At 41.4% G+C, this 144179-nt stretch overlaps 1 long non-coding RNA gene across 2 annotated transcripts; it reads right to left on the bottom strand.

Moving 5' to 3' along the window:
• Nucleotides 1-25997: 25997 nt before the first annotated feature.
• LOC142831275 (uncharacterized) lies at nucleotides 25998-109399 on the bottom strand. Of its 2 annotated transcripts, none has more exons than XR_012906983.1 (3): nucleotides 109142-109399; nucleotides 67293-67482; nucleotides 25998-26209 (listed from the first exon to the last, which is right to left on the bottom strand). It is a non-coding gene; the product is annotated as an uncharacterized LOC142831275 (long non-coding RNA). The 2 variants fall into 2 exon arrangements; XR_012906984.1 differs by lacking the exon at nucleotides 25998-26209 and adding an exon at nucleotides 44980-45146.
• Nucleotides 109400-144179: the final 34780 nt, after the last annotated feature.

Raw genomic sequence — 144179 nt, 5'->3', positions numbered from 1 at the left:
TCAAAATACCCCCCCCTCTCACTTTAGTATGGTGGTGCTTTAAATGCACCTTAGCTACCTCAGGTAAGGGAATTATTATAACCCAGATGCTGCTTTCACTCAGGCCGATAACGTGCCCAGGTTGCAGTGCAGAAGCAAACTAAAGCACTCAAGTGCAGAGTCTTCCGATGCCTTCCCACAATTCTCTCCTGGGCCCGGGCCCAGTGCCATGCACCTCTATATTGTAAATCAATCTTCACAGCAGCAAGACTCAGAGCGCACACCAACTGCCTTGAACTTGTGTGGCTTGCAACAAAGGGCTGCAAATAGCAGTGTAGATTCCTGATAGGACTGAAACCTGAGTTCAGTGACCCTCCATTCTCACAAGGTGTCAGAGCCCAATTTGCAGCCCAAGAAGAAATGTCTACAGAGCTGTTTTTAGCACTGTAACATAAACTCTGCCAGCCTAAGTCAGTTCACCTGGGCTCGGAGATTCAGTGCTGTGTTTTGGGGTTTTTGCAGGTAGACATATCTGAATTCTCCCATAAGAGAGAGTCAGAGATTGGCTTTGCTTACTGTAGCTCAGGAGGGGATAACCCTTTTTGGGCTGGGGGCCACTTCCCCACAGAAAAATCAGTTTGGGGGGGAGGGTTGCACACAAGTGAGAAGTAAAAAGAAAAAAAAACCACCACCCCATCCCCAAAACACAAATGCTCACTGACCGTGGTCCCTGACTGAGAAGGAGAAAGACACTCCTCACATTTCCCTCACACACCAGAGCCTGTAGATTTTGTATGCTCCAGCCCTGGGGAAGCCCTGAGCTTTGAGGGCCAGATGCAGGCAAGATGGTGGCCACATCTGGCCCCTGGGCGTGAGGCTCCTCCCCCCTGCTCTTGCTGACAAAACTCAGAAGTTCTGTGACACATCAGTGAGTTCAGCATCAGTGAGGGCACAGTAACTCAGATAGGGACTTTCAGTGTGGCTGCTCACAAGCTGAGTAGGGTAATCCAGGTGCTGACCACCTGCATTAAGCAACGTGTCTATTGCAAAGTGAACAATACAGGCACCAATACCTCAGGAACATTAGAAATAAAGGAGAACAACTTGATATGTATGGCTTCATTAACAACAGTCAAAAGTGTCCCATGCCCCCAAGACAAACATCTGAGGCTGAACCAAGTAGCGCTGAAGTGTGATCTCCTAAAATATTTTGTATTTAAATGTTATTGAAGGTGCTGAATATCCCAAACAAACAGTGGGATGTATGCCAGGTCCAGACATCTCATGACAACCCTGAAATCTCTCTCCTATTTATATCACAGCTATTGACATTGAACAGGACCCAACATGAAGGCTAACAAGGAACTGTTGACCAGAGTTAAGAAAAGAAGGAATATGGAATATGGAATGAAACACTTGGCTGTCTGCCTGTTTCAGGCTGAAATACAAATTACCCCGCTGCTTTCTCAAATCTGAAGACTAACACCTTCTGTTTGACCACACATAGGCTTGGCAAATGAAGCTAACTTCCTTCTGGGAACTGGGCAGAAAGAAGCAATGCATTGCACATAGTTGTCCTCTGATAGCTGATCAGTGGTTTACCTTGTTAACTATTGACCTAGGTTGGCATCAAACCAGTGATTAAAGCTTCACGTCTGGTTAACAACCTCTTGAGCCATTCTGTCCCTGCTTACAATACTGTCTGAATACTGAATGAATCTGGGCAGTGAAATTGTCAACACATATTTTCTGATGTGTGCTTGCTTTTGTAGAGAATACAGGTGGAAGTAGTAGAAACAGGCCCATCACACAATAGCTGTAATTATCTACTGTGATAGTCTAGTTAGACTAACATAGCAAATGTGAGAGACAAATTAGGATCACTGCGTACTTCAGATTTTATTGAACTAAATATACACCTTAGGAGGTCATCATGTCAAAATGCAATTGTTTATATTATCAAGGGATGATTTGAAATTTCTCTGGGAGGAAGTGTTATGCTAATATAATTCCTCCAATTATCATTCCTTGGAAGTTGTGGTCTAAGGACGTTTGACCTCACTCCGGCTCCTATCAATGTAGGCTGGGACTTGGCCACAACCAGGACCCCAATCAAAGTAGTGTGGGGGAAGACAGGACCTCCGCACAGGCATTGATACCTGCTGGGTCATGTGGTTTTTGCCACTGCCATCCCCCTACATGTTGCAAGAGAGATTTCCAGTGGGGGTGGGGCTGAAAGTTGGGATTTTTTCTGTGAATTCCAGCAAATCCCCCTCCCCTCTGGTGTTGGATAAGGCTCAGCTGCAGGGGGAAGGGAAAATAGAAGGCACAGGATGTGGTGGGCTGTGTGGCACAGGCTGTGGGGGAGAGGGGACACTGAAATGCAGCCGACAGAGCCGTCTCCAGTGCACAGACAGGAAAAAAAAAGAATCCCATGCATGGCTCCTATGACATCTCCGGCCAGCCCTAGCCCAGCCTGGGACATTCCCACTTCCACCTCTCCCACAAGGGCTATAAATAGAGGAAGTTGGCTACTGAAAATTTTGCAGTATTAATTTTCTTTTTATTTGACTGCATATTAAATAAACATTTTAAAGTCATACACCTTGCTAATTATCCCTTGGTATTCTTTCTTCTGTAACATTTAAAAATATATATAAGATATTTGTTAATAACTTAGATGCCACGGTAGCACATATCCAAACAAGTGCCCATGACCTAAGTATTGGCGCACAAGACAAAACTCACTTCTCTTGTGGAAGGAAAAACTTAGAGGGAACACAGGTCAGGCTGCCACCCACGTCTACTTTCTCTACCAATTCCTCTCTTTGTGAGGAGCAGGTTGAGTGGCACATGGCATCAATTGCAGAGGAGAGAACTAACATTGATTGAACATTTGACTTTTCATCCATTGCTACACCATAGGAAGGTCCATATAATCACCAGTTAGAATCAATGAAATCTGAGGCAAGCAGACACTTAGATTTTTCCTGCTAAAACCTTTGCTTGACCTTAACCAAAAATTCTGATCTTAGAAAGTTCACTAATTGGGCCGGATTGTGATTATTATGTGATGGTTTATTGAGCAAAGGTTGTACATATCCTTCCTTAACTGTTTTCAGCATGCTGTCCTAAAAAACCCATGATGATTCCTTCCAATAAGTGAACAACAATTTTATCAAAAATACAATTGTCAACCTTACTCATTTTTTTTAGTAACACTTCTTTTAAAAGAAATTGAAGTGAGCCAATTATCTTTTGGCTTGGTATCCAGTAAATGAGAAGGTATCATGTTGCTCTTTGTTGGAACCTTAGAACATATGCTTTAATAACTCACAACTAAAAATAAATAAATAAATATCAGTGATGGGAAGCAAAATTGCATGAAGGTTCCACAACAGATGAACTGTTTCAATAGCAATGGGTCAGGGAACAGACCTCAATATAACACCCTCGAACAGGGTCAACAATACAAGTGTAGGTGTTATTGTGTAATACCGATTACCAATCCTGTCACCAGTGAAACATATTGCAGTGAGTGATTAATAAAACTGCAAGAACTTCAATAATACTTGTAACAGGTTTCCTGATGACCCGAACTCCACAGAGTCCAATAAAACATTAATCATTCTCATTGACTCGGCATAATGATGACACTGCAAGGTGATATAAGGGCACCAGTACAGATACGTTATGAACGTCCTGTAATTAACCTGTTTTTTCCTCATTTCAGGCTCTTTTTGTGAATTTCTCCCACAAACTTCAATCTTTTGGCATATCTGTAGAGGCAGAAGGGGGTAATTACAGGAACTAGCAGATATAATTAAAAACTTCTGTAGTAAAGCTAACTGGGTATGTCTACACTACAAAGTTAGTTCGAACTAACTTAGTTCGAATTAGTTAATTTGAACTAAGCTAATTCGAACTAACGCGTCTAGAACTAAAAACTAGTTCGAATTAGCGTTTTGCTAATTCGAACTAGCATGTCCACACTGAGTGGACCCTGAACAGGGCTTAAGGATGGCCGGAAGCAGTGCCAGCAGGGCATCAGAGGAGGACTTAGAGCGTGGAGATGCTGTCTCAGGCTAGCCGAGGGCTGCGCTTAAAGGGACCCGACCCCCACCCCGGACAGACAGTTCTCAGGGGTGCCCCACTTGAAAACCAGTCCTGGCTTGGAGTGCCCGGAATGCCCACACTGGGCACATCACACCACTCGGCCATCAGCCCGGCTGCACTTGCCGCAGGCTGCCATCTGGGGAGAGGAGGCAATTGAGGGGCTGCAGGAGAGCTTCCACCTCCAGAAGCCCACAGAGCCAGTCCAGTCCTCCCCATCGGGGGCTCGTGCCCCATTCCTCCCTCACCTCCTTCCACTTACCCTTCCCTAACCCCCCTTCCTGATGTACAAAATAAAGATAACGTTTCTTCCAACATTGACTCTGTCTTTATTGAACAAAACTGGGGGAGACTGGGAAAAGGAGGTGGGAGAGGGGAAGAGAAAGGCTGGGAGAGGGGAGGGCAACTAACATGATCAGGGGTTGGGAACAGGTCCCAGATGAAGAGAGGCTACAGAGACTGGGACTGTTCAGCTTAGAAAAGAGGAGATGGAGCGGGGACAGGATAGAGGTCTCTAAAAGCAGGGGTTGGGTGGAGAGGGTGCATTCATAAAAGTTCTTCCTGAGTTCCCCTAAAGAAGGACTAGAGGACACCAAAGGAAAGGAATGGGTAGCAGGCTTGAAACTAGTAAGAGAAAGTTGTTCTTCTTCCCAAAGCAAATAGTTAACCTGTGGAACTCCTTGCTGCAGGAGGCTGTGAAGGCTACAACTAGAACAGAGTTCAAAGGGAAGTGAGATCAATTCATGGAGGTTGGGTCCATGGAGTGCTATTAGCTAGGGGTAGGAGTGGTGTCCCTGCCCAAAGTTTGTGGAAGGCTGGAGAGGGATGGCACGAGACAAATGGCTTGGTCACTGTCTTCGGTCCATCCCCTCCAGGGTCCCTAGTTTTGGTTGCTGTCGGCAGACAGGCTACTGGGCTAGATGGACCTTTGGTCTGACCCAGGACGGCCATTGTAAGCTCAGGGCTCAGGGTCGGGGGTCTCAGTGGACCCCCTTGATTTTCATGCACACCTGCTCCTGGGTGGCCAGGCTGGCAGCTCTCCTGCCCTAGCCGGCCACTTTCCTGTGCCTAGTGCGGAGATCGTGGACAAGGTCCACGATGTCTGCACTAGCCCAGGAAGGTGCCCGCCTCTTGCGCCAGCCTGGTCCCGGGAAGAAAGGGTGGGCTGGGGGACATTGGGTGGGTGGCTCTGTGCCGTGTCAGGTGCAGGGTCTGCTGGCTGGGTGCTGGCAGGCTTGCACCTGGCACGGGCACCGTAGCCAGCCTGTGCCCCTTTAAGGGCTCCGGAGCCGGGAGGGGGGCAATAGAGTTTCCCTGGTGTTGGCCAGAGTGGCCACCAGGGAAACCTGGGGAGGGCTAGCCTCCCACTAGTTCGAATTAAGGGGCTACACACCCCTTAATTTGAACTAGTAAGTTCGAACTAGGCTTAATCCTCGTAAAATGAGGTTTTCCTAGTTCGAACTAAGCACTCCGCTAGTTCGATTTAAATTCGAACTAGCGGAGCGCTAGTGTAGCGCCTATGAATGTTAGTTCGAACTAACGTCCGTTAGTTCGAACTAACATTGTAGTGTAGACATACCCACAGTGAGTAAGGACAACACCAAAACTGACCTTTGCTCAAGGCTTTATTGCTGCATGAGCACCTTCTAAAATTGAGAATGTTGGTAACCATAAGTTCAGGAAGTTATCTTCTCCAATTCATAAGTATTTCTGATCTCAATCATAGAACACCTCAACACCTGTTTAACTGTATTTTAATATTATCACAGATTCATAGAATTTAAGTTCAGACGGGCCATTAGGTCATCTATTCTGACCTCCTGTATATCAGAGGCCATTACATTTCATGCAGCACCCTGCGCTGAACCTAGTAACTCGTGGTTGACAAAAGCACTTTCTAAAAGTATAGGCATCTAGACATGGAGAATCCCCATGGAGAATCGGTAGCTTGTTCCAACTGATAATCACCCTCACCCTTTTAGAAAAAATAAAGCTTTGGTTTCCAGCCACTGGCTCTTCTTATGCCTTTTCTCCTCTAGATAAAAAAAGAGTCTTTTAATACCAGTTATTTTCTTCCCAGGAAGGTACTTCTACACTGCAAACATTGTGAAAAGCTAAACAGATTGAGTGCTTTAAAACTGTGACCATTAGGCATTTTTCTCCAGCTCACAAATCATTCTTATGGCTCTTTTCTGAATCTTCTTCAATTTTTCAACCTTCCTGTAAAAATGCAAAATTATATGCATGATGCCAGCGTCGGTCTATCCAATATGCCTAGATAAAATCTCTTCTTACTCTCCTACATATACGTCAAGGATCATGTCAATGCTTCCTGACACACCGGTTCCCTGGAAGCTCATGCTGAGTTGCTTGTCCACTATGACTGCTAAAAGGTTTCCGCAGTCATTACATTTCAAGATTCAGTGCCCATTTCTATACATATTTTATAGGCAGCAGGTTTAAAATAAACAAAAGGAAGTATTTTTTTCACACAGTTCACAGTCAACTTGTGGAACTTCTTGCCAGGGTATATTGTGGAGGATAAAACATTAACAGGATCACAAAAGAACTAGATAAGTTCATGGAGGATGAGTCCCTCTATAGCCATTAGCCAGGGTGGTCAGGGATAGTATTCCTAGCCTCTGTTTTCCAGAAGATGAGACTGGACAATAGGGGATGGATGACTTGAGGTTTTCCTGTTCTGTTCATTCCCTCTCTACATCTAGTCTAGATATATCTTTGGTCTGACCTAATATGGCTGTTCTTATGTACATATGGCGTACATTCAGGTTTTCTTAGATATATGACCTATTTTAACATAGCCCAATGTAATATCTTGTTTAAACAGGCCTACCTTACCCAGAAAACCAGAACATGTTCGGTATGCATACATTACCCCGCTAGTTCAAACTAGCGGGGTAGTGTAGACATACCCTTGTTTAAACAGGCCTACCTTACCCAGAAAACCAGAACATGTTATGACTGCTCAGTGCTCATCACTATTCACCAGTTTTTGCTTCATGTGCAAATGTTTTCAGCAGTGACCTTATATTTACTTCCAGATCATTGATAAAAATGCTTAGTAGCATCAGGTACAGTACGGATCTCTGTGGAGCCCCACTAGAAACACCCCCATTTCATGCGATGATTTCCCCATTGATAAATACAGAGACGCCTGTTATATAGCCAGTTTGTAATCTTTTCAAAGAGTGCTTTATTGAAATTGAACAGTGCTTTTGTTAAACAGCAGATTTTTTTTGTGGTGCTAAATCAAATACATTACAGAAGTCTGAATATATAACATCCAAGAAGTTACCATTATCATCCGACTTGAAATCTCAAAGGATGAAATCAGATTTGTTTGACAAGGCCTATTTTACATAACCCCCTGCTGACTGGCACTAGTTATACTCTTAGCCTTTAATTCTTCATGAATGAAATTCTGTACCAGATTCTCTATTATTTCGCCCAGGATTGCTCTCAGACCAGCTGTCCTATAGTTACTAGTGTCATTTGACTTGCACACTTCTTTCACTACAGAAAATAAAAAGGCAATACAAAAGAGATCTAAATAGTAATACTAATTAACCTATGAATTAATTACCTGAAGGTGAAAGAGAAGATGTCATTTCTATCTCTTTCATTGATTTAGGCCTCCCCCCTGATTTAAGTTTGATCATTTCACCATAATGAAGGTAGTTTAGTTTCTTTCCAGCCTACAAACCTCCATCTTCTCTGTGTTAAAACAAAAGGAAAAACTATGTAGCACTTTAAAGACTAACAAGATGCAAGTTCAGACTAACACGACTACCTCTCTATGTTAAAACTTCCTTGCTGGACTAGTACAGAAGCGCTCTCTGACCCAAGAAGGTGACTTCCAAAATCATAAAACACCAGTGAAAATTTCCTTTGGGAGGAGGTTTCAGATGCCTGATGGGAGCCATGAGAAAAGAGAGAGGGAGAAAAAAACTACTTGCTTGCCCCAAAATGCAAAGATCTGTGAGGAAATGATAATAACAAATGTAGAAGTGCTTGTTTGTTTCCAGTGTTCTAATGACAGGAGATTTGAGCTCATGTCCACTTGGACCTTTCTCAGGCTGCTGATATCACCTATCCAGACCACACTTTGCTCCATTGTACTGTGGAACACTGCTGGCAGACTCAATAGGATTGAAAGCTAGGCTAGGTCACACTGGGAAAAGAACAGGGATTATCTTTTCCTTACAGTCCTGCTGTTTGAACAGTGTGTTGGGAGTTGGAGCTAGACTGCTCAACTGCACCGTTGAGGACAGTAGGTATAAGGCAAGGTAACGAGGTAGCTGGTTGTCCTGGAAAACATTTTAAGGGAACCAGCATTAATGCAGCTGCAGCACATAAGTTCCTCAGATTACCCAGATAATTGAATATCCCAGTTATTGAAAATCCAGTTCTCTTCTAAGTTTGAACTATGTCCACAGAAAAAATTCTCACTCAGTGATCTGAAGATCATGAGGGAGTTTCAAAGTCACAGTGCTCTCCTAGGGCACGTAGGCTACGTCTAGACTGGCATGATTTCCTGAAATGCTTTTAACGGAAAAGTTTTCCGTTAAAATTATTTTCGGAAAAGAGCATCTAGATTGGCACGGATGCTTTTCCGCAAAAACACTTTTTGCGGAAAAGCGTCCGTGCCAATCTAGACGCGCTTTTCCGCAAAAAAGCCCCGATCGCCATTTTCGTGATCGGGGCTTTTTTTGCGGAAAACAAATCTGAGCTGTCTACACTGGCCCTTTAGCACAAAAGTTTTGCGCAAAAGGACTTTTGCCTGAATGGGAGCAGCATAGTATTTCCGCAAGAAGCACTGATTTCTTACAGTAGGAAGTCAGTGCTTTTGCGGAAATTCAAGCGGCCAGTGTAGACAGCTGGCAAGTTTTTCCGGAAAAGCGGCTGATTTTCCAGAAAAACTGGCCAGTCTAGACACAACTGTAGTGTGGTCCAGGAATGGGTTTAGAAAAGACGTTTTAACCCAGCGACACGCTAATTGTCCACATATTTATACAGCCAATCACCTGAAACAACTTGTGTAAAAAGGTTTCTGCAAAATCTGCAGTTTGTCTCTACACACCTAAAGTTACTAATTTGACACCATCGCAATGAAGGATTCTTGTCCATAACTTCATTAATATTTGACCTATAAAAGCCCAAATTGGTGTAAAATTATTGAAATCTATATGGAAGTACTAGAAGTCTTATCTGGCAGGGGTCTGGTGGTGTGGGGAGTGCAAATGTCAGGGCAGGGGCTTGAGGATGTGGGGGGAGGGCAGGGCAGAATGCTGGGGACAGGGGAGTGCAGGAGTCAGGGTAGAGATTAGGAGGGGCTCAGGGGAGGGGGCTGTGGATATTGGGGGGTGCAAGAGTGAAAGATGGTGGGAGAGGAGGGTCTCAGGGCATGATGTCCCATCCAGTGGGGCTTTCTTCTCCCCCCTCCTGCCCACCAGTGGGGCCTTCCCCCCTCCAGATCCCCTGGCAGGGGACTACTATCTCCTTTCATCCCCCCTCACTGGCCAGGGGCCTTCTGTCTTCCCCCAGCCACTCCCCAACTGGCAAGAGCCTTCAGTCTCCCTTCCTCAACCGTTCACACACACCGCCAGCCAGCAACTCCCCCCAGTTGAAAGGGGCCTTCTCTTTCCCCCAGCCCCTCCCCAAGTGGCAGTGTCCTTCTCTCTCCTCTGGCCAGCAAGGGTCTTCTCTCTTTCCCCAGCTCCTTGCCCTTTCCCCCAGCACTGAAGCCAAAGGCCAGAGAACAGGAAAAGGTTTGAGGCTACTTATCCAGTCTGGTGCCAGGCAAGATGGCCCAGTTGGCCCCTCCCTTGGTAGTGTGGCTGCTCCCACTGATTACTGCAGTTCAGCTCTCCCTTGCACTCCCTGCTCCCAGTGGCCACTCTCAATATTGTGTCCCTCCTCTCTGTGCCCCCTCCCTTTCCATGATATGGAAAACAATCCCATTCCCAGCATTTCCGATTTTCTTGGCAATACCAATCCCCAATCTTGCTTTAAGTTAGCGTAAGTGGAAGCTGCATACCAAATTTGGTGGTCCTAGCTCAGGCACTTAGGAGCAGCTCTTGAACAAACAGACTCACAGACAGACAGATGCAATGCACATTTCTAAAATATATAGATACACTTATGGATAATAAAATATGCTAAATAACCATAAATACTTGCACAACTGGAGTGTTTTATGTAACAATATTTTCTACAAAAATCAGTCTAACTGATAATATGCAATAAATTGTCAGGTCTACCTTTTGGTAGTAAGTATGGAGCCATGTAGTACACATTCCTAAAATTTATTTTTCTTGGCAATACTTTTCACTATAAATTGGATTATGTTACTATTTACCCTCAAGAGAAGTATTTATTCACAAGTCTAGCAACATGGAATGATAAACATAATACATCTGATGCATTTTTCTATAGAAACATCTAATACTATCTTTCTTAAAAATGAGGATATTTTCCTCAGCAACAGTAATGAAAAAAGTAAAATCTTTTAACTGGAAACCCCTTGAATATGAAATTTTATTTCTCAAACATTTATGAGTGACAGATTATCTCGATTGCAGTAATTATTGATATAAATCAATATTTTATTTCCTTATTTAAATCCCATGTTCATTTTGAATTATGGCTATTGCTATTGGCACAGTAGTGCTTATTCCCCAAGTAAAATACATTTTTATTTCCCAGTCTGACAATCATGACATCTTACCCATCAAAGTCACTCTCATGGGACATGTAATCATTGTGAATGACAGGCTCAGCGGCTTTTTTTGTCAAAGTTCTCACACTTCTGACACTTTCACAAGTCTGTGCAGGAAAGCCCAGCAGCAAGACAGAAACACCTTCCTGTTTGACATCTCACATGCTTGCAGACACAGCATACTACCTGCAACATACTACTTGGTGTGGGACCTTTTGTCATGCAGGTGATGGCAAGTTCTTTGCTTTCCAAAACCCGTCAATGGCCAACAGAGGAAGGAGCATTTATCCTCTTGACAAGAGAGTTCCTCATTATAGCAGCCCGTCAACTTTCTTGCTTGCTTTATTGGTGTAGAGAATCACATATCTGTATCAGGCTCTGTTCAGGCACTAAACATGCAGATCATCTTGTATCAGGCATCACTGACTTCCTGTGATGATGCTTGGCCAGACAGAGGGACACAAATTTCTCAGACATCAGGGGAGGTTGAGTTTTAAAGTGTTCTTTCCAAAGTCAATAGCATCAAGGGTCTTTTCACTCTCCGGTGCCATGGAAAATGACTCTTTCCCTTCCCACAGAAGGCACTTGTAGCATAACATCCTGTAACTACGTGGAGTCCAGTAAAGTTCTGGGCCTTGAGCAGAAGTGACTTTCTCCAAATCTATAATGCAGCTTTGAATCTCAGCACTGGTGTGTAAGGATTGAATAAGGGGTCTTGGTAAATGCAACCATGGTAATGGGGCACAGCCCAGGCAGACCCTGCTTCTATTGATTCCTCCTTCCCCTGTTAATGCATGCTCTACGTGTAAAACAAATGGTATCTCCCTACCCCCTTATCCATTCCATTCACTCTGCAGTTTACATGCAGGATCACAGCTCCTTCCCTCCTCCCCTCTTGTAAGTTGCTGATGTAAGGAGCTTTGGGATGTGAGAACTGCATACATCAACTAAAAAGCTGTAAACAGGGGCACATATAATTATATTCATCACATGGTTATGGTTATGGTTATGCATTATCTGTGTGTTCACATTACTAAATTAGGGTTTAGGAGGTGATTAATTGTTAAGTGTATTTACATACTAATTAAGATCAAAAGGCGAATTTATTGCTCACTCGGATCCCAAGGTGGGGCGGTCTGAGATGTAACGAGTAACTGCCCTACAGGTGCCCATCTACCCCTTCTGCCTCTGGGTAACCTGTTATTTTCTAACAGTGGAGAAATGCAAATGGATTGGCAAGTGTAATTTCAGATTGATGCTTATGATTGCAAATCTGTGTCTGGGCTTCTAATGATTACATTCTGGTAGTCCTTGGCAGCATATTATCATGTGAAGAAATATACAGGTGGTACCTTCCTCATGACCATCACTTCATTCACGAACATTTGGGAGACAAGATTTAAATGAAAATCTCCACGGATGACAGTGTTCTTTGCTGTTTCTACACTGTCTTAAATATTAATTGCTATTAGTAGGAAAATGTACAAGCTACAAGCACCTTTTATTGTGTTCCTACCATTTTTTTCTTGTTTGAAATTAAATATATCATTTGAGACATCAAAACCTCTTTGGCAAATGTAAAGCTGTTATGTGCTATTTTTCTACCATGCTGCTACAAAGGAAAACATGCTGTTTGCCATAAAAAGTATGACACTGAGTATTTAGGAAGAAATTACTTTAAAATAACATGTGTTTATCATTGTCATATTTCCCTAGTGCAACACTGCAAACATGTTTGGCTTGGGAAAAACCACACAAATGGGACTCTTTTTGAATGTTATCACCCCTGGAAGGGGCATGATCTTCTTTTGGCTCCCTGGTCCCGAGTCCTGGAGACATATTGGCTGGCTTTAGGTAGCTGGCACAAGGTTTTCTGACTCTCTGACAATTGGTGTCTCTAGGGGCTGGAACTATGGACCCATCTTTAGACCCCTCAGCAGGGAAATTGGAAGCTAAGCAGATATTCCCTGGGCTGTTCACCTATGCTCTCACCTTCCAAACTCAGAAGTTACAAAAGTGAAACTAAACCCAGCCCTTTTGCAAATAGGTCAGGCTGTCCCCTGCCACTCCTGTGTGGGCGTATGGAACACTGCTTTGGACATGGACCGCTATATGTTGCTACATCGAGGGTAAGAAGTGGAAAAAGCCTGTTTGTTCTAGCAAAAGACAAAAAAGCTGCAAATATTGTCTGTCCACAGGCTCTAGCTAATGTTTCAGTCACTTTCATTCTTTTATTAATACAAACTACTTCCCTCCCCCTTTTTTTTAACTACAACCATTTTAATAAAGCACAGACAATGTTATTTTATTAAAAAAAACTTAATTGAGCCGAGGACCCGAGCAACACCGGGTAAATCTGCTACTATTTAAATATTATGAACATTTTCTACCTTTTCAAATATTTTTATTTCAATTACAATACAGATTATGAAGTGCACAGGGTACAGTGCTCACTCTATATTTATTTTTTACTAGCAGACATAGCCAACGATGCCCAGATCCTTCCAGGCAGGGAGCCGGTGGAGTACGGGGTACAGGAGTCAAGGCAGGGCCTTGGGGATGGATGGGCAGGAACGCAGGAGATTAGAGGTGGGGGGGGCAAGACTGAAGGTTGAGGGCTGAGTGGGGAGGGAGGTGGGAGATGCCATTAGCATGGGCCTTTTTTCTTCCTGATTGCCAGGTGCCTTTTTATTCTCCCTCCCTCCAGCACTGCAGTCAAGGGCTGAAAGGGGGGAGGGTGGAAAAGAGGGATTAGGGCAGAGTGCTACTTACCAGTGAGTTGGCAGGCAACATGGCAGAGCCCCACCCATGTTGACCACTCCCTTGGTGGTGTCACTGCCCCCGGTGACCAGTCTACATATAGCTCTCCCCAGCAGGCTCGCTGCCCCTGGTAGCCACGGTCAGTATCACATCCCTTCAAATAGTAGCCCCTCCCTTTGCATGTTATGGAAAGCAGTCTCTTCCCTGAGGCTTCCAGTTGTCCTGGCACAACCAAACCCTGACCTTACTTTAAGTTAGGAGAAGAAGAAGCTGCCTACCAAATGTGGTGGTCCTAGCTCTCACTGTTTAGGAGTTTTTGAACAAACAGACTCACAGACAGTCACACAGACAGACATACTGTAATATATAAAGAGAGAGAGATTACAAATATACTTGCACTGCATAAAACAAAAGAAATAATGTTTTTCAATCTCCTAGTGCAAACTCTTTATCATGAAAATTGAAAGTACAAATGTAGAGTTGTGTAAAAAACTAATTGCATTAAAAAACAAAACAATGTAAAACTTTAAAGCTACAAGTTCACTCAGTCTGACTTCCTGTCCTCTCAGACAAACAAGTTTAGTTACATTTGTAGGCAAGAATGCTGACAGCTTCTTGATTACAATGTCACCTGAAAATGAAAATAGATGTTCACACGGCATTGTTGTAGCCAGAATCCCAAAATATTTACGTACCAGCTACATAAAGGGTGTGTCTAGACTACAGGGATTTTTCAAAAAAAGTGGCCTTTTTTCAAAAAATCTTTTCCTGCGTCTAGACTGCTGCCATGTTCTGTCGATAGTTTTGTCAACTGCGGAGAACCTTATTTTATGAGGAATAACGCCTTTTTTCGAAAGTGCTCTTTCGAAAAAAGGCGCTATGTAATGCAAACTGTGCTTTTTCAAAAGAGAGTATCCAGACTGCCTGGGTACTCTCTTTTGAAAAAATGGCTTGCTTTTTCGAAAGTACTGATTGTAGTCTAGACGCTCTTCTTCGAAAGAGGCTTTTTTGAAAGTATCTTTCAAAAAAGGCTTGCAGTCTAGATGTAGCCACAGAGTTGTATGTCCCTTCACACTTCAACCACCATTCTAGAGGAACGTGCAGCCATAGTCCCTGATGGGTTGTGCTCCAAATGATCCAAAGCAGTGCAGACTAAGGCGTGTTCATTTTCATCATCTGAGTCAGACACCACTGGTAGAAGGTTGATTTTAGAAGGCACTTCAGATTCTTAAATTAGTTCATAGCTATCTTTAGAACTATCACATTGGTATCTTCTTCATGTTTTGTCAAATCTGCTATGGAAGTGTTCTTAAAATGAGCAACATATTCTGAATCATCATCCAAGACTTCTATAATGTGAAATATATGGCAGAATGCAGGTAAAACACAGGTAAAACACATGCACTTTCCCCCCGAGGAGTTGAATCACAAATTTGATTAATGCATTACTTTTTAACAAAAATCATCAGCATGGACATGCCCTCTGGAAGGACAAAGGGCATACAAATGGCACACTCCCTTAGCCATTAACAATTTTTTTTCTCTTAAGGGAGGTTAAGCTCTTTAATTACCTTTCATAGATCTGTAAAAATACTCTATGTAACTTCACACCTCTGTGTGTCAAAATATTCTAAAAACCTTCTCGTGAGAAAACCTTAAGAGGAGGTAGTTGTCTAATTCAATATACTATTGCCTGCCCTTTATATTTTTAGTCAATCTTTTTCGAAAGATAGCGTCAACCTTGATTGGACACTATCTCGCACATAAGGCTAGCTGAGATGCATTTAAAGGGACTCCCCATGACAGCTATTTCTCTGCTTCAGCTGCATGCTTTCCTACCTCTCCGAGGGACAACAAAGCGTTTGCAGTGTATGCTCTGGTTGCCCAGCTTTTGGACACCACAGCACACTCCCTGCTATGGAGCCAGAGATGCTTCTGGGCATGTGATGTCCCCACCCTGCCATGCTGCAGTATCTGCAGCAGTTTGTGCTGGCTGCCTTCATGGTCCTGCACAAGCTCAACACCGAGCTCATCCTTGAGACCCTCTCCCTGGAACAAGAGCCAGACCCGAGCAACCATCTCATTTTCTGTGCTGTGTGTTTGTTTGTCTCCTTCTGCAGATTGTGAGGGCCATCAACTCAGTCCTTCTGTGCAGGATCATCTGCCTGGGAGACCTGGACCTGATCATCACAGGATTTGCCACCTTCAGGTTCCCTAACTGTGGGGGAGCTATTGTTGGAACCCTCTACCACATCCACACATGCCTTTGTCCAAAAGAGCTCTTTCGGAAAAATGCTTCTCTCTCATAGAAAGAGGTTACCATTGTCAGAAAAACCCCTCCATTCTGGCAAAAGAATGAACTAGCAATGTGGACGTAAGGGTAGTTTTTATGGAAAAATGGCTGTTTTTCAAGAAAAAACCTGCAGTGTAGATATACCCTCAGGCTGCATCTAGACTGGCATGATTTTCTGCAAATGCTTTTAACGGAAAAGTTTTTCCATTAAAAGCATTTGTGGAAAAGAGCATCTAGATTGGCATGGATGCTTTTGCGCAAAAGCACTTTTTCACCATCAGGGCTTTTTTGTGCAAAACAGTTCTCAGTTGTCTACACTGGCCCTCTTGCGCAAAAGCATTTGTGCAAGAGGGCTTTTTCCCGAATGGGAGAGTCATTGTATTTGCAGAAGAACACTGACAATCTTACATTAGATCATCAGTGTTCTTGCGCAAATTCAAAGTGGCCAGTGTAGACAGCTGGCAAGTTTTTACGCAAAAGCAGCTGTTTTTGCGGAAAAATTTGCCAGTCTATTCGCAGCCTCAGAGAAGAACCTAAGGATCATGTATAGTACTTTATACAACATTCTATTTCAATTACTTTCTTTAGGAATTTCTTCCATATGTTTACCCTCACTTGTGCAAAAAATAGGAGTATTTTGTTTACTTCAACTATAACCTCCACATTTTTAGATTACAAATCAATAGTACTCCTGATTTTTGATGGTATTAAAATGCCTCATCCTTGAGGCCTCTGGAGCTCTACATTGACTATGTTACTGATTTTTTCCTGTGCAAGGTTTTATTGCTCCATTTGGCATTTTAATTACTGACCTATTGTCAATTTTACATACTTACTGGAGAGAGAAAATGTGAACCGAGCAATCTCCACATGAATTTACATTATAACTATGGTTTCTGAAACAAATGAATAAATTAAAAATCACAGAGCATTTGAGAGCTGTCTTGTTTCTATGATGTGGTCAATGTGTATAGTCTCAATCCTGCCTCAGGATCTAATACTCAAAATCTCTGTGCTCATTTGACTCATCATGGGAACAGGGAGCTGTGGAAGCAGGTCTTGATTCAGCATCAGGATCTATAGCACTCAGATGACAATGAGAAGCATCAAGTCATTTGTGTTGTGCAATTTAAAAGGGCCACACAAACACTATAAAACATAGGCCTGAGCTAAGTGAGAAGAGAAATCAGCATGTTTGTCTAATCCTTTCCCAGTTTCCATCTGTGCATGAACTAATGATCCAAGGACTCAGAGTTGCCTGTCAAAGATCTTTTCACCTATTTTCCTACAAACAAACTTGCTGATATTATTAGTGAACAGCTGCCAGAACTCATCAGAACACTTAACACATATCCTGTAATAGATGACAGATGTGAAGCAAGGTTTTTTTCATAATCAGTAGGTCTGACATGCTACAGCATAATTAGCTGTTCTTAGACCATTTATGTCATCTAATATGTGCCAAAAACATAAGCTAAAGAGTTTTTCTTTTCATTTTCAGATTCATATAAAGTTTTGGTAATGCTTTATTAAAATTGTTTAATAAACCAATTTTTTTAGTATTAAAGATACATTTGACTTTCTATTCATTTATTTTAACATAAAAGAGGGAGTTCAGAAATTTTTAAACAGTTTTTAGGATTTGTTCCGCATTTCAGGATGGAAAAGTAATTATTTCTGTAATTCAACAGGAAACTGTAAAAAGGGTTCCAGAATGTTTAAATTTATCACTGGCAAATAATTTTGTATAAATCTAATTATTTTATTAACCCAGGAAGGGTTGACAAAATACCTAAGAATTATACGAAGCAAAATGCAGGACAATGTAGCACTTTAAAGACTAACAAGATGGTTTATTAGATGATGAGCTTTCGTGGGCCAGACCCACTTCCTCAGATCAAATAGTGGAAGAAAATATATGGTTGTGACTATTTTCTTCCACTATTTGATCTGAGGAAGTGGGTCTGGCCCACAAAAGCTCATCATATAATAAACCATCTTGTTAGTCTTTAAAGTGCTACATTGTCCTGCATTTTGCTTCAGCTACCCCAGACTAACACGGCTACATTTCTATCACTAAGAATTATACAGATTTTAATTTTAATTCTGTTAATTTACCTTTTTATTTATTTAATTTGATATGCACAATATATTTATTTGAACTTACTAAATTACATGAAAGTGACAAAAGAGAAACAAGGATTTAATTTGATTACTAAAATACAGCATAGAGTTACTTTTACTTTATATTACAGAAATATAGTTAGCAATTTATATGCTTCACAGCAGAAGGACAAGTACAATTAAATAGATGGTACACAGACTCAGTTGCAGCTGTAGACACATTTAAATGGAGAATAAAAACTCATCATTTTTGGCATGAGAAACACTGACACAATATTGAAGTTGAATTTAGGTAAATAGATTATAAATAGTGTAGCAAGCAAACAGAGGAAGGAAAAGAAATGAGAAAAGGAGGAAAGAGTGACTAAGTTTAACAAAATGTCAGAAAATGTGACTGAAGATAGTCTATCCATAAATGTAGTATTCTTACCTGTCAAACATAATATTTAAGGTAGAGCAGACAATATAAAAGACAAAAAATTGCCATATACATTTCAAGGAAATAGCATGCAGCATCCAGGAATGACATTGGTCTGATATTATGTGAAACTAACATATTGGCCATGTGTGCTTTGTCTCTCCCTCTAGTGGTTAGGCTACCAGAGAATAACAACATCCTGTTGCTACCACCTCGTAGAGCTATTCCTTTCAGCGGTATGACAGATGTTAGCTTTGGTGTTGATGATTCAGGGTTCAAATACTGCAGATAAGCCAAGGTAGATGTGGTATAGGAAGAGATGTCACTGTGACAGGCAGTTGGAGGGATGTATTCAGGAGGATGAAAAAATGGAGACAGTTATTATGTGCTAGGGCAAAATACTTTGAAATTCCAGCTCCTGCCCAGGAAACAAGTTGAATAAACACAAAAAGTAAAGACTGTCTTCTTATAGTATAAAGAATAGGCCAAATTTAAAAATAAAAATTGCTCTTGTTATGGGCAAAAGAAGTAATCTCAAAATTCTCCGCAACATCCTACCATTAATTCATAATGTTTTAGGTGAAGCAATGCATTGATATATATTGAATCAGCTTGTTTCAGTGACATCATATACTGTCAAGTTACCTAATGTGATCTGACAGATGCAACTTGACATAACATGGCACGAAATATGTCATATATGGTACTTAAAAGGAAGGGGGAGATCTTTTTCTGGACACCAAATTAATTTTTTCTCCTTTATAGAAGGTCTCTTTAAAAAGACATATATTTACAATATTTGATAAATAAACAAGTCCTAAGATCCATCTAATTGTCATACCCATTAAATGGCAAGAAAATTAGAACTGTGAATATGTCAAGTGAATTTTTTGGCAAGTAAATTTTTGATGCTAGAATTTCTTTATTTCTTATATTTGTCTTTAGGAAATGTGCTCTTTGGAAAATCAAATGGATCCCCAGATCATTTTCATTTCCCTCCTACCTCTGACAATTCCTGATTCATAGTATGAGTATTTCCTTGTCCATAAGTATCGTTGCCAGATAATTTCACAAAAAATCCCGAACATGGCAGGAAAAAAAATTGTTTGAGAAAAAAAAATGGGGAGCCAAAGTTGTTGAGCAAAAAAAAAAAAGTCTCTGTGCCTTTAAATATCCCCATGCTCCTTGCTCCCTCCACCCTCACCAGACACAGCTGAGGAAGAATGTCAGAGAGAAGCAGAAAATACTAGACATTTTACATGTCCTGTATTTTCTTTTTTTTTTAACCGGACAAGGGCCAGAAATAACAGACTGTCATGGCAAAAACCGGACATCTGGCAACTTTATAAAGTGTAGTCTAGGTTTTTACCCTGTACTTATTGCAACAGACTGAGGACTTATTGCAGGTTAAGTAATGACACAAAAGCCCCAGAAGTGAAATATTGGAACTTTCATAGACTGTTCCATCTCTCTTCATATCAGCCCACAATGCAATGAGTGACCAAGGGCTTAGAGCTCACTACATAGCTGAATGAAGGGGATAAGAAGAAAAGCAGAAACTCAGACTCAGGGCTGGACCGAGCCATTCCAGCACCCCGGGCAGACATGCAGTGCCCCGTGGCTGTTGGGGGAAGGGTGCTGCTGGCCGATGCTGCGGGGGTTAACACAGCTCCCGACCCGGGCGGCTGCTGCAGGGTGACTGCTGGGAGCTGCTGCAGCCCGCGATCTGGGAGCCGGGCGTGTGGTGCCTGATGGCATCTATAAGGGGCAGCTGTCCTGCTAGCCCAATCCTTAATCTGGCCCTGTTCAGACTAGCCAGTAATGGAGCATTCTAAGAGAGATCACCTAAATGGATGAGTGTAGCACATTTACATCTGTATAATAAACCGTAAGGAGCAGCTCTCATAATGCAGTCATTAAGCAAATGCTGCCAACTCTGAAACTATTCTGCAAATTTCTCTATATGGTTTCTATTTTTCCTCACTAGGTTCCGATCCTGCAAGCTGTCTTCAGCCTGAGTGTGTGCACCGCATGAATTATTAACATATTCATTTATATTTATAAAAGCACCTACACATGATGGTAGAGTTGTATTTAGAGATAGGTCACTAATAAAAGTTATTTGTATATTGTGCACTCTGTCTTCATAAAATAAATACTAATAAATTGTGTACTGCCAAAAATTTTGTTTAGCTTCAATAACATTAGTAATTTAAGGGACAGATTTTCAAGATAGTAGAAGCCCTAGGCCATGCACAATTACAAGCTTAATTTGTTAGGTTTTTTTTTCCCCATGTAAGTGCCCAGTTCAATCTAGCTATATATTTTAGAAATGTCTGTCTGTCTGCGAGTTTGTTTGTTCAAGAATTCCCCCTGAATGCTAAGAACTACAACCACCAAATTTGTTATGCAGCTTTCTCTTATCCTAACTTAAAGCAAAGTTGGGGTTTGGCTGTGCCAAGAAAATGGGAAGTGCAGGGAATGGGACTGTTTTCCATAACATGGAAAGGGAAAGGACAGAGAGAGGATGGACCAGAAAGGGAGGGTCACAGAGAAGCTGGGGTGGGGAGAAGACTGTGGGGAGGGAAAAGGCCCCTGCTGTTTGGGAGGCTGGGGGTGAGAAAAGGACCCCGCCTGGCTCTTTCCTGCCTCCTGCACTCCCAATACCACTCACCCTGTGGCCTGAAGGACACGAGCACTAGAATCTATTTAACCATATTCAGCTGGCCCATAATCCTTGATAAGGTAGCTTTGGTCATAGGTACAGTTTATAAGTACACAAGGTCTGAATGTCATAAGCCCTCAATCAATATTAGCTGAAAAATATTGCCCATCTATAATACTGATAACAGTTACCAGAGGGTGGGAGTGAGGTCAAACACAGAACTTTGAGTATCAAAAACATAGACCTCTATCACTTAACTTAGGGGATCATTTCTTTGGGAAGTCTTGGGGAGGTAGCCATATTAGTCTGTAACTTAAAATAAAAGAGTAGTTCTGTATTACCTAAGATACCATTGTCCGTGTGTGTATATATATATATTCTGTGAGAGGGAGCCATGATCTCACACCAAGAAAATGAGAGGTCTACAGACTCTATAAAAATTATTTTTTCCCTGATGATCTAATTGGTGTGGTTAGTTTAGAATGAGTCTTGTCAGCCTTTATTCGAGTGAGCATTTAAGAGACCTAATTTCAACTGTGGGTCCAAGTCTGTCATTTATAATTTAAAAATATTACCTGATTGTGTGAAATCTTTATGTAAATGTTTGACATTTCATCTCCCACAGTCACACTAAGATGGCCATCAGCACATTTCACCTTTCTTAATCATCTGCTTTATAATGATTTCCTAACCGAATTTCTTTATAACCGGTGAAGCTGCTCCAACTACACAGTTCTTGTAACTGCTGCCTTCTGAAGCACTGTAGTATGATATTGCATCAGTATGGGGAATCATCACCAAGGACACCAATGACATGAAAACATATTGAATTTTAGTTAAGGACTGAGACCACTGATGTGCTCTGATCATTAACTGAAAGAGCAGCCAATCTCCTAAAACCCCAAAGCATTAGGTTTGCTGAATTTTCTACACTGACTAAGCAGCTTTATCAATTCAAGGACAGAGGGGGAGAAAAAGGACTTCAACTCTCCCTAAATGTAAATTACTGACACAATTCCAGATACTTATGCCAACATAAAGCTGAATTTAACAGGGCCCTCTGGAGTTTTAAATCCTCTGAACGGTGAATCTAATGGGCAGTATGCACTTTCTTTCAGGCAAGTTGTCAGCATTAAAATGAGAAATATACAGGTAGGAGAATATTCACCTTAGTGAACTATTTGCAAAATAAAAATTAATGATCATTGTCTTGTTTAGGTCCAGTATATATGGTATCAATAAAAAGAAATTGGATCAAATACCCACTGTCTATGTTTCATACCATTATCTAGAGAGCATATTTGGAGATAGTTTGTAATGTGATAAACACCATGAAAAACAATTTGCAGCATAAAACTACTATTATTTTCAAGTATAACCAAAATATAGGCATGGTTTAGCATTTCCCTCTAATACATTAGTAATTGCCCAATATAAATTATACAATGACTTAAAATACTTCTTGTACAGTGGTGACATTTTACTAGCTATTTTATAGAGGCTTGAGTCCATCTCATTTCAATTTATGCATTAAAAAGTATAATTAGCAATTAAACAATTAAAATGATAGGTATCCACATCAAATACTGATAAAGTCTCCAGGAGTACACTAAATAGCTTGAGGTTCTGACAGCCCAGTGACACGCACAGGCTAAGAACTCAACTAGAACAACCAGTGGGGTAGCACAGCTTCACAGGTGATTAATCAAGCCCGCCCAGTCAGAGGCTCAGGGCTCCTTCATGGAGCTGACTGACTGGGCAGGGCTGATGAATCACCTGTGAAGCTGTGCTGCCCCCCAGCTTAGAGGGAACACTGAGATCAAGGTACGTATGCTTCTGACTCACAAGGAGATTCGCACTCAGCTTAACTGGAAGTTCTACTGCACACACAATATAGGGTCAACCCTGTGAGGTCATTTCACCCTTAGATGTAATACCTCTAGAAAAAAAAGCAAGAAATGACTGTGCCCTATCTGCATATCATAGAAGATTAGTGCTGAAAGATATCTTAGGAGCCATCTTCTCCAAACCCCTGCTCATAAGAGGACTATCCGCCACTTATTATAGCCAGGGCTTTCTAAAACCTGTAAGGATGGAGACTCTATCACCTCCCTAGGGAACCCATTCCAGAGCCTCACCACCCACCTAGGGAAACCGTTATTCTGAATATCCAACGTAGACTTTCCTCACTGCAACTTGAGACCATTGCTCCTTGTTCTGTCATCTCCTACCACTGAAAATAGCCTGGCTCTATCCATTTTGGGATCTCCCCCTTCAGGTAGTTGAAGGCTGCTATCAAATCCCCCCTCATTCTTCTTTTCTGCAGACTAAATAAGCCCAGTTCCCTCAGCCTCTGCTCATAAATCATGTGCCAGGCCTCCTAATAATTCCCGCTGGACTCTCTCCAATTTAACCCTTATCTGCTAGTGATACTCTTACCAATGCAATCCCAATATGCTGTTATCCTCCTGGGCAACAAGGGCACAATGTTGACTGGTATCCATCATCTTATTTACTGTAGTCCCCTGCTCCTTTTCTACATAACTACCGCTTAGCTAGTCAGTCTCCAGCCTGTAGCAGTGTACAGGATTTTACTGTCCTAAGTACAGGACTCTGCATTTGTCCTTGTTGAATCTTATCTGATCTCTTTTGGCCCAACCTCCAGTTTATCTAAGTTACTCTGGACCCTCTCTCTACCCTCCAGCATATCTTCTCTCCCTAGCTTACTGTCATCTGCAAACTTGCTGAGGGTGCAATCCATCCCCTCATTCAGGTTAGATACCTAGGACATTTTTCTATACACTGTCTACCAAGTAGACATCAAGCCACTGATTATGATCCATTGAGCCTAATGATCTAGACAGCTCTCTAGTCACCTTATAGTCCCTATATCCAACCCATACATTTTTAACTTCCTGGCTACAAAACTGTGAGGCACTGTATCAAAAGTTTTGCTAAAGTCAAGGAATATCACATCCTCTGCTTTCCCTATAATCATAGAACTGGTTACCTCATTATAGAAGACACATAGGTTAAAGAGGCATCGCTTGCCCTTGATGAATCCATGTTGAATTTTCTTGATAACTTTCTTCTCTTCCAAGATTTCAGAATGGATTTCTTGAGGACCCACTCCATGATTTTTCCACGTACTAAGTTGATGCCTACAGGTCTGTAGTTCCCTGGATCTTCCTTCTTCCCTTTTTTAGACATGGACAATATATTTGCCTAATTCCAGTCATCTGAGACCTCCTCAAATCACCTTGAGTTTTCAAAAATAATGGTCAATGGCTCTGCAATCATATTGGCTAAGTCCCTCAGCACTCTCAGCAAATGCTCCTGTTGGCATCCCTTACTCCTCACAACTGTGAGAAGTACAGATGCCAGGTGGAGCTGTCCTTATTATTTGATTTACGGGTCTATACTAGATCCACTAAATCGAATGCCAGAACATCAATCTCCAGTACAGCAAGTGAAGATGTGCCCTTAGATTCATAATCATGGACCTAGAAACATAATTTAGGTATGTTTATTTTAAATCTTAGCCCTCATATGAAATATATAGTTATTATTTGAATTCCTGGGCAAGGACAATCCAAAGACATGAAAAATAGTACATCAAAACCTAAGTAATTGAACAGAACAAAATGGCTGATTAATCCATCATGATCAAAAGCAGATCCTCCTTATTCCTGAAAAGCACAGTCCCTGCATCAAAAGAAAAGCTAATCTCAGAGGTGCTCACTAACAGCAATTGATGCTCCTCAGCCTTTTCATTCACCTTCCCTGAAAAGGCTGAGCCGAGATGTTTATTGCAATAAAGAATGCAAAAATTAAATCTAATGAGGAAGGAGTACAGGGTGTTATGATAACCTAATAGGAAGAATTAAGTGTTAATATAAAATTATGGTAGAGCACAGAAGCAAATTGACTGTACACAGTATTAAGATTAATAAAGGCCACCAGTGAGAAATGAATCTGAGACCTGGGCATCACTATCACCATTTGAGCTAAAAGATTACATCTATTCAATCCAGAGCAGTTGAAAACCGTTATCCTCTATTTGAGCCAATAACATGTCTGACTTAGCCAATATGTTAACATAGCAGTGCACATGCTCCTTGCATTATCATGGATAATTTAGGCTCCTTATTATATGAGTCAGATACAGTTCAATGCTAAATTCCTGTTCATAAAATCATCTCATATGTAGGTCCCACATTACATATTGGAGCCAGCGAACATATATTTCTTATCTCTAATATTTCTCAACACCCTGCAAACCTATAAGGATCTAATTTTATTCATAGTTGCAATTTTATCGTAGGTGCATTTGATGATCATTCCAGTACTCCCATCATAAAGCTAATGCTGCCTGAAGTTTACATTCACCATCCCTGAACCTAAATGTGTAAGAAGAAATATCTGCAGTTTAGTCATGTCTAGTATTGTTTTTGAAAGGGATATTACAAATCTCCAAATTGAGCTCCCTTTCACCTCTAGCTCATTGTGCAAAAACTAATCTTAAACTTTAAAATATATTGCTTGATATTTTATAGCCATCAGAGCCGAATATCATTTTTAAGTGTTAGTGGAAATTGGATAAGAAACCACATCTCAAAGGAGAATCACCAGAGTATGGAAGTAGGTTATTAATTTTCTTCCCATTACCACCCGGAATCTCCTTTTACTATTCACACCAATCTATCATCTGTTCCGCTTAGTCTATACCCATAAAAATAATTTCATGATTATATGAGTGAAAAATACCATCTTGTGATTTATAGTTGATCAGTAATCTAAAAGTAACACTTGAAATTAAATTTCTCAAATAAGCATTTAATTTAGATGTAACAAGACATTTATTGTGCAGTATGTTAATTAAATAACCATTGATAGCTAACATGGACCTAAAAGAATGGTTTTTTCCTATTTTAGTTACTCAAGTAAATGATACATTCATTCTTATTCATCTTTATAAGTTAGGTGTGGCAGGGGTAAAAATGCCTTGTTCTTACCCCCAAATTACCCTCCAAAACGTCTTTAAAAGAAAGGAAAGGATGAGGACATAGGACGTAGCCTGGTGATTCTCCAGTCTTCAGGCATCCTATGCCCCATCATCTATAAGTGGAGAAATATGTCTGTTACCTTGTACTATTAATAAACAATAATTTTTTTAATCATTTACACTTTAATCATTTACAGGACTCGCCAAGTGGCGGCAAGCCCCGCTCGCCAGCCATGCGGTTCTGTGCTCTGCACCGGCTCTTCCAGGTTGCCACGGGCGAGTAGATTACATTATTTGTTGAGCCCTGATCATTTACATACACAAAATACCTCGCACCAGCACAAAAGTTATGATATGAAAACTTAAGACATTTACCACACTTGCCCATATCTTCTTACACCAACGACTTTCACAAATCCCATGTGCGACAGGCCACCTGCTATCATGTTACTTCTGCTGTCTTAGGCCATGTCTATAGTATGTGGTCAATATTTCAGGGTTTGATTTAGCGGGTCTAGTAAAGCCCCGCTAATTCAAATTGAAAGGGCACCCTGCTCGGCGCTGGTGCTGTTGCTCCTCACAAGGAGTAAGGGAAGCCAATGGGAGCACTGCCTCCTGTTAACCTCCCACTCTGTGAGCGGTGATTTAAGATATGTCGACTCCAGCTATGTAATTTACATAGTTGGAGTTGCATATCTTAAGTTGACCTTTCCCTTTAGTGTAGACGTGCCCTCCGAGATGCCTGCCTTTCCATTTATTCCTCCCATTTCACAACACTACTGTCCCTTCTCCACCCCTGTTCCATCTTACTATTTCTTTCCAATTCTATTCATATATATGACTTTTTGTGTAGATGTATGGTAAAAGGCTGGTGTCCCTTAAAGAGTGCAGTACAGGTTGTGGTGAACATACAGTTATTGTACTTTTCCCATAATTCTTAACGGCCTCTGATGCCTTCCCCAGAGGGTAAGAACCACAATTGCCTATTATACAGCCTCCAAAACATCCAATTTCACCACTCAAAAAAAGTTCTATTATAAAGTTGGGAGGTTTGAATATAAAACACATTGGCATATTGAATAATTAAAGTGCTGGGATAGTACAATATAAACTGAATTGAATCCCCAAATAAACAACACTGGGACTACCTATTGGTGGCATAATTTATTTTCATATATAATTCATTAAAACTCTTATTTTGTAATTTAAATGGAGTCTGCCATGCAATTTAAAGCCTGCCACATGAGTGCTGCAGAATCCAGAGTCTTCACTACAGAATTTCAGTTCAACCTGTCACAGAGTGCACGGGGCCTTGAACGTAACGTGCACATCATACATTTCAGTAGTTATGTAATAAATTAATCAGCTATGAATAAACAGAAGGGAGAAACTTAAAAAAACCCAAGTGCATAAACAAGATATCGTTTCCAATCTGCTTAACTTTAGGTGACTTCAGTTCTCTGGTGCTTGGCACCAAAGTAGCATCTCATAGGGCTAGGCCTAAATAAGGAAGCCAAGCCCTGTAATGGCCTGTGGGTTCAATTGCTGGTCCCCTTCTCACTAATTCTGTGGCAACAGGGTTGGAAGTGTAACAGCGCACAATAGAATTCTCTGTTCCTTATTAAGCAACAACTTCATGACAGTTTCTCCCCTCCTTCCCTTTCCAGCGCTCTTGAGATTTAGGAAAATGTAATCAGATCATGGTACCCATAAGGAATTAGCAAATAAAAGATAGAGGATCTTCATAGCATTTCTAGCTATAACAATTATTTCCCTCATCCCCTGGAATTTCCTTCCATTTTCTGACCCATCCATGCTGACTGGTAGTGTTTCCAGACCAAAAACAAAAATAAATTGTGCTTCTCTTAATCAGCCTATCTTGGCCTGATTTTTTGATGGCACATTCACTGAGCATCAATCTAGTATGGATGTGATACTGGCATCACAGAAGGACTGTAGCAGAAGCAAACTGCAAAGGAGAATTCTTATCTAGGCACAGTGTCATTTCTCTCTTCCTCCATTCTTTGCTCTTTTATTTTTACCCACATGACTACAATGGGCCCAAACAAATATCACAAGCCAGAATAATTCTAAACTTTGGGAGAGATATAATCTATGTGAAGATTGAGATCCATGTTTTGCATTTGGTTAATCTCTTCATAAAGACTGAAAATAAAACAGAGAAATGCCATCACATTCCAAAATCATAATGTACATGAATTTTGTAGATCTTGGATATAAAAACCTTGCAAGAATGATTGTCAAGGAAATGATAAGTGGATGTCTGAATTGCAATCTACTATATATTTTACAGAGTTTGTCTGTTTGATCATGAACATCTTCTAACTGGTAAGAGCCCGGACAATTAATTTCAATAATCAGCTTCCTCTTATTGCAACATAAGGATTTGGTTGTACCAGGAAAATGAGATGTGCCTACAATGGGATTGCTCCTCATAAAACCAAAGAGAAAAAAACACAGAATCGCCAAATAAAGTACAGTCCTCAAAATTGACATAACTCAGCAAAAGTTGACAGATGGAACCAAGATGAGCCAGAAAAATAGCACGAACCTGCACTAGGATTGCTTCTCAATAAACCTTACAGAAAAGAGATAAAATGGAGAAATCTGGCATAGTGCTCTGTGTTGTCATGGCTAAATCAATCCTCAATGTTTGAAAAGTAGAAGAAAATGTTATTGGAAAGCAAATTGACCTTTTTTGTTAAAACATAGTAAATGATAATACAAGTTGTACCTCCCTAAACTGGTACTCTTGGTCCAGCAACAACCCTGGTGCTAGTCCAAAGAGCCCAGGGATAGGGAGATCTGACAGCAAGTTCAGGAGTGTGGCAGGAGGGTCCCTGACAGGGGGAGGGCTGGTGGCACAGTGGAGAGTTCCAGTCCCAGCTGCTGAGGAGCTCTGGCCACAGCCACGCAGTGGGGAGCTCCAGCCCCGGCCCCAGCCCCAGCAGAAGCAAGTCTGATGGCACAACAGGAGCTCTGGTTGCCAAGTCATGCTGGCCCTGGCTGTGCAGCGGGGACAGGACCTTCCTTAGGATTTATGGTGCCTTAGGCGGGATTATTAAACTGGTGCCCCTATGTCTGACTTGCTCTTCCACTCCTATCCCCTTCCCTTCCCTTCCCAGAGACCCCAGCAGCCAATCCCCTCCCTCAGACTGTGCTGCAGGCAGTGCATTCAGCCCTCTCTAGGACCCAGCCCTGCTGTTACATGTGTAACCCTTCTGCCGGGTAGGCCTGTCAGCAACCAGGGCCGGGTTCAATATCTAGGGCTATGTCTACACTGGAGGGTTATTGCGCAAGAATGGCTGCTCTTCCGGAAAACGTGCACACTGCCCATCTGCTCTTGCGCAAGAAGATGTACAGGACGGTGTGGTAAGAGAGGACTTCTTGTGCAAGAGCTATGCTCTTTTTTAACAGGTGTAAGCCCTCTTGCTCAGGAGTTCTTGCGCAAGAGGGCAGTTTGGACGCTCGGTAGGGATTTCTTGCTCAAGGAAGCTCTATGGCTAAAATGGCCATCAGAGCTTTCTTGAGCAAGAGAGCATCCACACTGCCATGGATGTTCTTTTGCAAAAGCACAGCTCGCACATGGCAGTGTGGAAGTTTTCTTGTGCAAGAGTTCTTGCGCAAGAACCCTTGCGCAAGAACAGCTGCGAGTGTAGACATAGCCTCAGGGTATGTCTATACAGCAACATTATTTCGAAATAATGTCGAAATAAGGTCAAGCTGAAGGACTTCTTGCTCTGACTCCTGTAACCCTCATTTTATGAGGAGTAAGGGAAGTCAGAGGAAGAGTGCTCTATTTTGAAATAAGTGCTGTGTAGACACTCCCAATTTCGAAATAAGCTATGCAATTGATGTAGCTCAATTTGTGTAGCTTATTTCAAGTTAAGCCCTACTGTGTAGATGCACCCTCACTCACATTCCAACGTATTATGTGTTGCCCCTGTGTGGGCAGAGTGCTGAGTCTGGAGATGATGGAAGGAGAAAGCTTGGCTTAAGGCTACATTCTGGTTCAAGAGTAGAGGAGTTTAGCTTACCACCTTCTCCACATACCTCATAACTGTTCTTTTAGCTCCCAGGCATTCCCGCTACATTGGCAGCAATAGCTGCTACTGTTTGGCCACAGTGTGAGTCTAGTGTTGAAAATTTTGGGGTTTGAATTATGATTTTCATAACGCTGCCACCATTTTCTTAGAAAATGCAAGGAGGGAAATGGTGATATTGAACAATTTGTATTTCAGCAAATGCTGAATGGAAAGTCACAGAATAAGAAAAAAGCACATCTCTAGCCTCAGAGTGTTTCCCCTGCTGAAGATTAAAGATTTCCTGCAAACAATGGAAAGGTAAGTGTGTACCAGTAAAAGTCACAAGGATCTTTTATAACAAAAAGTGTTAGATTGGTCACCACCAGTTTCCCCTATACATATATATGTAGTAGCAGATTTACCAGAATCATAGAATCATACAGCTAGAAGAGACCTCAGGAGGTCATCAAGTCCAGCCCCCTGCCCAAGGCAGAACCAATCCCAACTAAATCAACCCAGCCAGGGCTTTGTCAAGCCGAGGCTTAAAAACCTCTAGGGATGGAGATTCCACCCCCTCCCTAGGTAACCCATTCCACTGCTTAACCACCCTCCTAGTGAAAGCGGCGAGGAGTCCTGTGGCACCTTATAGACTAACTGAAGTGTAGGAGCATAAGCTTTCATGGGCAAAGACCCACTTCGTCACATGCATTTCCTAGTGAAATAGTTTTTCCTAATATCAACCTAGACCTCCCCCACTGTAACTTGAGACCATCGCTCCTTGTTTTGCCATCTGTCACTACTGTGAACAGCCTCTCTTCATCCTCTTTGGAACCTTCAGGAAGTTGAAGGCTGCTCTCAAATACCCCCTCATTCTTCTCTTCTGCAGACTAACCAAACCCAAATCCCTCAGGTTATGTCTACACTTGCACCCTAGTTCGAACTAGGGATGCAAATGTAGGCATTTGAAATAGTCAATGAAGCGGGGATTTAAATATCTCGTGCTTCATTAGCATGATCTCACCGGTGTATTAGGCCAATCAACAGCTGTTTTGAAAGTGAAAGTGTGCATTGGGATGCGTTAGTTCGAATGAAACCCCTTAGTTCAAACTAACATTACTCCTCATTTTTTGAGGAGTAACGTTAGTTCAAACCAAGGGGTTTCAGTCTTTTCTCATAGATCATGTGCTTCAGCCCCCTAATCATTTTGGTTGCCCTCCGCTGAACCCTCTCCAATGCATCCACATCCTTTATATAGTGGGGGGGGGAGGCATAATTGGACATAATACTCCAGATGTGGCCTCACCAAAGCCTAATAAAGGGGAATAATCACTTCTCTACATCTGCTGGCAATGCTTCTCCTAATAAAACCTAAGATGCCATTAGCTTTCTTGGCTACAAGGGCACGCTGCTGACTCATATCCAGCTTCTCATCCACTGTAATCCCCAGGTCCTTTTCTGTAGAATTGCTACTTAGCCATTTGGTTCCCAGCCTGTAACAATGCTTGGGATTCTTCTGTCCGAAGTACAGGACTCTGCACTTGTCCTTGTTGAACCTCATCAGATTTCTTTTTGCCCAATCCTCTAATCTGTCTAGGTCACTCTGGACCCTATCCCTGCCCTCCAGGGTATCTACCTTTCCCTCTAGCTTAGTGCCATCTGCAAACTTGCTGAGGGTGTAATCCATCCCTTCATCCAGGTCATTAATAAAGATAGTGAACAAAACGGGTCCTAGAACTGAACCTTAAGTCACTCTGCTAGAAACGGACCTCCAACCTGACATCGAGCCATTGATCACAACCCGTTGGGCCCAACATTCTAGCCAACTTTCTATCCATCTTACAGTCCATTTATCCAATCTATACTCCCTTTACTTGCTGGCAAGAATATTGTGGGAGACCATATCAAAAGCTTTGCTAAAGTCTTTGCTATCATATCCACTGACTTTCTCATATCCATAGGGCCAGTTACCTCATCATAGAAGCTAATCAGATTGGTCAGATGTGACTTGCCCTTTGTGGATCCATGTTAACTATTCCTGATCACTTTCCCCTCTTCCAAGTGCTTCAGAATAGATTCCTTGAGAATCGCCTCCATGATTTTTCTAGGGTTTGAGGTACAGCTGACTGGTCTGTAGTTCCCTGGATTGTCGTCCTTCCCTTTTTTAAAAATGGGCACTACATTTGCCTTTTTCCAATCATCTCGGATCTCTCCTGATCTCAATGAGTTTTCAAAGATAATGGCCAAAGGCTCTGCAATGACATTTGCCAACTCCCTCAGAACTCTCAGATGCATTAAATCCAGACGCATGGACTTGTGTATGTCTAGCTTTTCTGAATACTTCCTAACCTGTTCTTTCCCCACCAAAGGCTGTCCACCTCCTTCCCATACTGTGTTGCTTAGTGCATTAGTCTAGGAGCTGACCTTGTCTGTGAAGACTGAGGCAAAGAAAGCATTGAGTACTTCAGCTTTTCCCACATCATTGCTTGGGTCCTTAACTCAATTAAGGTTTGGCGGGAGAGGGGGGAGAAATTGGAAAATGAAAGGAAAAAGTACCTGCTTTATTTAAATAATTGTATTTTTCAGAAACATGATGTTATTTTTGTGAAATTAATTTTTAATTTGGATTTCTTAAACAAAATGTTAACATTTTTCTGTTTAACGTTTTTAGCAATTTTTTTAAAATGGGAAATCCATCAAGTGTATTTTTTTCTTCACCCTGTAAACTACAGGTTGGCCCTCCCTGGGATCCGGCACCCTTGGGCTTAGACAATCCTGAACAAGGGGATTTGCTGGACCATGGAATGTCCCCTATCATTGGCCTCCCAGCCCCTCCCTACCACTGCCCCTAGGCTCGGGCTCCAGCCCTAGACATGCTGCTGCTGGGCTCCAGAACCAGCCCCCCTGCTGCTAGCCCAGCTGGAGCTCCATAGAGCTGGAGCTCCCTGCTCAGGGCCGTCCTTAGGCATAGGCAGAATAGGCAGTTGCCTAGGGCACCAGTATTTCTGGGTCACCACTCTGCTGGGACAGACAGAAGCAGTGTAATCAGGGGCATGTGTAATCAGGGGCTAAACTACTGCTTGCTATCAGCCAGCTAAAAGGAGAGCTGCCCTGGGGGGTGGGTATGCTCACTCCAGTTGTTTAGCTCTGCAAGATAATTAACTGTTAACTGTTGATATGTAAATACAGCTCATGCCAGGAGAGGGGAAGGAATCCGAGGTGTGGTTATGTAAATCCAGTTCAGCCAGGGTGATGAAGGATCAGTGTGGGAATGGAATGTGGTGTATTGTAACTAATTTGGGGCTGTTGTGGGGGTCATAAATCATACTACCCCTAAATATGGGAACTGTAAAATATGACACCAGTGCTTGCAGGAGAGACACCATCACTGTAAGAGGTCTCAGATGAACAAGCCACCCCCCGCCAAAGTTGAGTGAACTGAGTTGGGGTGGAAAGGGCTTGAGGGCTGAGTCAGCCTGCTTCATGCTTGCCAGGTGGGAGCAGAAAGACTGGCTCAACCTACCCCTTTCCCCCTGATTTAAAGGACAGACCTAAAGCAGACTCCCTGAGGAGTCTTTTTGCTAGTCCAGTGGAAGCTGGAATCTTTTGCCAGCCTAGATGATGGCTAAAGAGTTGAAATCACTAAAGCTGTGTCTACACTGGCGCGCTCTTGCGTGAAAATGGCCACTCTTGCGCAAAGCATGCCGCCTGTCTACACTGGCTGCGCATTCTTGCACAAGTAAACTGATGTTGTACTGTAGAAAATCAGGGCTTCTTGCACGAGAACTCTGATGCTCCCTCTCAGGAAGAAGCCCTCTTGTGCAAGAGCTCTTCCAGAAGAGGCCAGTGTAGACAGGGAACATTAATTTCTTGTGCAAGAAGCTCTTACGGTTAAAATGGCCATCAGAGCTTTCTTGCGGAAGAGAACGTCTACACTGCCATGGATGCTCTTGCGCAAAAGCACATGGCAGTGTAGATGCTCTCTTGTGGAAGAGTTTTTTGCACAAGAACTCTTCCACAAAAGAGTTCTTGCGCAAGAAGCTGCCAATGTAGATGTAGCCTGAGTGTGGAGCTAGACTCCTGACAACCATTCCCCAGACTCATCAGCTTCCTTCAAAGAGCACCAAACAGAGACAGGACCTAAGGGTCTTCTCCATCTTCAGTGTGTGTGTGTGTGTATGTGTGTGTGTGTAAGAAAACCATGTTAAAATGCTATATTCACTGTTGTCCTGTTGCCAGTGCAACCTGAATTCTATCTCCTTTCCCTATGTATATGCATAATACAATCTTTAATTATATTCTCACTTTAATTTTTCCAAAGGATCTGTGCCTCATCCATGCCTGTACCTCTCCTAGGGTGGAATCTCATGAATCTCCCATTCTTGGACCAGATCCTCAGTGGGTTAATTTCCACCCACGTGCACATAGTACATTCGGTGAGTTCAGGTACCTGTTTCTTCCTTTCAACTGTGACCAGATATATATAGTGATAGAAATGTAGCCATGTTAGTCTGGTGTAGCTGAAACAAAATACAGGACTATGTAGCACTTTAAAGACTAACAAGATGGTTTACTAGATGATGAGCTTTCGTGGGCCAGACACACTTCCTCAGATCCACTATTTGATCTGAGGAAGTGGGTCTGGCCCACGAAAGCTCATCATCTAATAAACCATCTTGTTAGTCTTTAAAGTGCTACATAGTCCTGTATTTTGTTTCAGATATATATAAAAACTTAAAAAACAACAAATAAACTAGTAGCACCTTAAAGACTAAGAAAACATGTAGATGATCTCATGAGAGTCTCCATTCATCTGAAGAAATGGGTTGCACCCATAAAAGAGGTAGAAAGAAAACTAACAGTTGTGGCATTTGTCCCTTAATGACTTTTAACTGCCAGTGGCTGGGTGGCTGCCTGGAGCCATTTCCTCCCTGTTGCCTGTATTCCAGACCAATCCCATATGAACTAAAACCCAGTTTTCAAGCATAGGATACCCTGATAATCAGGCCAGCATGCAACAGAGCAGCCCCAAATCCATCAAGCAAGGCTATTGTGCAGTAGGGGCTCCTTACTATTAAGCAATTTTGTTAGAAAATATGGTAATAGATCAAAATGTCATGTAGAACAAGGAAAGGGATACATGGATCAGCATCTGACATTGTACAGTACAAGGAAAACAAGAGGCAGCTAGTATCTATTCAGATTTTTACATTCTTATGCTCTCAAAACTGAAAGGCTGGTAGCCGCTGCCTCACAGAAGTCTTCGTGTACTGAATCCCTCATGTTTGTCTCAAATGTATTTGTGTAGTTATATTGAGTTCTGAATTGTAGTCACTTCAGGGGATTTTAGACATATTAGGACACCAGGTGCAGGCATTGTCATGTTGGATTTGAAAAGAAACTGCATCTAGTGGTTGTATTTATTTTTGTTTGTTTGTATACTGAGGTACCACCCATGCAATTATGAATGCATGTATTTAATGTTTTATATGTGGCATCTTAAGACTGAAAACCTTAGATCCCACCATTACAAAATCACTTCATCTCCTGTAACTGAGTGATATTTTCTGTCCTTTACATTGCTTTAAATACTGTACATTTAGGACTGTTTATAAGCTATTTTAAAAGGTTGGCTATAAATTTCATTCACAGATAGTGTACATTTTAATTGTTCAACAAACTCAGATGAGAATATGAAAACATGATTATATATATTTTTTGTGAACACACATGCAAATTCTATTCAAATTGGCATAACAGTTGTTTGGAATTTAAAAAACAAAGCAAACAATCATCAACTGCAGTACATGAAATAAAAGTATTAGCATAATTTAGCCACAGGATGGCACTGCAGGATTTCATAATCAGCATGTCTTATGGTGAAAACATAGGCTGAAATAATGCTATAAAAATAAAAGGGGCATACCTGCCAGAGTCCAACAAGCACTGATTTTTATATATAAATTTGTATTGGCATCTTGGTGCCTTACGTCAGCACAATTAACTTTTGAAACAATGCACCAGCTTTTACAAATCAAACCCAGCAGCTTTATATATCCAGAGTTCTCACTGAGGGGAGTCTGAATGTCACAGTTATGGTGCTGACAGCAGTTTTGTCCCCTTCCAGGTCTTTCTGAGAGCTTGATTGCCCCTGAAGTATTCAGACTACTTGTACCCGATTCTACAATTCTCAGGCCTGTTTCTGAAAGTAATACTTTGTCTGTGCCAACTGCTTATTACCTTGCGGTTCCAATTGGATGCCTGTGTTTCTTTCATTCAGAAATCAGTGACCAGGGACATACCATGAAGAAATGCTCTCTTAAAACAAGTGGATTTATTAGCAATGGAAAAAAGCATTAGAGAAAATGATTAACACAGTCTACAAATGCCTCAGAGAGATAGCCATGTTAGTCTGTAACTTTTTTGTTAGTCTCTAAGGTGCCACCGGACTATTCATTGTTTTTAAAGTCTACAAATGGTTTGACTCATCTAATCTTATGCTTCACTACAAGCTAAATTAGATGGGCTTTGCTCTTGGTTGCAGGAACAAAACATACCCAATTTACATTCTTCTAGCAAGCCCAGAAGTTTCTGAGACCAAGCTCAGTCTCCCTTTCTTTCTTCTAGAAGATTTATTCCCCTGTGGGTTTCCTTTTCCTAGTGAAACTCCCTTTCTCCAAGTGCACCATCATCTCTGTGTGACCTGAGCTCAATTAACATACAGTTTAATGACTTTTCTTACAGAGTCTAAGTGTGACTCTTTTTCTAAACTGGTTTCTCTAAGACCATCTCTACACTACAAAAAGCATGTCAAACCAATTTACATCTGCATGTAGCCACCACAGTTATTAAATTGCTTGTGTGCACATTCCTAGAATTGGCAGTACATGTCCTCACCAGAAGGCTTATATCGATCATATTGTCAGTGCAAGGCATTATGGGATGGTTCCTGAAAGCCCACGACAGTTGATGTAAGCAATGCAGTTTCTACACTGACACTGCATCAACCCAATCACATGAAACACAACACTAGAGTGATGAGGGATGAGGCCTCACTAAATAGCAGGAGCCAAATTTAACTGAAGACATTTGCACAGTTTGGTTCATGGCAGGCAGCTTACATTGACCTTTGTACTCTAGACCAGGTCTGAGTCAATCAGTCAGGCTCACTGGTTGTTCAATTGTTTGTCACTTAGATCTATCCAGCCTTAGTGGCTTTAAATCACAAAGCCTTGTGACTGTGGAGGAGTGAGCTGAAATTCCAGCATGCTATCTGGGATACAAAATAATATTAATTATCAAGCAAGTGTGTATGCTTATCTCATGATTTAGAACATGTGTAGGTTTGAAATACTGAGACACCCACATCTGGGCAACAGAGCCAACCCAACTAGTGCCAGAAGCGAGAAAATATTTGTTCTGAATCCAAGGTCATTGCCATGGAGAAGTGTGTAAAATAATAATTTTGTCTGAACTTGGCACCACACTCCTAGATCATAGAAAGAAGAAATAACAACACACACACACACACACACACACACACACACACACACACACACACACAGTATCTCCCTGAGAATTTCTGAGATTATTAAAATGAATGTTAGCTGGGGACATACCAAGTCTCCATTTAGGTCAATGGTAAAAGCCTTACTGTGCTTACAGATGTACAGGATTTCGCTCTCTTTGTGTTATATGACTAGGATCACAGACTATGGGATGGATGGATGGATGGATGGATGGGCATCAGAAGATGCAGTGCTCAGATGTCATCCAAACCTGAGGCCCTTTCCCTCACAAAGGGTATGTCTAGACTACATGGCTCCGTCGATGGAGCCATGTAGATGAGTTTACTAGATATAGGAAGATGAAGTGGTGATTTAAATAATCGCTGCTTCATTTTTCATCAAAAGGGCTGCTGCACTGTGCCGATCAGCTGTTTGGCGGCACAGCGGGGCAGTCTGGACATGCCGCAGTCGACAGGGGAAGACTTTGTCAACTGTTCCGGTATGCCTGGTGAAATGAAGCAAAGTTTTTATTCTTCTACTTTAACCATAAACAGTTTCCTGATGGATGGTTCTAGGAAATCCACAGTCAGATAGTTCTGGATTAGGAGTGCATGTGCTTCCACATCAAAAATATCCCATGTATTGCAAGCATCAGAAAGGACATAAATGGGTATGATTTATAAAAGAGAACATGCTGTCAGGACCAATCTGCCCTAGATGTGGATGAGTGTACTGGGAGTTACACAATTCTCCCTCCTTCCATTTCATCCACAGCAAGACTCAGCCACAATTCTCAATCAGAGAAGCATTGAATTGTTTGTTTAAGAAGAGGGAGGTTACTGACTGACTCTGTCTCTGCACATTGGAAGGGAAGGTCTATGAAAAAGAGGACAGCAAAAGGCTTTCTTATCTATGAAGAGATGGCTGTTGAAAAAGAGGCAGGTCTTTGGGAAAGAGAGACACTTCACATCTCATGGTTAAAGGGAGATGAATTTATTATGTCTCAAACAATAAACTATGGGTTGATTCGTGTTTGGAAGACTGCTTAAGTTAAGCTCTAAGGCAGAGTGTGAAGAAAAACAACTATTTCAATATGAAACATTGGATTTTGGCATCTGAGTTCAACTGCAACATTCACACGGTTGAACACATCTGGAGCACAGATGCTTAATTTCATATCTGCTAGTTCTCCTGCAGAAGACAAATGTCCTTTGGAGTTCACCCATCACTGCTGCACTGGCAGACAGTAAGATAGCAGTATTAATCATCCTCCCCAATGAGATTTAAGTTTGAATCAGCATTATTGTTTTCACTTTTCTAGTCTCAACTGAGTCATTCTCATTATCCCGTGACCAATTTTCTGGCACTGGGCAGTGGATTGTTTGGGCTGCTCTAGAATGGTCACAGGTGGTGCAGTAATGCTGAGTGCCTGTATACATGTAGCATCTGCTGCAAGTTCTGTTCTCCTTACCTTTACTAAAATCCTTGGTCCCTGCTACACCTCTCCTCTAGTGTGGGAAAAGAGGAAACCTCAGATGATCCTTAATATTCAGGAGCATGATTGTTATTCACAACAGGAGAGGTCTTTTGATTGATGGTACCCCACTGAGAATGGATAAAGCAGCTGCAGAGATGGTAGCAGCAACCCCCTCCAACTCCAGGGCGGTCAATGAACCACAGCAACCTGGCATTGCAAGAGCAAGAACCACAGGACTGACTGCAGCCAACTTTCTCCTGTGTTATTTTTCTCTCTTTCATTTTGTTTGACATTTGTGAAGCAAAAGCGTTCTTACAGATGAGTGGACCATGGCAGCCGGCTGGCAAGATGAGGCTTCAGTGAGTGATAACACACACACCCGAATGTGTGAAATATTGAAACAGCAAAGGCTGTTACAAAGGGAAAATGTGTGAAAAATTGAAATGACAAAGGCTGCGTTAGCAGCTTGTCCCACAGTCACAGACAAACTGAAATGGCTGCTAGCAGTTTTTGGAGTCAGAAAGAGGTAACATGATGGAAAGCATGGCTGCTAAGTGACCCCTACCCCCATCTTCCCTCTCTCTAGAAGAGTCTTCAAAAAGGTACTCTGAATGGCCCAGTTTTCAGTAACTAAGGGGTGTCATAAATAGTAAAATATTTATGTGTGGCCAGATATTATGCCCTGCTTAGAAGTATTTGAACTTCTTTGAACTGTGTCAGCACATGTCCACATGATCATTCCACTGCTGTTTGCCATTTAGTATCTTTTAGTGAAAGCTCAAGGTTAAGATGCCCACTGTGTGAACTTTGTGATTATTTATATTCTAATTGATTCACACTAAAAACATATAATATTCCAAAAAAGACTGACAACAAAAAAGCATAAACAGAGGTTAGTGCAAGCAAGAAGTCAAGAGCTCTCAGGAGAACCATCTGCAAGGAGAGGATTAGCAAGACATGATTTTCTAAACTAGTCACTGCTTTTCGGAAGCCCAGTTTGAGTTACTTCAGGCCTGATTTTCAGAGCCATTGTGCACCTATAGTTCCACTGAAGTACTATAGGAAGTGCAGGTCCCCAGTACTTCCAAGAACTTCCTGAGACTATTTTGTCTCCAAGTGGGCAGACAAAATTCAGTGAGTATTGCAGAAAGTTTGACTCGGGACCAGCATTTGCTCAAATCAAAATTTTGCCCTCACTTTCAATAAGTGTGAATTTCTATCTCACCAGTTAGAACACTTGTAAATCTTGGGTACTATGGGTCGTGATTTATAGTTTGGAACGCTGGGAAATACCAATTAATAGTGCTAAAAATGGAGAATATTTTAATAGAATCATAAGTGAAATTATTGAAGATCTCATTATTGGGCTTCTTTTGGTTGACCATGCAAAGCCTGCCAGAGGTACATGATGCCCTGCTTGCCCATTTAAAATTAAAATAGTAACCAAGTGAGGAATATATTCTACCTCCTCCTCCTCCGAAACTATCCTTTGGGCTGGAAGAGGGCAGTAGCAGTGATTTCAACTGAGCACCTACCCACTTACCCATCCGGTCTAAATATGACTAGAAAGACAAGCATGAAGCTGACTCAGAAGATTAAAAGACAGGATTATGTGTCAGTGAGATAGAGGACAGCCCCCTGTTCTAGTCCTATCCTCTTTCAACAGCTAACTTACTTCCTAGAGACTTTAACTAAAGATGCATTTCCCATCCCCTAAATCCACTTGGTAGTAAGAGAGGGACAATTGAGTTATGTCAAAGGCTTATTTCTAAATTCATCTAACAAATGCTGGAGGATAAAATTGGATTTAATAAGCAAAACATCCAGCTTCAATGTATTAATGTAGCTTGCTCTGTTTCTTTTCCTACTACCCATTACCCCCTCCCCTCCTATCCATGATAAAGGGAAAAAATACTGAATTACACAAATGATTCCATTCCATATTTCCACTGACAGGAGAGGGGGAATAAAAGGAAGCCAAATCCCTGTTTTTCACTGAAGTGGTGTATTTCCATTTATCATTATGTGACTCAATATGCACAGTTTCTGTTGCTAACCACTGTGGATATAGGGGTTTCACCAATAAATCTTTTCACATGTGAAGTTTTGTGGCGATTTGTCACATTCAAAAGACATCTTCCGTGCACAGAAATTCAAAGCTTCACTTTCTGACTGACAAATAGCCCCCATGCCCTGGCTGAGGCAGAGAAGCTGTGAGATCAACTCAAATAGAATTATTTGTAAAATGTCACATCTTGCCCCAAACTGTTAAAGAAAAAACTTCTGAGTTGCAAAATTGTGAAGTGGATAAAGCTGCATCTAGTAGAATATTAAGAGTTAGATGCTGGTAGTAGGAGGGGAAATTTTAGTGGTTTATTCTATTAACATCACCAACTGTTTGGTTTGTGCCGATGGACACACCTTCAATTCAGTTCTGTTTGTCCTCAATCCATTTAACTTAGGAGATCACAGTTCTAGTATTGGCTCTGCTAGTAGTCAGCGGTGTGACCTTGGGCAAACCATTCAACTTAGTACTCATGCATGCCCACCCACCTTTTGTCTGTTTCATCTATTCAGTAGGACTGGTCCAAAAAGGACAGTATTTTCTTTAATAACAGTGTTTCCTTCAAAATATCATTTTTCTACAAGAATTTTGGATTTTCTTTCTCTCCCACTTTGTGTATGTGTGTGTGTGTGTGTGCATGCACCAAGGAGGTTGAGATGAGGAAATAAAGGGAAGGAAACAAGCTCTCAAACTCATTGACTCTTTCCAGAAATTACTGGCAAAATGTCAGCTGAAAGAATTTTTGAAGAAAGTACCATATTGGTTGGAAAGTCAATTTTCAAACAACTTTCCCCTTTAGACTGTACAAATTGATTAGGTCACAAAATACCTCAAAGGTCATGGGAGCAGGGGGAGTGGTTCCTAGTGTGTGTAGACACACTAATGTTCGTATGCTAAAAACACTCCCATAGCGGGGATAGCACAGCCAGTGGTGACATCGGGTAGCTGCATGGAGTATTTTCCCAGAGGTTCAGGCGAGTTTGTATTCAGCCATAGCAGCACAGGCAGTGGTGAGTGGCAGAGCAAGCTAGCCGTGCTGAGTCCAAACCTACTGAACCCCACTGGCCAGCCTTTGGCTCCAGTTGCCCTTACCCTGGCAAAGGTCATATCTTTAGCATGGCAGCATCGTGTGAGCTAGCCTGAGAATATCAGTACAAGCTGGGAATCACAGCCCTAGCGGAAAGTGTAAGAGAAGTTTTTCTTCAGGAATGTAAATAGCACAACGAGACCCCGGTTGTAGCTGAGGCCTATGGGGCAGTAAAATACAAAAACAGAAGCATATGGTAAATATGCACAGCTTGCCCTTCATCTGGAGAGTCACCAGTATGACAGATCTCATCTGGAATCAAGTATCAGAGGGGTAGCTATGTTAGTCTGAATCTGCATAAATGAGAAGTCCTGTGGCACCTTATAGACTAACAAATTTGTTGGAGCATAAGCTTTTGTGGGCAAAGACCCACTTCGTCAGATGCTTTCCCCACAAAAGCTTATGCTCCAACGTATCTGTTAGCCTATAAGGTGCCACAGGACTTCTCGTTGCTCATCTGGAATGGCATCCATTAGGTATTGTGCTACTGATTACATATGGAAGAACGTGCTCTGAAATTGTGCTGCTGGGCAGGATCAAACCAGAATCGAGCTAATACTTCTAACGTCATGTGGGGGGGGGGAGGCGGGGTGTTATGTGGGAGGAAGAGATCAAGTTCTATTAACAGGCCACCCACAATGCATAGTTGACTAACTGGTAATGTCAGTGTTGTTGGGTTTTTTTGTTTGTTTGTTAATGGAATGAACTATTTTGCCTCAAAATTACACCGAGGTTAATGTAATGAATTGAGGCATACAAGGTATACAGATAATAAAATGAAAAAAAAGATATTGTAGAATGCCAGCTGTGATCCTGAACAGTGCAGAATAACTATTGTGCATGAGTCCTTGGATTTAATAACATATTAATGAATAAAACTATAAATGAAATAAATGTCACTGAACTACTACCCAAGGAACTGTAGGCCCTGTGGCTTCTGTCAGACAACACAGTTCTAATATTCTTACTGATACATTAGGGCCTCAGCCTCGTGGAAATGTTTTAAATTCCTTTGGCTGAAATCCTAGTCCTATTGTGTGCCAATGAGAGTTGTTCCTACTGAATTCAACAGAGATCATTTTATCTCATGATCTTAAATTGCCTTTTTTTCTGATTCGGAATAAAAACCCCAGAAGAAACACTTACCAGAAAAAAATTAACTTTGGAGCTATTGTATGTAAGATTACGAGTGGATTTGTTTCTTTTAGGCTATTGTTAGGTATGGACGTTGTGAAAAATAAGTTTTATACCAGGAAGCTAGCTTCAGCCTTAATTATGGATAGGCCACCACTGCTCCATAATGATCTTTTTAGGCTTTTGTGTTTTTTACAAAGACAACATTTCCTCTGTTTATCAAACCCTCTCTCCTCTTCTTCTTCTATTTCAGGATTTTTTTTCTACTGTCACTGTCATGGGGCTTGCTCCACTCACCACTGGAACGTCCACTTGTGTTTCCTCTGGGAATTAGCTCAACATTGGTCCGATGCCACTTCTTACAGTTTTTCAGACCCTTGTCCCAATGTCTCATTCTTCAGCCTCTTTCTCACACTCCATCAGCTGCAGCACTTCCTCTTTATAGCTTGGCTGTCTGGCCAGATCATTGCAGTCCCCCTGCCCCTTTCCAGGTATCAAAGTCTCTCTAAACACAGTGGCCTCAAATGATCTTCAGAGTCTACTTCTCTGTCCATGCTTTTCCCCCAGTTGCTTGTAGGGGAACCTAGGCCTGCCCTCTCCACTGGCTTACCGCCTAGGGGTCCTATAATAAAGGCTTTTCTCCAGTTTATATTCCCATTCTGTGATTACCAGAGTTGACTAGATTCAGGGCAGTACTGTACGTGCCATGCTGCACTATGGCTAGTCAATTCCAGTAATCACAGAATGGTGACGCAAATTGAAGAAAAAGCTTTATTGAGGTTTTTATAACATACTCATCACCATGGCATCTGAAGTTATTTTTTTCAATTAAAAAAATCTAAAATTAGCGATCTTCCAGAATATTTAATCATAAAAAGGAATGAAACTACAGAATTCTTAAGTTTCATCCAATTTTTTGTGTAAAAGACAGGCAGTTTTCCTAGTCTGTTGAAAAGATTGTGTGACAGGTAAAAACAGCATACCTCCTCTCTATTTTACAAAGTCACTGGATTTGAGCTGATCTAGTTTCATTGTTGCTCAATATTTCCTCTTTCAGAGGGGTTTTCCTGGGGAGATGTCCAAAGTACACTTCCAATTGAACAATTATTTAAAATAATGTATTTTATGGAGTGGGGAGTTGAAAGAAGAAAAGACAACAGGTTAGCCAGAACATACACAAGTTTTCACACACATTCTCACTTTCGGACGGGGCAAATGGGTAAAAACATGGCTGTGACTGAGGACAGCCAAAAAAGGAAGATTGACCAAAATGAAGGGTGTTTCCGAAGAAATGAGCAATATCTCCCATAAAAAGCTGATTACAAATAGTAAACAGTCCTAAATAAATAAATGAATAAATGTGTACAATTAAGAAAGGAGAGGAAAATCATAAATGTTCCTCCCCATGGTCAGTAACACCCATTTCTGCACAATCCCTGTGTATTTTCTTAGCTATACAGAGCCCTGCTAGTATATCTGTCAAGTTCACCGGAGGTGGACTCCATTGTCAGAAGGGCAGAACAGCCTTTTAATTCTACAGGACAGAGATGCACAACTCACCTTGTCACATTAAATACATGGAAACCTCAGCTGCATGCTGGATGCGTAAGTGACAGGTGAAGAGAGCCTTACGGCTTCGAGTGTTCTGCCTGACCGTGGATGTGATGCTCAGTGCTGAATCTAGAGGAAGATAGTAACTGCCTTGTCTTGCCAAGCAGAAGTACAGTGAACAGTGCCTGGAGTGAGGAAAGAGCAGATAGAGAAGAAAAGCAATAAAGGGAGGAAAATAACATTTTCTAAAGAAGATAATGTCTTCCCATTTTGACCCAACAAAATTCAATTTGTTTCATTCATGTAATGATTCTTAAAAAAGAGGACAATGGCAAATGTGAGTGACCTGGATAATCTGTATTTCTTTGCTTTCTCCTCTTTTGTCTTTCTCCTCCTACTATACGGCTGTGACTAGACTGGCCAGTTTTTCCAGAAAATCAGCTGCTTTTCCAGAAAAACTTGCCAGCTGTCTACACTGGCCGCTTGAATTTCCGCAAAAGCCCTGACGTCCTACTGTAAGAAATCAGTGCTTCTTGAGGAAATACTATACTACTCCCGTTCAGGCAAAAGTCCTTTTGCGCAAAATTTTTGTGCAAAAGGGCCAGTGTAGTTTTGTTTTCTGCAAAAAAGCCCCGATTGTGAAAATGGCGATCAGGGGTTTTTTGTGGAAAAGTGCATCTAGATTGGCATGGACGCTTTTCCGCAAAAAGTGCTTTTGTGGAAAAGCATCCGTGCCAATCTAGACACTCTTTTCTGAAAATGCTTTTAATGGAAAACTTTTCCATTAAAAGCATTTCTGGAAAATCATGCCAGTCTAGAAACAGCCTACATGTTTTGTACACACATGAGGCAGCCTGAAAATATTGCTCCCAGTTTGAGCACTCTTCCCAGTGAAGGCTGGGGAATGGATAAACATTTTCTAATAAGAAACAGCTGTTTAGGTATGTGTTCTGAACAAGTATATGCATCAAATGATCAAGGGATAATGCAGAGCATAGTCACACCTTGTATATTGTGTGTGTCTTTACTTCGATTTCTGGATTTGAGTGCCAGCATAGGAAAAACAAGTGCAGGTTGGATCTCCATGGTCTGGCACGAATGGGACCTGGCAAGTCCAGAACAAGGGAATTTGCTCGACTAGGGGAGGTTTCCTGTCACTGGCCGCCCAGCACCTGCTGGCTCCACTTCTGGCCTCAGCCAGCTCTCACAGCCTAAAGCCTACCTTGCTGCCAGCCCTGGCTGGACCCTTCAGCCCCTACTACTGACAACTGTGCTGCCTGGCTCCCTTGCCACAGTGTTCCCCGTGCTGTTGGAACCCCCTGCCGCAGGGCTCCCAACTGTGCCGTGCGACTCCCTGCACTGCCTGAGCACCTGCCACGCTCCTGGCTCCACCACCAGAGCTCTTTGTGCCCCCTGAGCTGCCTGCTGTGGGGCTTTTGGCTGCGCTGGCAGAGCCCCTAAGCAGGACTCCTTATCCCACCAGATCCCCCTGCCACAAGGCTCCTGGCCGCATGGCGCGACTCCCCATACCTCCTGAACCCTGTGGTGCTGTGCTCCACACCTTGCCTGAGCCCACCACTGGCCTCCCTGCCCCAGGCTCTCTGGAGTTACGTTAGGCTTCTAAATCCATTCCTGGCTCCTAACTGACAACTTTTGTTTAGGTGACTACCCCAAATACTCATGTTCCACATTCCATTTATTCTAGAAAGCAGTAGTACAAAACAGAAGACCAGGGGACTGGCTTGTCAGAAGAAATGGTAACTCCCATTCCATTTCTGAAATGAAGCTAGCAAAAGGAAATGTTCGTATCTGCAGCATCACTATGCAGAGCAGCTCGTCCATGATGCAAAAAATCAGAGCAAGACTAAGCAATCAGACTTACTAAAATAACATCATTGTTTAATTTTTGAGTTGCGTGAGTCAAAGGCAGATGCGGCAGGTTTGTAAAATTGTTGGCAGTGTCCCGAATTGGTCTAAGTCCCTCCCCCACATACACCAATCTAAGGCTCTGGGCAGCGGCAGATATAGGGCAGGGCAAACTGGACTGCTGCCCCGGGGCCCACGCTTCAATGGGCCCCATGCCAGCACCGGGGGTGGACTGGCCTGGCAGAATACCAGGAATTTCACAATGGGCCATCCGCCGAAGGGCTGGCTGGTGGCTGCTAGAGGAGGAGGGGAATTATGATGGGGCGCCGCAGCCCTGCACTTTAAATTCCCCGGCGCCGGCCAGTACGGTCCATGTGGGGCCGAGGGAGCGCATGCGCGGGGTGCTGAAATGCCGCACAACAGCTGAGAGGGGAGACGCCCGGGCGTGGCATGATGTTACAGCCCGGGACTTTAAAACTGCACAGCCCAGCATTGCATCACTTGGTTCAGCACGTGGTCTGGAGCCTGGGCCAGGGTCACAGCCACCCTGCAAACTGGAAGGCAGAAGGTGGATGGAAGAGGAAGGGGCTTGGGCTGAGGGGAGGAGGGGGGCAGGTCAGGAGAAGAAAGGGGATGGCACCAAGGGACAGCATGGAGGAGAGAGAAATGCCAGGGGGCCAAGTGGAGACAATGAGGAAAAGGGCAGAAGGGGAGGTGTCGGTGGGAGGGGGGACAGGATGATGCCGGGAGAGGAGAGGGTAAGGGCATTGGGGGCTAAAGGTGGGAGGGGGAGGTACTGGGAGAAGGCTTGAAAGGAGGGGTGGCATGAGAAAGGTGGGGATGGAGCAAGGCATGTGTGAGAGCACGGGCATGAGGGGAATGGGGGCAGAGGGTCGTGAGGGGGTGGGCATCAAGGAAAAAGAGGGCAAAGGGTGCAGGGGCAGCGAGGGAAGGGGGAGGGTGCAGGAGTAGGGAACATGCAGGTGCCAGGGGATTCTGGGAGTGAAGCAGAAGGGCAGACACCTGCAGGGGAGGGACCAGCACCAGAGGAGAGAGGCAGGGCAGGTGTGTAGAGGGAGGTGTTAGGAGAGGGGATGATGAGGGTAGCTCACAGGATCAAAGTGGGGCTACTAGAGGAATGGGCACAGGGGGATGCCTTTTTTCTATTTTTTCTCCAAAGGGTAGTCCCACAAAATTGTGCTGCCCTGGACCCCACAAAACTCTCATCCACCCCGGCTCTGGGACTGAGTATGGGTGGGGGAGGGGTGCAGGTTCTGGGAGAGAGTTTGGAGGTGTGAGAGGGGGAGGGAGATGAACAAGAGGTGGAAGAGGGGGTGAGTGGTGCAGTGCTTATTTGGGGTAGCTCCTGTAAAGTGACCCACCCTCCCCCCCCCCCCGGCACTGTCTCCTGGGGAAGAAGGAGAAATTTCTGCACATTGAAGCTTGTGGGTACTGTCCTTTCATCTCCCGTTGGTCTCAGAGATGCTCAGGGTGCGGGCAGCACAGAAACACACAAACGTACCACCCCAGAGGCCAAGGTGTAGCTTAGGTCCCATTATTCTTCCAGGAGTACGGTGGGGGCTACTGGACTCTTTTCAATCACTCAGGGGCAGCAGGCTGAGCCAGGGAATACGCTGGAGAAGGCATATGGGGAGCAACAGGTGGAACCAGGGGAGAAACCTGGCTCTGAACTTTGTTGGGGCAGGGTCCTTGAGCTAGGAATATCCAGGAACCACAGACCCGTATAACTTGCTGACCCTGGCCAAGTGGGAATTTTTGTCTCTAGGTTTTTTCAGCACTAAAAATGGTGTGCTTAAATTCTTCGAATTCAGTAGTGTCATACCATTTATTTTCAGGTTAGAGCTTAGCTCAGTAGTCTTTTTGACTTGGGACAAACAAACAAACAAACAAATAAAAAGCCACCCCACCTGGGACTGAATCCAAAACCCAAGGGTTTCAGTCCTGGGTAGTGGTCTCAGGTCACAGGCCTCCTGCCTGCGGCTGCAATCCTTGGGCTTCAAATTTGGCACCCTTACTCAGAATAGTGGGACTCAGGCAGGCTCAAACTTCAGTCCCCTCCTGGGGTTGTGTAGTAATTTTTGTATCAGAAGTGGGTCACGGTGCAATGAAGTTTGAATATCGCTGCATTAGTACAATACTTCAGGCAAAAAAAAGAGGCTTTTTCCTCTTGATGTGGAAATGTAATAGGCCATAAGGAACTAAATAAAAGAGTGAGAAACAGATGCCACAAATAAAATCAAGGTGGTGTTTTTGTAACTGCCGAGACTTGGACACAGGGTCTATAAATAAACCTTCTGAGCCACTGTAACAACTATGGTCTTATGGAAGCTGTTGGGCAAAATAATCTTTAGCCTGGCCTGGAACGATTAGACTCAGACATAATTTGAATCTGTAAAACTGAATCTACATTAGAGACTTCAAGTATTTGCAAAACCTACTCAAACATCTGAAACACCCTGTCCACACACAGATGAGTACTCCCAAAGGGTACGTCTAGACTTCAAGCCTCTTTCGAAAGAGATAGTCTTGACAGCAACAACACTTTTGAAAAAGCGATACACTTTTTTGAAAGAGAGCAGCCAGGAAATCTGGATTTCAAAAAAGCCCTGTTTGCGTTCAAGAGCTCTTTCGAAAAAAAGCATTCTTCCTCTTAAAATAAGGTTTACCACTGTCGAAAAAACCATTGCATTCTTTCAATTTAATTTCGAAAGAATGTGATGGCAGTATAAACACAGGTGAAGTTTTTTCAAAAAAAGGCCACTTTTTTCAAAAAAACTCTGTAGTCTAGACATACCCAAAGATTCAGAAGTGAACTGAGTGTGGATACCCATGCACAAGCTGAGACAAAATTCTGAAAGATGTTTTACCTGAACAGTTTCAGTGATGGTAGCATAGCTGGGTAGCATGGGCCGTGTAGCCACATTGGTCCACTTAGTCCTTCAGCATAAGTCCACAATATTGTGGATAAATAAGAAGAACAGTGGAGTTCCCAGTTTTACAAGTGGCATTCCTGTATTTCCCATCTCCACCTACCTCTGTTTCTTGTTAAATTACTGTTTTTTGATAAGCAGATAGTACCTCCCATGCTCCCAATTCCTTTCTTGTTTTGGAATTTGGGTGTTTTGTTTCTGTGTTGTTGTTTGCTTTTCAATGCAACATGACCTATCTTTTCCTTGCGAAACACAATGTCTCCCATTATAAATTAACATGCTAGCTTAAGTAAAATTTCATACTGTATTTGTATCAAACCTTTCCAGCTCTGATTATAACTCCCACAAACTCCCACTTCAAAGAGCTTTGCCAGAAAGTGCTCAAGAGATACTCAATACTAAGGCACTGCAGCAACCAGAAGTGCTGCTCCACATAGATACTTTAACAAGGTTTGTACAAATCAAGGCGGACACTGTGGATACAAATGTTTCAGGAGGAAATGATTCTATAACCAGTTTAAAAACTTTAAAATCTGGACTCCTCAGACTTCTGTATAAGTGAGCCCTAAGAACCAGGCTGTCTTATGGCTGCTTATTTACTAATGAACAGTTTTGACAAGCAACTGGTCAGCAATTTGAATAGCTTTTTCTTGGATCATAAAAATGTTAGAATTGGGATTTACTACAATAGGCCTAACTAAAATAAGATGTTCAGAACCAAATACATTGAACCAGCTGATTCATGGGAAAATTGGATTCCAATATTATCATAGTCACACTGGTCATTTGACAATGGTAAATAATGATGGAAAGATAGTCTTTCTTCTAACAGCGACTAAGCAACATCTTTAGAAAAAGTCAACATTAACCATAAACCAGCTCTCTGCTTTGCCATAGAACTTCTGCCTAAATTCTTGTTCAATCCTCTTCCCCTCCTCACCCTCCACCACCAACAGGCTTTCTGCAACAGATTGAAAAAGACTGTACATATCCTCAAGGCTCTGGGATTAGAATAAAGTTTGGGAGGTGTGACTGACAGTCCCTGCCTATTCCTTCTCACCCCGTGCAGTTGCAATGGAATTAAGCTAGCAAACAAAAGATAAAGCCAAGAGGAAAAGTCCTCTGTGATTTGTACCATTAACGATTACATGATTAAATTATGTCAGAGTCATATCTTTTGTTTGGCATATTACAGTGAAACTAAAGCATTGACTATGCTATAGTGTATGTTGGCATAATTTATGTCACTTTGGGGTGTGAATAAACCACCTTCCTGAGCGACATAAGTGACACTGACATATGCACCGGTGTGGACAGCATTATGGCAGTGGGGGCTGCATTAATTAAGCATGCAAAAGAGCTCTCTGCCATCATAGAATCATGGGATTGGAGGAACCTCAGGAGATAATCAAGTCAAGCCCTCTGCCCCAACTAAATCAGGACCAACCCCAACTAAATCATCCCAGCCTGGGCTTTGTCAAACTGGGACTTAAAAGCCTCTAGGGATGGAGATTCTACCATATTCATAGGGAACCCATCCCAGTGCTTCACCACCCACCTAGTGAATATATATTTTTCTAATATTCAACCTAGACCTTCCCCACTTCAGCTTAAGACAATTGCTTCTTGTTCTGCCATCCGTCACTACTGAGAACAGCCTCTCAGTTCCATTCTCTTTGGAACTCCCCTTCAGGTATTTAAAGGCTGCTATCAAATCCCTCCCACTCACTCATTTTGAGAGGCTACATTAAAGAGCTCACAGCATTTCAGCTGTGTTGCTATAAGGCCTATAGTGACGAGGAGTCCTGTGGCACCTTATAGACTAACTGAAGTTAGTTTTCAGTTAGTCTATAAGGTGCCACAGGACTCCTCGTCGCTTTTGCAGATTCAGACTAACACGGCTACCCCTCTGATACTTAAGGCCTATAGTGTAGCTCTACCCTGTGTGTATGAGGTTAAAATGTAACAAACATATTACAACAACAAAAAAAACAGTTGATACTGTATCTGGATCATCCACAGAACTGTTCATATGTGTCAAAGTAGAAGAAATCTATAGATTATTGGAAGAATATATCATGCCTCCTCCTCACATGTCCCGGAGGAATGAGAAGAACACAAATTTTGTATTTTGAGCCATAAACACATCCATAAGGCTTTAGGAATGCCGTGAGTTTTCACAACTCACTAACATGACATTCAAACTACACAAAAGTTACAATTTTGGCTTGTCCACATTTCCAAAAACATTTGGAAAGTAAGAAGTCTGAGTCCCCATCATAAACTGCTGTATAAAGCTACAATGCCTTTTTAAAAGAGTAACAACATTTCCATACATATAACAATGCATACAACTATGAATAGTCTAGCAGCAAACCTACAGCCACCAGTGGGAATGTGAAGGGAGGGTCACGCTGTCACGGATTGCCCAAGCACTTGAATAGAAAGTCTGATCCAAACTCCACTGAGTTGAAAGGAAGTCTTTTCTGTGTCTTCAGTAAGTTCAGGATCAGACCTAAGCACTTCTCCATCTGCTTTTTCACAGGAGCTATTAAGGAGCAGACAGGGATGAAATCTTGGTGGGGCATCAGCCACACACTTGTGCACATATCTCCTCAACAGTATTCAGCCCTGCAAAGACTATTATATATTCCCCTGGCATGAATTATATGAGGAACTGTGTAGTATGCTGATGCAGTCTATATCCCAGGGTATGTCTACACTACCCTCCTAATTCGAAATAGGAGGGTAGTGTAGACATACCCCTAGTGTATCTTCCTCCTTCTTTAACAATATAAAGAAAAGCACTAGTGCAATATAGCACCACATCTTGTGCTGAGGCATGAACAAACCATCACTCAGTACATAACTGATGCTCTTCACTTACATGGTTGTTTCTGCTACTGCATTAGACTTCGCAGATGACAAACAAATGAAACCTAAATTATCTATTGCTAATGGCTGCTACAGGCCCCTGTTCACCCTGTAAGCTACTCCTAAATGAGATGCTACTCTTAAAAAAAAGCCACTCTAGAAAAAGTAAAGCTTATCTTCAATAAACTATAACCAATTGCAGCGAGTAGATATTGTTCTGATATTTATACCAAGAAATTCATTGACATTCTGTTAACTTCAGTTATTAAATTAATCCTCCAGCATTGGAAGGAGAAAACAGAATTATGCATTGATCACTGGATTCATTATGTCTTCATGACTTTGAAAGATGCTATGCCATGAAGCATGGTAAGTTAGAATAAGGAATGTTCCAAAATGCATAATATGTACATAGTTATGCATACTAACAGGATAGATGTATTCCTAGAATAGTCAAAAAGGTAGGTATGGCTTAGAAATATGTATCATTTTTACACTGAGTTCTGCAAAGACAAGTTTAAATGAAATACAGTCTCATTTTGAAAAGGAGTGATAGCACTTGCATCCTGGAATTTCTCAGTATATCTTAGCTATTGGGGGAAGTTAAGGGGTTCTGTTTTCCTTTAGAGCCGATCATTCTTTACATATTACAATGAAGGGTTAAAGTGATTGTAACTTTACCCTGCTTCTGTGGATAACATATGCTTGTTTCATTTTCCTTTGCATTATTTCCAAACATACCAATAAAGCTATGGGTTGTAGGATTCTTTTTGCCTTTTCCTTCCACCCTTTCATTACAAATGGAATATGAACAATGAGCACTTTCTGGGATTTGCATAGAAAGAAATAAGATTTCTTGATAAAGGTAAATGTGTACGTCTGCTGCTGAATGTTTCCTTCCCTTCTTAAGTATCTTGCGGATATTACCAATTTAATTTTAGCTTCATTTGTACACTGAGAATGCTACTCCTGTACACTCAATAGCCCACTGGTTAGCACATTCATCTGGGATGTGCCAGTTCTGGGTCTCAATACCTGCTCTGAAGCAAGGACATAAATCTAGGTCTCCCACATCCCAGATGACTATCCTAACTGCTACAATAACCAATAGCTCAAGGAGAGTTTCGCTCAGTCTAGACTATGAAAATGTTCCACATTATATAATTCATTATATGTTTCTTAGAGCAGTGACTGGAATCCCGAGTGTCCCCCCTCCCAAGTTAGTGTCATAATCACCAGGCTATGGAGTAACTGTCACTCCCTCACAATCTCTCTGGTGCTATGATTTTTTTTTTTTTTTTACATTATTCAAGAAAGGAAGAATGGAAACACTCACCTCAGAATATCCCAACACCTATTGAAATGAATGTCTCTGTTCTGATCATAAATTTTCTTATGGTCTTTCCTATGGCATCATAAACTGCTGCACATTTTTTAAAAAACTGACATTTCAGGTTATTGTCCAACTATTTTTGTCACCTTGGTAACTGCCAGTGAGAATAGCAGAAGTAACACTTGTGTGTTGCAAGTGTAAAACCACATTCATAATATTTGTAGATGACATACACAATGAAAAAAGCGAACTTCAGCTTGCGTCAGTGTTAACTGCAAGTCTTTTGTCTTATCTGTCTGTGTCTCTTTCACATTAACATGATCCCTTTCTACCAGTAGCCAGAGGATTTTTTCCCTAGTTCAAATCCAACATATTAGGTTCCTTTTCTATTTCTTCTTCGTTCTCATATAAAATGATGCATTTACTTTGTCTCCATTCTGTCCAGTAAAAGAAGTAGTTACTCAGCCTGTACATTACCTGAAGTGCTTTGATATGGTTGAGCTTATGCATGCTGCACTTTAAGTGAATCTGTATTCCTTCACTTGTTATCAGTAGCATTGTTGGGCTTTATTGCACATGAGCTGTCCATGATCTGTGCCACTGATGTGGAAGTTACATAGTGCGGTGTGACCAACATTCTCACCCCCAGCCGGCTCCTTTTTCAACACAGGTAGAGAGAAGATGGGAGGGAGGATAGTGGACCATCCACAAGGACAACCATTGCAAAGAGTCTCAGGGTATGTCTACACTACCCCACTAGTTCGAACTAGCGGGGTAATGTAGGCATACCGCACTTGCAAATGAAGCCCGGGATTTGAATTTCCCGGGCTTCATTTGCATAAACTGGGCACCGCCATTTTTAAATCCCTGCTCGTTCGAACCCCGTGCCGCACGGCTACACGCGGCACGAACTAGGTAGTTCGGACTAGGCTTCCTAGTCTGAACTACCGTTACTCCTCATTCCACAAGCAGGGATTTAAAAATGGTGGCACTCAGTTCATGCAAATGAAGCCCGGGAAATTCAAATCCCTGGCTTCATTTGCAAGTGCGGTATGCCTACATTACCCTCCTAGTTCGAACTAGGAGGGTAGTGTAGACATACCCTCAGTTACTACAATGGATGAGTAAAATTCTCTTCTCCTTTAAGGAGCAGCCTCATGGGTGCTCCACTTTAGTCGGCTGTAGAGCAGTTCTTCTTGTTGTATGGAAAGGGCTTCAAAGTTGCAACCGTGACAGATGATAAAACTAAGGGTGTGTCTACACTACCACCCTAGTTCGAACTAGGGTGGTAATGTAGGCAACCGGAGTTGCAAATGAAGCCCAGGATTTGAATTTCCTGGGCTTCCTTTGCATCTCGCCGGGCACCGCAATTTTTAAATGTCCGCTAGTGCGGACTCTGTGCCACATGGCTACATGCGGCACAGCCTAGGTAGGGGGTTGTAGCTCTTGCTGGCAGTAGCAAAGTTCAGAGATCCATTTCAAAAGCCTTAGGTTGGATATGGCATCTCATTTAGATCTTTCCATAATGACAGAAACAACTTGGATGGCTTTCTGAAAGATTTACTTCTCATCTGTTACCATAAGGGTTTGGGAAGAAAGATTGGAGATGGATGGGCTGATTCAAGTGGAATGAGGAAGCTATTTTATGTAAAACATTTTGGATGTGGTCTTAGTGGAACCTTGTTTTTGAAGAATTGTGTATGGAGGCACATGCCACGAGAGCCCCAAGTTCTCCTGGTTGCCTTAGGATGTGATAGCAACTAGAAAGGACACCTTCCTGGAGAGGTGGAGAAAAGAACATGTCATCAAAGGTTCAAACATTGGCCCAGTAAAACACTGTAGCACTAGATTGAGGTCCCATGGTGGAATAGGGGCTCCTATTTCAAATTATGAATAAATACCCTTTAGAAATAGTTTCGTTTCTGGGTGGACAAAGACTGAAAAGTCACCGACTCTATGATGGAAAGTTATGATTACTGTGAGGAATGTTCTAATTAAGGTCCAAACAGCTCATTTCATTGCTTTGGAATCATTGAGTAGACATGTTTTCAAGTAGTACTGCTGAGTTTGGGTAGGAGACCTTTCCTGCATCCTGAGACAGGAGATGTGTAATGAGGGGAAGGCTGTGTGTGTGGTGGGCACACCACATCAGGTAAGAGAACAACCTTTGCCTGGACCACATGGAGGCTATCAATATGACACTGCGATAGAAGAAGGATGAAAGGAAATGTGTATTGTGTGGTTGTGCGAGTGTTCTCCTCAGCCTACCAGAGTAGCTTTTGTTGTGAATATCATTAATGTAGGCATCTGTGAGAAAGGAACTCCTGCATAAATGTTGTGTTGTTAAGTCCACCAGTTCAGAAATCTTTTTTTAAAACTTTGACAGGCATTGTAAGGCATTTGTTTATAGTGTGTGTGTGTGTGTGTGTGTGTGTGTGTGTGTGTGTGTGTGTGTGTAGAACATAGACTGTCCTGAGCCACCCTTGGAGAAAGTGCACCTTGCTGATGTGTTGCCTGATGGATGAAGTCTGTGGGCTGGTGTATGTTGTAGTGATCAGATTGACTACATGAAAAACCTGTGTGGTGGTAAAGAGTCTGTGGCCTTCAGTGAGTCCTGCTAAGCCCCAAAGAATTCTAGTCTCTGTATAAATATGAGCATTGATTTTTGCATGCACATTTGTAGCCCCGCTGTGTGAAGAGAGTGTCATTTGGATAGCTCTTATGGCCTCTTCTTGAGTAGATGCTTTGAGTATGCAATTGTCCAGCTAGGGCAATAGCATGACTTCTTGTCTAAGGAGGTGAGACACTCCCACTGTGAGAACTTTTGAGAACACCCATGGAGTCATAGATAGGGAGAGCTTTGCATTGGTAATGTTATTGTTCCAGGACAAATCTGAGAAACCTTCTGTGTGAAGAATGTATCATAGTTTGTTAATAGGCATCCTAGAATTCAAAGGCCAAGAACCAATCCACTCATTCTACTGCTGTAATTATCATTGCTAGCATGACCATCCTGGATCACTGTTTTTTCACAAATTCATTGAGTTTCTTTAGATTGAGGATGGGACTCCATCCTTTGGGTTTTTCCTGGGTTAAGAAATAGTAGAAATAGAAGCCTTTCCCTCTGAGTTGTGTTGGTACTGGCTCTATGGCACCCAGTTTCCTTGGCGTTACAGTAAGTGCATGTAAGCAGGCTCCCTAAAGAGAGAGGGAGATTGGGTGAGAGAGATGGAGGGAAATTGGATTGGATGGCCAGTCTCGATCATTTTTAGTATCCATTTGTCCGATGTGATGGTCTGCTATGCTGGGTGAAATGGAGTCAGATGGTCCCCATGAGGATAAATGCTAATGGAGGATTCCAGCCCTTGAAAATAGGGGAGGCATCTTGGGCCTTTGATAAAATGCTCAAAGGAGCACTTTAGAGGGTGATATTGGGATGGGATTAGTCTCTGTCTTTTGTCAGACATATGAATACTTGAGTGGTTGTTTTTTATCTTAATGCTTCGTAATTGGTAATCTAGAACTTCAACTGCAGGCTTGCAGATGAACAGGCCTTACATCCAAAACATTCTCACCATTTCCTGTCCCTATCATTCAGAATCAAAGGCCCTGGGCATGGCATAGGGGGGCTGGCTCCATACTCCAAAAAGGGGTGGGCCCTTGGTAAAAAGAAAGGCGGGGCCAGGTCATTCAGCCCCAGCTCCATCTTAGGCATACCAGGCCTGCTCCCAGAGCACAGTACATCCCTCCTAATCCCTTAGTGCTGCCCAGAATACATGGCATGATGATCCTTAGGCAATATAAAGGGCCCGGGACTCTAGCCACCACCTCTGCCCCTTTGAATTGCTGGATCCTGGAACAGTTGTCCTCTTGCCCCCCCCCCCCCCCCCCCCCCCGATTGGTGGGCTTGTATAGAGGATCTGGAGTCTTATTGTCTGCTTAAACCGTTCATGGCCTTTACAACCAGAGAGTTTGGTGTGGGGTGTGAAAATTAATATTCCATTCCCTTGGAAGGGACATAATATTTTGTGTCTGCTTGTTATCAGGTGGGTGCTCTAGTCACTATGGTCTGCCAGGTTGTTTTGGCTGGGTCCATAAGTGCCTCATTTAATTAGGAGAGCAATCTTGGAGGAAGTTGATATCTGTAGGCTGTCCAACAACTTAAGAGGCTCTGCTACGTCTTCCAGAGGTATCTCCTGTGACTCTTCAGTCCTCTAAACCTTTCTTGGAACTATTTAATATCATCTCTCATTGTAGTTGGTGGTGGCAGCATGACAGCTTTGTGAGGAGAGGAGGAAGAAAAATTGGCAAGTGGGTGATCTCCAAATCAGAAGTCTCTTCTGGTATGACTACACTACCACCCTAGTTGGAACTAGGATGGTTAATGTAGTCAATCGAAGTTGCAAATGAAGCCCGGGATTTAAATATCCCAGGCTTCATTTGCATCTTGCCAGGCGCCGACATTTTTAAATCCCCGGTAGTTCGGACTCTATGCCCACGGCTACAAGCGGCACGGAGTAGGTAGTTCGAATTAGGCTAATTCGAACGAGGTGTAATGGTAGTTCGAATTAGAAAGCCTGATTCGAACTACCTACTCCGTGCCGTGTGTAGCCTTGGGCACGGAGTCCGAACTACTGGGGATTTAAAAATGGCAGCGCCCGGCAAGATGCAAATGAAGCCCGCGGAATTTAAATAAACATGGCTGCCGCTTTTTTTCCGGCTTGGGGAAAAGCCGGAAAAAAGCGTCTAGACTGGCGCGATCCTCCGGAATAAAGCCCTTTTCCGGAGGATCTCTTATTCCTACTTCAAAGGAATATTATTCAAAGTAGGAATAAGAGATCCTCCGGAAAAGGGCTTTATTCCGGAGGATCGCGCCAGTCTAGACGCTTTTTTCCGACTTTTCCCCAAGCTGGAAAAAAAGCGGCGGCCATGTTTATTTAAATCCCTCGGGGGATATTTAAATCCCCCACGGATTTCCCTATTCCCAAGTTCAAAATTAGCATGCCCCTTCCGAAGAAGGGGCCAGTGTAGATGTAGCCTTAATGTGTCAGTATCTCTCTCCTCACCCCCTTTCTTGATCAAAGTTTTGAAACAAAATATTTCAACCAGCTCTATCAGTCACACACCAAAATGAAAAAGAGAAATACTGCAGCCAATATTAGAACTCTTCCCCTCCTCCTTCCTTTAGAAAGTCAATAATTCAAAGGCTTGGAATGCTATCACTGTACCATTGTTTACTTTGGACGGGACTTTTATTTATATTTAAATCCTGGACACCATCAATGTCAGAATGTACTAATCCAACCAGAGTCTAGGATAGTTCAAGTGAGTTCGTCAACCTAGGCTGAAAAGTAACAATTAACACACCTTTCTCCAAGTCACCATTTTATTTTAGGCCAATTCTACAAGCCAAATACATAGAAGGGTTGGAACTTGACTTCATTTACAAGTATAATTCTTATGAAAATGGTATGAACAGGGAAATCGGCTGGCTCACACACTACCTTCCATATCCTAATAATTTAACCAACCAACCAAACATTGGAGGTGCTAATTGTTCTTATCAGCGTCTTGTAACTATTTGCACCATCTACTCCTTCTCCTCCACCCTTCCTTTATTTATTCTTGGATCTGGACTTCTAATGCTCCTGTCATCTGAAGAAGTGGGTAGAGCCCAGGAAAGCTCATGATATCATCTACATGTTTTGTTAGTATTTAAGGTGCTACTAGACTATTTGTTGTTTTTTAAGTTTTTCCTGTTACAGACTAACTCGGCCACCCCTCTGACAGCTTTTCTCTGTAATCCAGAACCTCAAAGCCATGTGTTGGAGTGGGTGACTTGACTCAGGAATCCTGGTTCTAATTCTGTGCTCTGTCACAGAGATTTGACAGCATCTTGGGCCTAGACGCCATTCTGCTTCTCACTTTCCCAACCAAACAAGGAATGTATATGTGGTGCTTTGCAATAATATCTTGAGTCTTAATATCTGTGAAGTGCTTGAGATCAGTTAGGGTGCGTCTACACAGCACTGTAACTCGAAATAAGATATGCAATTTGAGCTATGCAAATTGCGTATCTTATTTCAATGCTATTTCGAAATAGCTTCTTTAGTTATTCAAACACCAAATTTTGAAATAAATCCACCAAAACATCCCTTACTCTTCGTAGAATGAGGTTTACAGGGATGTCAGACTAGCAAGCCCGAAATAAGGGGCTTGCTGTGTAGACTCTGGATAGCTATTTCGGGATACTCTGATATCCCGAAATAGCCTTGCAGTCTAGACATACCCTTAGTGAATGAATTCTGATCAATTTAGCACATTCGTGTGAACTTTTTCATAACTGTAATTTGATTTTCTGGACTTTGTGTTGATAAGCAATGTGGCTAGCTTTCTTAGATGTAAAGGATGTTTTTACCTGAGTATTCTGTATTAACTACAGTATAGAATTTAGCTTTTTCTTCTTTAAATATTATACCTTTTATGAAATTGTTTTCTATGGCACACACTGGATAAAAAACTGATATAATCCCACCTAGGCTAATGAGATTACCAAACCAGACTGAACAAAATTAATTCAAAACATACGCACACACACAAATATATTTCCTCTCTATATTGTGTCTGGTGAGGAGCACCTAGATTGTGGCAAAGGGATTTGTTTCATGGCTCTTCAAAATGGACACACTAGAACAACTCAAACAAAAAAGAAGAAATATGACAGTGAAGTTCTGTTGACAAGCAGGAAGCAAGAGAAACCATAAGTTATGCACAGTCACAGTGAGCAATATTTTGAAAAATTTATTTGATTGCTATTGAATGGTACTTGCTGGATAAAGCTACATCATGATAAAAAATTAATAGTTTGTTTTCTTTACCATCAATCATATTAAGATGGAACATGCAATGCTGCAGTTTCTCTCAAAATAATTTCTTTAGTACAGTTTGCATGATGGGTATTTATTTGCTATGTTACTGCTGGTAGTTGTTGCTGCATTTAGAGATCATGAAGAAAATACAAAGTAATACACCACCGCATTCATAGATGTAGTCTTAAGAGAGAGAAAGAGTTATTTAAGACTTAATTACTCTACAAGCAAAGTGTTTTCTGTGTATTTTTGTGGAGTTTTAATGAGTTGTATGTCACGCAAAACATGGATCTTTGATATTTGTATTTTTACAGATGTGTTGACAGCAACACAAACTTATACAATCTGAAAATGTCATCATGGTCCTGAAACCACACAGTGGAGCTTCAAGTTAAACACCTAATTAGATCAATTGCCATTTTCCTGCTTCGTCGGGTGAAAGGTTTCATGTATTAGACACAATTTCTCCATAACATGCCCATAAAAGTCAAAAGTAGTTCCCTGTTGTGAACTTGCTATACAATTATAGCTAATACCATATATTAATTCAGACATTTAAGAGAAAGTATCATAGAAGGGAAACTTTTTGCAAATAATTCTGATCTTAATACCTAACGAAGGTCCTGAAATGAAACCTATTTAAAGATGGTGACACCCTATGTATAAAACAGAAAATCTTCTTTATGTGCTCGCTCCAGTGGTAATTCAGCCCCAAGATCCATGAGTATTAAGAGTTTGATGAACAGTAGAGCTATTTCCAACCTGATGTTAGTTTCCCACACTTCTCTGCATATTTTATCTTCCATTTCTGACTTGTCCCTAACCATCCTGGGTGGATCCTGCTTCCTGCCCACATGTAACTAGTTTGACAGTCTAAACCAGCTGTATGCTACATTGATCATGCATCAGAAACTGCAGACACCCACCTTCAAGGCAGCGGTACGGAGACAAAATGCACAAAAGCTAAGCAATACGCCCCCTCTGTCTCAAGGAAATGAATATATTGCTATCATCCAAGGCCAAGATGTAAGAATAACAAAGTTTGTTCATGAATCTTAACATATACTAATGTCCTGTGACATGAACCAGAAAGTCAGCTTTTAGGGGCTGCAAAACCCATAGGCAGAGACTCGTTGACTTTTAGGAACTTAATTAGCATCAAGACTAACCTGAGCTTTCATTTAAAAAAGAAAATGAAGTCTTTATTAGCCTCCTTTCTTAGAAATAAACTCAGTCTTCTGGAGAGACTTAAGAAGTCTGCAGGCACCTACATATTTGTTCATATTTTTTCCAAACCACTTTTTCCCCAGAGTTACATGGAAGTAGAGCAAGCCAGTACAATGCTGAGGTAAGACCCCATGAAATCTCTAGATCCTTATCTTCTTGGAAATGGATTCCAAAAGTAGATGAAAAGGCAAAGGATATTTTACAAGGGCAAGCTGCAAGTTGCTGAAGTTCTCTGTCAAATCTACTCAAAAATAATTTTGAGTAGTGGATTAAGCGAAACCGTAAACCATGGAATGTCAAACAAGCATAATTATTTTGCTTTCAATTCAACCCCGCTAACATTTCCTTTAAAATCAGCTAAAAGTGGTTTTTATAAAGAGATGCAATATTCAGCATCTGAGGGTATGTCTACACTAGCCCCCTAGTTCGATCTAGGGAGGCTAATGAGGACAACCAAAATTGCAAATGAAGCACGGGATTTAAATATCCCACACTTTATTAGCATGTTCCCGGCCAGTTGCCATTTTGGAAATTGACTAGCCTGAAGTAACTGCCCGCGTCTACACACGGCAGTGAAACGGGATTCTGAATTAAAGCCCTAACTCGAATTAGCTGTTATTCCTCCTGGAATGAGTTACTTCGGGCTAGTCAATTTCTAAAATGGCAACCGGCCGGGAACATGCTAATGAAGCGTGGGATATTTAAATCCCGTGCTTCATTTGCAATTTCGGTCGCCCTCATTAGCCTCCCTAGATCGAACTAGGGGGCTAGTGTAGAAATACCCTAAGTAAAATATATTGTCAATGTTGCCCATACAGTCTGTGCTGGAAGTCTAAGCGTGATGAGTGAAGACAGACACTGGAGTTCCCATACAGCATCAGAATCCTGACTCTGCCTGGTCTCTAAAATTTAACTTTTATTGGACCCAAGACTTGATGTATTCCAGTAGGTAAGGAGTTAGTAATTTAAAACCACCACAAATTCTTTAAGAACATTAAATGAAACGATTGCAGTCCTATTAAATTAGAGCCGTAAAATACTGTATGCGTCATTTATTTAATTCTGGCAGTTTTGTTCCACTCTTACTGAAACAGAACACATTTCCACAAGAAATGCTCACGTCTCACCACTGTTCTAAGATTAAGAATTATCATTTGACCTTTTGTAAAAATATTACACACATCAAAAAGCAGTAGGGAAACATATTTAGGAAGCTACTATATGATTCTTCATTCACTCGTTCGACAGAGTTTTCATTTACATTTTCACTTCCCAGCATCCCAGTCTACATAGTGCTAGGTATTGGCCAGAAGTGATAGAAAAGTATATGAGAAACAATTGCATGATATGGGTCATCATAACAGAGAAGAGAAGACAGAAGACAGGAAAGAAAATTAGGAGATTAGAGGGGGAAAAAGTAGTTATTTTCAATAATGCTAATCTCAAAAGAAATAAAGTCATATGTGAGGTACATGCTCTACAGCAGTGAAGAAAAACTGGAACATAAACTGCTTTAAATAATCATCTGCAATTTAATAAGAGACATTATAACCTTATAAGTCAAATGCTTTCATTACCAGCTACTGATACTAAAAGGTTTTTTCAATATACTATATGCACATAGGGGAGTAGTTGATCAACTTCCTTTGAGGTTTTCAGCATCATTTGCAATTTTTTTCCTAGCATTTTACTGCTTATAAGCTTACACTTTTGGGGGCGTATATTAAACATAATTTCTCCTAGAAGATAGAACACTTTTTCACCCACTGCAAAAGCATTAAGAATGGGATAAAATAATCAACCTTGGGGAATGACAAATCAGCATCTGATGAATCTGGAGCACATTGAGTTTTATATGCTATCCACACAAAAAAAAAAAATAAAAAAAAATCCTATTTTGCATGGCTAGACCACACAGGAAAAATTGCTACTAAGGAAGAGTTAGTTATCTGAAAAATTACTTGACACAAATAAATGGAGAGTTATTAGAAAACCCATCTAGAAGTGGAATTTTGTAGCATTAATATAGACACAAAACTCAAATCAATTTCTTTCGTGCAGTTTTCCTAGAAATGTTATCAAGTATAAATTTGGTTAAGTAGTCCAGGGGATATTGCTTACACACGTTGAAATATATTATCGATTCAGCAGAGTCTGAAGAGTTTTTGAGAGGAAGAAATGGAAAATGAGCATTGTAACACTAAAATCACAAAGACTGCTCTGAAGGTCTTTGCTTCATTTCTTACTTTCTCATATATCAGAGACCACATGTGCTACAGATGTACATTTGTGAGGAGTTACCCTGACATTTAAAGTTGCTTTCCAAAAAAGTAGAGAAATATCTGAAGTGGTTTATGGATGAAAAGAAATCATTTAGCTACAATCTAATTAAATTCAGGATGGCTGGCATGAATCTATGCTAAAGATGTTTCAAGCTGTCTAAAGTTTATTTCCAGTCATCTAAAACGGAGTATGATGGAAATAGTGTACGATAAAGAATATCAGACATCCTTAATGTTTAACAGTATATCTAAGTGTATTAAGTGACTGTGTATTGTCAGTCACCTTTAAAGCCAAAATATTTATCATACCAGTACTTTTTAAAAAGAGGAGATTTTAAAACTATAACATGATAGGGAAGATGGTTAGGATGTCTAAAAAAGATACTGTGGTTTTATTCTTTTTTTAATCTCACAATTATTTCCAGCTATAATACCTATCAGATAGGTTGCACCATTTAAAATAAACATGGACATATACTATATTTCTAATCCAGACCTGGAGCTTTTCAACATTATGGCCATCCGATTTATTGGGTACAGGCATAATTTCAAGTTAAACACAAGATTCTGTTTGATATCTCCCTGAAGAGTTGTTTCTATAAGAGTCTAATATAATTGGTTTGGTTTCTAGAATCACCTTGCTTCAGCAAGAATTTTCTTCTGGGTTGCTTACATCACACCGCACACAGACTTGCAACAACTGTGAGACCTCCCAGAATTCCTTTTCATAACTGGGTAATAATACAGATTACCTGAACTGAACTGAACTGCCTTTGCTAGAACCATCAATACGTGTGAGAATACATTTCCAAAATGCAGGTCATTTTCTTGTGGGAAGAGAAATGGATAAGGCATAGTCAGTCAGAGTAGTGGAACTTGTTTATTTACACTAATATCCCTTTGGCCTGCCACAAAGGTGGTCCCAAACCGCATGCAGGCAATCCCATTTCAGGAATCTCAGGCCCAACACTAAGGCTCAATTTCTGCTAAACAACTCCTGCAGCAAGAATTGACTCTGGTGAGACAGAAAATTAAACAAAGAGCACACTCATCTGCTGTTCACAAGTGCTCCCTATCTCTGAGACAGTGGTCACCAACCAGTAGATCAGGATCTACTGGCAGATCTTGGAGCCTCTGACAGGTGATCGTAACTGGTTTGGCCAAGAGGCTACCAAGTGCCAGCACTTCAGCTGCTGCTCCCCGCATTGCTGCTCATCTCCTGCCCTCTGCCTTGGAGCTACCTCTCCTTCCCCACCCCACACTCCGGGAGCCTCCTGCTTGCTGTGCAGGGCAGGGGAGGGTGCTGATGTGAAGGTGCCCCCTCTCCCACCCTGTATCCTTTCTCCACAAAGCAGAGAGGGGGAACAACAAGACTTGCGATGGAGTTTGCTGGCTGCTTTAGGGAGTGGGCCAAAGCCAGGGCCAGGGCAGGGGTGAGCCTGCCTTAGCCCCATTGCATCACCACCCAGGAGCCTCCAGAGGTAAACAGTGCCCAAACTGGAGCACACATTCTGAAACCCTACCCCAGTCATGAACCACCCTCTGCACCCTTAGCCCCTGCCCTAGCCCTGAGCATGCCTGCATCCAAACACCATCCCAGAGCCTGTACCTAGAACCCCCTCTGGCACCCCAACAGCCTGCTCCAAGTGCAGCTTAGAGCCCCTCTCACACTCCAGATCCCTCAATCCAAGACCAACCTGAACCCCAACCTCCGCCCCAGCCTGATGAAAGTCAGTGAGGAAGAGCAAGAGAGAGCAGATGGAGTGAACAGGGGTGGGGTCTTGGAAAAGGTGCAGGGACTAGGAGGAGCCAAGTACTTATAGTTTGTGGTAGATCTTGGATTGCATCTAAATCCAGAAAGTGATCTTGTGCTTAAAAAGGTAGGAGACCACTGCTCTAAGACAACCCGCATCTTAGTATTTCTTCTGAAGACTGAACAGTGCTTGGATAGTAAGAAAAAGAACTTGTATCAGGGCCTGTAGGAGCACCATCTAGAGCACTTGCCACAACAATGAAAGAAGTCTGAGCAATATTAGAGTTATTTTTCTTGCTCCCCTGCTAATGACACCCTGAAGCAGGAGGAAAGTATTTTGTATTTTGTTTTAGCCAAGCCAGTATAACCTACAAAGCTAAAGATTGACGTTTGTCCACTGAAATTAAAAGAATCTGTATTAGTAATTAGTAAAAAACTCCTAAATTTTATAAATTACACAAGATATTTTTTCTTGTTTTTCAAGTATCAGTGGAGTATTCCTGAGTATTTGCGAGCACAGAGGTAATTTCATTGAACTGTTTTTAATTATTTGTTCGAGTGAGTATGAAAGTGGCCTAGATTGACTGAAAAAAAAAATACAATCCAGGCAGTGCCAATCTAAGATCTCCCATATTACCACATCTCAATTTCTACAGAGAGGAAATAAACCTGAGGATTAACAAAATACAATTTCTCCACCTTTTCAGTGCCTAGAATCTCTCTTAAGGGTGCTAATTAGGGTCAGTTATTTTGATGCTTTCATTTATTGTGTGTCTACTTGTCATCACAGTCGGTAAAAATATTTAACATTTTTCATTTATACACTAAAGCTAAATACATTAGCCAAGAATTTTTGTTCATTTCACAAGGTATTTATAATGAAGGTAATGTTTATATTGGTGATCTGCTGTAGGCAGCACCTTAGCCTGCACCGACCCCACCCTCCTTCCACCAGAAGTCCTGCCCCTTTAAGAGGGACAGCCCCCAGCGCATGGTCTGGAAATGTGAGGAGAATTGATCATCACAGCCATGCAGAGATGTCTGCAGATTTTGTATCTGTCATTATGACTTCCTAGAGTTGGTGGGTTCTGGTCTTTGGGGAGCTCTGAGCAAGTTGGAAAGCTTGTCTCTTTCACCGAAAGAAGTGAGTCTAGTAATATGTATTGTCTCTCTTACCTTGTCTCGCTCATATAGGTTATTGACAGATAGCTCTATTCAGATAGGGAAACACTGTCCTCCATGCAGTGGGACAGTTCAAGGCCTATGCCAAATAGAAGTGCTTTGTTGAGTACTTTTGTGGTGAGTAGGGCTTTGCATGGGTCCTCTACCATGGAGTCAGTTTCACTCAAGCATTTTTCAGCAGTATCTGTGACACAAAGAAAGACAGGATTAGAATGCTCCCAAAGTGGGGTAAGCTGTTGAAACAATTAATTCATAGCCTGCAGACATGGATTTAATATCTGATGAGGCGCTAACTATATTCAAGTGACATTTCTGTGGTTTGAAAGGTAATTTCTCGTACTTTATCAGCATTTGACAGTGGGCACTTAATCTGGCTAATCAGAAATGGATTATATCATCAGAATTGAGGCACTAAATTGCCTTAATAAATGTTTTTGATATGTTTTATTCATTTAAATAGTTGTGGCTCTGATAGGCATATTAAAATACTTATTCTTTAAGTGCATTCTCCCTTTAAGCATTGTTTGCATCTGTCAGTTACTCAGCTAAGTGTGATTTATTTTTACCGGGTATATTTGGGAAAAAATAAAAATAAAAGATGGCTTATGAAGACTGCAGCAATGGAAATTCACTCGTTCACACCAATGATAAAAGCATATCATAAAAATCTCATTGCTCATTTATTTTGAGAACTCTAGTTTACTTTTAATTATTTATAATAGTATTTCATAATGTAGCAGTGTGAGATCTGTAGTATAGTTTGTAAAATAATGAGCCCTAGTAATGCTAATCAGTTGATACCCAGACAGACCTTCCAGCACTGGTTCTGCTTTTGTGTACTTTAGGGGATTAGTGAGGAGGGAGAATGTCAAAGTGCTGATTAGAGAGGTTCTATTCTGACTTTATGTATAGATATTTCACAAGTCTAAGATTAAAATGTGCAATGGAAAAAAAATCTATTGCTCTCATCCCTGATGAGTCAATACTTTTGAAAGAATGAGCAAGATAGGCAGGAAATCCTAGACAAATTTCCTAGACAAATTTTTCACTCGCCAACTGCATTTTTCCATAGCATTTGCTCATTCTGAGTCCTTCCTTGAGTGACAAGTTGATCTACCCCAGTAGATTATAGGCAGTTCCCCTTTGGATGCCCATTTCATGAGATAACATTATTCTTCCTCCCAGCCGAGCACATATGCTTCAGAAAGTCAACTATGCAGATTGCCTTTGCAAACTATTGTCCTTATGCTGAATTAGACTATCAGCTATGGTGAATTTTAACAGTGAATCAGTATCGTGTATTCTTTGGAAATGCTGGTCTATCCGCTTTATTAACCCAACAGGTGTTTTCTCTTTTGTTGAACAAAAGAGTTTACTGAGTTGGTGGGCAACTTTTCCAAAATGGAGATGCCACGTCTATGCTACAGAGTTCTGGAATGGCTGTGTCAGCCAGGCTCTGAAGAGGGGGTTTGCTGCTAGAGTTGTGCTGGCAGAAGCCCCTCGCATAGATACAGTCATACCAGCAAAGCTGAACTTTCGCTGATTTAGCTTGTTTCTCTTAGGACCTCTGTCTGTGTGTATAACCAGCAGTACTGGTAAAAGTTCAGCTTTGGTGATATAACCTACATTCATACTCTGAGTGTTCTGCCTCTCTCGCATACTGGCATTCCTATGCCAGGAAAGTGTCAACATGGCCTTCTGTATGTCACTTTATAATTTCAACTATAGAATTCTAATTCAAAAATTGTAGAAAGGATGTTTCAAAAATCAGCTGATGAAAAGGTAGGACAGAATAAAAAAAACCATTGATCAGCACCAGGTACAGATGCTCCTTAAAGGTCCATACATAGTACAATGAACTATGCACAAAGCCCACGCTTCTGGGTGGTACAATTTTCCCTGCATTGAGAAAAGCCTTAATTTTTTTTTCAAAGCTTTGTCTCCTAACTCCCAAGTTACACAGAAATCTCGCTGATCTTCACCAACCCAAAGGGTACTTAAAAAACAGAAGAGGGATGGAAAGTGAGGAAAACATTTTGCATTGAAATTTCTTGTAAAGAAATCCTTTATTTTAACTACCTGAGGGTATGTCTACACTACAGCACTAATTCGAATTAACTTAATTCGAACTAGTTAATTCGAACTAAGCTAATTCAAATTAGTGCATCTAGACCTAAAAACTAGTTCAAATTAGCATTTTGCAAATTCGAACTAGCATGTCGACATTGAGTGGACCCTGAACCGAGGTTAAGGATGGCCGGAAGCAGTGCTGGAAGGACATCAGGTTAGGACTTAGAGCGTGGAGATGCTGTCTCAAGCTAGCCGAGGGCTGTGCTTAAAGGGACCCGACCCCCACCCCGGACAGACAGTTCTCAGGGGTTCCCCACTTGCAAAGCAGTCCTAGTTTGGAGTGCCCTGAGTGCCCAAACTCGGCAGATCACAGCACTCGGCCATCAGCCCGGCTGCACTTGCTGCAGGCTGCCATCCGGGGGCAGAGGGGTGTCAATCAGGAGGCTGCAGGAGAGTTTCCACCCCGAGAAGCCCGCAGAGCCACCCCAGTCCTCCCCATCGGGGGCTCGTACCCCATTCCTCCCTCACCTCCTTCCACTTACCCCTCGCTAACCCCCCTTCCTGATGTACAAAATAAAGGACACGTGTTCAAAAATAGAAACTCTCTTTATTGAAAAAAAACTCGGAGAGACTGGGAAAAGGAGGTGGGAGATGGGAAGAGAGAGGCTGGGAGAGGGGAAGGGCAACTAAAATGATTAGGGGTTTGGAACAGGTCCCATATGAAGAGAGGCTAAAGAGACTGGGACTTCTCAGCTTAGAAAAGAGGAGACTGAGGGGGGATATGATAGAGGTCTATAAAAGCATGAGTGGTGTGGAGATGGTACATAAAGCAAAGTTCTTCATTAGTTCCCATAATAGAAGGACTAGAGGACACCAAATAAATGAATGGGTAGCAGGCTTCAAACTAATAACCGAAAGTTCTTCTCCACAAAGCCTGTGGAACTCCTTGCTGCAGGAGGCTGTGAAGGCTAGAACTATAACAGAGTTTAAAGAGAAGTTAGATAAAGTCACAGAGGTTGGGTCCATGGAGTGGTATTAGCCAGGGGGTAGAAATGGTGTCCCTGGCCTCTGTTTGTGGAAGGCTGGAGATGGATGGCACGAGACAAATGGCTTGGTCATTGTTTCGGTCCATCCCCTCCAGGGTCCCTAGTGTTGGCCACTGTCGGCACTGGGCTAGATGGATCTTTGGTCTGACCTAGTACAAACATTCTAAGCTCAGGGCTAAGGGTTGGGGGTCTCAGTGGACCACCTTGATTTTCATGCAAACCTGCTCCTGGGTGACCAGGCTGGCAGCTATCCTGCCCTAGACGGTCACTTTCCTGTACCTAGTGCGGACATCATGGATGAGGTCCACGATCTCCGCACTAGACCAGGCGGGCACCCGCCTCTTGCAGACCAGGGCAGGCTCCCGGGAGCCGCCAGCCTGGTCCCAGGAAGAGGCAGAGGGCTGGGTGGCAGTGGGTAGCTGGTTCATGCCGTGCCAGGTGCAGGGTCTGCCGGCTGGGTGCTGGCAGGCTTGCACCTGGCACGGTGCCCCTTTAAGGGCTCCAGGGCCGGGAGGGGGGCAGACGAGTTTCCCTGGTGGTTCCCCTAGTGGCCACCAGGGAAAGCTCGGGAGGGCTAGCCTCCCACTAGTTCGAATTAAGTGGCTACACAGCCCTTAATTCGAACTGCTTAATTCAAACTAGGCGTTAGTCCTCGTAGAATGAGGTTTATCTAGTTCGAATTAAGCGCTCCGCTAGTTCGAATTAAGTTCGAACTAGCGGTTTGTATGTGTAGCGCCTATCAAAGTTAATTCGAACTAACGTCTGTTAGTTCAAATTAACTTTGTAGTGTAGACATACCCTTACAGAAAAAGGGGCTGGTGCAGTTTGGCGCTATCAAAAAAAGAAACAAATAGATAAACGTGGAAGGCATGCGAACATAAGACTGCAAGTGCACACTGTCCCTGATCTGACATGGACCCATCCTAAAGACCTGAGTGTTCAACTCCCCTTGAAATCAAGCATATCTAAGTGTGCTTCACATCTAGCAGGAAACACAATTTTAGGCCATTTTCCCTAGGACTATTCAGTAGGGTCATGCACCTTTGTGAACAATCACTGTGGCACACCCTTCATATTCTCTTAGCCCCAGAGACTCAGGGCCATCTCACATTAAAATTTAGATTGACCTAGCTACATCACTCAGGGTATGTCTACACTACCCCGCTAGTTCGAACTAGCGGGGGTAATGTAGTCATCCGCAGTTGCAAATGAAGCCCGGGATTTGAATTTCTCGGGCTTTATTTGCATGAAGCCGGCCAGCGCCATTTTTAAATGCTGGCTAGTTCGAACCCCGTGCCGCGCGGCTACATGCGGCACGGAGTAGCTAGTTCGGATTAGGCTTCTAATCTGAACTAGCTGTACTCCTCGTGGAAGCCTAATCCGAACTAGCTACTCCGTGCCGCGTGTAGCCGCGCGGCACGGGGTTCGAACTAGCTGGCATTTAAAAATGGCACCGGCCAGCTTCATGCAAATGAAGCCCGGGAAATTCAAATCCCGGGCCTCATTTGCAACTGCAGATGACTACATTACCCCTGCTAGTTCGAACTAGCGGGGTAGTGTAGACATACCCTCAATGGTTAAGAAATCCACACCTGGGTGCTGTAGTTAAGCCACCATTAGCCCCAGTGTTGATGTTGCAGCTCAACAGAATAACTCCTCCAGAGATGTGGATCCATAGGAAATATCCCTTCCGTTGACACACAGGAAGCATCGACACTGCCATGTAGCACTACAGGGAAGACAGGTCCTCACTGAAACGTGTTTAAATACACCAGCAAGAAAAGTTTAAGGTGTGTGTGTGTACCTGGAGTGAGGAAAAAAGAAAGCCATGTACCTACTGTAAGCAGAGAAGCACCAGTGTGCTGCAAGGTAAATGTGCTCTCAGCCCAGGGAGCAGGAGGGTATGCTCAGCACCCAGCAAGCATACATAATGCTCTTGGTGTCTGCTGTTTGATGGGACCAGCACCATAAGTTCTACTTGTCACTGGAACCTACTAGATCAGTAGTGGGATTGCCACGTGTCCGGTATTGAACTGGACAGTCCAGTATTTTCACTTCCTGTCTGGTAAAAAAACTTCAGAAAATACAGGACACCGATACTTTCTGATTTTTTCCTGGCCAGGAGGTGAAAATGCCAGGCTGACCGGCTCAATACAGAGGCAACCTGGCAGCCCTACTGCATACTGGGTTCTGTAGGTGAGCTGTCCGGCCTGGCGCAGGCAGGCAAGGTGATGGGCAGACGCTGGCTGCCTCTTGGGGCCAAAGAACCTCACCACACATTTTTTTAAAAGGTCCACGCTATTGGGGAGGGTTTTTTTATTAATAACAAACTTTTTCCTAGAGTGTTTTTGTTGTTGTTGTTGGGTATTTTTTCTGAAACAATCTGGCAACCCTACAGATCAGAAGAACACTGTGAAAGTGTGAAGCATCTGTAGGACACACATTTCATTGGGGAATCACAGCAACCCCACAAAATGAAGGGAAATGCCAGGGCATAACTTTCAATGTTCATAAACGATCCTGGAGCTAAAAAGGGGGAGGCATGACAGAAGGCACATAAAGAATTAATTATATTGGTCTCACTAACACCAGGAAGTAGTGAGACAATCTTTGTCACTTCTGGTCTGTCATTGCCTACATAAACCCTTGTTTTGCAGACACATATTCCTCTCTTGTTCCTTTCATCCAGCCACCACACTTTTCTTTCTCTTTACTGTTTTCTACCACCATGAACTTAACAACAATACCCCAAAGCCTTTCTGGTAACACCCTAACCATCTAATACATCATCCACCTCCCCATTCCGAATCTGCTGTAAACACACACACTCCTGCTGCACATATGCTACCCAGCGAGAAGAATTATAATGCATAAGAGAAACTGATTATGCAATGATAATGGCCCAACCCCTTCAGACATAACGAGTTGAAAAAATAAACTATTACAACTCATTTACATAAGAAAAGTTTCCTATCAACATTTCATAATTGTCAAAAAATGCAAAGGTTTGTGCATAATACTATTGGAAGTCATTGTCATCTGACATCTGTGTAAACATAATAGAGTAATGGCTTTTTTCATGCCAATAAAATGCATTATTTCACAATAAGTGGAAATCTCAGCAACACACTCAGTGAAAGCATTGTTATTCCTTTGGGTAACTAATAATGCTCAGAAAAAGGAGCTGGATCAGAATTTTCCAGAAATTAAGCTGCATTAAAGTACCTGAAATATGCTAAGCAACTGCAGCTCTGATTTACTTGAATGGAAATTACATGCCTAAACCTAGATTTTGAGGGGTACATAGGATGTTGCTATGCTAGTATCAGGGAAAAATGTAAGGCTCTCTCATTCAGATACAAACAGGCTAACTTGCAATCCTAAAAGTGGCTGTTCTAGGGTGTGCCTGCCTATAGCACCCCCTGTAGAGTAAGTGTGGCACTGAAAACTCCCTTCCTAGGTGTTGTTTCTCAATGCTATGCCTACAAGAAGCACATGAGAGTTTTTTCAGGGGAAAAAGCAATATGCTTCATTTATTGTAAATACAACATGAAAAGCAGCACATGCATTCACACACACACACACACACACACACACACACACACACACACACACACTAACCCTGCAGATGGTCTTATCGTTACTAGTCAGTCTAATGGCCAGATAGACTGAACTGGAGTGAGGAACTGGGATCTGTTGCTCATGATCCAATGCTTCAAGGCTTTGTAGGACTGAATGCAGTTACATATAATTTCCCATTTGAATCTTTAGATTTTGCAATGCAATCATTAACCCTTAAGTGATGCTAATCTTAGGGTTTTCTGCTCTTATTGTCAGGCATCCCATCCTTATCTCTTACTTGTCTCCCTCCAATGGAGGGAGCTTTTCTGATTGTCTCCTGGTGTGTCCAAGACTTTTACTTCTTGACCATTTGGACATCCAGGATGCCTTTCACACTTACCCTTAACTATGTATACATCCTTCGCTCATGCCAAACAATTTTACAGAGAATTAAGATGGGATTACATTGTGAGAAGGATTACATAGTTACTAAAGCAGCTACCAAATAACTTTACAAAACTTAATTAATTGCAATGCAGGCAAGAAGCACAACTTAACTTGTAATGCATCCAAGAAGCAAGACCTTATAGCAAGCACTGGAATCACACCTTGTCATAAGATAAAAGAAATGATCACAATAAGTTATGGTCTCTTCCTGCCTTAACATCAGAGTATGCAATTATTAGCTTCCTTAGTGCATATCTACCAAGAGCACCAGACAGTTCCTTCCTGCTAGTCGAAAAGGGTGGCTGGCAGGATACAATATATAAAACTGACCACTATATTATTCTAAAACATTCTACTTCTACATTCCATAGATAATACTGTAGAAATCATATAAACATCATATTTTGGCTACATCAAAAAGCCAGTAACTACACTTCAGGCAAGCCAGACATTTGACTCAATAATATTTTCCATGGTTTGTTTATGATAAATACCTTTTATGGAAGGGCCCATAACAAAAAGTCCTAAATAAACAAAAGAAGCTTCTGGCTTTGATATTACTCAGAAGCCTTGCCCTCTTTCCAGTCTTCTCCCCACTCCCTTTCTATGGGTACATCTACACATGGATAAAATCATCCTCTTCCCACCCAAAGTCCCAGAACTTGGGCTCCAGCCCAAGCTTGAATGTATAAACCACAATTTTTCTGCCCTAGTGCCCAAGCTGGCTGAACAGGACCGGCCATGGTATTTTTATCCATGTGTAGACACACCCTAAGTTTCTCCTCGTGGTAGAAACCCCAGCCATTCTGCTGGAGCTGGGTAATTCTGTCCCTCTGCTAGCAGGACTCTCTAGCTCTTCTCCTGGCACTATTATAACACTCAACTCATTACAGGGCCCTGGCCTATTTCTCCCTTCCTGGCCCCGTTTAGTCCTCAGGCTCAGAGAGTTTGACAGCTTCCTCCTGCGCGTGTCTGCCTAGATCCAGGGCAGCATTTAGACTTGTCCCAATCTCACATCTTATCCCCACTCAGCTGGGTAAAAGGGGACCTTTATCTGCCCTCTTGGGAAGGCTCCTGCTCCAGGACCCTTAGAAACAGTAACAGGATTTCCTCAGAAACGCTTCTCTCCCAATGTCCCCCAGGTCCTTGTATCTATAATCAGACCTATCCACTCTTAAACAGCATGCCAAGAGGTGGGGAAGACTGATCTTCATGTAGGATGGCCTTCAAGAGAACACCCCCCCCAGACCCTCAACACGAATTTCCACATTTATTGTGCCCTAAGTTACTTTGTTAATTTTGAAAAAAAGGCCACTTTTTTCGAAAAATCCCTGTAGTCTAGACACCCTAAATATTTTCCTGGTTTTTGGCACCAGGAAGTAGAATGTCTTTGGCATCCCTACCCCACACTGGGGAACAGCGAAACCACGTCAAAGAAAACATGGACTAAGACAGAAGAATATGCTGCTCCCTGAAATAGGCAGCCACATTGACCATAGTGCTCACCCAGCACAAGGGACAAAAATGGCACAGATTCTCAAAAGGGTCTAAGGAAGGCCTGTGCTCAATTCCTAACTCTGCCTAAATCCCATGGCAGTCTTCAAGTTCCACCCCAACTCTCTTCAGCCCTTTTAAAAATACCAGCCGAACAATGACAAATTCTCTTCCTGGTCTTTTCCTTTACTTCAATGCTTACCCACAAGATGGGAGCTTTTTTGCTCCTGTTTTTTTTCCTCTTTAAAAGGTCAAAATGTGAAAGTCACCGAGTTGTGACCATTCATGTGAAGTGGTCACAAATGATAGCCTACCCCGATTAATTAGACAGTATGTTTGAAGTTCACAATATTCATCAGAAATATCTCTGTGAGCATTAATGGTGTGATTACTAGCACAGACTGGAGTTCAGACACAGCTAGCTACCAGTGCAGAACAACTTTCCCTAGCCTTTCTCATTATAAATATATAATCTTCCAGAGTAAAGTGCACACTAAACATGATCAGTCATTAGAAGGTGAGAGAAAAGAAGCCTGGAGAGAAAGCACTTAGGGCAGAAAATCAATTGCCTAATATCACACATTAGGATCCTTCTAAAAAGAACAAAAGGAGTTGGTCACATCCTGATCTTACCCCTCTCTGCAGGTGCATAACTGGTTCTGCCAGTAGGACAGTCTGGCAATCAAAAACAATCAGCAGAGACATCCAGCCTTTGCCCATGCATTAGAGAGAGTGGGCAGAGCCAGGTTTTACAAGTTGGAGGTGATGTGTCACTGGTGGTAGGCTGGAGAGTGCATTAATATGGCACTCAGCAGCTCCTGTCACAGGGCTCTATACTCCAGTCATTGCAACCTGGCTTACAGGGTCAGGGTCAGTTCTTACAGGGATTGACCATTTTTCCCGGATGGAGGACTGTCTAGAGCAAATTAGAATGTGCCTTGGTGGTAAGGCGCTACAGTCATATCTGTGTCATTTTGCACCACTCAAATTGGGGAACGAGGCCAAACCTTGAGGAAAAGAAGCTGCTGCTGCCCCCCATTGTCCCAACACTGGGAAGAGATCACTGACCAACAAGACTACTATAGCCTCCAAAGCCAGGGCAAAAGCTAGACTGAAAGCCTGTTGACTCTCAGTGATTTTAGAGCTCTTTCCATGGAGAGTGACTACTCCTGCTCAGAAAAGAACGGCTGGAGAGAGAAAAGTGACTGCCAAACTTGCCAATATGATAAGAGATGGTTTTGAGGAAAGATCAAGCAATTACTTTTTGTATACGTGGCTAGTACGTGGCTCCCAAACTGGAGACCATTATTAAATTCTCACAATAATAGTGCCAGTACCAAACATCCCACTAGCTTTTACTAGGTAGGAGGAAGCATTTCTCTCCCACCGACATTCATGCACACTTAAGCCCAGAAGATGGGACTTTGCAGGAAGCAGTATTGAGTTTTTGAGGCTTCAATATCCATTGCAATGTTTTGTTAAAGGAATGGACTATCTCTCTGTGGGTATTAGGAACTTCCTATGTTTAAGCCTAAAATCCAGAAGACTTAGTGAAATGGAACTCTCTGCTTTCTTTACAGGAAAATAGCCATTTCTGGGAGATTCTGTTCTATTTCTGACATCATATGTGGTTGGAGGAGTACAGGTTTATTAAAGTCCCTAGCTGGAGATGGAGTCCCTATTTCTGGCTATTGCTGAGGCAAAATCCTTATTGTTCCTGCAGTCTAGTTCCATGCACAAAAAGTCCTGCACTGTTTCTCCATGGTCCACCTGGCTGTATGTGAGAGGTGAAGAAGCCCGTGCATTTAACTGCATGATTTGTAAGCTTCCAATTTTCCTCAAATATTCATGATCACAGAGAGACCTCCTATCTGCACTTATGCTAACAAAAGGGGAAAGGAAAAAACAAAAAACAAAATCCTCCAAATACATTCCTTTTTCATATCCATTGAAATCACCCCTGGTTATTACAGTGGCAATGAAACTGATCTCAAATATGGATGGTGTGATGGATGGAAGGGGTACTAACCTTTTCTAGACATCCCGGCATTCAGTAACTGAGGGTATGTCTAGACTGCATCCCTTTGTCAGCAGAGGGATTCAGGTTCGGCAGGTCAACATTGCAAATGAGGCAGGGATTTAACTATCCCGCGCCTAATTTGCGTAAAAATGGCCACTGTGTTTTGCCGACTCAGCACTTTGTCAGCAAAAAGTGGCAGTCTAGAGGGGGATCTGTCGAGAAAGAAAACCTTTTTCGACAGATCCCTTATGCCTCCTGCAAGGCAAAAAAGCCGAAAAGCCAAAAAGGCTTTCTTTCTCGACAGATCCCCCTCTAGACTGCCACTTTTTGCGGACAAAGTGCTGAGTTGGCCAAATGTGGCGGCCATTTTTATGTAAATTAGGCACGGGATATTTAAATCTCTGCTTCATTTGCAATGTCGACCTGCCTAATCTGCATCCCTCTGCCTACAGAGGGATGCAATCTAGACATACCCTGAAGGGTTAAACCCAGAATAGTGGGTATCCAGGAAGTGTTGTCAGGGAGCCAGGAGAGCCAATGGGAATAGAGTGAGAAATTTGGAATGAAAGTTTTTGCCTACTTCAGTCTCCTTTGTGTGTGACCATATATCTTCTTTGCTTTGTTAATAAAAATCACCTTTTAAAGAGTATAATCTGATTCCTTTGTCCTAGAATGCAGGAGGTTCTGTGTCCATGTGCCTAAAACTGAAGGTCAGCTATTATGAGTTTTCAGTTTATTTTCAAGCTCTTTCCTGAGGGAAGGTTAAAAAGCATGAGATTACTCCAACAGGAAGAAGTTCCTAAGTGCTGCTTCCTGCCCATCAAGGGGTTTTTAGCATTTGGGTGCTGGCAGCGTACCACTCAAGGTCAGGGGATCTGTGACCTTGTGGAGGTTTTAACACAGAAGACTTTAGTGGCAGGGTCTCTTGTGGGCTCCTGCCTTCTGCAGTCAAAGTGCCAGAGTGAAGAACAATCTTGACAGATGGCAACTCCTGAATTCAGTTCACTTTTATAAAATCTCCTAAAATCCATTTTGAGGATTACTTATCCCCACTCACTCTGAACTGTAGTTAGGAGGATGACTTACCTTAGTATAACATCTGTGCTGCTATCTACGTTTTAAAGGAGCCATAGTCATTGTAAATGGGAGCCTTTTTTTCACAGCCACTGTTTAATATCCCAGGTCAACCAAGAGAATAATTTGCTTACTTATTAAAGCAATATATCAAATTCTGTTACATCTGTGCACTGGCAGTGCTATGTTATATAAGTAAAAGACAAGGGGGCTTAAAAGCTTCAGGATTAAGATGAGCAATTTTGAGGACATATTGTCACTATATATAGGGGCAGGGAACCTTTGACCCATTGGCTGGACATGGTTTGCCAGGGCTAGCCCTCGCTGTACTGCCAGACTCTCTAGTTACCCGAGAGTCTGCAGGTACTCCTGTTGGCTGCAGTTCGCTGTTCCCGGCCAATGGGAGCTGTAGAAAGTGGTGGCCCAGCCTGTGCCATTTCCCTCACCTCCCATTGTCTGGGAATGGCATACCACAGCCAATGGGAGCTACAAGTGGCTGTACCTGTCGACATTCTGGTAAGCAAAGTATGTGACGGCCTGCCAGGGACTATGCCTAACAAACTGCTTTTGGACAGTGCATCGGAGGTTCTCCACCCCACCTTAAATTATTAATCAGGAAGCAGCACTGTAAATAATACCCTTGGTTTTATATTGGAAAGGAATGAAAAGAAACAAAAATCTAATGTTGAGTGCCTTTTTATATATCAATTGTTCATCTATGCTCTATTTTTGCATTAATTTTTCTAACTTTATTTCGCATATACTGAATGGATCTGTAACACGTAGTACTGAATAAGGAACTTAAGAAGATAAACAATAAAAAGATAAAAATGAAGTGTTAGTCACCATCCCTTGCATTCTTGCTACCACTACAGCATCTAGTCGGTCAGCTCACCCAGTATTTATTCTCTCCCCTGTTACATTTTGGTCTTCTTTTTAAACTTTGTAACTCGTATAATGAACATTTACCACACTCCACAGTATGGTATCCCTAATGCCTCTTATGTAGCTGAACAGCTCACAAACAACATCCATTTGATCTGTTGTCCTGTCTCCCAAGAATATTTTAATATTTAAACTCATTTGAATAGTTGGTTTTGAAAAGATAAACAAGCTATTTATTTTCTTAACTCCAACTGTTCAGCTTTATAGGAGAATGATACAAATCAACAGCACTGGGCATGCGATTAAAAGTATTTCTCCAATACTTGTTTTTTTAATATAAAAAGGTGTCTTGGCACACAGCAATTATCATGTCATGTTCCTATTAAACAGTTCCAATGGTTATCCCTCTGCTTAACTTTCCACATTAAGTCAAAAAGCACTCGAAGTTCAACCATAGCCTGGAAACCTCTTTGGGATCTCAGAAAAGTTTTCCATTTAGTTTTACTTTCTATTTCTTTTTGGCTCTTTTAGACGCTTTGATGAACAATGGCTTCAATAAGTTAGCACAGGCAGCATGACACACATTAAGACATGATGTGCTAACAAGTGTTTTACATTTTTTGTTATTTGATCCCACACAATGAAAACAGCTTGGTGGGATATTTATGAAATTTTAATTGAGATTGATTCCTGCAGAGACATTAAAGACATCATTTTTCTTTACAGACATATGTACATGAAAACCAGGTTTTTTCTTTGTAAAGGAAGCCAGCCTTACAACACAACTTTATCTCTTCAGTGGGTAATAGGTGACTAACATTCTTAGAATTCAGAATACTATCCTCAAACTATGATTGTTTTCCCCTAAATGTTGAAATGCGCCATGCTATTTGACAAAATATCAGGCTAAGTCTACACTACATGCTTATTTTGAAATCAGCTATTCCAGAAGAAATACTCCGAAATAGCTTATTTTGAAATAAAACATTTACACTACAGTGAAGCCTTAAAATTAGGGTGAGGCAGGTTCCCTAATGTGAACGTACTCCCTCAATTTTGAGCTTCAAAGGCACTGGGAAGTCATTACTCTGAATGGCCCAAGTTAGGCTCTATATTGAAATAGCAGCAGTGGAGCGTCCACACTACTGATATTCTGAAATAGGCTATTTCGGAATAGGCGTTATTCATTGTGGAATGAGGTTTACAGAAGTTGGAATAAGCCGTCCGTGATTTCAAATTAATTTCAAAACAACAGAATTGCTATGTAGATGTTCACATTGTTATTTTGAAATAACGGCCATTATTCCGAACTAAAGGTGCCGTGTAGAAGTAGCCCCAGAATTCTGAAAACTAAGGTACATATTAATATAAACAAAAAAAGTGTAACTTCACCAATAAAATCTGCATTTGGATTTTTGAAAGTCAAACAATGTTTATCTGAGAAAAGTTTTGTCTAATTTACATGCCATGGAAATGTAAGCCAGACACAGGTAAAACTCAAGTGAACGCCACAATAAAATAAAAGCTAAAAGACAAAAATTCTTGCCTTTCTACAATTATCACAAAGGATGGAAGTTAATGCATATTAAGCAACTGATTAACACTGGGCAAACCCTAGCATTTATTTAAAACAGTTGTGTGCCAAAAGAATGTCTTGAACTATAAGGTGCAAGGGAGAACCAAGCAACACATAGTTATAGAAGACTATCCTCAGTTTTAGCCTTGCTATCTTAAATTACATGTAGGTTTGCCCATTTACTCAGTTTCATCCACATGGGGCCATTTTCCTAACTCATAATAATGAATTTGAATTAGAAGGAAATATGTCTATGATTAAATACTTGCCATGGATAAACGTTACTTCTCTTTAAAAGCATTGTATGAAAAGGAATCTCAGGAATAAAACACTGGTTGAGAATTTTTAAATGAAAAAAAAGCTTGTTTTTTGTCAAAAATTCCAATTCATCAGAACAAACTGTTTTCCTTAGAAATGTATCAGTTTCCACAAAGTTTTCAGTCCATGATCTAATTTGTGGTCAAGAAACCAACACCACCCTGTAGAATAGTCAATACAGACTATAGAAATTCCTGCTCTTCCTCATTTTGAAAGAGAAGGTCTCCTAAACTCTGGAAATAAAAGTTCAATTAAAGCTAGTAGAATCATGAAAATTGAGTAGCAATGATATTAAATACTTAAACACCACCCTAGTTAGCTCAAACTAAAAACATATCAATTAGAGCACACTTTAATTACCAGTACAGAAAGTGCCAATTAGCCATATAAATAAACTCAATAGCCTAATAATGGCTAAACATTAATGAAAGAAAGGCACACAAGAGACAAACAAGTGATAAAATAGCGAGTTAAACAAACTGTGCTGAGTAAATTAGCAAACACTTGTAACTATCATCTGCAGTATCATTTCTGAATCACACAAGAAGGAATTTACAGTTAAATAAAACTGAATAAAGTGATTTGTTCCTAGTGAGAGGGCTTTTTTATCCCTTTACTATATATATATATGTGATATTAATTTAGGGTATGATTTTTTCCTCATCTTTTAAACTAAAAATACACAGAATTGGCAATTTTGATTTACACTTGTCGTTTTATTCCTCTAAACTTGAAGAACACTTGCAGTGAATTTTGTGAAATAGAAATCCTTTAAAACTAAATAGTGCAGAAACAATCAATATATTTTTACAGGTATTCCCAAAGCACCATTGCCTGGATAAGACCTATTGGTCTTTTTTCACGGGCTGCTTAAAACAGCTATATTTGTTGGCTGACATATTATGGGCATTTTTCCCCCTGTGTAGCAGAAAGCAAAGTATTGATCTTGAATAAATTATTTCAACATTTTCTCTATGCAAATAATCTTCACTGTATCTGATTTCATTGTTGTTTTAACTTAGATTCCAATTTGTATTCTATTAATGGAACGAAGCATTGGTGTATGAAAAGTACCTCTTCTGTGTCTCGTTTCCACTCCAAATAGAATAATCTCCTTACACCACACAATTGAATTTGTTAAAGTCCTTGGCTCTGATCCTTTTAAAAAAGACCAGCTATGAAGTTAATGTTAAATAATTACTCAAGTTGCAGGCAGTGATGGGTAGTGCTGTTCTCCCCAACTAGATGAATTTCCATATCTTATCATTATCAACCTACAGCTAAGAACTAGGCTTTTGGTAATGGTCCTATGTGGGAGAAAAAGTTGTTCTACAATTGGCAGTTCCTTACTGTAAGTAATAAGTTTTGAGTCAGTAACCTAGGCAGAATACCAGAGCCATCTCTTAAATCCAGGCCTAGGAAGGTTGAGTAAAAAAGCTGGAAGGAAAATTTTAGCTGTAGCTAGAGAAGCATTGAAAAAAAAACTCTCTTCTGTCACTGTGCCACATTGGTTAAAAATCATATATTTTCTCTGAGCTGTGAACAGCTTAGCATGGCTGGCTGTGGAGCACACAGACTTACAATAGTTGGTCTTTCACATTTTTCTTCTTAAGGAAAAAGCTGTATACAATTGACCTGCTAGCTTGCCAGGGCTGGGACAGGGGAGCTGGAAAACAAAGCAAGGATTTTTGTTGGTGGCACCTGCACCTTTGGTTGGTGAATAAACAAATATTAAAAAATTACCAACTGCCATTGAAGTGGACAAAAAGTAGGAGTATTTTTTACAATACTATATCTATAGCTCAAGGTTAGGCTGTCAGAAACACATCTCTTAGCCCACATGCATTTCATTTACCAGTACCACGAATGCCACCTCCTCCAGTGCTCTGTCCCTCCTGGCCACATAGCCTATCACAGTGGTTATCACCAGCAGCAAAAAGACAGCAAGGCCACGGCTATCTCCACCAGTGCTTTGTCTAAGGTAGATTTAACTCCACACTGTGAATTCCAAATGCCCATCCGGTCAGTTCAGTTAGTGACCATGGTACTGATGCAGGTTTCTTCTATATAAAGAGAAAAGAAATTATGATGACTGGTTAGGGAAGGTTGCAGACCATGATGCCTAAGGCTAATGGAACAACCTTCAATTTATGGTCCCTGTTCAGGAGAGAAGGCTATGACCTGCTTCCTCTGAATCAGTCCGTGACAAACCTTCCTGCAGCTTTGTAAGGATAGAAGTCAACCCTAAGTATCCCAGAGCCAGAGGCAAGGGTGATCAGGAATGAATTCAGCTGTTGTGTCCAAATGAGTGTGACCCCACTCGTTGTAGTTATACTCTGTATCTAAAAGGTGTTGTGGAATATGTCATTAAAAAGCTAATAACTCACTGATCATTAATATTCTTCTGTGATGTAGGCTTGTGGTCTGTATTATAATTTATGATTAAAGAATGTTTACATCCAGGCACATCAGGGGGACCTGTTACACTGGTCTGCCCTAGACAAAGGAATATGTTTGCTTCTCCGACCATAATGGTCATCAGACAGAGACCAGGGAGCTCCATTTCCATATGTTAAAAAAAATCAACCAAACTAACAAGATGGGGAGGAGAAAGCTTGATATCTACACCCTTTCAGGAAAAAAAAATGTTATCTGGATATAAAACCATAGGGACTGAATCTGAAATAATAAGCAATTGAATCGACTGGTTGTATACAAGATTTGTATTTTATAAAAATAATGTGAGTGAGATGTTTTTATAAATGCCTGTAACTTGCTGGTGATTAATAGCATTGTGAAGTGTATGTATAAATCCTATGTAAGGAATTATGGATATGCATTATGCTTTACTATCTGTGTCAAAACAAAAGAAGAAATAGGACTTCTACATAGGAGGGAAAGTCACAGCTATCTACGTATCTAAAATAAAATTAAGAAGTCCTATTTACACTAAAATCAGCAAGACCACAAGAAGGGAAGAACAGCATGAGATCCTTCTGCTGCTTGAAATAAGGCCATGGATCTTTGAGAGGTATAAGCAGAGACAAAAAGCCACTCGGACATCCAACACTAAACAAACTCATAGCTACTTCAAGCTCAGAAAGAAGGGAGAGAGGGCTGAAGATGCTGCAAACTGAATATAGAAAGGTGCTTTGATATAGGGAGACAAAGGAAGCCAGCACCTTGTACCTCTTTGAAAAGTCTTGGCTTGAGGAAAGGTCAGCCAGGGCTGGGAACAGGAAGATTCGTGACAGAAACTATCATGAACAAGCTAGTACCTTGCTAGATTAAATTTTAGACTTTTTGATACACACTTTCACTGTTCTTTTATTTTAAGCATCTCAACATTTTTTAAAACTTGGCATCACTTAACATATATTCTATTGTTCTGTTCTAGAAACCAACTGTATGGTTGAAGGGAAGGATGTATTCATCCCAGTTAAGTTACCAAGCTGTAACATGCTTTTGTCTCTTTAAAGAAAAGCAGACACACCCCTCCCCTAGAAGAAGTGTGGACAATTCAGGACATACACTTTTGGGAAAATTCAAAGTTGGGAGTGTATTGGGATCACCCTGTAAGTAATAAACAAGGCTGCTGGAGCCAGAAATGTACAGAATACATACACTCTGGGTGTGACCTGCCTGATTTAAGGAACCTAAGGTTTCTGGGCAGGAGGGACACAACCTCTGACTGTCCTGAATTGCATCTCAAATAATGACAACTACATTAAATAGGGGTTCAGGTATATTCTAGACCCAAACATTGACTGAGGCTGGTCACCCAAGTGAAGAAGAGCATCATGACATTTTTTCATGTCTCTCTGAAGATCACCCATTCAAGTCATTGGAATGAACACTGGAGCTTGGTGAATGACTGAAATATTTTCCATTAAAGTGTCCTTGAATTAAAATTTTTTCACCCCCGTTCTGCACCCTCTCATTTGCTAGGATATTTCTGGAACAAAACACAATTCCCACTGGCAGCAATGTTGACAGAAACAGGATGTTTCAAGAAAACTTGCAGAACATACATTTTTCATTTTATACTTTTGTACTCAAATATGCATCCCTGAAACTTGATTCATTGAATCAGACTTATCAAATCAGGGAACGCACAAAATGCCACATTGCAAGCAGGTCCAGTCAAATTTTCAATACTGAATTCTCAAAAATCATTTACAACTTTGGATTTTTCTTGCAAATCATTTTTCTAGCACTTTGAAAAGGCAGTAATCTGACTCTGGAGATCTCATAAAAAGAAAGAGGCTAATTTAACTGAATACATTATATTGACTATATCTTCAATCAGCATGATTCAATATGGAAAATTCTCCATGCCTGAGTCCTTATCAAATTCACAAGCCACATTGAGCCAATTACTTATATCAACACCACTTATGCTATGTCCATAGACCATTTTTCCTGCTTCTCTTCCTAACAGTAACTATTGTCTTTGCCCCTGGTCCACAAGCTCACATGCTAAAAAAGCCCCAAGTTTTTGTCTAACTCAGTAGCACTTTACACTTCTGTGCTTTATTTTGATTCTTCCAAACCTGCTACATAAAGGTCAGATAAGGAACCAACAAGGTTAGCTATGCAGTTGTTAACAAATTACCTTGCTGAAGGCAAACACTGTGGACTTGTCAGACTTGTTATCCCCAGGAGCAGCACACATCGGCTTTCTTCATAAATTTCCAGCTGATTTCCAGTCTCATCGAGTGCTCTAGAAATTACATAGCTTTGCCATGCAAACTAGTTTCATTACAGCGCCTTTTGTCATTACCAACTACACCTAACTCACCACTAAAAGGCATGCAAGTAAATTATTCAGGAATCATTACAACTATAGCTAGCCAGAAATCTGCAACAACACATGAGGTGTTTTGCATTAAGTTCTTCAAATCATACTCACTGACACTGTCTTCCTATGGGCCTATGGGGTGCTTAACTCTCCCTCCTGTTCTATTCCCAGCCCTACACCCCCCCACATCCACCCGTTCTCCCAAGCCCCTCCCCCTTTCACATCTAGTTCAGCCCTCTCTCCTGAGCTTCCCCTTTCCCCCACTTTTCCACCAGTGCCTCCCACATGCCACAGAAGAACTAATCATGGCAGGCAAGAGGCTCTAGCAGAGAGGGAGAGTTGTTGATTGGCAGGGCCACCAGTGGACAAGAAGCAACTGAAGAAGGATGAGGAGCTGCTGGTGAGTGCTAAGCACCCTTTATTTTTTCCCCATGGGTGCTGTAGGACTTGAGTACCCATAGAGTCAGTGCGGTCATAGTAAACGCAATACTGATATGGAATCTAGATACAAAAAGGTAGGCTTCGTGATTTTTTAAAATTACAAAACGTGAAATGGTTTGCATGCCATTTATTTGTTTTAGCATAGCCTTTTCTGAAAGTGTTGGGGGTTGGAGATGGGAATTTAAGTCTTCACTCCCAAGCCAGGAACACTTTGAATTGTTTTGGGAGGTAGGGGCGGTTGGCCAGAAAGGAGAGTGATGAGTTTGTGTTCTGATGAAAAAGGGTTTAAGCAAGCATAGGAAGTGACCTAAGAAGAGGAGGAAAGAAAGAAAACAGTCAGATGCAGAAGCTGTGGGATGTACGTCATTCTTGATCTGATGGTAGCTAATTATACAGGAAATATCAACAATTAGAGAGGCAGCTGGAGTCAATGATGGGATTCAGATGGGAAAGGTATAATTTAAGAGAGGAGATACTACAGACAATTAATGATTTCCTGACACCTGTCAAACAAAAAGATCTGGCAGGCAAACTACCAGGAGAAGAGAGCGATCCATGAAAGGATGTGCCCATAAGACAGAGGAAGAAACCAGTTTTTAATGCTGAAATCAAGTTGCATAACATGTTTTCTGAACTACAAAATGAGGAGCAACATGCATAAGACGGGGTCATGAGGAAGAAAAGAAAGGAAGCCAGGCCCTGTAGAAAAAAAGGAAGAGATGAAGGAGATAGATAAGTAGAGGAGCCTAAGAGGAAAAAAATGAGGATGCTGTACAGGTGACTGTGAAGAAGAATATAAGATAAATTCATGCCAACACCAGGAAGAAACAGGGCTAAGTGCTCAGCAAGTCTATACTAGATGGATACAAAGTGTGGACATGAGGCAGACAAGGATCTTGATGAGAGAAGGAAAAAAATCACTCCGTTGCATGTCAGGACAAATGACAATTAGATTCCCCCTAGAATGGAGCCAAACCAATTATGCTTTTATGGGTAACACTCTGAAAGTGAAAGTCCAGATGTTCTTCAGAAGAACCCTTTCATGCCTTAGAGATGGCGAGTGAAGTCATGACAAGGTAATGAAAACCAACAGATAGCTGAAGAATTGATGCTATGAGGAAAGGGATGGGCATGATCGACCATTGGGAGACATTCACGGAAAGAAGACTTCTCAGCTGATGGACTCTACTTTTGCACCCGGGGTATAAACAGGCTTAGGCCAAGGCTGGCATGATTGATAAAAAGGACTTTAAACTAGGATATGAGCAGAAAAGATTGGGAGAGACTTGTGATCTCTCCACACCTAGCTTCAGTACACAGAAAGGGGAAAATTAGATACATGAAGATATAGAAAAGGGTAGCTGAACACACAAAAGTATGAGTATTTCCAGCAAGAAGAAAGTAGAAATGCTGACTGGGGCAGTAGTCAGGTACATAATATAGTTAGTGTAAGGACTATACCTAGTCCAGCTACAAAACTGGGTTAAGTTACAAAGGGAACAATGAGGTGTTTGTACATGAATGCCAGGAATCTCGGCAACAAAACGGAGAAGCTGAAACTACTGGTGCAAGAAGTCAAACCAAATATTACAGGGATTACAGAAACATGCTGGAATAGCACTCATGACTGCATCATTGTTACTGAAGAGTGAAAGTTATTAAGGAGAGATAGGTGTGAAGATGGTGGGGTAGTGATGTACAGCAAGAAAGCATTTAGCTGTAAAGAAGTACAAAGTGATAGTATGGACAAAATACAACCTGCTGGACTCAAATTCACTCAAAGGATTCTAATAAAGGTTCTATTTGGAAAGGTGTCAAAGGTTTACTAAAGAGCCCCCAAGGGGTGGACTGGCCCGGCAGGATAACGGGAATTTCCCGATGGGCCGTCGTCCGAATGGACTGTAATATCCACCATAAACTTCTAATACTGTAGTCACCAACCCATCGATCATGATCTACTGGCCAATCACAAGGTGTTCGAGGGCCCCCTCTCCGATTTCCCCCCATCCCCAAGAAGTCCCACTACCTATCTCAGCGACAATGGAGGTAGTGGCGACTTCCTGCGGGATGGACGGAAGTCCGACATCTACGCGCCACTTCCGGGGGGTTCCAGAAGTGCAGTGGCTGCTCCTCTCCCCCAGGTCTGTAGCACGCCAAGAAGTGGCGTGGCATGGCGTGGCAGGGCGGGGGGGTCCAAGCCTCCTCAGAGTAGGGGGGGGTCCCCAGAGGAAGCATGTGCTTTCCCTTTTCTGCAGGGGGAGGCGGGAGTCGTCCACAGAGGAGGTGCAAGCTGGGGCTTTCCCTCCTCTGAGGGGGAGAGGGAGGAGGAAGGAAAGGGGAGAGGAGTCCCAGGAGGAGGCTGGTGCAAGGGACTCCCTGCCCCCACTGGCACCCAGTCCCCTGCTGCAGAACCCTGCCCTCTTCCCCTCCAGCACCCTGTCCTCTGTACCCCGCCTCCGCTGTCCCCCTCTAGCACCCTGTCCCCCATCAAAACCTGTCCCCTGCTCCTACCAGCACAGTTGGGGCCACATTAGAGAGGCTTGGGGGGTGGGGGTTGGAGGAGGGATTTTTTTGCATCTCACTTGTGTGGCCCCAACTGACTTTTCTGTGAATCAGGACTCCTGATTCAAAACATGTTCCCTGCCCTTCTCATAAATAAAGACAATGCAGAAACGTTTTGTGTTTGACATAGTATTTTCTTTAAAAATGAAACCTGGCCTACAAACCCCCAATTGGGGCCAAGCCCCCATCTAGCCACAGCATCATAACACTCCTGCACTCCCCCCAGACCTGAGCCTATCATACACTGAAACCCCCTGCCCTGAGCCCCTGACATACTCCAACCCAAATTCCTGCACCTTCACATCCACAAGCCTATGGCTTACTTAGTACCATAATCCTTCATCTGACCCCAGCACTTCACAGCCTGGAGCCCCCTCTCTGAGCTAGCGTCCCCTTCTCCATCTCCTCCTGCATTCAGATTTACTCCCAGAGCTTTCACCTCTCATGTCTTCCCACCCCAGAGCCCACATATCCTGTCTCAAGTCAGTGAGGGTATGGCTAGATTGCAGGAGTTTTTCCAGGATTCTAGAGATATCCCAGAAAAACTGTTCCGTGACCATGGATGCATTCATTCTTCCACTTTTTTTAGAGGAAGAGCAAACATGTTCTTTTGGCAAGCCCTGTATTCCTCATTCCATGAGGAATAAGGGGGCTTCTGAAAGAAGGGGTTTTTCTGACATTTGGTCCCATCCAGACAGGCCAAATGTTGGAAAAACCTCTTCCTATAGAAGAATAGAAAAAAAAGCAGCTTGTAGAGTGTATAAGGGCTTGGGATAGCAAGTGATGGAGAGGAGGAGAATAGAGAGGGAAGGGCTTCAAGGAATGGGTGGGATCTTGGGGGAAGGATGGGGTGGTAAATCTTGGCTTGTTTTGACATTTAAAACGTGATCTTGGGTGTAAAAAGTTTGGAGACCACTGTTCTAATACCAAAAAATCAATAATACCAAAATTCAAAATGTTTACGAATATATCCAAGGTGGCCAAGGCCATGTGTGTGTGTGGGGGGGGGGGGGGGGGGGTTGGGAGTGTGCCGCTGCACTGGCTTGGCCTTGGTTTCTTTGGCGCCAAAGTGAATGGCATCGCATTACGGTTGAAATCAACGGAACGGACGTGCGATGCACAATGCGCGACAGCAACGTGTAGGCCTGCTTTGAACAACGGTGGAATCGGTGATGGAGTCGCTCAAGTCTTGACCAGTGAGTAGAGAGTACGCAGTGGTTGGATGAGTTCTGTTGTTGTCTGTTGTTGTGGGTGTCTGGTTTTCCGTAACTGACAATAAATAACAGTGTGAGTATGGTGTAAACAGACAAAGATAGTGTGTGTGGAAAAGTTGGCCATTCTCCACCCATTTCCCAGGCCTATTTTGATTGCCAGTCCACCCCTGGACTCCCTACCTCCAGAGTTCAGATGTGAAGAATGATCTCTAATGCTATTGCAGATTGTGTCGCAACAGGAGACGTCCACTTCCCGGATGTGGATTGGTGAATGAATAATATTAATACTGATAGTGCCCAGTTATTCCTGGATGTGAGTGATGACTATTATTTTTTTGCCAAATTTCCAGTGAACCAACCAGGAAGCTATGCAATTTGAGCCAGATCAAGTGATCTCAAACTGATTCAATTGAAATTAAATGGAAGGATAACTAAAACCAGGTCATCAGCTATGGATTTTTTTTTAAAGGACAGGTTTTGGGAAATTAAGGGACTTAGTAAAGAAGTCAACTGGGCAGAAGTGTTCAAAGACTTAAGAATGGAGGAGACTTAGAATGTATTCAAAACAGCTATCCAAAAACTATCTAAATGTTGCATTGTAAATTGGAGGGTGGCAAGGTGGATTGTAGGGAAAGGCTCCAGACTCAACTGGATGAGTAACAACCTCAAAAGGTTATTAAGGAGAGAGACCCCAGGGAATTAATAAAAGGATTGATCAGCAAAGAATGTGCAGGATAGAAAAAGTAGAATAAAAGTGATAATTGCAAAACGTCAAGTTTAATTAGCTTTTGCAAGGACATTTAGAGTGTTTTAAAGTTATATAAGCAATAAAAGAATAAAGAAGGAGTCTCTATGCTGGGTAGATAGCAAAGAGATTTAAAGATAATCTAAGTATGTGCCAAACAAAAATAAAATAGTTTTGTGTTCATTTTCAATAAATGTTGATTTGGAACATGGGCATGAAGGCTGGACTGCTAGCTGAAATGAGGATATAGAAATGGAAATTACTGCATCTTGAGATAGAAGAAAAACTTTAATAACTTAATTCAGTCAAGTCAGGGGAACCAATTTCCATTCCAAAAGGCTGAACTGGGATACACAAACAATTTGCACTTGAGATTCTATTCTGGTTGCATTTTTTTTTCTAATCTGGGATAGTACCATAAAAGTGGAGAACAGCTAACATCATAGCTTGGAAATTACTGACCTCTTATTCTGACCTCTGTAATATGTAAGTCTTCAGAACAAAGTGTGAGGGAAAGAATAATTAAATTTATGGAGGTAAATGGTAAAGAGGCTGTGATACAACATGGGTTTAACTACATTAGAAAATGGGAAACTATCTTGATTAGCTTCTTTGAGAAAATAATTCATTTAAGGGAAATGTAATAGATTTAATATGCTTGGACTTCAGAAAAACATTTTACATGGTACCACACAGGAAATCAGTTAAATTAGAAAAAAAAGTGGGAAATAGTACAATTTTAAGGTGAACAAGGACTGGCTAAAGAGGAGAAGGCAACAAGTTGTGCTGACAGATTGAAGGGAAGTTACTAGTGGAGCTTCTCAAGTATCTGTCTTGGAACCAATCTTATTCATTTTTTTCCAGAATGTGTTTGGCTAAAAGAAAGGAGTAGTGTGGTAATGATATAAAGTTAGGAAGCATTGTCAATACAGAGGAAGACTGGAATAGTATACAGGATGACATGGATGACCTTAAAAACTGTAGTGACAGAAAGGGGGTGAAATTCTAGAGTACAAAGTGCAAAGTTATGCACTTTGGGTCCAAGACTTTCTGCTACAAGCTGTGAGCACATACTCAGTAGTGGCAGAGGAGGAGAGAAAACTGGGTTCGTGTGTCAAACATAGCATGACTTTGAGCTACCATCATGACAGAGCTGTGAACAAAATTAACATTATTTTAGCCTCAATCAAGCAAGGCATTTCCCATGGAGCTGGAGAAATATTAATATCAATGTTCAACACACTTATAAAACCTTATCTGGAATATTGTGTACAGTTCTGGGTCACCCATGTTCAAGAGACTGAAATTCAAACTGGAACAAGTTCAGAGAAGAGCTACTAGAATGATCAGAGGCATGGAGGCTATAATATGAAAGGGGGCTGAAAGAGCTTTGCTTGTTTAGCCTAGCTTGCAAAAAGAAGGTGGAGAGAGGATAGGATTGCATTGTACAATCAAAGGAGGAGGGAACATGACACCAGGGAAGATGAAGAGCAACTTAAGCAAAAGGATATTGTCGGAACAAGAATAAATGGGTATATATTGGCCATAAGCAAATTCACACCACAAATTGGGTTTCTAATCATCAGAGGAATCAGGGTCTGAAGCAGTCTCCCAAGAGGAATTGTGCAGGTAAACAACTAAAGAAATTTTATGAGTGTGATTGTATGATGGGATTGCCCATAAAGAGAAGTAGGACTCAGCAGTCCTAGGGTTCACTTTCAGTTTACATCCTACGCTCCCAAAAGCTTTCAACCCAACACTGGAAAGGGTCAGAACAGAATTCTATCTCTATTCTCCTCCTCACCCCAACCCCAAACACGAGTGGACTTTTTTTTGTCTCCTTCCTCTGAAGCATCAGAAGTGGACACAGTTGGAGATGGGACAGTGCTTTGACATGACATGGGACTTTCCTCTCTTCCCAGTGTGGCTGGCTGATTCTTTCTCACGGGCTCAGGGTCTAATTGATTGCCTGCTGTTGGGTCAGGAAAGACTTTTCCCAAGGTCAGAGGTCTTGGGGTTTTTTTCACCTTCCTTTGTAATCTGTGGATGACTTGTCAGGATTATCTGGGTATATTTCATTCATTATTTCCCTGCCATTTCAGGAGCCTCAGTCATTGGTGCACCTCAGTCCCTCCTATGCCCTGCCTGTAGCATGTACTAGTCAAGTCTCCCATGGGCTGTAAACTTTCTTCTAATTGCATTTGTTGGATTTAGTGTACAGGTGCTAGGTGGCAATGGTGGCCTGGAATAAACAGGAGGTTAGAGTAAATGATCTGGTGATTCTTGCTGGCCTTAAAGTTGTGTAAAGGTGTGCTAGTATATGGGGATAAGACAATCAGAATGGTCCTATTACACCTGACAAGCAGAATGCAATGCAAAAGCTTCAAAGCTACAGAAAGAGTGAACACTGATTAGCTTTTAAATACAATGATAAAACCCTAATTGAGATAAGAGTTCATAAATAATACACTTGAGTGATTTTTCTCCCACTGAACGACTTTAAGGGATTGTCTACACAGCAAAGTTATTTCGGAATAATGGCTGTTATTCCAAAATAACTGTGCGAGCATCTACACAGTAATTCCATTATTTCAAAATAATTTTGAAATAATGGATGGGTTATTCCAACTTCTGTAAACCTCAGTCTATGAAGAATAATGCCTATTTCAAAATAGCTATTTTGAAATAAGTCTTGTGTAGACGCTTTACTGCTGCTATTTCAAAATAGCCCCTCACCAGGGCCATTCTAAGTTATTCCTCCCGGGGCTCTAAATTGAGATAGCTCGTCTACATTAGGGAAGCCTGCCTTGGACTAATTTTGAGGCTTCACTGCAGTGTAGACATGCTCTTTCAAAATAAGCTATATTGGAATAACTATTCCAGAATAGCTTATTCCAAAATAACTGTGCAGTGTAGACGCAGCCTAAATGTCCATCTTTATGCTACCTGTTCAAAATGTTCATTTTTGTCCCCATTCAGGAAAGCACATGCAAAAGCCCATCCTTATTTGGCCAATCAATTGTTTATTTGGCAACAAAAACACTTAAACTTATGCTTAACCACGGCTCTTATCCCCATTTTAGAGCTACTGAGGGAGAAGGAAGAGAAGTTGCTTAAAGCCTCAGAAAGGGGTAGTGTCTGTTTTTGCACACTATTTACCCTTGATTTCATGTGGCATTTTAAACTAGCATCACTAGTACCACTGTAACTTAGAACAATGTTCCAATTTTCTAGTTTCCAGGTTATATTTGAGAATCAGTATCCTCCTCTTAATTTGTTTCCTCAGATATCAGCAATACTCTTCTTGCATCTTAACGAGTTAACCTACTTTTCCTTAACACAAAATTTTATTCTATGCAGTGGAAGCAATATATTTGCACTACATGGGTCTTGTTTTTAATTTCTTCTGCTTGCTATTTGAGAGCCAGAGGAATTTCAGAATTTTTTAGAAAAATGCTATTTGGTATAACCTTGATAATGCAGAACACTAACAGCTTCACCAGACCCTCAGGGACACCAGTAAATGTTTCATGAATTTAGCAACTGAGGTTTCACACCGGGATGCATTTTCTGTCATGTAACCTGAAAACCCCACACCTGCACAAGATCATCAGTTTCCAGCTTCCACTGAGCTCCTAGATGAAAACTCTTGTTCCACAGCAAGTAATAATGACACATTGTCCTTACTGCTACCTTTACTCAAGAAACAGAATGACAGTTGGAGTACCTCAGAGTTAAAACAATCCATTTCAGAGAATGTTTATAGCCGAGGAAGGAACATCAAGGACAAAACAAATCCTAGACATGCAATGAAAAATGAGAGTGAAAGTGAAACATGGAAAATCATTTCGATACTACTTTCAGACCTTTAAAATATAATGTAATTTGGCTGGAAATCCAGCTTGATCAGCCATTATATATTATTTTTCAATACAGAGACGGGGGAGAAAGCCAGTTGGCAACTGCAAAATCCATATTGCTTCAGGACATTATCTATAGCTAGAAGACAAGGGAGTTTCCTTTTCCATATCCCTGTTATTATAGATTGTAGCATTGCACAATTGGCCAGGTACCCAGTGAAGGAAAGAGGGGAAGTCACCTTTTGTGGTGTCAGTTATAGACCAATGATAAAAGAATATCAGATCAGATGCAATGTTTCCCCTTGCACAGACATTGTACCCAATCTGACCTATTTTATTGAGGAGGCTAATGGGGCTGGTGGGAGGGGAGAGGAAATTAATGCCATTTTAGTTCAGATATCATTGACCCGCTAGAAATGTGTTTTTAAAATATAAAAACAAATGTGCTACATGGATCTAAGCCATTTTTAATTTGTTTGTGTTTTGCATAAAAGTAATAAAGGAAAAAATTCTGCCTTGGATGCACTTGTTCTGCTCCTATTTCACAGGGAGCACGGCATACACCTAAGATCAGAATCTTACTACACTGTTATTTTAAAAGGCTGGACAAATACAAAATAGAGTTGATGCACCACCACAATCAGTGTGCGATTTCAGTGTTAGTATTTTTCAGAAAGATCCAAATTGTTTATATGAATAGTCATGGGATATTAACTGTCTTAACTTTTCCGAACTGACAGCCTACCTTGAAGTACTTGAGTCGAGTCTGACATTCCAAAACCACTAAGTACTCGCATTCTGTGATTCATGTTCCTTAAAAGTGTTTCTAGTCAGGCACTTAACATGACTAGTTCCTGTTGAAGACTTACACTCTAACCTTTATCAAATGCATTATGCTAGCAGGACTTTACACAGAACTATCCACAAATGCCTATGTTATTGACTATAACACAAAATCTGGAACAAGCTTTCCAAGGAGTGGCTCTACTGCAGCTGTTCCCACAGTTTGGAAGGGAACCTTACTAGATATTACAACTGATTCAAAGAGAAGCACAGCATCTCCAGCTTCTGCACAGAAATAGCATGGCTAAGATTGCAATTTCTACAACAAATCAATTTGCCATCACTTCTGCAATGAAACTCCAGGCATATTTTTTTCAATCAAATCAGGCTTTTATATCACATCAACAGGATGAGAGAGACATATCCTTGTTCCCCCTATAGATACATTATGATTTGTTACAGTTTTTCACTTTGTTGAAATCTCTATATGAAAGGCAGGTATGTCAATTATACACAAATACTTTTGCTGTTAAGAGAAACTTTTCATGATAGCTTAGAAGCTCAGAATAAGTTTGATGTTACAGTAAAGCCGTAGAGAGACCTTTCATTTCTTTTCCCTGTAAGGAGCTGAAAGCATTACTGGTCAACATAATAATTCATTTCATATTTGTTTATGGCTGGGGGATTTAGGAATCAAATCTTTCTTGTTCTGTATTGAGTCTCTCTCATTGAGTTTAATTTTCAGTTTCTGAATCAGTTTATCATCAAGACAGGATATGTCATGAGGTTATTAGGGTGAAAAAAAGAGACTGGTGTATAAACAGGAGTACACAGCCAAGGGTGTTTGCAGAGTGTTTAAAGTAGTTGATAAGCTATTGTGTGCTTTATCTTCTATTACCTACTATTCCAATTTTATTTGGAACACCTCTTCACTGGTTTGGCCAAGATGCATGAATTGAATTTAGGTGATCCAAATTATTACTTCTGTATCTCCACTGATATTAATGGAGTTATGCTAACAACAAATTTGGCCAGATGGGTATTTTGATTTAAAGGTGATGTGGAGGGTGTTTGATTTGCCAAATCATGAATTCAAGGTTCTGTGACTCTCATGCAGTAGTGCACAAGCTAACATATGATGCAAAGCAGAAATCAGCTGTTTCTAAATAGGGGGAAAGACAAACTACCAACTTTTATAACATGAATCTAGTACTGTATATGTTAACTACATCTTTTAGATTGTTTGCTCATTGAATTATGAACTATTTTCTTTGCATTAGTGAAGTTTCTAGCACAATAGGGCATGGTGCATTTTTTAACCACTATTAAACTAGGTCTTTAATTTGACATTGTGAAGTAGCCGGAAGCAAGGATTAATTACTATATTAATATTACTGGACCTTTTTCTACTATATTAATATTACTGGACCTTTTTCTGCTTTTTCCCGTTTGCTATAGCTGCACAGTGGGGATAGCAGTATAGACATACTGCTCTCAAGTCCATGGATACATTTTTCTACCTAGTAAGTGTGCTATCAATGAATGGCACAATTCATGATGAGATCACTCACCGCATAGCCACAGTCATCTTTGGAGTATGAAAATAAGCAGCAAGCTAAATATCTCAAGGATCCATCTTCGCACAAATCTTATTTAAGGTTTTTATTAATGACCTTGCCACAAAAAGTGTGAGAGTCCTTATAAAATTTGCAGATGACGCAGAATTGGGAGGTATTGCCAATATGGAGGAGGACGGGAATATCAACACGGGATGACCTTGAAATTTAATAGTACAAAGTCATGAACTTAGGGACTCACAAGAATTGTTTGCTCTGTGCTGAAGATCTATTAGTTAGAAGAGATAGACAAAGAGAAGGACCCAGGTCAGGTGGTTGATCACAGGATGAGTATGAGACACCAAAGTGATGTGGCGATGAAAAAGGGTGATGTGATCCTAGGATGCATCAGGTGGGGTGTTTCCATAGAAACAGGAAAGAGTTATTACCATTATACAAAGGCACTAGTGAGACCTCCTCTGGAACACTATAAGCAGATCTGCTTTCTTATGTTTAAGAAAGACATTGGAACAGGTACAAAGAAGGGTCCTAGAGTGATCAAAGGAATGGAAAACCTACTTTATGAGAGGTGAATCAAAAAGCTTGACATGTTTTGGATACCCAAATGAAGGCTTAGGAGAGCTATGGATTGAGCTTTATAAATACCTCTGAGGGACAAATACTAGGGAGGAAGAGGACTTCAAGTTAAGTGCTAGTGTTGACACAAGAACAAAATAAAGAAACTGGCCATCAACAAGTTTAGGCTCAAAATTAAACAAAGGTTTCTAGCCATCAGAGAAATGAAGTCCTGGAACAGCCTTCCTAGGGGAGCAGTGGGAGCAAAATCTTCAATGGCTTCAAGACTGAGCTTGGTAAATTTATGGTGGGGATGGTATGATGAGATTGCCAACAATGACACATAGCCATCGTTCAACTTCTAACAGCAAATTTCTCCGATGACCTATGATAAGACACTAGCTATGGATGACTATGAATTACTGCAGGGCATTTTTTCCTGGTATTTGAGAGGTGGGCCTTTCCAATGACCATAATATTTGGGGAAAGGAGGGATTTTTATACTGGGTCAGATTGGCAGAGACCCTGGTTTCCTCTGCAACATGAGACACAGATCACTTGCATGTTAAAACTAATGTAAATGACGGATTTGCTATAACTTGACGTCTTTAAACCCAATTTGAGGACTTCAGTAGTTCAGTCAGAGATATGAGTCTATTACAGGAGGAAAGGAGGGAGGAAAGATAGAACGGAGGGAAGAACAGAGGGCGGGAGGAGTCAGACTAGATGATCACGATGGCCCCTTCAAGCCTTAAGGTCTATGTCACTATTTCACTTTCATGCTTCCAGTGTTTCTATATTGTTGTGTCACATAGATAACATACTTCTGACAAATAAGGTAACTTAATCAGTTCCATATGCACTGTCTTCAGTCTGTATGAAGGTCAAATCATGGGACAAGATGTCCAATATAATCGTGGTTGGATGTCTTGTATTCAAAGCATGCTCATAACAAGTTCCGTTTTGTTGTCTGCACCTTTCATTTGTATGGCCAACTTAAGAATACCCCAAATCATATTTTATGGTCAAACTTAAAGCACATCAGGTTGAATCTAGCAAAAGGGAAGCTTATGACTCATAACAGAGTGTGGCAGAAGTAGTTTTGTCTCATAGCAATTAACCGCTCTGAAGCATAGCATACTAACACGATGGCTACGTCTACATTGGCCCCTTTTCTGGAAGGGGCATGCTAATTTTTCAGATCGTAATAGAGAAATCCGCAGGGGATTTAAATATCCCCCGCGGCATTTAAATAAAAATGTCCGCCGCTTTTTTCCGGCTTTTAGAAAAGCCGGAAAAGAGCATCTACACTGGCCCCGATCCGGCCCGATCCTCCGGAAAAAAGCCCTTTTCCGGAGGATCTCTTATTCCTACTTCAAAGTAGGAATCCAACCTCTTCAAAGTAGGAATAAGAGATCATCCGGAAAAGGGCTTTTTTCCGGAGGATCGGGCCGGATCGGGGCCAGTGTAGACACTCTTTTCCGGCTTTTCTAAAAGCCAGAAAAAATCAGCGGACATTTTTATTTAAATGCCGCGGGGGATATTTAAATCCCCCGCGGATTTCCCTATTACGGTCTGAAAAATTAGCACGCCCCTTCCGGAAAAGGGGCCAATGTAGACGAGCCCTTTATGTCTGTGGTGTCCAACATGCTAGCCACTGGCCCCATGTGGCTATTTAGCCGGTTGAGTGTGGCTAGTTGGTTAGAACAACGTGGCTATTTGGCCAGTTGTGTGTTGCTAGTTCCCTATAGCAGTAGCCCCTATAGAACTGATTGGACAACATGGCTTAATGTGACAAATAAATAGCACAAGGCAAGGATACAACATGTCTTTCCTGTCCTACATATAACCGTTCATGGTTCTTGCATTTGTCTAACCACACATATACATGGTTGCCTATAGGCTATGTCTAAACATTCCTCTGTGTATGAGCCTGATAGAAAATGCAAATGAAGCATGGATTTACAAATCTCATGCTTCATTTGCATAATCACGTGACAGTGCTTTTTCAAAAAAGGGTTTTTCGAAAAAGAAACTGGAGTCCAGAGGGTTTTCTTTAAAAAAACCCCCACCTTTTTCAAAAGAACAAAGCAGCAACAAAGCAAAATTTTAAGAAATAAAGTCCAGCTTAGATGAGTGCTGAATTCCAGGAAAGTAGTGGGAGTGGGGGAATCTTATTTAAATTCTGCCTCCATAACAAAGATTAAATTAGAATAATTTTCTTGGCTTCAACAAAGCTCATCTCTCCCTATTCTTGGTACTTTGAAACTCCATGCTATGGATGATTTCTCACTGGGGCACTTAAAGAATTTCTGAAGAGCAAATATTTGTCTTCATAATTGCACATTTTGGGTATTTTATGATTTGCTGTTATGACATCTAAGTTCTTCCTTCTTCCTACCCTCAATATTTAAAATGACAAGCTGAACGCTGCTTCATAGTCAATACCCTCAGTTATTTTTCATAAATAATGTGTGTGTGTGTGTGTGTCTGTGTGTGTGTAATCTCAAGATCTAGTATTTAATATGCATAAATTGGTTTGCATCTTTCATTGGGAAGATTCTGAGAAAACATGGCTTTAAGTGAGAAAAATAGCTGAACAGCTCTCTCTCCCACAAAGTATATATTAGTTGCAGTATACACAGGTATGTACCAATCTGTGATGATAGGGAAACATTTTTATGGAAGTCTCTTATTAAACAGTGGAAGCATATCCTGGTAGAAGTGATGGATGGTACTCAATCACTCTTTAAGGCCCTAATCTTGCACTCAGTTCCATGTGGAGCATGTACATAACGACGTCTAAGACGTTCTATATGTAGATCATCTTGCAGAACTTGGGCCTTAGATACATTCACATTCAAAACTTGAAATCTGGCCTTGAAGAAGAACTTTCCAATATATTTTTCTTTTGAAAGAAAATGTATCTTTGATTATTTTGGAAAGTAGTCTGTTGAATATTTTTTTCAATTAAAATAGCTTCCTTCTTGGAGATAAACAAAATCTCTCTCATATCACAAAGTGAATGAAGCATTTACTCTCCCGGCAACTATGATTGCTGAGCATCTAATGGTGAAAAACTATAAATCAGCAAACAACGAACAACCATTGGGCACTCAAACCTTGGTGAAGTAGCATATTTAGAAAAGATTAAAGACCTGTTTAATGGTGAGTGTTAAAAAAAAAATCAGGAAATAATGTCTGTTTCCTACGATGTTTGTAGGTGAGGAATGTAATGCTGTTAATGGACACTTTCAATACTTATATTTGTATAGCTTTGATATGAATTTCATGTGATACCAGAGAATTTAAAGCTGAAACATTTAGGTTTCACAAATATACATTTCCCTGTATTGAATTCATAAAACTGGTTAGATTCCAAACCTTAGCCCCCCAAAAACAGAGTCCAAGTTCAATATATTACACACATTTTCAGCTTTAAGTATCTTTAAAAGAGGTAATACTAATATCTTGGTCCTGCTAGGTATTCAAGGTGGATTCATTTTTGGAATATTATTGCAAAATTACCGCAGTTTCATTTAATTTACATTACATTCGCTTGCAAATCAAAAATTCACATTTCCATGAGATATTTCCAGTTAAACCAGGATAACATTCAGCTGATATTAACAAAACAGAAATTCCTGAAAGATCTAGCTTCAGATTATTTCTTGAATACTTATCAATACTTGTGCATAGAGAGAAAGAAGTAGGTGGCAAATGGTGGCCAATGGCAAAAGGAAAATCTGACCTATGAGAAATGGCAAAAAACAAAAACTGTGTAGGGGACCCTAGGCGGCCCTCCCTTGACTAGAACAACATTGTCAGGCTTTGCCCTGGCCTTGTCCAACCCTAGGCTTGTCTCAAGTCTGGTGCACTTAAGCACTCAGACAAGGAGTGGAAACTTTGAAAGACAGGAATGCTTACACAATCATGCAGAGATTGCATAGTACTGCGAGATGAGGCCAAGAAGACCAGAAACCACCTGGTACTGGTACATCCCATTTTTGATGAATGAAAAATTCCAGATACATCCATAGAACTGTTAATTGAGCACTAAGTCTTGCAACAACCTGGATGCACCCCAAATATTTGCACAATAGGTAACTTATACAATATACAGTTGATTGGTAGATATTATTAGAATGACCAAGTCTCGCTTTGCGATTAAATGAACTTAGTAAAAAGAATCAATGGGAGTGAGTGAGCAGATTGACCCACAGGTCCTGCTCATTGTAACTAGAAGTAATAGACCCCTTCATATCGGTGACCCTAGTGCATGGTGTTCCGACATGTCGGAATCAAAGGAACCATGACCTCCTGCCTGGTAATGTAAGTAGCATACGAGTGAAGTGTAAGTGAACTAGGCTTAATTATTGTAATATAATAATCTTTTATTAATTGCTTTTGCATTGCTTTGCACTGTATTAATTGCTTTACAATTTAAACCTTAAATACTATAAATTTTATAGTAATTGTTTTTAAGGCTTGTAAAATTTAAATAACTATATTAACTGCTCAAACATTGCAATAAATAACTAAGTGGTTAAGTCTCTCTGGAGTGTCCTGGTTTCCCCTGGATCTCAAAATCAAACTACACAACACACTGGGCATGTTTAAGGACACTGAGAAGGGATGCGATAAATCATTGAATATGATGATGATAGTTACGAAGAGAACAATGACCAATTGTCTAACAGTAAAGGCAGGGCAAGAAGTAATGGGCTGAATCTGTTTCTGGAGGAATTTAGACCAGATGTTAGGAAAATGTACAAGGGTAAGTAAGTACTGGAATAGGCTTCCAAAGAGGGTTATGGAATCCTATCATGGAACATTTTTCAAAATAGTTGTCTCAGATTATTTGAGACTACCTCTGCTCACAGAAATGCATTACTTCATGAAGTCTCTTTCATGTCTATGATGACAGTGCTCTAATGAGAGCCTTTGTCAACTGGCTGTCAATTGATTATGAAACCTGCAACAGCATTTGAGTTGGGTTTTTGACACTTTATAATAATGGTTGTTCATTTCCTTCTCACATATGTCTGATTTTATTGTATTACTTTTGTACAACACACTTTAGGTTATTTGCTCAGTTAAATTTTACACAGGTCATCCACTTGATTGTTATCTGACTATATTTTTGTATGTGGTTTACCTTTACCTCACTTAGAATGTTTATCTTTTGTACTAGTCTGAAATAAGAAAAGTACAACTTTAACATTACAGAAAGCTGCACTGTGGTTTTTTTAACCATTTGAACCATGAAAATAACTATGTTGCAAAAGAATTCTAAGTTGACCGCCTGCTGGCATTGTTGTATGAGAAGCACAAAAAGAAAGACAGCCACTTGAAAACGTGTGTCATCAGAATGTTGCTACTCTTGCAATTTTCAAATGAGGTTCTTTAGCTTAGTCCAACAACTTCTTATGAAAAAAGTGGACTATACCACTGTAGTATGATGCCTGAGAAAGAAACAAAGAAAAAACAATGGAAGAATGAAAGGGTATAATTGTAAAAATAATTGAACAGTCCATTTCTTAAAATAATCATTGAGCAATTAGTCCTGAATTTGGGCCTCCTGCTATATCAAATTGATTCATAAGACTGGGCACCTGATTATCACCTCTGAGGTTTCCCTTCATTAGAATTAAACAGCAGATAGACCAATCCAATTTCACTGTACTTTGGTATATAACCAAACTGCAAAAGAGAGATTTTTCCAGGCACAATGTCACCAAACAATATGAAACTAAAACATGTCTCAGTAATCGTGGGTGATCTTCAGGATAGTCTCTTTGCTTTTTGAACATTAAATCCAATTTTTACCTAAGAAACACAAGTTAACCTCACTTTTCCATTTACCAAACATTCAAACTCTAGTTTAATTGCTAAATATATTTTTAAAATATTTGTTTTTTTTTTTAATTATTTGCCCTGCAAGTTTTTACACGTCCATCCAACTAAAGGGAAAATAAAATAAAATAAAATAAAATAAAATAAAATAAAATAAAATAGCCAATATCATGCAACTCACTTACCAATCGTAACTAACCAGCACAAATAATTTTGCAAATGGAAGTGAAGTTCACTGCACTATTTCAGGAGAAATCATCCAAAATTTTGCGATAAATGAGTTCATGTCTAGTTTTCACTGTAGTGGTCACTTCTGCTGTACCTTAGCAACATCTCATAATAATGTTTAACAACATACCAACATTCCTTACTCTTAGCCAACGCATCAGGGAACCATGCAGCATAATAAATACAATGAAACAGGATAAAGAAAGCCTCTAAAATTAAATGGGAAGAGAAGTGAATTCTGTACCTTTGTGCTCACCCCAAGAAAGAGCATGGATGACTAGATAACCTGAGGCATAATGGTAGAATCCCTAATGGGCAAGTTCTGGTCTATCTCAATTATTATACTATCCTCATCATTATCACATCAGCACACAGATCAGTTAGCAAGTCTTGGTTGTAACTGGGATTTTAGAATTTGTGATGGAATTAATTCCATTAATTAATATTCTTAAATACCCATCCTGCAAACATTTAAGCACATGAGTGACTGTAATAAAATGGGATTATCAACAAGCTTTGAGTTATTCATTAGAATTTGCTGGATCTCTGCCCTAGTCTGTATCGGGGGAGCACACAATCTACTATATATTTCAGAAGTTTGTCTGTTTGTGCGTCTGTTTGTGCATCTGTCTGACCCACAGCTGCAGGACATGCACCATTCTCCCAGTTGTTCCTGCTGCAGCGGCTTGTCACCAGGCACCAAGATGCTGTGGTGACAGAGGGTTGGGGTAGTCCTCTACTCCCAGGGAGGCCTGCCTACTGAACCTCTCATCCCTAGTCCCTCTCCAGAACAATGATTTAAATGAAGAAAATAAAAACCTACTTGAGTTAAGGACCCAGTAAATGTTAAGTAAACCTTCCAGTTTACATATATCTACACCTCTGCCTCTTTTGAGACTAGCTGCACTAAGAAATTGCTTTCCACCCAATATTTCCCTAGAGGAAAGTAAGAAAGTAACACTACTTACTAAAAAGTCTTATGTTAGTCCATTCAAAAGCAGTATCCAGGAACTAAAATAAAAAGCAATGTTTTGCTAAATTACAGCTAAATAATACATTGCATTTCTCTCATGCATTTGAAATCTCCATAATAAGGAGCTGTTTGCTAAGGCTGCAGAAAGATAAAACAGCTAAAAGTCAGCAGGATGTCAAAATGTGCAGATAAAAAACATGTTACATCTCAAATGTACTCGTCTTCATTAGCCTTGCAGCCTCAGCCCCCTCTTTTCACAAACTACATTGTATGTGTGTATACACACACACACACACACACACTCGCAGGTGCATGCACACACACACACACTTTTTCTTGGTTACTCTAAATCTGATGGAGTTAGCATTGTATCCACCACTCAGATTAGAGCACATAAGAAGCTTGTACAGACAACATATTATGCTGCAAGATACTGAAGCCTGCTTTTCAATCGATGGATTTGTAAATCAACCCTACCACTCAGTTTGTGGTGATAATTCTGGCCTTTTACACCTGGATTACAGGCGGCAAGAGTAGATACAAAATTACAGAAGAGGCTTAAAATAAAAAAGACAACTATAATAAAGTATCTTTAATATATTCATTATAACTAATGATTCCAGTGTTTAAATTCTCCTCAGGAATTGTGTACATGTACACTAAGGACCATATTTATGTAAAAGGAACGATAAAAAAACCCACAGGATGCCCAAGGTATTTACTAATTGGCAAGTGATGTAAGTAGCTTTTCTGCTTACCTTAATATTCTCTCATTTTTTAAAAAGTGTTAATCTTTGTAGCACATGCACCCACTCCCCCCTTATGTTGCATGAATGAAAAGAGGTTTGGTTTAGTTTAGTATAAATTGAGTCAAGAATGTTTTTGAAGGAGTTCAAGTACATTTGCCTCTAAGCAAAACCTATACTTTTAAAAAGCAATATAATTGTAAAAGCTGGTATATAAGAGTATGTCTACACGACAGCATTAATTCTAGTTATCTTAATTCAAAATAGTTAATCCAAATTAAGCTAATTCGAATCAACGTGTCTACACACAAAATTCAGTTCCAACTGGTGTTTTGCTAATTCGAAATACCGCGTCCACACTGAGGGTGTGTCTAGACTACATGCCTCCGTTGACGGAGGCATGTAGATTAGCCAGATCGGCAGAGGGAAATGAAGCCGCGATTAAAATAATCGCGGCTTCATTTAAATTTAAATGGCTGCCCCGCTCTGCCGATCAGCTGTTTGTTGGCAGAACGGGGCAGTCTGGACGCGACGCGCCGACAAAGAAGCCTTTCTTTATCGGCACAGGTATGCCTCGTGAAACCAGGTTTACCTGTGCCGATCAAGAAAGGCTTCTTTGTCGGCGCGTCGCGTCCAGACTGCCCCGATCTGCCGACAAACAGCTGATCGGCAGAGCGGGGCAGCCATTTAAATTTAAATGAAGCCGCGATTATTTTAATCGCGGCTTCATTTCCCTCTGCCGATCTGGCTAATCTACATGCCTCTGTCGACGGAGGCATGTAGTTTAGACGTACCCTGAGTGGACACTGATTCGGATTTAAGGCCTGACGGAACCAGGTCAGGGGTAGGACATCAGGTCAGGAGTGTCTTTGTGTGACTGTTGCCTGAGGCTATCTGAGGCTTGTGCTTAAAGGGACACACACAGTTGTCCCTGCTTGCTTGCCTGCCTCGCTGAGGGACAGCAAAGCATTTGTGTCTCAGAGTGCTCTGGTTGCCCTCACTCGGGGCACCATAGCATTCTGCAAGGGTATGTCTACACTACCACCATAGTTCGAACTAGGATGGTAATGTAGGCATACCGCACTTGCAAATGAAGCCCGGGATTTGAATTTCCCGGGCTTCATTTGCATAAGCCGGCCGGCGCCATTTTTAAATGCCGGCTTGTTCGAACCCCGTGCCGCGCGGCTACACGCGGCACGGGCTAGATAGTTCGAACTAGCAAGCCATTCCGAATTATCTGTACGCCTCGTGGAGCATGGAACAAGGCGTACAGATAGTTCGGAATGGCTTGCTAGTTCAAACTATCTAGCCCGTGCCGCGTGTAGCCGCGCGGCACGGGGTTCGAACAAGTCGGCATTTAAAAATGGCGCCGGCTGGCTTATGCAAATGAAGCCCGGGAAATTCAAATCCCGGGCTTCATTTGCAAGTGCGGTATGCCTACATTACCCCGCTAGTTCGAACTAGCGGGGTAGTGTAGACATACCCTAACATGGAGCAAGAGCTGCCCCTGAGCACTCTGGTGCTTCTTGTGAACATGTTGCTGTGAGCCTGACTGCACTTTCTGCAGGCTGCCATCCGGGAGGCCCATCAGGGGCTGTCAGTATCCAGGAGACCCTGCGAGAGAGCTTCCACCCCAAGGAGCACTCAGACTCTCCCTGGTCTGCCTCACTGGAGGTTTGTGCCTCATTCCTCCCTCACGTCCTTCCACTTATCCCTCCCCCCAACCCCGCTTCCTGATGTCAAATAAAATACACGTATTTTCATGAACACAAACTCTCTTTGTTTAACAAAACTGGGAGGGGGGATGAAACTCTGGTGAGACTGGGGAAAGGAAGCGGAAGAGGGGAGGAGGAAGAGTGGGAAAGGGGAGGGAGAAACATGGAAGGAGGGATCTGGAAGGGGGAAGCAAGAGGAAGAGGGGAAGCTCAGGGTTGGGGATCTCGCCGAACCACCTTGATTTTCATGCGAACCTGCTCCTGGGATCACATGTGGCATTTGGTGGCCAGGCTGGAAGCTATCTTGCCATAGAGGGCTGTGTTGCTCCATTTAGTGCAGAGATCATGGACGTTGGGGCCATCCCCCCCCCAAAACCTGAGTAAGGTCCACCCTGATCTCTGCCCTGGACTAGGAAGGTGCCTGCCTTCTCTGGGCCCTGGCAGGCTCCTGGGAGCTGGCAGACTGCTCCTGGGGATCGGTGGAGGGCTGGCTGCCAGTGGCTTGCTGGCTCATGTTTTGGGGCCACTGGGTCAGGGGTAGTGACTGCTGGCTCTGGGCCAGCAGGCTTGGAGCTGGCACAGGTACTGTGGCCAGAGTCTACCCCTTTAAGGGTCCTGGGGGAGGAAGGGAAGAGAGGAGTGTTCTTGCTTGAGGCTGGAGTGGCCACCAGGGCACCCTGGGAAGGCTGGAGGCCCCCTATTTTGAAATAAGTGTCTACACAGCACTTATTTCAAATTAGCTAATTCGAGTTTGGGGTTACGCCTCATAGAATGAGGTTTACCAAATTTGAATTAAGCTCTCTCGAATTAAGTGCCTGTGTAGACACTATTAAAGTTAATTCAAAATAACAGCTGTATCAGGGGGTACGCCCCTGACGGGGGCTGCTGCACCCCTTCTACTGGCCTGCATCTCAGTCCGGGCCTCTACCTCACCCAAGTCCCCAAAAGTCCAGGCCCCTCTCTCAGGGGATATACGGTATCAATGTCCCAACACAAAGTCCAGGCCCCTCTCTCAGGGATATACGGTATCAAAGGCCTAGTCCCTCTGAGGAGTCTCTCCTGGCCCCAGGCCTGGTTATCCGGGGGGGGGGGGGAGGGGCTGCATGGTAGGGAGACCCAGGCCCTCCCTCTCCACCAGGTCCCAGCCCAGGGCCCTTTAGGCAGGTTCTATGGCTCCTGCCGGCTCCGTGGGGGATCCGGCCGATACACGCCGAGCCGCGCTTTGTATCCCCTGCCCTGGGCTGCTTCCTGCCGCGCCCCGGTTCCCCTGGGGCCCATTGGCCTCTGAGGCAGGACCTGCCGGGGTTGTGGGTATGCTCCAGTCTCCCGGGGTCAGGGCCTGCGTCCTTGGTGTCAGGGTCCAGCACCGGCAGCAACTCTTGTCCCAGCAGCTGCAAAAACACTGGCCTGGCCTGGCCTCCTCCCTCACCCGGCAGTTCTCCTGCCTGCTGGGCTCCCTCTGCCTTTATACCTGGCCTCTGCTGAGAGCATGCCCAGCAGGGCCGGAAGGGCGGGGCCCTCTCTGCCAGCTGGGCTTGGATTACTCCCTGCCCTGCAGTGCGGGGGCCTGTTCGCCCCATCACAAGCTGTTATTTCTAATTAACTTTGATGTGTAGACATATTATTGTACCCCACCCCAGTAGTAACAGAATATCATCATAATTAACTGAATGATTATAGTTCATTCTGTGATTCTCCTACAAATCCTCCACAGAGTTAACAACCTGGGAGATGGGATTCAAAGTTGGACTGTAATGCTTCTACAGAATTTAAGGTTATGACATCAAGGAAAAATCAGTCTTTGTTACATTGTCATTAACTTTATGTTCATTTTTTCCAGTGTGAATTTAAGATCTACTAAAATAATATCAACCTTAGCTGTAGGAAAGCCCATATTATAATGTGCTTGGAGACCATGCTTAGCTTTGTCTCAAGGATTATTTGGCTGTATAAAGGTATAATATTTTGTAAGGGTGATATTTGCTTTCTAGGTAACTCTTACTGCACCTGTGGGACTTAATCACTGACAAAAAGTGTTCTATTTGTGGGATGTCTTTTGAAATACTGATAACAGCTGAAGATGGCCCAACATTCACTCTAATTTCCCAGACAGATTTAAAAAAACTGAAATTTTCCTTTTGATTTTGCAGAAATTTCATTTTTTGCTGGAAAAATAATTCAGATGGAAAATTCTGCCCCACCTCTAATATTTATGCTGTGTGTTTGATAAAATTACCACCTGATTTTCTAGCCTCATAGTCTGAAAGCTATACCTTACTGGTTACTAAATGTAGCACTTGTGTGAATGAGATTTATCCCTGTTTATTACTAGAAAGAACAACTAATTTTCACCTGCTAATTCATTAGCATTTGAACCCAGTTCTCCACAGATGAAAGCTTATTTATGGGAATACACAACCTGTGTTCCATGCTCATCGCCAGTCACCTTTTTTCTTTTGCTATCTGACTGTTTAACATCCTGTAAAATCACATTACATAAAAAGAGGAAGAAGCCACATTGTTGTAATCACATCACAGTAAAAATAAAATAAAATAAACACACACACACACACACACACACACACACTTTTCTTTAACGCAATGTTTTTATAGATTTACCTCTTTAGATTACGTGTTTGAATGTATTATTGGCAAGTGTTGTTAGATAATGAGGAGCCTTTCCAGTTCTAAGTTTGTTCTTATCTGGACTTCTCATTTTCTTTGCCCTTCATCTTTTCATGTTTGCTAAAATAGAAGCCCCTACTAAAAAACAAAGGACACAATTAATAATAATGAAGGGATGACTATGTAGATTTCACTAGAATGGTTTTAGCAGTTTCAGATTCTAGAGATTGCTAGCAAACTTTTCCATGCACTTGGGTTTAGTTGGTTTAATATTTAAGATTTCTTTTGCATCTGAATTCTTTTAAAAAAAGACAAAATTCTCAGGCTATGTCTACACTATGAGGTTTTTTTTGGCAGAAAATATGCTAATGAGGGATTCATTAGCATGAGTCACAACACTGTTAGCATATTTTCTGCCATTTCTTTTTGCACAAGGGGTTTTTGCCCAAAAAGAAGCAGTCTGGAGAGAAATAAGGATCTTGCGCAAAACAGGGGTTTTGTCCAAAAAGGAAATGTCCACACTGCTTCTTTTTGTGCGAAAATCCCTTGTGCAAAAAGAGATGACAGAAAATATGTTAATAATGTCACGACTCATGCTAATGAGTCCCTCATTAGCATATTTTCTGTAGAAAAAACTCGTACTGTAGAGGTAGCTTCAGAGAAACTAGAATTCAGTTCTTGATTTCATCAGTGACAGTTTAATATCTATAGCCAGAAATATTAATGGTCATGACTTGGAATAAGGGGTGCAAGAAATCGTATACTTTCAGATTCTGGATCAAGCTTTAAAAGTTAGTGCACTTGAATATGAACTGACCTGCACGGTGACTGTCCTTCAGTCCCAAAGTCAGTCTTAGACAGCTTCAAAGTGGGGCTTAAGCTAAAATGACTAATGAAGGGAAGGAAGCAGGTTCTTCATCTCCTTGAGGAATAAAGTGAAAAACAATTTTGTGCAACTGGTGCTATCCTGCCACCTACTCACAGTGGCTGGACCACTTTCTGATGGAATTTTCCAGGAGGTGGTGTTCTGGCAATGTTATTCCAATCAAGCACAAGACATTATCTCAGTATATGACATTGCTGACTTGACTTTTGCTTTTTTTCTCTCCACCATTTGCCAGCCCTAGTTTGTATGCAGTGAAATGTTGACTACACACAAGAAAAGAAATCTGACAGAAAGTGAAGAAAAAAAGTCAATCCTATCCACATTTCAAAATGAAAACAAAAGTATTGTACATCAGTTGTGCAAATAAGATAACAACCATTATGTATACCAATACTAGAAAGCAAACAAAACTTCTTGCTTTCATCTTTTCTAGGAGAGATATTTGCCAATTCTTGGTTGTCTTTGTTTTAGGCAATTGCCTTTTACTTCCAATCTTATTCAAGTATGCAAATGAAACCATTTGTCTCTTTACTTCACTGTCTAGGAAGAAGCAAAACAGATATTTCACTCAGTTGTAAATCTAATGTATTTGAATTTTTCATATTTCAGTTTGACCAGCCACTTTTGCTGCAATTCCAGGAGTTTCTCTCTTACAGCTAGTGCATTGATATCCTCATATCCCTCCAGATGTGAATATAGTTCAATTCATTCAACAACAGGTAGACAACAACTTTACACAGAATGAAGTTTTTTGAAATAGATGACTCAGACTACAGTTGCTGGAAGTATAAACTGTAGGGGTATGTCTACACTACACTGTAGTTTGAAATAAGATATGCAAATTGAGTATCTTATTTCGGTCTTATTTGAAAATAGCTTGTTTTGTCATTTGACAGTGTCTACAAAGTGCCAAATTTCAAAATGCCCCTTACTCCTTGGCTACATCTATATTGGCAAGATTTTGCGCAAATACTTTTAACTCAAGAGTTTTTGTGTTAAAGTATTTGCGCAAGATAACATCTACACTGGCATGAGTATTTGTGCAAGAAATGTGTTTTTTTGCCATCGGGCTTTCTTGCACAAGAAATTCATGTTGCCTGTCTACACTGGTCTCTTGTGCAAGAACACTTGCGCAAGAGGGCTTATTCCTGAGGGTGAGTGTCACAGTTCTTGCACAAGAAACACTGATTTCTTACATTAGAATGTCAGTGTTCTTGCACAAGAACTCCCCGCCAGTGTAGGCAGGTGGCAAGTTTTTGTGAAAAAGCAGTTGCTTTTGCGCAAAATCTTGCCAGTGTAGACACAGCCCTTGTGTAATGAGGTTTACAGAAACATTGGAATAGCAAGCCTGAAATAACAGGCATAAATAAATAGCATTGCAGTGTAGACGTAGCCTAGAAGGGCAACCTTCATTCAATGCTAGTTACTCTGGACAAGGTGGCAGAGGATATAGGCTGTTTATTTTCCAGGGACGGAGGGGAAAGGTGTGCCAGAAATTGCTACACTGATTGTTACCTGGTATCAACAGATGTGAAACTCTTGTTATATCACTCCACCTGTAATTTTTGTTTTTGATATATCTTTCCATAACTGTTGAAGATGGGTTACTATTGGAAGACGGAGCTTTTCATCTTTATTTCCTCCTGCTGCTTTTCAGCCTTCCTCACCACCCACGTTTCACTGCTGTAAGCAGAGCTGGCATACCTGGGCTTCTACAGACCCACAGCTTTGTAGCAAGCTTGGTGTCCTGCTGAAGGGCCTGCAACATGGTAGTGACTGCTGTTCTGTGAGTGGCCATGTCTTTCAAGCATCCTCTAGCACTGGCCGTGATGTTGCCCAATTATTTGACAGTTGCCACCTTCTTCATGTCCCATCCCAACAGATAAATACTGAGTTGGAGAGAACTCCCCCCCCCCCCCCCCCAACATCCATTTACCAATACTTACAAGACACTGCAAAGAACAGCTGGGAAGTCTATGCCCAACTTCCTGGGATTGAGTGGGTTTGAGATGCCAAGGACAGACAAAGACACTCAAGTCTGTCTCAGCTGGCAGGAAAAGAAAAAGACAGGGATTATAAGGAAACCAACTGGTACCTCTCTAAAGTTGGGGTGTCTGGTTAAGCTAACCCTCAAAGATGGTCTCCTCTTAAAAGCTGACTTGGATTAAGGTGAGGTGTGAAATTAAAGTGCAGTATCCATACCGAATCTATTCCCCATGTAGGAGAGTTGTGAGCAGGATACGAGAAGTGATTCTCCCACTCTGCTCTGTACTGATAAGGCCTCAGTTGGAGTAGTGTGTCCAGTCCTGGTTACCACATTTCAAGAAAGATAGAGAAATTGGAGAGGGACCAGAGAAGAGCAACAAAAAATGACTAAAGGTCTAGAAAACATGAGATATGAGGGAAGACTTAAAAAGACCGGGTTTGTTTAGTTTAGAAAAAAGAAGACTGAGGAGGGACATAACAGCTTTCAAATTCCTAAAAAGGTGTTACAAAGAGGATGGAGAAAAATTGTTTCCTTGACCTCTGATGATAGGACAAGAAACAATGGGCTTAAATTGCAACAAGAGACACTTAGGCTGTGTCTAGACTACATGTCTCTGTCGGCAGAGGCATGTAGATTAGACAGATCAGCAAAGACAAATGAAGCCGCGATTTAAATGATCGCGGCTTCATTTACGTTTACATGGCTGCCGCGCTGAGCCGACAAACAGCTGATCAGCTGTTCCCCCTGTCGACATCAAAGCCCTTTGTCGGCAGCCCCGTTATTCCTCGTGGAATGAGGTTTACCGGGGCTGCCGACAAAGGGCTTTGATGTCAACAGGGGGAACGTCCAGACTAGCGGCGAGCCGACAAACAGCTGATCAGCTGTTTGTCGGCTCAGCACGGCAGCCATGTAAATGTAAATGAAGCCGCGATCATTTAAATCGCGGCTTCATTTACCTTTGCTGAACAAACAAATCTACATGCCTCTGCCGACAGAGGCATGTAGTTTGGACGTACCCTTAGGTTGAACATTAGGAAAAACTGTCAGGGTGGCTAAACACTGGAATAAATTGCCTAGGGAGGTTGTAGAATCTTCAACACTGGGGATGTTTAAGAGCAGATTAGATAGACATTTGTCAGAGATGATCTAGATGGTGCTTGGTCCTGCCATGAGGACAGGGGACTGGACTTGGCGACCTCTCGAGTAAAGACTGTTTATTGGACTACATGAAGTAAGTTGCTGGTTTCAGTCCAATTCCTAGTTATCAAATGCAATCATGAAACATTTAGCAATAATTATCACCATTTTGGGGCAGTGAAGCCAAGAATTAAATCAATAACAAGACTGAATTTTCTTTTTCTTCTTATACTATTTTAACTTAAAGATTTTAATACCAGTGTTGATTATTCCAGGCCAAAGGGTATTAAGAAATAATTCAAATCAAGCAAATGTGAACCTCATTTTTTAAAAGAACAGAACTTAAATTGCATACAACTTTGTACCTACACTTAATTATGGATGCAAATGTCTTGTCATTTTGATGTCTTGCCACCTGCCTGCCCCTGTGTAATATGTATACTTGTTAAGTAGTAATGATATACTGTCTAAGCTTTTAGACTAAGACTTTTCATCAGTAGGTCTCAAAGCACTTTACAAAAGGTCATCAATGTCATTATCCCTACTTTATAGATGGAAAAACTGAGGCTTGGATGTAATTACTTGGCTAAGATCATCCTGTTGGCCTGTGTCAGAGCTGGGAATAGAACTTGGGTTTATCTAAGTCCCAGTTCTTTTTTAATACTCACCACGCAACGCTTCCTTTGAATTGGCTTGCTTTTTGACCTAATAAACCAGCTTTTTCTAAACTGAATAGTGTTTCTAAAATGGACAAATGAGAGGTATTCTCCAGGGAGATATTTGACAGCCTTTCCCTCATCACTTTTACACTGTGTGCTGATCTTCTGAGATTACAGAAGAGTTTCTTAAGAATATAATAAAATAGATAAAATGCTAATGCCCAAAGCACACAATGGCATGAACTCTTACTACATAATAGAGTACAAGTTGTATGCTAATTCTGCAAATGGAACTCAACATTATAATAATATTATTCATATTACAGTAGCACATAAAAGTTTCAATTAGCATCAGGGTCCCCATAAGGCTATGAATCTTGCAAATATATAGAAAGAGATGGTCCTTGCCCTTAAGAGTTTGAAGTCTAAATATCATTGGGAGTTCTGAACACAAGTTAAACTTCTGTCACTATGAACAGACACTTGAAAAATTCAGTTTATGTGGAAAGAAGCAGAGGCATTTCATCCAGAAATATAAGAGGAAGACAAATGAAGTGCAGTCCATATTGAAGCATTCTAGTCTTGTGCTAGAGTGTATTAGCCCGTAATAATACAAGATTACACTTCCATATTAGCCAAAAACATGGTAACTGTAAAAGAAAGTAATTTATCATGCTGTTCCCTTTCAGGTTTATCATTCCATGCACAAAAGTGATTCATAAAATAATTTGATTCCACATGTAAATCAGTCATAATATTATTACTGCTAGTGGATAATAAAAGTCTTTCATTTCTTTGGAAAACAGTGTTCAAAGGAAGTCACTCTGGGAAAGCAGATCATTGAAGTTGCAACAGAATCTGAGTTGAAAGCCAGCTAAACTTCTGAACTTTCTAAGGCAACAAATGGAATGCATTCTACAAAATTGTAGGTAAACAGTTGTGATCTGAGCAGACACCGACAGCACCTCAGACTGACACGTAAGAGGGAACACACATGTCAGCAAAGAAATTGAGTTCTTGTTTTCAGCTCTCTTCATCTCCACTGATCTTTCTAACAAAGATAAAGCCATCAGTGGCTCTCCATTCCATTGAGCCACCTGTAATTATCCCCATTGTTCCTGGACTGGTTGGGAGTGAGACTTAGGTTTTGTCTATACTATAGAACTTATGGCTGTGTCTAGACTGGCAAGTTTTTCCGCAAAATCATCTGCTTTTGTGGAAAAACTTGCCAGCTGTCTACACTGGTCGCTTGAATTTCCGCAAAAGCACTGATGATCTCATGTAAGATTGTCAGTGCTTGTGTGGAAATACTATGCTGCTCCCGTTCGGGCAAAAGTCTTTTTCCGAAAGACTTTTGCGCAAAAGGGCCAGTGTAGACAGCAGAGATTCCTTTTCTGCAAAAAAGCCCTGATCGCAAAAATGGCAATTGGGGCTTTTTTGCGGAAAAGCATGTCTAGATTGGCCACGGACACTTTTCCACAAAAAGTGCTTTTGCGGAAAAGCGTCCTGCCAATCTAGACGCTCTTTTCTGAAAATGCTTTTAAAGGAAAACCTTTCCGTTAAAAGAATTTCCGGAAAATCATGCCAGTGTAGACGTAGCCTATCTGTAAAAGTTAGGCAGTATAAATACTGCGTGTCAGTATTTTTGCTGACAAAATACTTCCACCCCTTATGGATGGAGTTCACATTGTCAATGGGAGACCACTTCTGCTCACAACCAATCATTTACTCTGCCTCTTATCCTGGCAAACTTTTGTCTTTTGTGTGTGTGTGTGAGAGAGAGAGAGAGAGAAAGAGAGAGAGAGAGAGAGAGAGAAGCAACTGTGAACCACAAAAGTTGTGTCAGCCAAACCAGGGCTACTGTTCACTTATGTGCCCCTCCAAGAGAGCTGAGGTGAGTCAACACTCCAGCGTGCAGTCTCAGGTATTTGCTGTAATCTGCCTATCAGTCTGTGAACCAACACTACATGGCCCAAAACCCTCCTGGTGCTTTACCACAGAACCACCACAGTCCCAGCCTGCTCTTGATCTTGTTACTGCCTCAGCCTTGCCTGAGCCCTGGTCCAGTCTTTTCTTCTTTGTTCTACTTTGACCTTGCTTCAATCTTATTAGTGACCTGCTCCAGCCTTGCCTCTGCTTCGGTCTTCTGTATCTCGACCCCAGCTATGATACTGACTTGGCTTTTCCCTGCACTGACCACCTGGCTTCAACACTGACCACCTAGCTTACATCTGGACTCCTTGACTTTGTTCAGTTCTGGCCTGGCCTGCATCTAGATTCCAGCATCACCTTTGACCCATTCCTTTTTAGCTAGTGCTTTGGAAAATCAGGTAACGAGGGATTTGAGAATGAAGACGGTAAACAATGCACTGAGCTCTGGAGCAAATGAGAAACTGGATTTCAGTGTGTGTTTAGAGGCGTTTGGGGAGGGAACTACACACCACACAAATTTTCAGTCTTTTCCACATCTGCTACAGAGAAATGTTTGTGCACAGCAAAAGTGCTCCCTACATCCCGTTCTCAAGGGTTTAAGTATGTGCCATGTGCCATGTTTTCCCCATTGCTAGTTCTGTCTTTCCGTGACTCTTATGAAACAGTAAAAAAATTACTTTTCATCAGTTCAGGTTTGCATTTTTTTTTCATGATAAGAATAGGAGCTGCAGAAATCCTCAAAGTTGTTTTGGTAGCATAGCCCAGTTCCTCATAAGCAAAGGACAAAATGGATTTATAGTTGAATGTAAGCCCTTACAGAGCAGCCAGAAATAGTTTCTTTACAGCTGAAATTTTCTGCAAGGCCATCTCATTAGTATTCAGCACAGCTGCCATCGCACGAAAGAGAAGTGAAGATACTCAAGAAGAGAGACAAAAAAAAGAGAAAAAGAAGGGAAAAAATTTGGTAACTGTGCTATGAACTTCCTCTCTTTATATATCCTTTTCTTAACTCACCATGGAAAGCAATTGATATTTGGTATTTGCCAGAAAATTCATTTTAATTCACAAAATAGCAATGCTCACGATATTGCTCTATTTCTAATCTTAATATAAACACATGAATGGACAACAAAACGGTTTGGCGATGGGGCATTTTATCCAAATATATCTCGATTCTCTGCTTCCACTTGTTTGGTGAGAAACTTGTTGGATTAGAACCTGTTGCTAAGAGCAATGACTATATAAAGGGATTGCTGAAATGAGAAGATGGGGAGAATGAATGCTCCATCATTTGTAGGCCAACAATCTGTCCCGGGGTAAGAGTCTGAGAAGGATTATGGACAATTAGAAAGCAGGAAAGTTCAGTTACAATAATTGTGAGGAGCTAATGAGTTCCCAGAGACTGACTCCAGAACTAGAACCATCCACAGGGATCACTGAATTTCCCCCGCTGTTGCTTTTCCAGTATAAATGTGATTCAAAAAGAAGAGAAGCCACTAGCAAACCAGGACTTTAGCTGAGTCCTCCTGTGGAATGAACATCTCTGTGAATGCTTTTACTTTAACCAGAACTGCTTTTCTAAATTCCCAGCTTAATTCTTGCTGATATTATAGTAATCTGACAGGAAAATGTTCTGATTGGAATTCCTCGGAAAACTCTATAGTAAAAATCCAAGGCCATATAGTATATTTTTAAAGGGGGGCCTCTAGTTTATCAATAAAAATGTGCATACATATGTGTGTGCTGCAAAATTGCACTGAGTGTGCAAAATCAGCTTCATATTGCCCAGTGCATCCTACCCTGTTGTTGTTGCTGTTACTATTATTTTTTTGACCACAAGGGTCCATAGAAGTAGTGTTGTGTATTTTTAACCCGGAATTGATTTGTTCACACAAATGAAGAGAAGGTGGGCACTTATTTGTTTAAAATCTGTGCGTGTGTGAATACACAAAGGTCTAGACAAATTCAAAAACCTGATTGAAACGAGCAAGCAAAGTTTAAATCCATCATGGTTCCCCAAAGACATAATGATATGAAACATTCTACATGTATATCTGAACATCCTTAATATACTCACAATTCTTATGATCCTGCAGTGCTCCAATGACACTTAGTGAAGATGATGCATAGGCTGTAGGACACAAACCCAACATTCCCCCTAATTTTGGATGTTTGGCAGCACCTACAAACCCATTGTATTGTAGCACATGTGCATATGATTCTATTTTTTGGTCTTGGCTGATAGTTTCAAACTAGTACCCTCATCTCAAGATGAGGTCTCAGACAAAAAGAGCCAACTCAGAATAAAAATATTTTCCATGCCATAAGGACAGGGGACAAATTTCACAATTTCTGGGTTTTGTCCTCATCTGGAACAAGGGGGGAAAAAACCCTCCAATGGTTAGAATTTCCTGTAGAATAGAAATTCCCATTCATGACTAGCTCTTTACAATTCATATAGGCAAAGTCAAGAACAGCCAGCCTCCTCTGCAGTGCTCTGCAGCGTGCCTAAGAAAGCAGCTGCTTGGGCCTGCAAAGGAATAATGGTGGATGGGTAGATTTAGTGTAATTAAATCCTCTCTCTGAAGTCCCAGGCAATATTAAGAGTCAGATCCCCCAGGTCCTTCATGAAGTTCTCTCTGTTTTTTTACTGCAATTTAAGTGGCTGGCCATTAATTTTTTGGGCACTCAGAACTCCTATTACAGCTAAAGGGGCTTAGGATAGGTAAAGAATACAGAATTTCAGCCTAAAATTGCTGCCAGAATGCCAGAAAGGGATAATGAAACAGCAATGTATCAAGTTCCCGCTTTCAATAGCTAATTTGAATTTAAAGTCAGAAATATTTAATTCTTAATTAGGAATTCAATAGTTTGTAAAGAAAAAGCTAATTTATAAACAGCCTACTTCTGCACTTCCAAGAATTACCCTGTTTGGAGCTGCCTATTACAGAAGCATAGAATCACAGAGCTGGAAGGGACATAAAAAAAAAACCAGTCGTCTGTAGTGAGGTAAGACTGAATAAACCAACACGATCCCTGACAGGTGTTTGTCCAAACTTTTCTTTAAAAAACCTTTTAACGGGGGGAGGGAAGAATTCTACAGTTTGCCTGAAAGAGTATTCCAGAGCTTGACTACCCTTAGAGTTGCAAAGTTTTTCCTAATTTCGAACATAAACCTCCCTTGCCACACAGTAATCCCATTACTCTTGTCCTACCTTCAGAAGAACCACATGAAGAATGACTAGTCTCATCTTCTTTATAACAACCCCTAATTTACTTGAGGACTTATCTGCTCTCTACACAGTCTTCTTTTTCTCAAGATGAATATGTCCATGTCCAGTTCTTTTTTAACTTTTCATCATGAGTCAGGGTGTCTAAAACTGTCATAATTTTTGTTGCTTTCTTCTGGACCCCCTACAATTTATCCTCATGATTCCTGGGGTACCTAGAATTGGTTGTAGTACTTCAGTAAAGTACTGAATGGAATGGGAAAATTATTTCCTGTGTCTTTTACATATGATGCTCTTGTTAATATACCTCAGAATGCTTTTAATTTTTTCTGCAGCTGCATCATATTTTTGACTAGCATTCAATCTGTGATCCACAATAACCTTCATCTCCTTTTTAGCAGTACTTCTGTCTACACATTTATTACTTTTTTATAGTTCTACATTTGATTTTTCCTTCCTAAATGGAGTATTTTGAATTTGTCTTTTTGAAATATCATCTTGTTGAATTCAGACCAATTCTCCAAATTGACAAGGTCCTTTTGAATTCTAATTCTGCCCGCCAAAATGCTAGAAACCCCTTCCTGCTTCTCCTGCCCCATAAAGTAGAGGGCCTGCACTTTCTCTTGCTAGTAATTTATGTAAAGAAGCTCTTCTTATTGCCTTTCAGGTCCTTTGCTAGGTGTAAATAATTTTGTGCCTTAGCCTTTCTGACTTTGTTCCTACAGGCTTGTCCTATGCTTCTGAACTTCTCCTTAGCAATTTGTCCATGCTCTTGGCTTCCTTCTTGATTTCCAGGTCAGTCAATTGCTCTTGATGAAGCCATATTTAACTCTTACACTATTCTTCCTATCTTTCCTTTACTTTGGGATAGTTTGCAGTTGTGTCTTTAAGATTGTCTCATGTAAAACTGACAGATTACCTAAACTCCTTTTCCCCTTTACATTTTTTTTCTGGGGTTTACCTACCATTGAAAAAATATGCTTCTTTTCAAGTCCATTGTTCTTATTCTGCCTATCTCACTCCCTTGTTATTTCTTTAGAATAAAGAATGAATACTGACCATTTTCATCCTAATTGACTTCCAACTTCAGACTGGTTACCAATTCCTCCCTGGCACTCAGAATGAAGTCTAAAATGGCTGCTCCCCTTGTTACTTCCTCCACTTTCTGGACCAATAAATTTTGTTTCCAGTCCATTCAAAAAAATTAATGGAAATGTTGTGTTTTTCTATATTCCAACAGATGTCTAGTTAAAGTCCCTGATTACTACTATACCACATTTTGGATATTTTTATTTATTTCAGCAATTCCTTATCCATCTCCTCTTTCTGATTCAGTTGTCTGCAATGGGCCTCTACCACAACATCGCCCATATTTTATTCTTTTTTGTCATTATCCAAAAAGTCAACCAGTCGGTCACTGCACTCCTTTCTCAACCTCTGAAGTATAAATCAACCCCTTCTCTCCCTTTTTACTCTTCCAGAACAAGTTTTATCCCTCTCTACTGATAGTCCAATCATGAGACATTCCACTAAGTTTCTGTGCTACCAATTAAATCATAATTTAGTTTCAGTACTGATACGTCCTGGTTTTCCTGTTTATTCCACATACTGCTGGCATTTGTGTTTAGACATCAAAGATATTGAACATAGTCCTCCACTTATTACCTTCTTGCCTATCACCCTACTGTAATTTTTAATGTCCCCCCACAATATCTCACTATCTCTTATTTTTTATACTTACCTGTGGACCTTTGTCACTGGCCTTTGAACCTAGTTTAAAGCCCTCCTCAGGAGGGTGATGAGTCAGTGTATGAAGGTGTTCTTTCCTTTCTCTACCAGGTAGAAAGAAGAGCTATCAATGGTGCTTGTGACATGCCATTTTCCTCCCATGATGTGGTCTTTGCAGAGTTCCTTCAAGTTAAGAAAACAAGAAGCACCACACAACTCTTTACCCCTCCACTGATGAACTATTCTTCATATCAGCCACATGTCTTACAAGTCACTGGAAGCCCATTTTATTTTAATTCTGGGCCATGAAATGGGAGATTCCACCTCTCACACTCAGCCATCTTTAATCACTGGCCTACCCAATCACAAACTGCACTGCTCTCACTTCAGAGGACTCCTTTCTGGAACACTGGGGCTGATGCAGCAGGGCAACCTAATCCAAACAATGAGTATCCAAACCAAGATTTCCAAACATAGCAAACACAGCCCAGATTCCTACCAAACTTGAATTCTAAGTTCTCAGCATTGCTCAGAAAATGCCCTTCTTTTGCTCTCCAATATTAATATTGATAACATAAGAGTTATGGGGCTAGAGAACATGACCTATGAGGAGAGGCTGAGGGATCTGGACATATTGGCTGTGTCTACACTGGCATCCCTTCCGGAAAAGGGATGCTAATGTAGCACGTTGGAATAGGCAAATCTGTGGGGGATTTAAATATGCATTAATATGGCTGCCGCTTTTTTCTAGTAGGAATAAGAAATCCTCCAGAAAAGGCTTTATTTTCCGGAGAATAATGTCTAGACTGGCGCTTTTCTCCGGCTTTTCCCCAAGCCGGAAAAAAGCGGCAGCCATGTTAATGCAAATGCCGCGGGGGATATTTAAATCCTCCACGGATTTGCCTATTCCAACGTGCTACATTAGCATCCCTTTTCCGGAAGGGATGCCAGTGTAGACGTAGCCATTTAGTCTGCAGATGAGAAGTGTAAGGGGTGGGGGGGAGGATTTGAAAGCAGCCTTCAATTTCCTGAAGGGTAGTTCCAGAGAAGATGGAGAGAGGCTGTTCTCAGTAGTGACGGATGGCAGAATAAGGAGCAATGGTTTCAAGTTACAGTGGGAGGGGTCCAGGTTAGATATTAAGAAAAACTATTTCACTAGGAGGGTGGTGAAGCACTGGAATGGGTTACTTAGGGAAGTGGTGGAATCTCCTTCCCTAGATGCTTTTAAATCCTGGCTTGACAAAACCCTGGCTGGGATGATTTAACAACAAATGGTCTGGTAGCACTTTATAGACTAACAAAACATGTAGATGGTATTATGAGCTTTCGTGGGCACAGACTATGCATGTTCTGTTAGTCTATAAAGTGCTACCAGACCATTTGTTGCTTTTTTCTGTACAGACTAACTCAGCTACCTCCTGAAGCTTCTGGGATGATTTAGCTGGGATTGGTCCTACTTTGGGCAGGGGACCTTCTGAGGTCTCTTCCAGACTTAGGATTCTATGATTCTATGCAGAGATACTCACCAGCTGAGTATGTTTCTAGATGCTCCTTAGTTATCTGAATTAACTCAGCAGTCAGTTCTAATCTGCTGCCCTCTCTCTTCTCTGGTCAAGATCTGGTGTTGAAGTTAGCTTATATGCTAAATTACGGTATCTCAAACTTCATTGCACTTTGACCTCCCCCCCCCCCACATCTGACAACCAAAATTACTACACGATGCCAAGAAGGGGAACTGAAGTCGAAGCCTTACCACCTCAGGCAGGGAGGCCAAAGCCCAAGCCTCGCTGCCCCAAGAGGCACAGGGATGCGTGGTAGCACCCAGGAGATGTGTTGCCCCCCTGTACCCCTGCTAAAATTTCTATTGCTAAATGGGGTGCTCCCTCATGCCCATTCCCTATTCCTCTGGGTAGCACCCCTCTCCTGCAGGCACCAGTTGCCTAGGCTGGGGGAACCAGAGCTTGCAGGCTACAGCCCTGGTCAGTCAGGCTCAGACTTTGGCTTCATCCCCAGCAAGTCTAACATCAGCCCTGGCAACCCCATTCAAATGAGTTTATGACACACTTTAAGGTCTTGACCCTCAGGTTAAGAATCACTGAGCTAACTGCAGGCAGGGCAAGGCCAGTTGTGCTCAGAGATATAATGGGCTCCCAAAATTGCTAGTGTTATATTCTGTAAATATTAACTATTTAGCCGTCTACCAAAGAATTACAAATAAGCTATTCATATTCACAATGCGTTATTAATTATTAATCAATTAATTATTAATTAGTCTTGCTGATGCAAAAGCACTTCTCAGTAAAACTGCTGTTTCAATATTTCCTAGTTTGCTCATTAGAGGGCAGGCTTTAGCTAGAAATGTGAAATCCTCAACATCAAAAATCGCACAAAAAAGCTTTTTCTGTTATAATGCGACAAAAATAGCTAACAAGATGTTAACATTAATTTTTATCATAACCATCATTTTTATCATGCCTAAAATAAATAGATTATCAAGATATTTGATAGCGTATCTCTAAAATACCAAATCTACTAAAGAGGGTGGGGAAAGGGGAAATAATCTCTGCATTAAGTTTTAAAATAAAGATGTGGTAGAAAAAACAATAACAAAAATCTCTTAACCATTCAGAAACCCAACTTTGCAGGACCAACTCCCCCAGGGAAAAACAGTTTTATTTGGAAGGACTAGTCGGAAGAGCAAGGATAAATTATTTCTCTTGAATTTAATTTCCAAGCTACAGTGCCAAGTTTTCATAACAATGATACTGCTAGCAGCCTGCACAGTATATGTTTGGGGTTTGAAGAAGGAATATCTTTTAAAAAATGTGCTTGAAAATCATGTGTGAATTTTGAAATGACGGCATCTTGTTTCATCTCCGAATTAATCTCTATGCAGGGTGTAAACAACCAGAAGAGGTTGGAGCAATACCCCAGCAATCCTGCATAAAGGAAGAACACCCTGGGCATTTTGTCAGCCTTACTGAATTTTGTTCAAGTCAAATCAAAACCTGCAATAGGGCACACAAGATTTTTAAGAGCCTTCAGTCGGAAAGGTTAATCACAAAACAGGACCTTTCTTTGCTTTTGTAGCATATTATGGCAGTTCCTGTGAGGGGCATCTACACAAGACCTCACCCTGCGCTACTTATGCCAATGGCAGTGTCTTTCTTTGTCTTCAGTCGAAGCAGGATCAGACCTGCTGCTGCAGCCAACAGTTGGCTGATTGCAAATTCATACGACTGAGTTTAACAACATCATAATCTATTTATATTATTCAGATATAAATGAGATAAATGAAAAATAATAGGACTGGTTTGAGTGATCCTCTAAATGCTCAGCGCTAAGAATGTTGCTAGGTGAGTTGATCATATTTTCTCTGGAAAGTAGTTTAACCTCTGACTTCACAGCTTTAAGGCAATTGTGCTACCTAATCAGCCACCACATTTCAGTCTTCTTCCTGCAGTTGCTGAAATCATTAGTAAGGGAATTGGTGAGGAAACTGTAGAAACTCACAGTAGCAGTGGGGTATAAAGTCTTTAACAGTAATAACTCACAGTAAGAATGACAATTTATGGCTTTTTTACAGCATGTAATATAATGTATGGGATGTTACACATTGATGTGTATGCCTAACGAGTGTTGTATAAAGCTATAAATCATCAGTATTTCCAACTTCCTATTAAGGTCTTGTGTATTGCACCATCCCCAACAGTGCAATTTCTCATGATAACCAAACCTCTGTCATGGGGGGAAAAAACAAATTTATTAGTAGCCTGAAATGGCACTTTATATACAGTATATAGATATAGATAGAGATATAGATAGAGATATGACAGAAAAATAATCTCACCTGAAAATACAGAATGAAAGCAGGATGAGAATCTTAGCTGATAAATGCATTGACCTTTCTGATCTTATTTGTTTTATTCATAACTAGGGGGAATAATACATGGAAAACATTTTACCACATTTATCTGCTAAAATGCAACATCTCCTGTACAAAACTAATGTAAAGACAGGAGGGATGCAAGACTCTAAAGCAAGGAATAGACTTTTCCCTCAGTGGCCAATGTTCCATAGAATCTTATATTTTGAGTGCTGCTCTCTCTCTCTCTCTCTCTCTCTCTCTCACACACACACACACACACACACACACACACACACACACACACACACACACACACTGGAGTACAGTGTAAACTCAACGAATCAGCTGGAACATGTGGGCAGTCCTTTACAGTAGCTTTTGGTAACTACTGAATGCAACACTAAAATACTTCAGCATGCTAAGCATAAGAAGCAGGACTGCCTCTCACATTAAAAAAAAAAACAAATTGGGAACTTGGAACAGACTATTTCCTTAACACCCCTTTTGAATACAAGGTGCAAGATAGTTTCAAGGCAATCGCTGAATACAAAAGCAAATGTGGTGATAAGTCTGATGATTCCTATATAATATGTGTGTGTTGCTGGTACTAATTTGTAAAGCTGTGCAAACATTTGTAATTCAGTTCACACCCAATTGCAACACCTCAGCTCTTACATCTGTTGCATTTACAAATGAGATGATTGTACCATGTTATACATAGAACTGGTCAGGAATTTCTCAAGAAAAAAAAATCTGTGTTAAAACAAACTTTTCACCAAAATCTATTAGTTTTGAATAAACTTTTTTCAGCCAGGTTTGGCAGGTCCAGAATGGAATTTCTGGTAAAAGCCAGACAGACAACCTAATAGTTCTGGTCCTCATCTTAACCACCAGCCCAGGATATTTATTTGGGTTATAGGATCAAGACCCTGCTCTGAATCAGGCAGAATTGTAAAGCAGGCTGACCACTGAGGCAATGTCTACACTACCAGCTTATTCCAAAATAAGCTATTTTGAAATAATAAATATCAAAATATCTATTTCAAAATACACTTATTCCTCTTCACATTCCTCCAATTATTTCGAAATAACAGGCATGGTAGTATGAATGCTTGCCTTGTTATTTTGAAAGAAGGGAAGTTGTTTTGAAACAACTCCCCAGTATATACATGCCCCGAGCTACTGGCTATTTTGGGTAGTATCTTAAATAAATAAATATCCAGGGGTCGCACACTTTCAGCCCATTATGAAATAAAAACGTTCCAAAGCCCTTATAAGTAATTCCTGTGTCCCAGCCAGCCCCAGTTTTAGATCGTGAGGTGCTAAGCACAACGTGTTAGATCAGGTATCCAGGAAATGTGGGCTGCAGACTTTTAAATAAAGACTTTTTTGAAATGATAGGCTTTGTGGAGAGAAGTCAGTTCAGGGAAGGAAAAGGTCAGTGGCAAATGGCTGTGGATCAGATCACAGCATAGGAATTTGATTTCAATCAGTTGGTATCAGTGCTGGGAATAGGTATTTGGTAGTAAGGCAAAATAGAATGGGTGCCTGTCGTAATTCAAATAGCCAGTAGGTGTCCACGTTTGTGGTGACATTTCAGATCAGACATTGTCCCATCTCCAGTCAGAAACCTGGAATTCAGTTCTGGTCTGCTGAGATTCATAAACCTTTACATGAACCTAGACCATGATTCAAGTAAACCTGAGCTGAAAATCAAGAGAATTTTTGAGCCAAATTTTGAGCAAACCAGGTTAAATTTATGGTTTTGGGTGGAAACCCTGTGAGACAGTGCATTTCATTGTGCTTTTGTGTTTGACTGAATCTCAAACTTGGGAGAGAACTCAAGGGAAGCAGGAGCCCAGAGAAAACTTAAATAAGGCTTTGCACAAACTGCTGGGGCCTGAAACATCATTTTTTATATACTTCTGAAGCTGCTTTAATACATATTTTCAGTTCAGAAAGGCTTTACTCTCTGAAAGTAGGTTTCTTTTCCATTAACTTGGAGTGCTCTTTCTAGGGACAGCAAGTATACGTGGAAATGGTTGATCTACCTTAGCCAAACACAAGTTACAGTAGTAACAAGCCTGCTCTAATTTATGCTAATAGAATCAGTCCCTTTAATATTGTTTACCAGCCAACAGCGGTGAAGGACTCTCACATGCATGTGTGTCTCCGTGGTTTACAACATGATTAGGAAAAAACCAGGATAAGTTATTAAGTAACTTCTGTGGTTTAAACCTAAACCACAAACACAAGAAAAAGTTGTAGTTATCCTATAAATAATGGAACTCTGGAATAAAATGGAACTTGTTGAAGCTGACTATAATAATAAAATAAAATATAATAAAAAAATAATAATAATACTTTGTATTTATGGTAGATTTCATTAGAGGATTTGACAGTTCTTCTTAAATGTTAACACCCTGTGAGGTGAACAGTATTAAACCCTGTATTCACATTACAGTGGGTCATTCTGAGTTTCAGAGAGGTTAGGTGAATTATTCATATTTACCCATGAGCTAATATTTGTTCTCTCCCTCCTTCTCAAGCACAAAGGGTCGTACTTGCAGCCAGAGAAGGAGAATTGCTTGCCTGCTTCTGAGCCTTATAGAGCCTTTATCCAATTTCTGTGGCCAGTCATTACGAAAGGTAAGAATGGATCCCAGGGAACCTGACTCCCAGTCTCCTGCTTCAACCAGGAGAAGACAGAAGCTTCCAGTGGTGGAAACATGTAATAGAAAAATAAACAGGACTTTTCAATAATGAAAAGTGTTCTGAGTAGTGAATTAGAAACTTACAACCATAAATGGAAGAGTGAGAGGCTTCCAGAGTCTTGTCTATGGATTTCTGGCTCCAAAATCAAAATCTTGAGTTTTAATGTATTCATTCTGGGCTGTGGAAGGGTCATTCTCTTATCCCTTCCCATAGTAGGAGGAAAAGCTTGATTTTATATCTTTCTGCATCATTGCACATCTTTTCACACTTTGATAATGTAAAAATAAAGCAGTTTGCATATCGCACAGAGGACAAAGACAGAGAAATTATCTATAGCCCCATATGGAAACACAGAGAAGAGAGATTAGTCTAAGTCGGTAAACCACAAGAAACTGTATTTCATGCAGAAATATTACACAACAGACCATTTTGGTTTCGCATTCAATAGATCATCTCTAACCATGTAAGACAGCAACATTTGTTGATGGCACAGATGTAAATGAAAGTCTATTATAGTATCACTGCTAGTAGGACTCATGACTAAACCCCCTTAATACTATACTGTGATGATGTTTGAGTTTGTATTTACCAAATCTGATTTTTAACTAAAATGGTATGCTTGAAAACATTTGCTTAGGTTGTTTATTTAATTTTTAATGTGTTCTCATCTACGTTATCTAGCAATGAATGTGTCAATTTGCTGCAGAATTCAACAAAAGATGAAGATGGGTTGCAAAACAACAAAAGCCACCAAGAGTCTCCCCACCAAATGTTATGCCTATTAACAAATAAGTTTGATATTTTTTTTAGTACCTTGTAAGGTAATAAGATTGAAGGAGAAAGATAGTTGGATCAAAGAGGACCTACTCAGTGACATTATAAGGAGTGAAAATATAATAGTCCCTAATACAGGTTTGAGCATTATTAACTCAACAGTTCCATATGGTACTGTACTTCTCTATTCAATGGTTATACCTTAGTGGTCTTATCCCCCATCAGGTTGTCTTATGTGTCCTGTCTATTGCTTATTACGGGTTTCTTCTCTAAAGACATGCCTCCTTCTAAGCATTTGAAAGGTCAGATTCTAAATCATTCCAGCAACATCGACATACTTTCCAGATTATTCAGTATCTATTTGCTTGGAGGTAATGAGTAGTTTACTTTCTGCCCGCTCTTGGTCAATTACAATTTGGTCAATCACTTCCCAGGATGATCTGGGAAGTCCGAACTTTGGAGAGTTATTTGTAAGGCCACAGATCTCAAGCCTACTTAATTTAGTATTATCCAAAACAAAGTTAAATATTTCTTCCTGGACAAGCTTGCAGGCAAGAACGCTTTGGGTACTAAGTTGTCTAAAAAAGCGAGCCAGATAGCTGAGAGGTTTATTTGCACACGGCCAATATAATTGCAACACTGTATTAAAAATGGACAGTAACCAAAGCACAATTTCCACCCTGCTAGAAAAGCTACTTTCAAAGTCATGAAACATATCTTACAAAGGCAGGATACATCAAATGTTAATGTTTATATATCAACATCACAAACCTAGAAACTATCTGCTGAGAAATGTCAAGACTGAATGGAACTATGAGGGAAAGAATTAAACAAAAACAAAAATAATCCATTAATACAAAAACTCCACTAATCTTGGATTCCTCCAAAGAGCATGATTCAACCCCTGGAGCACTTCAACCTGCTCAGTAGTGATAAAAGTTTCAGTTTATGCAGTTGCTTTAAAAACAATTCTCTCTGACAAATTCCACTCTGTTTTTCCAGGGATAAAAATGCAGATATTACTGACCTCAGCTGCTGTAAAGACTTCTTCATGCTGATCTACTGCATAGATTACTAGACTGGGAGTCAGCAAACCTTCTCTGTCAATGACATTTGTTAAACTATTTTTCCCTAGTGCCTTGTAAGCTTCATTTAATAGTCTTAAACTTGCTTTGTTACAGGCTATACAGTATACAAGTACTACTGAAATTGAGTCTCAATATTAGTGATAAACTGTCAAGAGAAACAAGGATGGACGGATCAGCCACAGAATGAATATTAATGTTAAAACATTATATCATTAATTTTCTCCAAACTGGCTGCACAAGATGGTCCCTTCCTCAAAGAGCTGACGGACTAAAACAAAAAAGACAGGCAAAAGGTAGTATGAAAAACAGATGTAAAGATACTTGCCCATAGTCACACAATAGGTCAAGAGAAGTGTGAATATAATCCAGTTCTCCTGACTCCCAGACTACCTGCCTATGGAGTGGACCATGCCTCTCTATGTCTAGGTGTCAGTAAAAAAGAAAGCTAAACTAAATACCATTGTTTCAAGCAAGCAAAGTAGAGAGATAACATGAGACATATTCCATCTATTAGATATTGGTTTTCCCTCTTCTTTTTTTTTAAATTGTTTTACATAGTTGCATTTTTCATGGCATGTGTTGGAATTAATAGATTGTATTCAAGGCATGTGCATTATTCAAACAGCTACAGAAAAAAAATTAATACTACATTTCTGATAAACATAATTTATTGTTAGTTGATGTTATTGGCAAAGTAGGTAGGCTTCTTTTGTTAATGTGTTTAGAAAGATTTATATTGTGCAAGCACAAACTAATGAATACAATCTATATCCACATATTGCTTTACCTCCCCTAACAAATGTTATGCTGTGGATTTTGAAGATAGGAGGAGGACAGGGGATGAAAACTGTTATGGTGCATTATAGGACCCCACAATTGATCAGAGTCTGAATCCCAGGGCAAAAGCATCACTATGCTAGCACAAGCAATAGTGTATGGACAGAGAGGAGGCAGTCTGCCTCCTCTCACCAACTCTGAACCTACAAAGGCCATCTCTGAACCTCACCAACTCTGAACCTACAAAGGCCATCACAGTTTCCAGAGCAGGCTAAGTTGGACCCCTGGTTTATGACCCCTACAGTGCTTGCCGGTGAACAGAATCAGGGCACCAGTTTCCCCATCCACACACACTCCCAAAGCTCCTCTACTCCTTTGATTTTTCTATTCTCTCCCCACTCTGTTCCCAACCTTAGGATGTCTAGTTTCCTGGGGTTGCTGTAGTGCTGATGCAGAGCCGCCAGAACTGCTGTGCACCAGGTACAGGACTTCCCTGTGGGAAGTTCCTCCCTGTACATGGAAGGTCCTTGCTGAACTGATTTCTACTTCAAATCCTTGTGTAAAAGACCCCAGATATGTCAGTAAATAATGAGCACATCTGAAGAGCAGTCAAACAGAGCTGATGCAGTTATTAAACATGTTCACAGCTGGGTGAGCTTTTGTAACAAATCTGAAACTTGTATTGAGACTCACAACATGGCTTGCTGAAGTTCAACTTTTACATGTACTGACTACCAAGCCTGAATAGATTTTGTAGACACTTGGTGAAAAGTATCATAACATTTACTAGTTTCAGAAGGGTAGCCGAGTTAGTATGTAACAGGAAAAACTTAAAAAACAACAAATAGTTTGGTAGCACTCTAAAGACTAACAAAACATGCAGCTGGTATCATGAGCTTTCATGGGCACAGCCCACTTCTTCAGATGACTGGAGTGTTGGAAGTCCGGAACCAACTTGGTTCTGGACTTTCAACACTCCAGTCATCTGAAGGAGTGGGCTATGCCCACGAAAGCTCATGATACCAGCTGCACGTTTTGCTAGTCTTTAAATGCTACTAGGCTATTTGTTGTTTTATAACATTTACTAGTTAGTGCTGAATTTGAGTTTGGGGCTCATTATGACCCAGAACTTCAAGAAAAATTTAGGCACACAACCCTTGTGAACAGCAACAAAAAATGAAGTGTGAGTGAAATTGTAGCAGTCCTTATTTTTGCACATTTCTAGGTACAGCCTCAGACAAACAAGGAATTTCCAGCAGATATGAAGTAGTTTATAGACTACACAAGTAAAACTAGCATCAACAAATTATTTATTAGTGTCTCAGGCAAGGGAATTAAGGCACCTGTGTGCCTCAAAATCCAAAGGCTTCAAATCCTATGACTCCCAATTTTGTTTGTAATTCAAATTCTGTGTTCTTTTAAAAGCCTACAGTCCCTTGGAGGTTTCCCACTCTAGTATCTTCCAACTTCACGGTTTGACAAATGACTGATAAAACATTGACTCATATGAAATAGCCATTAACATTAATGGGTGCATTTGATAATTATTTGCAATAAGAGTTTTCCTGACTTGTTTTAAGACAGAAAAATCTCCAGTCTCCCAGGAACAGAGTTAAGAAGTAAGCTATAAGGTAACAAAAGCCTATGAATCAAATTCCAAATTCAAATCCTCACTGGATTTTCCTCAACTCTTGTTGTCAGTTGCCTATTTACACTGCATAATAAAATATGTTTTTCAGTACAGCAAATTCCATTTATTCCGACTCTCCTGTCTAACAAACTCTACCTTAAACAAACACTAATTCTGCAGCATGCTGCTTGCATGTGGAAAGGATAAATCTGGCACAGCTGGATAGGATTTTAAGCCTTGGATGGCCAATGGCCGTATCAGTTGGCATGTCCCACCACACCTGTCACCCAGCCAGTCGTCAGCCTGCTATTTGTATTTCTTTCCAGTAAAATGAGCTATTTATTATCCAAGAACACTGCTGGACATCACTAGGGCATCCAACTTGGAAATATTATTTAATCAGTAAGGAACAAATCTGAGACAACATGCATTCATCCCCCCACCCCCCACCTGGGCAAAGTTCAATAAACAGCCAGTTGTCAATTTACATTTTCACAGAAAACACACTGGCAGTTCTTGAAAGTTCAAAGGCCAATAGCCAACTGTTTCTGATTTGTCGCCTGCTGGGTTAACATTTGTAGGATGGTTTGTACTGACATCCTGTACCGCTACAGGCAGGTCTATGCTCATATGGTGTATAATGAACATTGTACTTGTTTTATATTGAAGAGAGACATAATTTCTGCTGCCAGAGAGATGGCATTGTACTTCAAGATGTGAATGGTTAATTACTTACAACTGCAAGAAGAATAATGTTGGGAAGCAGTAATAGATTATGGTATTCTTTGCCAGTTTTTGTCGTAAAATGATGTGTAGCGTTACTATATGCTAGTAAGTACTAGTTATGTATCACCCCAGAGAAGGCTGCATTGCAGAGATGTGTGAAAAGATTCCCAAACACACAAGTGTGGGATGTGCTTTGGGATACCACAAGATAGAAATGTGCTACACATTACTATGAAAATTTCCAGGTTTCTCTCTTAAAGGTGCCTTCACGCAGAAGTGCTACATAATTGCAATATTGTGTGGGTATCTAGGGTCGATAAAACTTGCCTTGAGAGTCCCACACACAAAAAAGTGAGGTATGAAGCAAAACTCCAGATGTCAGTAGTCCCAAGCTCTGGACGGAGGGTTAGAAATATGGATCCTGACCTTAAGAATTAGGTGCATCTTTGAGCAAGGAAGTTTGCCAACTTCACTGAGGGAATGAAAACCAGAGGTGAGGATCTCTGCTGCTTTTGTCCCTGAATGAGTCTGCAGGTGAGGGATCAGAAACACTATGCCCACTGCCTCTCTATAAGCATGCAGAAACTTAATAATTAACCGAGCTTTAAGCCAAGCTGGCTGTTCATTCTGTGCATAAGGCAAACACCACCTGCTCCTGCAGTGCCCTGACACAATACAAGTATCTGCGGAAAACTATGGGCTTAATGCAAAACCCAAGTCAAGAAGGGTCTTACTATTTACTCATATGGGTTGCAAAGCCACAATGAGCAGGCCTAGATGCGGTCAACCACTTACCCATGGGACAGAGGCAGATACTTGCTTTGGATATTTCAAATTTACAATGAAATAAACAACTATTTTCCCCAGATATCTATAGTCTCTTCCCTATGAAATGGATACATTATGTTCTAATCATTCCTTTTATCTGAGACACTAAATATAATCTTTTAGTTACACATGTCAATTATAAAAAAATGGAAACAAAATATAGTTTGAATAACCTAATTGCATTTTTATTGGAATATTGACAAATAAAAGGATTCCCAGAGCATTGGCAAACTGGGTTTGTCATGCCCTAATAAATGCTGTAATAATTTGTAAGTGGCCCTAAAAGGGTTTTTTGTTTTTAAAATGAACATAGGTAAAACATTTTTGTTTACTTTATACACTCAAACTCATGTATTTTATTTAAAGATTTATAGGTCAGCACCAGTTGCCACAGTAAATTAAGCTAATAATTGGGTTTAATAGAGGTGTAATGCTATTTGATGAGCTTTTATCTATCTGTAATAGAGTAGCAATAAAGTGAATTAGCAGACCTGTGCAAAATTCACTTGCCTTCATTACTGGATTCACAAAATTCAGAATAAGAATCTTTATGGCATAACCTTTGCAATGAAATTAGGGAAAAATGCTAAGCAAGAAAAGAATAGTTATGCAAAGGTGTATACTCTATAAGCAATTGAATCCCTACTGGGCACTTGGTTGCCAATAAACCTGGGCATTGATTTTAGATAATCACAGATTAGGAATTGTAATCTCACAAAAATTAATAATTTGTTTACTATTCCGGACATCCATCTCAGTATACTATTTGAGAACCATGGGAAATCATTCTCTGCCCACATACAATTTCAGTATTTTTAAACCTTCGATTTCTACATCAGCTCTATTATTAATAGGTTTGTTAAAAAGATATGTAATCACCTGAGTATTCACATTATGAAAAAATCTAGTAAATTATGAAATATACATAGGTCAGCATTTGCTATCCAGTTCCAATGCTGCACCCAGTGAGAACACCCAGCAACACGCAGAGATGTGTTAAAATATTCTTACTTGTGCTGGACACCAAAAGAACATTGAGTTTCCTTATACTGCTTTCCACTGTCCCTTTGGAATTGTAATATTAGGTGGTGTCTGAAGGAAGCATGAAAACCAAGAGAATGCATATTCCTTGAATACTTGCATCACAGACATAGTGTGATAAGTACATCACTAGACTGCCTCCTGACAGTGTGACAATTCCTCCCCAAGCAAGTTTTCCAATAAACGAGTGCCCTCCTGTACCTACTAGAACCTACCAATGATCCCCAGAAATCACACCAGCTATAAAGATCACTCTGATATTGTGCTGTGCTATTATTCATTGTGTGCTACTAAGCAATCTGCTCGTAAGGACACAGATGTGCTTTGTTAGTACATTTTACATCTCCATACATAACTAATTTAACATACTATGGAGATTCAAAACAGAGAGCACAGTACGGGCTCGTCTACACTGGCCCCTTTTCCGAAAGGGGCATGCTAATTTCACAGGTCGTAATAGGGAAATCCGCGGGGGATTTAAATATCCCCCGCGGCATTTAAATAAAAATGTCTGCTGCTTTTTTCTGGCTTTTAGAAAAGCCGGAAAAGAGCGTCTACACTGGCCCCGATCCTCCAGAAAAAAGCCCTTTTCCAGAGGATCTCTTATTCCTACTTCGAAAAGGGCTTTTTTCCGGAGGATCGGGGCCAGTGTAGACGCTCTTTTCCGGCTTTTCTAAAAGCCGGAAAAAGGCGGCGGACATTTTTATTTAAATGCCGCGGGAGATATTTAAATCCCTCGTGGATTTCCCTATTACGACCTGTGAAATTAGCATGCCCCTTTCGGAAAAGGGGCCAGTGTAGACGTAGCCTACATGTTTTTGTGAGCATAGTACAGGTCCTTTGTTGAGATGTGGAGGTACCTCACACTAAGGGTGCATCTTGACTGGCAAGATTTTGCGCAAAATCTTGCTCCCTGTCTACACTGGCCACGAGTATTTGAGCAAGAACATTGACTTTGTACTGTACAAAATCAGTGGTTCTTGCTCAAATACTCCGATGCTACTGCTCAGGGATAAGCCCTTTTGCTCAAGTATTCTTGCACAAGAGGGCCAGTATAGACAGCAAAGTTAATTTCTTGCGCAAGAAAGCCCGATGGCTAAAATGGCCATTGGAGCTTTCTTGCGCAAGAGAGTGTCTACACTGGCATGGATGCTTTTGCGCAAAATCATGCCAGTCTAGATGAAGACTAAGATAAGAGGCTCCCTATCTATACCACACTACACAGGATGACCCAGCTGGATCAGACAATATCACAATGGAAGGCTAGTGAATTCGAGCAAGAGGACTGGAAAAGATTATTTATTTATTTATAGTAACTGGGGTAAGCTGCAGGCTTCCTACCTGCACTTGACTTCATCAAATGCAACCGAGCCCAGTTTCATTCCAAGTCCCACCAGAAGTAGAGTGTCAGGAAGGAAGGAAACAGATCAGGGTTATCTACTAGGGGAAAGGTAGCATTGTAGAGACATAATTCTTTACTGTTCTAGTTCTGATTTCAATGTTTAAAGATTGTTCAGGGAATGGGGCCAGACAAACACAGCTGTTCTCTTGTTATTTTTGGTGCATCCAAAAAAAAAAAAAAACCCTCACCCAAAAATATAAATAAACTTGGCATTTGAAAAAGGATTGTTCTGTGCCTGACCTGGGAATCCTGCTAAGTTTCAATGCAGCTGCATGGAGCTTGGTTCTGCCATAGCTTCCAGAATTAATAGTATAGAAACGTTTATTAAGATATTATGCCTGATTACTCTTTAAACTAAAATGAGTGTGAATTGTAGTTTTATTAATATGTACAATTTTGTGCATTTGCTTCTCTGATGAATGCTATTTAGGTGACCATTCAACAGATTTAAAAATGTAAAATATGGCTGATTAATGGAGATTGTCTTCTGCTAAAGCCACAGGACTGTACACAGTTATTGTGGATGCTTTGAGACAGTCTCTTCAAAAGAGAAGGGTGGTGTTGGGGGTAGACTGCAATTCAGTGCAGCTCTGAGCATAAGATGAATGGAAGACCCTATGTTTTTGACAACCATTACATCTTGGACAACCGAATGTCTCCTTATTTCCTTGCTGTGGTGGGGAGAAGGGTACGAATTTGCTGAGCTGCTGGCTGGCATGTGGCGTAGAGACTAGTCTTTGGCACTCAGAATCCCTTCCCAAGGAAGGGACAGGAAAGAGGGAATGCACAATGCCCAGATACTCCTGCATGCAAAGACCAATTGTTCAAGGAGAATTTGCAGGCATGCAAACAGGCATCAGATTCCCTGTTATATCATAACATGGGCGCACAGTCTGTTTGTAATCAATCCCTATTTAGTCACAGAAAGGATGTTGTGTGTGTCCCTTGTAAAACCTACAAAGCTTTCCAACTAATCAGCAAGGAGATAAACTGAAATGGCATTTATGGCTGAAAGCAAAGGTGAGACTGTCAGGAAAATGCAGGTTGCTCAATATTGCTGCTATCTAAAAATACTTTAAACCAAACCCTTGTGGTTATGCCACTTCTATTCATTGCAATGTATTAAAACAGCCCACCTACAGGGATAGTATTTTCTCCACAGTCTGTCACCACCAGTCACTCCTTGAATTCAGTTCCCTTCTCAGAACTGCTTCTTTCCTGGTGATAGGGCAGATGAGGGGGAGAAAAAGTATCTAGGGATGAACAGTGAATCTGTGCAGTGAAACAAAGAGTAACAGAGTTCAACAAATACCCACCGGGTATGGATACTCCTCGGTTTCATGTGCTGCCCTTCTACCTGAGTGGTTATTCTTTTGTTTCTGAATGCCAATTTGCTCTCACGATATTCATGTAAGATAGATACATAAGAGGGGCGATTGATTTTCTTCAGCCATTTCTTGATTTCTAGGGTAATACAAATAAGGAACCAGGCACCCATTGTGTTTTAAAACTTGTTTCTCAGGCTCCACTCTATTTCTGCACTGACTATACAAATCAGAGCCTCTTCATCGACTGCCTTCATCCTCAGAGCTCCTTTTATTTTTTCCCCACCTTGTTTGAAAATCAAAAGTAAAATCCATTGCTACCAAGATAAAAAAGTCAGATTTGTGACTGTAGATGAAGCTCAGCTATTTCATTACGCATGCAGTCATAAAGTGTAGAGCCAGCACAGAGTGGCTCATTAGACCACTGTAGCACTAAGCAATTCTCTTGGTTTAGTCAAGAGACAGGTAATAGATTCAGGTATAGATTTTCTTCTTATTTCATCTCTCTTATGATATCTGTATTTTTAGAAGGAATCATGTAATGTCTTTATGCTCTTAAAAGTTCAAGTAAAAATACAGGCAAAAGAATTGGATGTTGCTTCAAAGCACCCACAGTTTGCGTATGTCTGAATTCTTGTCAGTGGCTTCATCTCTACCTGCTTTCAGTAAACAGAAGCAAACCTCGGTTTGTATAAATTAGCACCAATTTGAAATGCAGTAATTGGATATATTCATATTCAAACCAATAACAGCATCCAATACATATGTCATAATTATACCGCATGCAGCTTTTCTATTACAGAACTGCAGTCTTGTTTACATTCATCAGTGATAACAGTTTACGCTCCAGCTCTTTTGTTCAAGGGGAAAAAAGTGAGGGGGGAGGTTGTCCTTTAGGTGAGGAGTCAAAGAGATACCCTGTTGAAGAAACAACAAATTAAACCAACCATCTTTGTACTTTAAATGCCATATAATCTGTGCATCAGAAGGACAAATGTTGACAGGGGAAAGCTTTAGGGTAGGTCTCTGAAGATAGGACTAGTAAAAAATAAGCCCCTGTGTGGATTCTGAAGATATACAGGGTACCCTGTATCTGAAATGCAGACAGATATAATGGCATGTTTTCACAGAAGTGTCAGGAGGATTGTAATAATGTATACTTCTTCTTGAATGGAAGGAGAAATAAATGGGATCTTCAAAGCAGACCCAGAAGTGTACGCTCACATTATTAGCTTTTGTTGCCATTTCCATCCTTAATTAAGTGCAAAACTAGGCAAGCAATGAGGAAACCTATTCTGGCATAGAATTATACCAATTTGTGAAAATGTCACTAACACAACTCATGCAGGTTTATAACTGTGGTATGAGTGGTTATGAATTTGTAACATTTGCTAGCTCTGTAAAAGCCTAGGAGATGAATGATGGTACTCATTTCCAGAGACACAATGTCAAAAGGGCTTGGGATACCTTAGTCTCAAGAATAAAAAATGTCTGCAGTCAACAAATGTTCTACTAGATACAAACACTTTTCTAGGTCAATGTTTTGCAATTTTGCCAAGACTTCTGAACATATAAAGCTTATTTTAAAGTAAGCTCACATGCACACAAATGTCGCTTGAAAAATAGAAGACAAAACCTACGCAAAAAAAATAAACTGATTTTCTAACTATCCACAGTATTACTATGGGACTTTGCCATACAAGACTCATTATGACCACAATATTCAATTAATTATTTTAATCAGTTTACAGTGTGCCCAATTCATAAAAGTACTGTTCAAAAACACTAATCAAATTGTTTTAAAAGAGTAATTTAGCCCTACTTTAATCTTAGAGATCAAAAAGGTCTGGCATAAAGTCAAACCCTATTACTGGAAGACAACTCACCTATCTCTTGGTATGTCTACACTACCACCCTAGTTCGAACTAGGGGAGTTAACGTAGTCATTCAAAGTTGCAAATGAAGTCCGGGATTTAAATATCCTCGAAAGCCTAATTCGAACTACCTACTCCGTTCCGTGTGTAGCCGCGAGCACGGAGTCCACACTAACGGGGATTTAAAAATGGCGGCGCCCGGCAAGATGCAAATGAAGCCCGGGATATTTAAATCCCAGGCTTCATTTGCAACTTCAAATGACTACATTAGCCACCCTCGTTCGAACTAGGGTGGTAGTGTAGACATACCCAAAGCGACTCATCAGGTGTCTGTAACTGGAGTAATCACATTTTGTTCTACTTTCTCCAACCCCAAGACCCTGGTCTGAAAGTTCTTACCCTTGCCCAAATGAACAACATACAGATACTATAATATGGTGCATTTATATCTCTTAATCAATATCTTGGTCCTAGCAGTCAAGCATTTAGTAGGTGTTTCCATTTCCACAGAAGATAGAAATGATATGTAATAGAAAACAAAATCCTTTTTAAAACACAATGCAGAGGTGAGGGCAAGTCAAGGATCTTTTCTGTTTTAATGCTATTTGGTTATTCATCTTTTTTAACTGAATTTCATTCAAGGATATAGAATCACAAGACTGAAAGGGACCTTGAGAGGTCCTCTAGTCCCATCCCCTTCACTCATGGTAGGACTAAGTATTATCTAGACTATCCCTGCAGCCTACAGTCACTACTCCAGACTAGAAGCTGCAATAACACCCTCAGATGCACCTGACCACTTCCAGCCTAGACATCCCAATCCCCATGTAAGATTCACAAACTAATCCTGTTTATTCAAGCTTTGTGAAGGGGGCATGAATATCACCCTTAAAGGTATATATCACTTTCCATCCCTGAGCTTCAGGATGTTCCAGGTTTCTGATCAAGAATTACTGAGCTTCCTGAGGTTTGGTATCTACTTATTGAAAACATTTCTATTGCATTCATGAGTATCAGGTCTCTGTCATTGTCCAAGACCCAGTAGCACTTTGTGCTTCAATTTTCCCCATCTATAATATTGGGATAATGTTACTTACTACCTTTGCAAAACACTGGGAGAGCCAGCGATGAAAAGTACTATGGAAAGAGTGGACTTATTAATTATTTATTATGATGATGATTATTATTTATTATTATTATTATTATTGTTGTTATTTTAAAGAACCAAACAAAATGCTTCCCTTTAATCAGTTCATGAAAGTCTAGAACAGGGCTACTCAACTTTGGAAGCCCCGGGGGCCACAATGATACTCACAACGCATGCCGAAGGCTGCAACTTAAGTATGGTCATATATACATGCAAATATATGCAAATAGTGTCTTTTACATTGATGAGCATGAATACAAAGATTAAGGCAAGACTATACGACACACAGGGCCCAATTAAGTTAGTTCTGCGGATATTAATAAAATGCAATATTTACCCGATTTCCACCCATATGACAGCACTTTTAATGAGCAATGACGGTCCAGGAATTTAACTACTAAAACATATATCAACAGAAGACCATGGTCTAGAACCTGAAAGTTCATAAGCACCTTAAGCAGCCGCAGGTGTGCACACAAATGATTTCTTAGCATATTTTAAGTACTGTTGTCGTGTACTAAGTTTAATCCAAAAGTATTGGCTTTGACTGGAATATTGAAGGGGAATTGATATACCTAATGGTGACAAACACATGTATCCTTAATCCTCTTAATTTATCAGGTATAATGGGGAAAAGAGCAAAGTAAGTCCAGGTGGCCTCCAGAGGAGCTAATGTTTAATATTTGATAAATCTGAACAAATGTGTAATGTCAATAGTAAATATTCTGTCATTCTTTTGACAATAAAAATTGCAACAGTGCAACATTTCTTCTAGTAGAAATAGAGCAGAGCTTAACTTATGCATTTTTTTTTCTAACTTATTTGCACATTTCCTAAGATGGATCATGATTGCAAATGTATGTTTTCTGCAAGGAGTACAGTGATGGAAATTGTGAAAGTACATGTTCACCCACATGGGCAATGAAGTAATAATTCTATTCTGAGGATAAACTTTAAGTCTTGGTAACTTTGTTTCTTTGCTTATACAGGCAGTCCCCAGGTTACGTACAAGATAGGGACTGTAGGTTTGTTCTTAAGTTGAATCTGTATGTAAGTCGGAACTGGCGTCCAGATTCAGACACTGCTGAAACTGACCGCCAGTTCTGACTTACATAGAGAATCAACTTAAGAACCCCAGGCGTCCCCAAGTCAGCTGCTGCTGAAACTGATCAGCAGCTGATTCCAGGAAGCCCGGGGCAGAGCAACTCTGCCTCGGGCTTCCTGTAGTCAGCGCTGGTCAGTTTCAGCAGAAGCTGACTTGGGGACGCCTGGGGCAGAGCAGCTGGGGTGCTACTGGACCAACCCAGCAGCACCCCATCTGCTCTGCCCCAGACGTCCTGATTCAGCCGCTGCTGAAACTGACCAGCAGCGGCTGAATCAGGACCTGGGGCAGAGCAGCTGGGGTGCTGCCGGGTTGGTCCAGTAGTGCCCACAGGCGCTGCAGGACCAATCGGCAGCGCCCCAGCTGCTCTGCCCCAGAGTCCAAAACAAAAGCCTGGTCTTCAGGGGGGGGGCACACTAGCTGCGCCCCCCCCCCAGCACACCAGGGACACGGGGAGCAGAGCCGCAGCGGCAGCGGGGTGCCGCGCCTCTGAGGCTTTGCTCTGGCAAAGCCTCAGAGGCGAGGGACCCCGCCACGGCTGCAGCTTCAGTCTGGGTGCCTGTGGTCTGCTGGGGACGGCCCCCAGCAGACCACAGGCACCCGGACTGAAGTCGCAGCCGCGGGGGGGTCCCGCGCCTCTGAGGCTTTGCCAGAGCAAAGCCTCAGAGGCGCGGGGAACCGCCGCTGCTGCCACTCCAGTCTGGGTGCCTGTGGTCTGCTGGGGACGGTCCCCAGCAGACCACAGGCACCCAGACTGAAGCCGCAGCCGCGGGGGGGTCCCGCGCCTCTGAGGCTTTGCCAGAGCAAAGCCTCAGAGGCGCGGGGAACCGCCGCTGCTGCCGCTTTGACTGAAGTGGCAGCAGCGGCGGTTCCCCGCGCCTCTGAGGCTTTGCTCTGGCAAAGCCTCAGAGGCGCGGGACCCCCCCCCCGCGGCTGCGGCTTCCGTCAGGGTGCCTGTGGTCTGCTGGGGACCGTCCCCAGCAGACCACAGGCACCCAGACTGGAGCGGCAGCAGCGGCGGTTCCCCGCGCCTCTGAGGCTTTGCCAGAGCAAAGCCTCAGAAGCGCGGGAACCCCCGCTGCTGCCGCATGAGACCCGGTGCCTGTGGTCTGCTGGGGACGGTCCCCAGCAGACCACAGGCACCGGCACCCAAGTGGCAGCAGCAGCGGTTCCCGCGCTTCCGAGGCTTTGCTCTGGCAAAGCCTCAGAAGCGCGGGAACCCGCCCGGTGCCCCTGGTCTGCTGGAGACGGTCTCCAGCAGACCAGGGGCACCGGAGCAGCTTACAAACGGGGCTTTCTCGCCCCGACTTCCGGGGCGAGAAAGCTCCGTTCGTAAGTGCGGATCCGACGTAAGTCGGATCCGCGTAAGTCGGGGACTGCCTGTAAACGGTACACATAAAGCACTTTGAGATCCAGTCAAGGTGAACATTCCACCAAGGTGAACATTCCACCAATATATTCTAGTATACAAATCTCAATTATATTCATGTTGCACTGATTGTATCATCATAATGTACAGAACTGAAAAAATAACCTGGTTATAATTCTTAAGAATCATAACACCAGAACTTTTACATACAGAGATCCCTGCTCTTGATGACGGATCAAAAGGATCTGAATCATGTGCCAGCTGAAGTTAAAGAACTGGAATATGATTTTTCCTTGTATGCATAGTACACGGGATAATGCTCACATCAGTGAAAAATGTATTTCTTATCACTTGAAGATAAGCTTACCTTATAATAAGTAGTGTATCTAAAAGTGGTAGTATTTGCGGGTGGGAGAGATATCTTGACCCACAATACTAGCTGCAGCCATTAAATTTTTCCTGATGTATAAAACTACTAACGTTA

This window comes from Pelodiscus sinensis, chromosome 13, assembly GCF_049634645.1.
Source record: "Pelodiscus sinensis isolate JC-2024 chromosome 13, ASM4963464v1, whole genome shotgun sequence".
Taxonomy (NCBI): Eukaryota; Metazoa; Chordata; order Testudines; family Trionychidae; genus Pelodiscus; species Pelodiscus sinensis.
Note: the sequence above shows the minus strand (reverse complement) of the source record. Positions and strands in the feature narration are given on the sequence as shown.